Raw genomic sequence first — 142591 nt, 5'->3', positions numbered from 1 at the left:
ACCTGGGATTCCAGTTCATACATTTACACACCGACACATACGCAGGTATACTGTACATGCTTTTACATACAGGCCGTAGTTTGGGGCAGATGATGTTGAGGAGCAGCGTAAGAATATCAAGAGTCAGGCTGAGCTGGCTGATCCTGGTTCTGATGCATGCTGGGATATCAGCCAACATGGAGGACAAGGCGTTCCTGCTGCTGAGGAGACGGGAGGTGGCCTGGAGAAGACACAACAACGACTCAGTGATGATATCTCAGTTGCTAGTATCTAGACTTTCCTGCTTATTGCTCCGTTTGGTTCCTTATCTTATTCAGAGCTCCGCAATGCAGTTGATTAGTACCTCGTGCTGGCTGTGGGGATAGCTGATGCGCGGCACATGCGTGTGGGCAAACAGGAAGTGGAATGTGACGGACAGGAAGGGCAGGTATCTCATCAGGGAGAAGTTCTGGTTGTGCAGAATCATGTGGTTCAGCCTGTCTGAGAACGACAGCCAATCCAGAGCTTCGCTCACACTATGCAGGTTGGGGTCTCTCACGCGCATGGACAGATAATTATCATACAGACCCTGAAGAAAGGGGGGCACAAGTAATAATGAAGTGTGTTTCTTCTGAAGTGCGAGGCCTTCAGAAGAAAGGACAGTGTGTTTATTACCTGAGAAACCTTTTCATACTCTCCACTGGATGAGGCCAAGTGGAGAATGTGCTGAAACCTCTGAGCTCCAACTCCTGAGCCCGGTGCCTCCTGGAACCCCTCGCCAATACGTTTTCTTAAAAGACAAGTTAGGACGATTAGTCGACATGTAGTTAGAGAGGGCCAAAGAAGCAGAGGGAGGGAACAGATAAGATAACGTCATCTGTGATTTGGAGGTGTAACAACTTCAGTATTGCCACTTCCTGCCCATCTGAACACCCAGGACACCCGCTCTGCCTTTTTTTTATTATTGTACCAAAGGTTTCCCTTTCCTTTAAAACACAATATAAAAAAATCTTTCACAGACAACAGAAAGAACAGAGAGACTTATGACTATTGTACAACCATTAACTGCTTTCTTGTTTTCACCAGATAATGCTCTGGTTTCTGCAGGTTCACAAAAATACAATCTAACACCTGTTTCATGGGCACACTGGACAACATATGAACAATATCAATGAAACCAGTAGCTTACAATTACTATATTTACCAAGAACGCTAATTTATCTATAATTTTAATCACACTTTTCTCAATACTTCCCATCTGTATATAACAATAACAGCTGATAATATCTCTAAGCATGACCTGAATAAGCAGAATAATATGAAACTCATGGATGAATGGATGAAATAATTAAGAAAAACTAATTAATTTAAAAGGTCCACATATTTTACATAAGGTATGAGGTCTGCAAAAAGAGCACTTGGGGCAGTTTTTACTGAAATCACAAACAAAAAGATTTTATAACTGATGAATGAGAGACTGAATGTGAGAGACTAGACTTTTCAGGCCTTTATAAAATAAATGTGACACCTTTTATTATCTTTAAAAGTCTTTTTGAGAAGAAACGGAAACCAATACATTAATACACAGTTACAGAATTTAAAAATCATCGCTCCCACTGAACAATACAGAGACTCTTGTTTTTGAAAGAGGTCTCAGCATCTAGAGAAAAATGTCCGATTTCATGACAAACTCCAAGAGAAACTCTGGTGCAACACACACTGAGACAAGAGGGAAAAAATGCACCGTTTTGTTCTTGGTAACTGGAAGATCTCCTGCCACAGATGGAACAAGCCTTTGTTCTGGTCCTTCTGTCCCACGGAGACACACTGGATTGTCTTGGTGTCCAGCTGCTTGAGGCCGCGACCGTGGAGGAACTGCACGGAAAAGCAAACACATTTTGATATAATTACACCGTCTACTCCCAGTAGACAGAAGCTCCCCATCATCGAGACCCTCGTCCATAGTGCTGCCACGCACCTGTAGTGTGTTGATACAAGACCTGATGTCGTTGTCCGTCTTCTCACACAGTGACATCAGAGTGCCTGTGTCTGCCTTCATCCCCTGCTGGAGGGAAATCTGCAAACAAAAACTCAACGTAAACATGCAGTGTCGGTGTGTTTACAAGCGTTTGTCTATCCTCGCCGGCGTGTGTTCACGTGCGTCTGTGTGTGAGCTGACCTCTGCCAGTCTCTGTGCGAGGCGGGAAGGTTGAGTCTGAGGGAAGGCCAGGAGGAAGGCCTGTTGCCTGAGAGGTCTGAGAGCTGGAACATAACTACAAACAAACAAGAGGTCATCAGAGAAAGGCTGGACAGCTGCTGAACTAAATATACACACAGAGGACATAATTTACACGCATGTTAAATTTATACGCCCATAACGCTCTTAGTCTCTCTTACAGGTCATTACAGATGCAGATGATTGGTCGAAGCAGGATGGACTCCTTCTTCTTCTTTTTCTTCGCAGACTCCGCCCCGGCCTCCCCGCCATGTCCGTCTTTCCTGTTCAGAGCTGCTAACAGAATGTTGATGGCCGCCTGTCGAGCACCACAGATGAACATATTATTATAGATGGACGTTATGCAGGTTTGGAGTGCACTTACACTGAAATCACAGTTATTTTACTTGTCTTCACCGATTCAAACAGTGCCCTGAACGTACCGCGGGAGCTCCATCGATCTCATCAATAATCAGGCAGTTTGGTCTCTCATTGGCTCCTAACACTGACTTCATCTGCGTTGCCGTGTCGATGCGTTTCTGGAAGATCTCTGCACTGCGGTCGTCACTGCGAAAAACATCAACATCACAGAGGTCACTTCACTGCAAACCTACATTTTTTAATCATTTACTAGTATCATGGGGTCAGTCTTGATTTGGTTTGTGTAACCTGGCATTGATTTCCACCACGTTGTACCCAGCATGCTTAGCAATGACATGAGCCAGGGTGGTCTTCCCCAAACCTGGAGGACCAGACAACAATGCCACCTAGAGAAGGACAAAAAAAGATATTAGCTCTTTTATAACAACTAAAGGTCACTAAACTGATATTGTGACAAACGTGAGTATGTAGACCTTGAATTTAGGTCTTTTGTACTGGTCCAGTTCAGCCTCCAGCAGCTCCTCAGTCATCTCAATCTTGCTCTTGAAGCGATTTTGATTCTGGTTGCCTTGATTGGGTTTGAATGAGTGTTGGTTGGGAGCCTGTCTGTCAGACCGGGCAGGGCGGGGCTTCCTCTCTCTTCCAAACACAACAGTGTCCCAAAGTTTCAACCACTTGAGCAGACAGCGGTTGGTAAACTGCAAAGACGCAGTCACACACAACAGACGTCAGATATTCAAGCTAAAGACAGTAGAGGGGGTTTTATTAATTGACATTCACGGACTATACAGACGCATTACTTACATCATCGCTGAGAAGCTCTGTGTACTGTCGGGGAGAAAATCTGTCCACCCAGAGACGTGAGGTTCGACCCTCTGTGTCTGCAGGATCATCAGTCTCTTCATCCTCTCTGCTTTCAGGCTCAACAAACGCATCGTTCACGCTGCTACGATGGAAAACAAAAAGACAATTAAAAAGCAAATACCGCATCAATTCACTTTCTTGAGGAGTTTGTTTGTGTGTATGCGTGAGAGAGACAGGTGGTGTTACCTGGCTAGCAGCTCTGTAAGGCGCTGAGATTCCTCCACAACCTGCTGATGACGCTGTGAGATTTAAAGGAGAAACGAAAATGAGTATAATACATCCCACAGGTACATCCACAACCAAATTATATCATGTTTTTAGTTTGTTGTTTTGGCCTCAAAAAGGGCCACAGCACGTGTTTTGTTTCTGTGTTTAAAGCATTAGATTAAATACTAATTTTCAAGTTGATAATTTTATTAATTTGAATTTAAAAACTGATGAATAACAGAATTAGAGTTTAGACTTCAATCATGTAAAAATCAAACATTTGCTTATTACAGGATGAGATTTCTCAGCTACATTGTTTGTATCAGACTTTCAACAATTTGCTTTTGTTGGCTGCAGATACACTCAGGTCTTTGAAGTGGTTGTACTATTCTCTGTATATGGTTAATCATAATTAACTGCTTGGATTAAGGGAAAAACTTATAAACCTGCAGGAGTGTTGCAGTTCAGGCTACTTGGCAGATTTACACACATACAACAGGGGCCGGGTCACTCACCCTCTCTGCTTCTTGCTCTCTCAGCACACTTACTGGCACCGACAGCAGCCCCAATGCACCCTGGGAGTTTGGAACCATTCTGGAGTCCACTACCTGGAGGAACACACAGATCAGTGCAGAGAAATACAGAATATGACATGAATGAATAAGCGCTGGACACCACAGTTAACAGTACATCAGGGTTTCACAGTGAGGTGCTACGAGGTGTTTGTGTAACAGTCAACCCTGCAGATGTGCGATTGCTGAGGAGTTTAACCTTTGTCCCTGTGTCTTCTTTCTGCCGAAGGTAGACCCGACTCCCCGCTGAGTCTGTCACACTGATGTACTCTCCCTCTAAAGGAGGTCGCTTCAGCACACGTAGTGATGCTGGCGCTGCTGTGGGAGGCCGCCTGGGCGTCTCTGGGATGGTAGCAAAGCCGCTGATATCCAACACAGCAGGAGTAGATCTAGAAAACAAACATGTACCAGTCTATTGTGTTGTATATCTAGTGCTGATGATAAAGTGGACAAAGTGGACAAAAAATCCCAGGTTATAATATTTAGAATTTATATTTTATAAATGACTTAAATAATTTATTTGATTATTAAAATTCTCATCAGGTAATTCAATCAGTTAATTGGCTTTGGCCATTTGGATATAAAATATCATTATTTTATACTATTAGACAGGTGTTAAATTGTGAGGTCACAGTGACAGTTAACGGTCCATCTCTCCTACCTGAGAGTGTGAGAGGGTTCATACTGCTCCGGAGAGGATGGAGGTGTGATGTCAGCACTCTGTGACGGGGCCTTGCTCTCTTGAATTTGTGATGTTCTGAAAAGTCGCTTGGCCACACCTGCATCCTGCTTCTGCCGCTTTGCCTTTGGAGCTGAAAGGACAAGATCAGATTTTAAGGTACAAAGTTATGACAAGAAAGAAACGGAAGGACAAAACACACATTAACTCTCAGGGTGAACTCACTTATGGGCTTATCATCCAGCAGGTGCTCAACGTCTGAAATGTCATCTCCTGGACCCCGTCTCCTCGGCTTAGAAGATTCCTCTGAGAATTCATGTAAAAAAAAAAAACACAGAGACAAAGATATATAATAGTAACTGCCAAAAATGATTAAACACTAATATCAAAACTAGGCCTACTACCTAAAATTTAAGTCATTTTTCAAGCAAAAATGCCAAAATGTTTTTATCTATCTGATCTAAAAATCTTTTAAACCATAAATGTAATATGTCTAAGTGATCTGAGGACGTTACCTTCGGTTGTGGGTTATTTCAGTAGGACGTTTTCACCAAAATAACTGACATTTTGTTGAATAAACAATAATTGGGTTTATTATAAAACAAATTCAAAAGATTAATCGGTAATGGAAATAGTATTTATTGTAGTTTTAATTAGAAAACATCCACCCTATTGCACAGAGTAAGGAACAGAAAAAAAACATGTAGGCTATACTTATGAATAAATATGAATAAATGACACTAACATATATGCAAAAAGGACAATAGACCTTTAAGTGCAGTATCAATATATATAACCTCTATATACGATGACTAGTGTGTGGCATATTTCCCAAATAAAGCAGATAAAACCTCATGTTTGGCTTGTATATTGTTCTCTAGTTTTAAACCTCAATCATCATCTGTTAGAAACAGAGACAGGTTGTTTGTTGTAGTTTAAACTTTCACCTACATTTGGTAGTTAGGAAAAATACATGTAAGTTCCTACTTGAGCTTGTTAGCTGGTTCAGCTACAAGTTTGTCTCACCCTCGATCTGAGCCAAAACTTCCAGTTCGTCGGCGAACTGCTCGTCGAAGTCGTCCTGTCTCTCGAACAGCTCGTCATATTCGTCCATATCGGCTCCACGATACACGGGATCCTGTAATTTGTTAAGTCTAAAGACAAACACACTCTTAGTGTTTTTTTTTTTTTAATAAAATAAACAAAATAATTCGAGACTCCAGCAGCCGGTTTCACAGAGCAGATTTCCCGGCAATTTTTTTGTTGTGAAGTTTTACTTCCGGGTTAGAAACGCTCCTCCTCCTCCTCCTCCTCCGTCTTCTTCTTCTTCTTCTTCTTCTTCTCCTCCTTGCAAACAGTGAAATGGCGCATTACCGCCGATTACTGGCGTGGAGTGTGAGTAGAGATTGAAATTTTAATACATAAACAAATAAATAAATAAATAAATAAACTCCTATCATATCCTCTCAGACAAAGTTGTTCTTAACAACAGAAAGGATTTTCTCCCGAACCTCTTTGCCGATTATCCCAAACACCTGAATTAGATCTCTGCTGTCATGTTCCTGATGAACACTGACTATTTTATACAGTTAAAAATTAGTGCTTATCAGTTTTTTGTTTTGTTTTTTAATCACTGAACACTTCCCAGAATTGAGCATGTAGTTCACAAATACTGCTGTGGTGTCTCAGCTCCAGCAGCACATACTGAACTAAACGTTTTATGTGTATGCCGTTTCCAATAAACTTATATGCTTATAAAACTTATAAACCGTATATGAAGTCATGGCGCTGTCTTCCCATGCAGTCACCGTATGTTGGCAGTCTTTGGGTAACAACCCAGCTAGGGGAAAAGGGAAGCAACATAAAACCAGGTGTTATTGGTAAATCAAATTGACTGAATTAATTTATTGTGTAACCAGGAGGGTAAATAAGCAGACAAAAATACAAACAAGGCGAGAGGACAACTATAAAGTAGGGGAACAGCCTAACTGTGCGATTCTAACCAACCCAAAAACACAAGAAGCAGCACCCCTGTTCCTAATGTGTCCAACAGTCTTTTTCTAAGGGTGTGATGCACAACCAGAACTTTAAACCTAGCTCAGTCTCCAACAATCACTACTAGCATCTCAAACCAAATCACAAATTACACACAAATGTTCACAAAGGAGGTACAGAGGCGAGCTGCCTATCATGTCAGCCGCCACTAATGATGTGCGGCCGGTCTCTTAAACTCTCTTTCTCCGGGTCAAATGTCCGACACATCGCTCTGGCCTCTATCCGGATTAATGGGCAGGTCCCCATGTGTGTCAATCACGCGGTACCCACGCCCTAAAATCGTTCTGCTTTAACGTCTATTTTCCATTAAATAGGAAAATAGGACCATAATTTGAAAATGAACATCATGTTGTATTGAGGAAAACTTCAAACTAGCGATTCGGACCATAAACATATATATACACACAAGTTTGAATGTAAAAGTCACATAAATGTAAAACTAATGAGATTTACCCTGAAATTACAGAGGAAATCTTTAAATTGTTAGTATGGACATTAACCGTTAAAATAACAAGCTACATTTTTTAATTACAGATAATTACTGTCATTTTACACAGATTTGTATGTAATTTGAGAAAGCAGAAAAAATACTGTATAAATAATACAGTAATTTTTCTTTACAAAAATGGGAAATAAATGTAATTCATTATTATTGGCATGATGCGTCAAATAGCAGTTTGGCTGTTAATTCACAGACATTAATCTATACGGAGAGCAGCAAAGCACACGACATCATGCTACTGAAGCTGGAGAAGAAACCTAAAAAGATCCATAAAATAGATCTTCCAGACTGTTCAACTGATATTCAACTGTGAGTTGTGATCTCTCTCTCTCTCTCTGTCAACAATAAGTGCAGTTCTTTGTCAGAGTTTTATTAGATGCTATAGGATATCCACCACTGCTCAGGAGCTGCAGTTACAGATGAGACAACATGTTTGCACATCCACATCAATCCATGATGACACAATGACCAAATGTCAGATACTGTAGGTCTCATTCATAGACTTTTAGATTTTTCTGATAGACAGACATGCGACCTGAGACTGTAAAAAGAACAAATATTCAATTAACGTCTGTAACATCAACTTTTAAAGTACTGTTGGACATGCATGTTATTTGAGTAAAGTGCTGATTATATTATTTTCTCTGCCATCCTCAGAACTTCAAGTGTGTAATGTAATGTGGTGGATGTGTCTAGCAGGAAATCAGAGCTTTCTGTTGAGTCTAACACTCACCAGAAAGTAGTATGCAATATGCGTTATTATCCTAGTTTGATATGCAATCAGAGGTTGTAAAACCCCAAAATCTGAAGTAACATTATAAACTACAAACAAAATTGAAAATCCATTCATTATCTATACCACTTATCCTTATAGGGTCGTGGGGGGGCTGGAGCCAATCCCAGCTGACATTGTGTGAGGGTGGGGTACACCCTGGAGAATTGAATTAAGGCTTGGTTAAGGTTGGAGAAAATAATGGTTACCCACATTAATTGTTGGTCTGCAATTACTACACCACTCTGACAGAGTGACAAACAGTAAGTGAGTTCCTCTATGGGGCACAATAGATGAGACGTTTGCAGCTGTAATGTGATGCAATACTATGGGAACTGTTGATAGTGATGAAAACTTTGCATGAATATCCACCAGCAGGACTGTGTTGAAGCCTTTATAAGTTGACTGGTAGCTGCCACTGCTGTGACGGAAAGGCAAAGTCATTACAGGGTGAAAGACAGCAATGACTCGTCTGATGCTCTTTTTGCTGTGGCTCAGTGAGGATTCAAATATTTTATCTACATTGTAATTTACACTAATAATGCTTCTTTTAACAGTTTTGTATACAACTCGTTTTCAAATAATGTAATTTTACGTCTTGCTAATTCATTTCATATAATGTTATTGCACCTCTCACTTGCCCTGCTGCTGTCAATGTGTGCATTTATCTGTATAGTAGGTCATTATGAAAATTAGTGCATGTGTTTAAATGGCGTCAAACCTCACAGGTACTCTGTGGAGTTTAAGTCCAATAGTAGTGCTGATTGGCTGACAGTCTTTTCTTAGTGATCCTGAGAATGCATGTAGAAAAGCAAAGTATTGAATCATTTTTCAATTTTTTTTCTTTTTTTCTTCCCAAAACAAACAAACAAAAGATTAATTGCTTCTCGGGGTTTGTTTATAGCCTACAGATGAAAATCCAAAACTATAATTAAAGACATTTCACTTGCATTTCAGGGCCTGTTTTCACAGATTAGAACAAAAAAACAACAACAAAACTGAGGAGAATGATCCTGGCAAGATATTCAGAAGCTCTGAATATATGTATATGTATTCAGAGCTTTTGAATGTCTTCCAATCCCGAAATAGATTTAAAGTGAAGAAAGTTATTTCCCCGAGCTTGGTAAAACCCTCCCAAAACTACAGAGGACATGACCTCAGTGGTTCCATGACAGTGAAGAGTTGCAATACAGAGATACAATTGAAATAATTATAATAATAATAATAATTTTAACAGAGGTAATGTGAAATGGCAGTTAAAAAATGTAATTATGACCAATGTGTTCAATTTGTTAAGTCATAACATTTTCAGGTAATTTAAAAGACTTTTTTCTCACTTCGCTAGCTAAGTTTCACAGATGTCCTTCATCCTTCCCTCTCTTCACCATCCATTTCTTCCATTCCTTATGACAACGTCTCTGTGCGTCTCTGGTGCCCTCTGTTGGATACTTTATAAAACNACCTCAGTGGTTCCATAACTGTGAAGAGTTGCAATACAGAGATACAATTGAAATAATTATAATAATAATAATTTTAACAGAGGTAATGTAAAATGGCAGTTAAAAATGTAATTATGACCAATGTGTTCAATTTGTTAAGTTATAACATGTAATCAGGTAATTTAAAAGACTTTTTTCTCACTTTGCTAGCTAAGTTTCACAGATGTCCTTCATCCTTCCCTCTCTTCACCATCCATTTCTTCCATTTCTTCCTTTCCTTGTAACGTCTCTGTCCGTCTCTGGTGCCCTCTGTTGGATACTTTAAAAAACTACACCAAGTTGCCATTTCATTTTACCTGTGTTTTGTTAGATTTAAGGAGGTATCACATTCAACAGTTTCTTTCTTTGTCTATTCATCTGCTGTAAGTCTAGTACTTATTGGCTGCAGTATATAATTGATGAAATATTATATTTTGAAGTAAACATTACAAGAGGGGGCACAGTACACCTGAGGGAAAGTATAGTGGAACTAAAGTTGAATAGACCTTTAACACATTTTGTCCCATCAAACACAGCTGTCAGTGATATTATTAATTTCTGCTTTACATTGCAACCACAGCTGCAACAGATCCATCATTAATGTTACTTCCACCTGTGCTTTTCCTGCTTTGAAGAAAAGGCATATGAATCTGATTCTTTTCATGTGCACATGTAAATGTAATGAGCTTATAAGAGAAGAACTGTAAGGCCAAAATGCATTTATGAGAACCTATTTGAAATGTGTAGTTTCTGAAAATGTGCTTGTTTTGCATGTGACTACAACCAAACCTAAACTACATCAGCTCATACAAAAATAGAGTTTTGAATTAGTGAAAAGTACTGGTTAAGGTATAATCGTCTAAATATAACTCTGGTGAGTTACATGAAGACATTTTGAGGCAGAAAATCCCTTTCAGTCCAATATTAGGAGCTGGAATCAATTTTTGGCAAGTAAAAAACTGCATTTCATGCATTACATTAGCCCTTTACAGAGTTTTGAACTACTGAAAAGTACTGGTTATGGTAAAATCTTCTAAATATAACTCTGATGAGTGATATGAAGTCATTTTGTGGCAGAAAAATCCTTTAAGTATTAAATTGGGAGCAGGAATGAATTTTTGAGAAGTAAAAAAATGCATTTTATGCGTTGCATTGGCCCTTTACACAGTTTTGAACTAGTGAAAAGTACTGGTTATGGTATAATCTTATCATAAAATCATAATTGTGGTGAGTGATTTGAAGTCATTTTGGGGCAGAAAACCCTTTCAGTCCCAAATGTCTTTATTGCATACATAAGTCAGACATACTGTCTATTTAACAAGGATATCAGAGATAACAAACACACAAACATAACAATAACATTATTGACTGTAATCACGTTAATATCATGCCTGATTACACTACAAACAGCAAACACGTTAATGGCCGCAAATTCTGTTGAAATAAACGTTATCGTCTCACACATACATAGCATCACTATTAGCTCGGACATAGAGTTAGTGTATTTGTTCGTAACGGCTGTTTGATCCAGATGAAAGCAGCTGTAGATCCATAGAAACTGCGCTTCTCAGTTTTAACAGGCTGCGCGCGCTCCCGCGGACTGAGATCACTTTTTGGCAGGCAGTCACTTTTTGGCACAACACCGGATATGAGGTCAGAGCGATGTGTCGGATATTTGACTTGTCATTGTGTTTTCGGTTTATCAAAGTTAGCGCCAACATGTTGTTTGGCTGAAAATATCTTGTTCGGCGTTCAGTTGTTCTGAAAGACACACAGAGGAGTCAGCGGTTCAGTTTTTCCGGTAAGTACATTTTGTTTTAAGCCTATTTTTTGCTCGCCAAAATTAGCATCCCTGTTTATATCCCAGTTCAGGTGAAGATGCACCTTGCTAACCAAGCTAGCCAGCTAGTGCTAGCGTTAGCTGATAAATTAGCGATTGCTATGCTAACGGTACCTGGTCCCGCTGGGCTGATAACCTGTGTCAACCTGGGTTAGCACGTGGAGGTGTTCAGTCAAAGCCCAATAAAAAGGTGAATTTAATTGACGTTAATTTAACGACGTTTGGTTTGTGTTTCTCCACATGTGACCCAGTTTAAGTGATCTGCGTTAGTGTAATGCGCAGCGTTAATGTTGGTTAATACATTGTCCATCATCGTTATAGTTCAAGTTAAGATAACGTGACGTATACAAAATGTGTAGACACATATTTGTCATATAGAAGATTGTTCATTTAAAACTCAAACCAGTCCTCAACTGAAGCAGACATTCATGCACCTATCCTGACAGCTGATAGATATTTGTGATTGACTGTGATCCACCGCATCTTAACTCAAGTGTTTGTCTTTTATTGTCATTTGAAAGGTTTCCACACTGTGAAAACTGAGTGATCTGTGCCAACAGAAGGAGGACCTCATGTACAGAGCAGCCCATTTGTTTCCATTCATCTGGTTGTGGAGAAGGGAGACTTCATGGACATCCTTAGTTCTCTAATGTGCTGTGATGATGATGATGGTAGAAAACCTCTCCCAGTTCAGCTTCCTCTGATGAAATGACAGACTAACTGCTGATGAGTTAGTTTATTATTCTCTGTCTTCAGTATTCACAGGTTCAGTTTCTTACCTGCAACTTCATTTCTGCTGTTGTTGACAGGGGATGGTAGCAACACTTTTAAGAACAGAATTTATAAATATTAAACTGTGATTAAGTGGTGGATCATCTCTAGCACTGTCACCACCTCCACAGGTGAAAGTACTTACCAATTAACATCAGCAAGTTTTTTGATCCTTCATTGTCAGTGTTGTCGGACAACATTTAAGTATTTCTGGTATTTATGTTGTTGATTAAAACTAACAAAGAAATAGTCACACAATGATGTACATGTTACTATTGTGAAAATTCATACCAGATGTGCTCTATAAAAACCATCAACAAAGTTTTAAAGCAAGAGCTTCATAAATAACTTTATTGGACATTATAAGCTACATTAATTTAAACAATTTACAACACTGGAAATGTATAAAAGAATGTAATAAATGGATTAATTAAATACTGTAGTGTACAATTTCTAATCAACTGTAATTATTTAAAATCAAAATACAGTTGTGGATGAAGTTAAAGCTGAATTTCACTGTCATATGTAAGTTTGCTTAATAAAAAGAAGTAGTTGAATCAACAGCGCAACAGAATTTTTAGTATAATCATTATTCATCATGAGTCCTAATGTGTGAGACAGTTAATATTTGTTTGCTCCAGTAACAATCTCCCTCTAAATAAGTGATGCTGTTGGAACAGCACACTGATATTAACTATAATGGCTGAGGACTATGAAATATGGACTCTTAATGTTTTAAACTATTGACAATTTGTTACAGCTACAGTGGAGTCCAAAAGTCATGCGATTGTATGTCTGACACAGGGCAGAGAGTGTAATACGACAGTGAGGGTGTAGGGAACAAAGAAGAGCATAGCTGATAAGACTGAACAATGTTATGGTCACAAGTGTTACATTAAAAAATACTATATCATCATATAAAACACTGCGTCTATGTTTGGGAAGAGAAGATCTTCATGTGTGGACACTGCAGGTGGAGGTGGTGCAGGGTCATTTCAACACTAACTGATGGATTACTTGTCCCTGTCGGGGCAGAGAGGAGGAGCCTCCGACTTCACGGCTTCTCCTATTGGTGCAGAAATAATCCTACCAGTCCTCGCCACAGCTGCTTCCGTTTAAGCATCAGAGGAAGAGAGTTTAAGAGCCCGGCTCGCACCTCGTTAGTGGCGGCTGACATGATAGGCAGCTCGCCTCTGTACTGCATTTGTGAACATTTGTGTGTAATTTGTGATTTGGTTTGAGATGCTGGTAGTGATTGTTGGGGACTGAGCTAGGTTTAAAATTCTGATTGTGCATCACACCCTTAGAAAAAGGCTGTTGGACACATTAGGAACAGGGGTGCTGCTTTTTGTGTTTTTGTGTTGGTTAGAATCGCATAGTTAGGCTCTTTGTTGGCTCCAGTTCCCCCACTTCAGTTATCCTCTAGCCTTGTTTGTATTTTTGTTAATTATTTACCCTCCTGGTTACGCAATAAATTAAATCAGTAAATTTGATTTACCACTAACACCTGGTTTTATGTTGCTTCCCTTTTCCCCTAGCTGGGTCGTAACATAAAGACTGCCAACATATGGTGACTGGGGAGACAGCCCATGACTTCATATACAGATGCTAGAAACCAACATGGCAGCTGTGACCTGAAACCTGGCTCTGTGAGCAGTCCACAGTCAGTAAGTGAAATACTCGGTGAGTAAAATTTCCCAGGCTGTTGTATCTTCTTTGCTTGCAGAAATCAACTGCCTGGTACTGGATGTGAGTCCCACAGCGTTGGAGGTTTTACTTTCTCAGCAAAGTGGTTCCACAAAGGGTTTATATCTTGATGCTTCATGTGAGCAGTGCAACATCTACTGGCCTGAATGCAAAATGGGCAAATACAAACATTTGTATGTCACAAATTGAATGCAAGTATGGGGAAAGCATGATTGTATTTTATATTCAAAGCATATATTTATATACTGTAAAAGCTAATAAAAATGTTTTGTATGCATCAAATGTGTCAATATCAGTGAAGTTAAGCTCAATGTCTTTGTTTTAAGTGTCAAAACTGTAAGTTGGTTTGCAATGTGGGCAAAAAACATGTAGCTTTACTTAAATGTCAGCTTTGGTGGTTTTGCTATATAGGTGCAATATAAGATGTGGCCAGAACTTTAGTTCAAAATAAAATGTTCAAAAAATGAATTAACACTATCAACAGTGTGTGAGTGATGTCACGATCAAGATCTCCATCTGTTGTATTCCAGAGTCATCTACTGAAATGAGCATGCGCACCAGCCAGCCCCGACTCGTCCTGTGTTGTAATGCCACTTTGTGACACTAGACGCTGTGTGAGTCAGCGGTGCATCAAGTCTGCTCTCAGTCCCACGAAGAAGAACGACTTCCGGCAGCGCTTGAAGTTAGCATCACAGAAACACAGGAATGGCTGAACCTCCTAAAAGGCGATTTTCATCTGCATCCCGAAGGACCGCTCCCGACAAACCATGTTCAACGGCAAAGAAAAGAAGCGACACGAGTAAATCTCGATGTGCCTTTCCACCGCTGGAGACAGCTCCTGAGAGTGACGAGATAAGGTTTGATGCCGAGCTCGCAACTTTCCTGTTAGCCCGGTGAGTAGCATTAGTGTTGGCTCCTTAGCTAAAAGTATAATCAGTGCAACGACTGACAAACCCTACCGACAAACATTTCAGGTGGTGATATTGACGGTTAGTAGGATTGTGTGTGTTGCTCTCGGCTGTTGTACAGCTAGTTACGTCAGTAACTTTAGGCTCATTTTGTAACTGATTGGACCGAGTGAATACAGGTCGATCGGTTCACCATGTTGTAACCTCTTTACATTACTGATAGAAGATCAGCCACGATTGAAAGTGCATTAGGTCTTTACATTTCTCAGGAGATTTCAGCATATCTCTGTCTTTATCAGGACCTGAGCCAGTACAGATGCAATACTGCCTCCACCTGTCTCACCAACGGCAGAGAGTCCAGACACAGTGAGGGGAGAGTCTAGGTGAGTAACATGCTGTCTTCACTTTTAAAAGTAGGACTTGTATATACCACTGCCTATATTGGATATATATTTTACAGTATATCCATATTTGTACTACTGAATTTGTTGGTTATATAGTGTGTGTCCATTGAATTCTTACCACACCTCTAGTTGTTTTCACTTCATTTCCTTGCATTTACATTTCATAATATTCATACTGTATTTATTTTTACATATTCATATCTATCCTCACGATTTATTATACTCGCACAACAGACCTAACTTGTTTGAATATAATTGTCCTATCACATGTTCCTTCTACATGTCCTCTTCCAGTGTCTTTGTGTTGTCTCACCACTAATGTGTTTATTTATTTATTTATTTATTTATATATATAGATATAGATATAGATATAGAGATATAGATATAGATATGAATCTCTTCTAGGAATTCTTAATGTACATATGTTTAGATTTATTCATTAAGTCTTGTTATTACAGTATATGCTAAATGAGGTTTAAGTGGATGATTAATAAATCTTGTGTTCTGAAGTCCTTAGACTGCTTCAAACATTTCATAGTCAAGAGGAGCTGCTTGACATGTCCTTATTTTTCCTTTTGTGTTTTCATAGGGATGGCAGAATCCACCTCGGGCCAGAACCATACCTGCAAGAAACGGTAAGTCATGCACATTACACCACCCCATACATGTATATAGGCTGAAATTAGGGTCAAAATGACTGAGCTTGTAAAGTGACCTTAACAAATAATTCCAATGTTTGTAGTTGTAAATCAACATTTGTTAACCTGTACAATAAATCTGCATGACAAATTCAAGTTTGTGCATGTGTAGAAGAGATTTGTATTTGTTAAAGGTCACACAGATCATAGTCTAATGTTTAAGATGAGTTAAAATGATATTCTTTTTATCACATTACAAGTTGTCATATCAAATGCATCAGAAAACAACGTAGATGTGGTGATTAATATATTTGGCTTGAATACAAATAAAATACTTGTTTGGAAACTTGCTGTGTCTGATCGGTTGATTTATTGTGATGGAGTAATGAGGAATTACTAACAGATGTGTTTTAAAAAAAAAAAAAAAAAAAAAAAAAAAACTGTTGTTGACTAGCTATATGTACCTAGGCTCAAATTAGGGTCAAAATGATTTTGCACTTGTAAAGTGATGTTCACAAATAATTGCAATGTTTGTAGTTGTAAATCAACCTTTGTAAACCTGTAAGATAAATCTGCTTGAGAAATTCAAGTTTGCGAATGTGAAACAATTGCGCTTGTGTCAAAGAGATTTGTATTTGTTGAAAGTCTGAATCAAAACTGAACAAACCTTCAGTGTTGAGGTTTAACAAAGACACTGTAAAAGAAGAAATGGATTTGTCAATATCTGTGTCATCATACAGAGAGGACAACTGTAAAACTCTGGTCAAAAGTTCCCACAGTGTGTCACACACTGCGAATGTTGCACACTGAGTTTTGCAGTTTTCTGCTTTTTATCTCTGTACACAGATGTCAACAAAAGCATTTCTTCAACTGTAAAACTCTGGTCAAAAGTTCCCACAGTGTGTCACACACTGCGAATGTTGCACACTGAGTTTTGCAGTTTTCTGCTTTTTATCTCTGTACACAGATGTCAACAAAAGCATTTCTTCTTTCCCTGTGTCTTTGTTGAACCTCACCACTGATTTGTTCAGTTTTGAATCACACTGTCTCAACAAACACAAATCTCTTTACCACAAGCACAATTTGTTTTCACATGCACAAACTTGAATTTCTCATGCAGATTTATTTTCCAGGTTTACGAAGGTTGATTCCAACTACAAATATTGCAATTATTTGTGAACATCACTTTATAAGCTCAAAATCATTTTGAACGGGGGGCCAAGTCGGAGGGCCAAGTCGGGTTTGGCCAAGTCGGGGGCCAAGTGGGGGCCAAGTCGGGGGCCAAGTCGGCGGGCCAAGTCGGGGGCCAAAGTCGGGGGCCAAAGTCGGGGGGCCAAGTCGGGGGCCAAGTCGGGGGCCAAGTCGGGGGCCAAGTCGGGGGCCAAGTCGGGGGCAACGTCGGGGGGCCAGTCGGGGGCAAGTCGGGGGCAAGTCGGGGGCCAAGTCGGGGGCCAAGTCGGGGGCCAAGTCGGGGCCAAGTGGGGCCAAGTCGGGGGGCCAAGTCGGGGGCCAAGTCGGGGGCCAAGGTCGGGGGCCAAGTCGGGGCCAAGTCGGGGGGCAAGTCGGGGGCCAAGTCGGGGCCAAGTCGGGGGCCAAGTCGGGGGCCAAGTCGGGGGCCAAGTCGGCGGGCCAAGTCGGGGCCAAATCGGGGTCCAGCGGGGCCAAGTCGGGGGGCCCAAGTCGGGCGTTCCAAGTCGGGGGCCAAAGTCCGGAGGGCCATGTCGGGGGCGCAAGTCGGGGGCAAGTCGTCATTTCAGCAATGCTGTGCTGGGGGGCGCGGGCGCGCGGAGCTGGCGGCGCAATGTGGGCCGGTAGCCGCCGGGCGGCTAGCCCTGCTGCCTGGGCGGCATGTGCCTGTGTGGGGGGGCGCGGGCCTAGCCGCGGGCGGCTAGCCCTGCTTGCTGGGCCGAATGCCTGTGCCTGGGGGGGCGCGGGCTAGGCCGCCGGGCGGCAGCCCGTGCTTGCCTGGGCGCAATGCCTTGGTGCTGGGGGGGTGCGCGGCTAAGCCAGCGGGCGCTAGCCCTGCTTGCTGGGCGCTATGCCTGTGCTGTGATGGGGGGGCGGACTTTGGTAAGACTGAATGGCCGCCGGACGGCTAGCCTGCTTGTGGGCGCACTGCTGTGCTGGGGGGCGCGGGCTAGCCGCCGGGCGCTAGCCCTGCTTGCTTGGGCGCAATTGCCTGTGCTGGGGGCGGGGGGTATGCCCGGGAGCGGCTAGCCCTGTTGCTGGGCGCAATGCCTGTGCTGGGGGGCGGCGGGCTAGCGCGCCGGGCGGCTAGCCCGTGCTTGCTGGGCGCAATGCTGTGTGGGGGGCGCGCGGGCTAGCGCCGGGCGGCTAGCCCTGCTATGCTGGGGCGCAATGCTGTGCTGGGGGGGCGCGGGCTAGCCGCCGGGACGGCTAGCCCTGCTTGCTGGGCGCAATGCTGTGCTGGGGGGGCGCGGGTATCCGGCCGGGCGGCTAGCCTGCATTGCTGGGGCAGGTCTGGGCGCGGTAGCGGGCGCAGCGTGCTGCTGGGCGCAATGCTTGCTGGGGGCGGGGCTAAGCCGCCGTCTTTTGTTAGACGATTAGCAGCTAGCTAGGCGTTAGACATTAGCAATTAGGCATTGTGTTTTTTTTTTTTCTTCTATTGGGTGTAGTAAAACTGTTTTGTTTTTTATTTTGTTTTTATGTGGGGGTGTAAGCAATTAGCAGCTATCATTAGCAGAGCAGCATTAGCAGGCTATCATTAAGCAATAGCAATTAGCATTTTTTTTCCTCTACTTGGTCAAACATGGACGGGGGGGCTAGCTTGTTAGCATTAGCAGCTAGCCGTTAGCATTTTTTTTTTTTTTTTTAAATTCTTTATTGGTGTAAAAAATATAGATAGACAGAATATGATGGGGTGGGGTGGTAGCATTAGTAGCCTACATTAGCAGATGAGCATTAAGCATTGTATTTTTTTTCCTCTATTGGTCAGCATGGATGGGGGGGCTAGCTTGTTAGCATTAGAGCTAGCTAGCGTTAGCAATTTTTTTTTTTTTTTTAAATTCTTTAATTGGTGTAAAAAACACAGACAAGCAGAATATGGGGGTGGGGTGTCAGCATTAGCAGCTATCATTAGCAGATAGCATTAGCATTAGCATTTTTTTTCCCTCTATTGGTCAACACAGACGGGGGGGCTAGCTTGTTAGCATTAGCAGCTAGCTAGCATTAGCATTAGCATTTATTTTCTTTTTAATTATTTATTGGTGTAAAAAATCACAGATAAGCTAAGTCGGGGGCTAAGTCGTTCAGACAAGGCCTGCACTGGGGGGGGGGGTCGCGAGCTAGCCGCCGTTCCCGTTTTTTTTTATTTTTTTTATTTTTTTTTTAAATCTTGTGAAAAGTAGTGACAAACAGAACAGAGGGAGTGGGGGGTAGCTTGCTAGCATTAGCAGCTAGCATTAGCATTAGCATTTTTTTTCTTCTTTTTTTGGTTATTGGTGAAAAAAACATGGACAAACAGAACAGAGGGGGTGGGGGGTAGCTTGCTAGCATTAGCAGCTAGCATTAGCATTAGCATTTCTTTTTTTCTTTTTTTGGTTATTGGTGAAAAAAACATGTACAAACAGAACAGAGGGGGTGGGGGGTAGCTTGCTAGCATTAGCAGCTAGCATTAGCATTTATTTTTTTATTTTTTTGGTTATTGGTGAAAAAACATGGACGAACAGAACACAGGGGCTAGCTTGCTAGCATTAGCAGCTAGCATTAGCATTAGCAATTTATTTATTCTACTTTTATTGGTGAAAAAAACAGGGACAACAGAGGGGTGGGGCAAGCTTGCTAACATTTGCATTTAGCACTGATCATCAGGAGTAGCGTCTTTTCTACAATAATGATTACAGTTATAATGCTAACAATGATATACAATAAATAAATGATGATAATGGTGGCAATGTGCGTGTACAGTATATAGACAGCCCCCCACCCCCCATTTTCATTAGCTCTAGCATTAGCAGGTGGCTTGCTCTTGCTGGCATTTTTCATTGATAAATGAATTTAAAAATTTCATAAGACTGCAAAATGATAAGTGGGGGTGCTAGTTGCTATCATTAACATTAGCTTTTTTTGTATTGGTGAAAACAAACACAAGGTGACGCCACATCTTCGAGGTGGACCCCCAGAGGTGCCTGTTGTCTCATTGAGGCATAGTGGTCGTCGCTGGAGGGGAAGCACAGGATGCTTGGCCTCACTGTTGCCAAGGTGATCCAGAGGATCTCCTGAGAGTGGAGGCTCCACTGTTGGAGGAGAACACATGGGGCAGAGGAGACGGCCCTCCTCATCCAGGATCTCCACATCACCCTGGACGTCTCTTTCCTGGAGTCTCTCTGCATCCAGGACATATGGAGTACACAGAGGCACCATCTCAGCTGCATTCAGGACCCAGCGGGTGTGCAGGGGCGGGGTCAGCCTTCCGGTTTCCACCTAATCCAGTTCATCCCAGGTACATGCGTGTGTCCCGTAGCTTGTGGTTAAGTATATTGTGTATTATCATTTCCTGCAAACATAAAATTCATTTTTGATCCAAAACCTTTTTCCTCAAGCCAGTGCCAAGTACTTCCAAGCTCCTGGCAACACCTGCCAGACAGAGCAGGAGGAATAGCGAGTTGTCTTCCCTCCCAGATACCAGGAGAGGCAGCCCAGGTGACAGTTCAAGGCAGCGACGGGGAAGAACACCTCCTGTCCTGGGAAGGAGAGTCTCCAGAGGTGAGATTCACTTCAGATATCACTTTTTCTGCTAATTAATATCAGATCTATATTAACACACTGCTCTGATTATTTTTCAGCTGTCTTCTTGGACTGAACTTGGGCCCTGCAAACTGGGCCAGTCTTAGCCGCCTGGTGGAGGCACGTGGTCCAGAGCGACCGTGAGGACTCGGTGGTCATTTATTCTCAAGGATTATGTGGCCATCAGAGAGGCAGTGCTGGCCGGCCCGAGGTTGGTGGCTCAGACCAACGTCCAGCTCTTTGAATTAAATTGAGGACTCAGTGGTAAGAGTTTGTCATAAAGCTGTGTTGGTGTGTTGTAATCTGTTCTGTGATTTATCTTTTAATGAAAGCTGAAAATCCTAAAACAGTCTGTGTTTGTCTGTGTGTTCCAGGTGCTGGCCAGACTCTCCCTTCAGCAAAGGGTCTATCATTAGTACAGGTGGGACAAGGACAGCCCTTAAACTTCATTGTCCCATGTGAGTGTTTGTCCGCTATAAGGAGCAGATGGTGGCGATGGAGACGCCCTGACGTCACACACATCATCATTAATCTCACACACACACATGCACAGAAAACAAAATGTAAAAGCTAAACATGATGTTGGGTGCAACAAAAACTTCTATAGAACAAAATCTAGGAAAAAAAAATAAATTAGAATTACTTCACATTTAGAAGAATTTAATTATGGAATTGCTTGGCAATATCTTATATTACCTATATTTAATATGTAATTCCATAATCAAAGTCCTCATTATGTGCAAAGTTTATCTGAAGCTGATATGAGGCCTCAGCAGTTGGATTTAGACAAATCAGGTGTGGATCTTCCAAAATTTCTGTGCTTTTAGCTCGACATTCCCTCCTTGTGTTTCCCTGTTGAGCTGCAGTAGAAGGATAGTGACAAAAAAGGTTGTAACTTTGGACAACATCCACTTAACTTGTCAGCTAAAGTCACTCATTAGCTCTGAATACTTTTTTTGTCCCCCATCACCTACAAAGTGCAGTGGAAATGGATCTTTTAATAGCCAGTGAGATCAAGTGTTGTTATTGAAATAAGTTAATTTTATGTAGTTAGTGATTGCTTCCTAAAAGTTACTGAATTAAGCCACACACAGCTCATAAACTGTTTATCCCTTTTCTCTCACACACACACACTTTCACTGACCCTTCTTAGCACTTAGCAGCAGATGTGTTTAGACGCTAATGATTATAAACTTGTCATCGCCAATGATTGACCATCTGTACGTGTGTGTGTGTGTGTGTGTGTGTGTGTGTGTGTGTGTGTGCATGGACTCTGGTCCACATGAGCATCTGCTGTACACCACTGCTCAGCCATCCCACACACTCCATTATCCCCTAGCACAGTGTGTGTGTCAGCTCTGCAGGTGCCACATTAAGGTGATGTGTTTAATCATCAATTCAAGCAAGGGACTGCCCTCTTCACACTTACATGTGACACTCTGTCTCCGGCTTTCAGTGAGGTCAGCGCGTGGTTCAGCTGAGAAGGGACTTTTAGCGAGGGCTGGAGTGTGTGTTAAACTGTGTGTGTTAGTGAGACCAGTTTTTCTTCCTTAGTTCTTAGGGAGTTTTTAGGGAGTGTAATGTGTTCTTCTTGGTGCTTGTGGTGTTTGCAGAGTAGGTCTACAGAGTCAGGTTGTGAGAGTGTAAATCAGTAGTCTGATGAGACTCTTATCGCACAGGTGTAAGGGTTAGATTCAGCAGGTGTGTGTATGTGTGTGGCTGTAAGAAAGGAGGATATACCAGAGGCAAACGTGTGTGTTTTTGCTGCTATTTTTAAGTGTGTTTGTATTTTTGTGAACACTGAGGATGTCTAATTCTACCATCAACTTCTACGCCCTATCACAGTCCTTCAGCGTCTCTGACATCATTGTAATAGCAACCTACTTTCTTCTCAACCTCGCTGTCGGCATCTGGGTAAGAGTCAGAGCTGAATATATATATATGTGTGTGTGTATGTGTGCATGTGTGTTTCTCTACAGTTTATGTGGCATGTGTGTGCCTTTTTTCTCTATCAGTCATCATGCAGGGTGAGCAGGAATACTCTGAGCGGATATTTTTTGGCTGGACGGGACATGGCCTGGTGGCCGGTGAGTGTGTGTTTTAATCTCATCCTCTGTCCTGTAACATCTGTAACATCTGTAACACTCCTGGTCTTGTTTTAGTAGATGAAGCAAAATGTCTGGATTATAAAATTTTATCTACTGTCTGAGTCTTTTTTAGATTTGAATTTTCACATCTTAGATGGCAAAACTGATTCATAAAGGGTTTATTAGATTTAATTAGTGGATTTATTAACGGTTAATAAATCATTTACCAGCTACAAGAAATGAATAAGTGCAACGATTTAGTTGCCACGTTTTGGAAAACTGCTTGTCTTTCAAGCTTCCTTTTTAATTCATTAGGGAGATGCCTTCAAATGACAGTTTGAGCACTTATCTGCAGGTATTCTCGACCAAAATCCATTTATAAACTGCTTATTACGTTTACAACTGCCAACATATCATGGTATGACCTTTTATTATCTTATACAGAGAGTTTGACTATGGCTGCTAATATGTGTGCAAAAATTTAACTGGTACAAAGGTAGAGAGAACAACAAAGTAATGAAATGTTGATGATGTGTAAAATAAAAATGTACCCACACAAAATATGAATAAAAAGTCAAAGTTTTGACAAGCAAATGTCATAAAGGTGACAAAAGGTTGAGAAGTTTCAATTCTTGGGGTGTTTTGCCTTGTGCAGAACGGAAGATTTTTCTGATAAACTGACAAAAGTACCTTGTTGTGAATATCAGGAAGGAGATGAATGTAGATTAGTGATACTGATATTGGGCATGATAACAGACAGACTGCTGCTGGGCTACAATTGTCAGACAAATATGAATCCTGTACTTGGAATGCAATCTGTAGTCCACCACAATTCAGATGGAAATGTTGTTACTTTTTACTCCATCCATCTGATGACTGGTTACTTTTAAATTGAGATTTTACAATAAACAACATGATAAACCTCTTTTGACTTGAGACCCCTGTTTCTCATTGGGCTCCTCATTTGATTCAGATGACTGTGAGTTGTCAGCACTTCCACTAAACTATGTTTGAGTCCCAAAGAGATAAAAGTATCCAATAATTCACAAAAAACAAAGAGAGAAACGAATTTGTCTAGCAGTAACTTGCTTTCTCTTCTTTCATCTCCTTAATCATCTCATGACACCTCAGATTTATGCTGTGACTCTCTCTCTGGAGTTAGTTCAAACTGACTTCACCTCAACCAGCTCGAGCAGTCAAACACTTCCTGTGCACCGATGCATCATCAATAATGTAGTATATACTAGACCTACATTTATCTGCAGATTTTGATACTTGAAGTACATTTTACTTCTACTACTGTAACAGTATTTTTACGTTGTGGTATTGCCACTTGAGTAACAGATGTGGACACTTCTTCCATCACTGCTGTTTACAGATCGGAGCGTCTCTTTTTGCCAGTTCAGAGGGCTCAGGTCTGTTTATTGGTCTGGCTGGGACTGGAGCTGCAGGAGGCATCGCTGTCACTGGTTTTGAATGGAACGTGAGTTAAAAACACACATGCACACATGACATGCTGTTCTAGTTTATCTGTTAATCATACGTAAACACATTAGAGTCTGGAATGAAGCAGATCTAGCCTGCTAATCCATTTACAAGTTGTTTCTTTTGTGGTGTGCTGATGAAACAAATACAAACTATTTGGGCAAGAAAACATTAACACACCTTCAATGACTATTTCCTTTTATAACTGAAAAGATAAATAAATGACATAAGCAGAGCAATAGTTATATTATCTCTTAAAACATGGCTGTCCAGACCAAAGAGATGAAACTACTTTTGCAGTGTGTTTGTGTTTGAACATCTGTCAACAGATGTAACAGACAACCAGCAGCAGGGGGCAGCAGCAGAACCTTTTAAATGCCATCCAGCTGTATTAGGTGCTGAACATGAGGCTTGAGTCCATCCACAGTACCAGTACAAAGACTTGCAGAGCACTTAAAGAGTTAAATGTTTTTCCTCAGTTTGACCAGAGAGATTTTTCCTCCTGCGGTGACTGACTGTGGCAATCAAGTCGTACTTCTCTGTCCTCTCTGTCTCTTCTCCTCTCTCAGGCCACCTATGTTTTGCTTGCTCTGGCCTGGTTATTTGTACCTGTCTACATCTCCTCAGGGGTTCGTTTGCATACACACACAAACATGAATAGGTGCATATCTGCTTGTTAAGGCTGGTTCAGCAGGTACATTTAGGTGCCAAGAGACATTCTCTTTACAATCATTCCCCGCCTTGAAAATTCCCCAACAGGGTGTTACACCACAGTGGCATCCAAAAAAAAAAAAAAGACACACGCGTGCGCACACACACACACACACACAACTGTCCTCTAACAACAAAGAGCATAAATTACTTTTTCTCTTAGTTGGTTTATATTTACATTCAAAACAGGTGACATGAACACATCAGACTTATCCACCCACTGTTACCATCTGCTAATTGGTCAGTCATACTGAGCACCTAAGCTTCCTGAGCTGTGGTGTGCTTAAGATGTTGAAATGTGTGTGTTCAGATTGTGACAATGCCGGAGTATCTGGGTCGTCGTTTCGGGGGGGAGAGGATCAGAACCTACCTGGCTGTCCTCTCACTGCTGCTGTCCGTCTTCACAAAGATATCAGTACGATAGTGTCACACACACACACACACACACACAAAGAAAACAGGATAATATTTAATTCGGCTGCATTTGCTTTCCACCATTCAGCAACACCACCTGCACTGAGATTGAATCTTTGCTGATAAATGTGTTGTGTTTCCATCACCAGACCGACCTGTACTCTGGAGCCTTGTTTGTTCAGGTGTGTCTGGGATGGAACCTCTACCTGTCCACTGTCCTCATGCTGGTGGTCACTGCACTCTACACTATTGCAGGTACACGAGCACCATTGACATTATATTTGGATGTCAGGTTTGAGCACATCAGCATTTAAAGTACAGATTTCTTTTTTTGCATAACTTATATTTTGTAGGTAAATTACTATCCAGCAAAGAATACTTTAAATAAAGCAAACAAATCTATTGTTTGTGTGCAATAAACTATTATTTGCATTAGTATTATACACACACATGCTCTATGACCTCATTCACTCAGTTTTACTCATTCATTCTTTATCAAATTCACAGTTCTGTGTACTCTCAAACCCTTGGACTCTTGCTCACAGTGTCTCTTGCTCTTTTTACATCTTCGGGCACTCTCGCATTTACCTGCTTCTTCAACCTCAGTTTTGTCTTCAATCCAATAGCTAGTAGGTTGCTAGGGAAATAGTTGCATTAATAATATCACACATACTGTACACAGCTACATCTGTTGTGCTTGCTTTTGTGTAATTTGAGATTCATAATAAATAGCAGTGTTGTTGTGGATTGATGCTAAAAACCCATATTCACTTCTCTTCAGGTGGTCTTGCTGCTGTCATCTACACCGACACTCTTCAGACATTTATCATGATTGTAGGAGCAATCATCTTAACAATTACTGGTAGGTGCAATTTCCATCATTTAAATGGAAAAACGTAAACTAACTGCATAAACCATTGCAGATGTACTCATAAAGCAGCAGTTATTATAAGGAATGTATGGTTGGAGTTGTGTGTTCCTGATCCACAGCCTTTAACAAGATTGGTGGCTATAGTAACCTGGAGCGAGTGTACAGCATGGCAGTGCCCAGTAAGATCATTCCAAACAGCACCTGCCACCTGCCACGTCAGGATGCCATGCACCTGTTCAGAGATGCCGTCACTGGAGACCTGCCCTGGCCTGGCATGACACTGGGGCTCACCATACTGGCTACCTGGTACTGGTGCACCGACCAGGTACATCTTCGGCTTACACATACAGTACATATGCATCCATATACAACCAATGACCACTATGGGCTTGCCCCAGAAGTTCTCACTGGATTGAAGTGAATTGGGGAAACGCCTCAGTTCTTTCTCAAAACACATACAAAAATGTAATAATATAAGATATGTTTTCACAAGTTATTGTCTCTAAGGTTGTTTTTTGTTATATGTTCTGGAGGCAACTGTTGATTAAAACGATATAAAGGGTATTTTAATTTGTGTGTTTTCTGTAGTCTTGGTAGTTTTTTCCCAAGTTTTTAAAATAGGAATAATTTTGGAAGAAATTCTAATGTTTTGCCCGAATAGATTTACTTAAGTAGTGTAAGGATAACATGAGTGGTCTGTTTATCAGGCATATTTGGAAATTAAATGGAGAGTGAGTACATCCAAATTTTTTGTTAACTGCTCAAAACTGTGTTCATGCTCAACTACTGTAAATATGGTCAAGGTGAGCCAGAAATTTAGGGAATAATATTAGTCTGTGTCTTGTTCTATTCTCCAACTCAGTATTGTTTAAAAAAATGGATACACAGTTACAAGGTCTAAGTATCAATCAATCTAATCATGAAATTTGTCGGGTTTTGTTCATACCACTTGCCCTACCAGACTCCATTCTACTAATTTGGGTGCATCCACAAGTAACCGTAAAAAGAAAAAGGTCAGACTCCACCCTGTTTCCCAGATTATGACTTTGTGCCTAACCCAAACCCCAGGCTTCAAAAATCCCTTTAGAAAACTAAAAGCTACAATTAGATTTTTCTATGTCTATGAAGCAAAGGCAGACATACTTAAAAATGCCTCACACACGTACGTACACAATCATTTAACTGTTCTGCGTTATTTCCAGATCAGTTGTCTGGGTCCAGATCTGTAGGTTTGAGTTATGGGCTTTCACTGTCACACCCCTGAAATATAGAGATGCTGATTTACCTGAACAGGATGAGGCAACAACAGAGCCACAATCTGTATTTTTATTTACAACATTCACTTTTGGTCCCATATCAAGATTTAACATGGCATACACCTGGTCAGTACAGCCACATGGATAATTGACAACATCTGTCACATATGTAAAAGCAATCAACACAGTAGCTTTACCCTCACACCATCAGTAACCAATCACAGTGGTATCAACTCTAGAGTCTGACTAGTATATCAGTCGGCAAACATAATCAGCTGATCTTACATGTCGGATACATCACACTTGTGTATCTTGAATATGGAAAACATTACAGTACAAAATTCTGAAAAAGAAAAGAAGCTGAGGTAATTTACAAATATTTGTTCAAAGGTTTCTTTACAAAACTGAGGTGCCTTATTTGGCAGAGAAAAATATCACAGCTGACCTAATCTATTATGATTTCTATCATCTACAAAATACCCTGTCTGTAGTAGAAATCTTAGCGCTTTTATAACTAAATTTGACAGATCCAGGCTTAAAAAAAAGTGTACGTTTATGCATTTGTTTGTAAACATAACTATCAGATGAGATATTTTCAGAGTTAATTTCCTCTGAGATATCAGTATCTTCTTCTAAAATTCATTATCAGCCCCACAAAACTAAAACCATCCAGTCAGATGCCTTTAACCAGGAAGCATTTGATTTGAAGGAGATGAGATTCATTTACAGACAATACCTCTTAAAACACATCATCACATCAAATTGCCAACCCTTGTTGACATGGTCAAAAAATCTTTTACGTTGAGCCTTTGAGATTTCAAAGCAGGAAATAACAAGCATCACCAGTTTCTTAGCAGGAAGTCTATATAAACAAACGTCCTTGTGTACATGTGCCAGTTCCAAGTTCTACCTAGTAGCCTTGTTATTTTGAAACGCTTTCTTCTGCGTCATGCCTCCTCGTGCCCTCAAGTGTCTAAAATTGTTCACTTTTGAGAAAGAAACTCCTAGTAACCCTGATGAGTTGTCTGGTGGGTGTGGCAAGGCATGGTCCATCTTCCTGTATCCTGGGCTGTGGCGTCGTGGTGACCGGCTGGACCGTGTATCTGTGCGCAGCTGGGCTGAATCAGGCTGCAGCATTTGGCCCTGCCAGTAACGGTGTCCTCCTATCACAGGGCCAGCTGCTCGGGTGGGGCGGTGGTAACTTCCCGGTTTGGCAATGATTACTTTAGGTCCTCGCAGTCTCGCCTCACGACCTGGAGATCTTGAGGTCTGGAACAACTACAAAAAAAGAGAAAGCAGAGAGACATGAGTCCAAAAAGTCCAGAAGAGTTACACATGGTCTCTATTTGTGAAGCTATGGAGAACTGAAATCCTCCACTACTAAATTCACACATGGAGTACCTCAGGGATCAATTCTGGGTCCTTTTCTATTCTCTATCTATTTGCCATGCTTGGTTCAAATATTAGTTTTTTTCCTTTTTTTAAAGCAAAGGTATTTTTGGCATTTTATGTGTTCATTAAACAGTTGACATATAAAACAAAATGGGAGCAGAGTGAGATGGGGAATGACATGCAATGAAGGTCCTGGCCAGATTCAAACTGGGGAAATTCCAGTTCATCAGCACTTCAAGCCTCTAGGCCTTTTATTCAAATGATGCCATGCATGTGAGCACTCTCCTGGTCAGACTCACAGTTAAAATTTGGTTATCACAGAACTTCTTTCAGTCAAATTTAAAGAGAGAGAGATTATCATAGATTCAGACTCTGCAGTCATTTTCCCTCTTAAAATATTAATCCTCAATGCAGAAATCTGTGTCACATCTGACAATAGTTTGATATAACATGAATGAAAAGTAATGTCTATGGGAATTGGTGCTAACATTACAGGCTTCTACTTTTCGAATACAAGCTAGTTACTATAGCTTGCTAGATTTCACTTCATGGCATGATGGTTCTTCCCAAATGTTGAATGTTGTAAACGAGTACACAGCTTAGCGTTGGTTTTATACCCTGAAATACAAGACCATTACTATGTGGACTTTTGTCCTGCATTTGCTCTTTTACATTTATCTGTTAAACTGCACTTATTTCTTCTTTAATCTTTATATTTTATTACACTGCATTTCTCGGTCTTATGTCTTTTGAAAAGTGCTTTATAAATAAAGTTAATATTACTACTATGTGTTTCTGTATGTAAAGGTTATTGTACAACGGTCCCTGTCTGCTAAGAACATGAGTCATGTGAAAGGAGCATCGATCCTGGCTGCCTATCTGAAGATTCTGCCCTTCATCTTCATCATCCTCCCTGGCATGATCAGCCGAGCTCTCTATCCAGGTGCATACACACACAAGGGCAAACGATCACACACCTTTTAATTAGGAAAAGGGCATGACATGTTTAACTGTAAACAAGTACCAGCTTGCTTTGACACCACAGGTGATACACACCCTTTTCAGGTGAATTTGTAAAAAGTTGTGAGGCATTGTCTGCGTCCTACCTGTAAATGGAGAATCACTGAGCTGCGTCCTCTACATGTTCATGACAGGCATTATTCCTGGGAGCCTCTGCACTTGTTTTCGTCAGTGATTGCTCATTAAACATTAAAACAGGATTTAAAAGATTTAGACAAGCATTGTGTCTTCATCTACTTCAACATCACTGTGTTACATAAAACTGCAACTTACAATTATTTTCATAAATGATTAATCTGATTATTATTATTATTTCAGTTGATCTATTAATTATTTAGTTAATAAAATGTGGGAAAATAGTGAAAAATACCTATCCCAATTTCATTTCCATAGTGCTTATTTTGTCTGACCATCACTCTAAAACTCAAAGATTCAATGAACAATGTTATAAAACAGAAATAAGCACCAAGTTCTTAAAAAAAACAAAAGGTGGAACTGGGTATGATTTGGCCTTTTTGCTTGAAAAATAGCTTAAGCTATGAAGCAGTGTAGTAGTGTACTTTTTCTGTTGGTGAATTAACCAACTAATTGTTTTGGGTTAACAATCATTTTTCACATTTAATCTGTTATTTAAATTTAAGTTTACTGTTGAACTGTTTAATTGTTTAGTCTGTAAAATATTAGAAAACATGACTTGGATTGTTGTAAAACAGAAAATGCAGCAAATCCTCACATTTGAGAAGCTGGAACCAGCAAATATAAAAAGATTCATTGTTTGCCATTATTTTTCTATGACTTATTGTTTCAACTATAGAGGAAAAGTTATATTGAAATTAATTACCTCACCTGTCCTATGTGCCTGTGTGGTGAGGGGTGACCTTGTCTGCGGAGCTGCTGTGATTGGCGGATGAGGTCCTTGCTGTCCTCTGGCTGGCTTGGCTCTCGCAGGTCCAGCATGCTCTGGGAGAGGCGGGCCATCATGTTGACTCCGTCTCCCTGGCGATGCCCGTGACCTGAACCAGTCGTCACTCCGTTTGTCAAAAGGTCACTTGGCTCCTGCTGGGAATCATAAAACTCCTCCTCTGACGCCGTGGAAGCGCTTGAAGGATCGTCATTGGCTGCTCGGTCACACATGACCTTGGTGCTGTCTTGGCTGCCGTCTTCGTTGCTGCATGAGTCCCTGCAATCATTCTTTGATGTTATGCGGCCACGACCCTCTCCAGTTCTCTTTTTGCTAGAAGAGCCATCTAGACTTTCCAGTTGGTCCATTTTTACCAGAGTCACCAGTGGTTGGTCAAGCTGCTCTGAGGGAACAGAGTCAATGACTAAATGCAGTGTGCGGCGTTTGGGAACAGGAGGTGCTGCAGTTTGTGCCTCTGGAGTTTCTTTAGCACTGTCTTTTGGCTGTGATTCAGCAGTTACTTCGGTTGGTGATTTGGGTGTGTGTGCATTTGTTTTGTGTGTGTCTTGTGCTGGAGGTGTCTTGGGCTGCTGAGGGGCCTCTTTGGAATCTGTTGCATCAGTTTGGCCTTTATTCAGAGTAGTGTGCGTTTTCTCTTTATCCTGTTTTTTGGTTGGACTCACAGGAGTACAGACTTCTGTACTTGTATTCCCAGAGGGATTTTTGGCTTTTCCTGCAGCGTTTGCAGCTTGACCTGATGCAGGTCCCTCAGTCTGTGCTGCTAGTGCCAGTGGTGAGCTGAAGCGTATAGCCTGACTGACCTCAAACCTCTCCGACCTCTGTAGGTGAACCCGATTGGCCCGCTTTTCATCCCTGATGTTGATAAAGCCAATCACGTCGCTGGGTGGGTCTGGCTCTGGCCAGGTGGGCAGGTATGGAATCAGGTACGCTTTCTCCAGATGGGCTAATCCTGGGTGTATGGGTGGCTCTTCAATAACGCCCTTAAGACGCCCTTTCATAATTTTTAGCCCAGTGGGATTCTGAGAGTTTGAGTTCTTGTTGCTGGAGTTCTGGTCAGAGGAGGCTGGACTTGTGTGGGTTCCTGTGGCAACCAGGGCGTATTTGGGATTGATGAGCTTCCTAGCAACAGCGGCTGACACAGGAGCAGGAGCCGTGTGAGGGATCAGGTCAGGGATTGGTTCGTCTACCAATGGAACCTTGCTGAGAGACACACCTCTGGACGAGAGGTAAAGGTCACGAAACTGTAGGTCAAACGTCTCCACTGCCTGTCCTGTGATCACAGTGATGAGGTTACGGTCCAAACGAGAGGAAGACCAGGTGAAGCTGGAAGAGTAGAGACATGGAAACATAAATTCACAGCAGTGATTCCCCCATTAATGTGCTTGTCTAAAGGGTGCTCACATTTGGAACATTCTGTCTATTAAATCAGTTCCTGTTTGTCTATTCTAAACACTTTCTTGTCATGACTCATAATGAGAAAACCCAAAAACCAAGTGTAATCATGACACCAGACATTTGTAGAACAAAGGATCCATTGTTTAATAGATGACAATAACAGTAAACTGTAAAGTCTGTGTGTGTTGAGGTGAGGGTTTATGATCGGTCTAATTTTCAGAAAGTAGCGGTGGAAGGAAAATTTCTGCAAGCAATAGATCTGCTACACCGGAGCAATTGGGGTACAATGTTGTCATCTTGAATTAATTTTTTAACCACTTGGGAGCTGAGAAAAAAGCTCTAAACTCAACAATGACATATCATCTTATAAGTTATTATGGTGAACAAATTAGCTAATAGTTGCATATTTACAACCAATTTCCTTTAAGCTCTGTTTTGGTCTCCACCAAGACCTGAGGGACATATCTGGCTCTTTTACAGCTAAATGCTCCACTATGTTCACCAGCCAGTCGCTAACTTTGCAAGTTGTTTGGTGCTGGGTTCATAGTGCACAGTTGGTTTATCTGAAACAGTAAAACTGTGTCCAGAAAACCAAAACAGTGAGCTGAAAGACACCAAAACACTCTGAACAGTGAAAGGGAACTGGGTAATGAGTGATTATTTTCTGCGTCTTCTTCTCTTTAAGTGACCCCCATCACAATAGTCATATGATCAGTTGCCAATTAGTGCAGCTTTAAACACTCAAACAATATGCAAACATACCCAACATGTTGTATAGGACACTGCTCACCTGTATGAACCAGAGATGGCTCTGTCTCCATCGACCAGGAGAAACTTCTGGCTCAGCGAACCACGCACCTTCTGTGCCGACCGTGTGAAGAACTCCACACCTCCACAGCAGCGCACGCGCACATTCTACCCACATACACATACATACAGAGTTAATGCTATGTAAACAAAGGCACTTGGGGATTTAGTAGTTACAGGAGGAGGGATTTTAGTGAACAAAAGGTAAATAAAGGCAACATGAGCACGGAGAGACAGAAAAGAATGTGTTTTCTCATTGCTCAAGAACAGCTCTCTAATACCACCATAGCCTCATGTTGGCTGACTCTACAGGTTAGAGCTTGGACAATCTATGTATGTGCATGCTTGTATGACACACCCTGCGGTGTTTGTCTTCAGCCCTGTGATAAGGGTGGGGTTCCAAGCCAAGCGTTACCTCGTAAGTAAATGTTCTGTGCGAAATCTCACAGCAGACACTAACCATTGGATGTCGTAAAATGCTCATAATGAGACCGGAGACGACAGATAAGAAATAAGTTGAAAGAAGGGGAATATCTGTTGGTTAAAGCAATGAGGAAGGAAGAAAGAGAAATGAAAGAGAAACATGTTACCAAAAGTAAACTGAGCGTGTACATGGTTTATTTAATTGCCTGCAGCACAGGCAGGAATGTGCTTAGTGTCTTTCTGGTTTCCAGACAATTTTTTTTTTAGAAAATCCCCTGAGAAACACTAAGTGTTTTCTGTTACTGCCTCGACCAGTTCAGCTCAGATATTGAGCCTATGGCATACAACTTGCTTTTGCACGAACCTTACCAAGGCCTGCGGCAAAAACCTATTACACCTTGGTCAATCATGTGCCCTCCTTTCAAATACTTCCCTTATAAATAACCTTTTCCCTACTATTGTATCTATTGTATCTGTAATCTAGCTCATCCCCCAGCTTATCAAAACATCATCTGGGTGTGTGCATCTGTATACATACCTTTAGGTGTCCACGGTGCATATCAGCTCTGCCACACATGGAAAGAAAGCAGGGGACTGCAGCCATGTCAATAATTATATATACAGGAACTCTGCGTTTGAATGCCGCATCCAGCAGGTCTCGAAAGATATCCACGTCCGTAAACACATCCATCACCACAGCTATTACCTACACACATACACACACACAAAAAAACACAGACAGGAAACCACAAAGGGTGTTAGTGTTTCCTGGTCTGTGAGGGTGGGTTTGATTTAAGCTGCTCTTATCAACAATATTAAACTCATTAAACCCTCAAAGGAAGCCAGGCACTTGTAAGATCTGCATTTGAACAATAAATGAAACCCTCAAAGACAGAGATTGTTCTTGCTGCCCTCAAACTAGATGCGCCATAAAAAGACTGCTAGAAACAAAGAGTCTTTTGCAGGGTGGTGATAAAGTGAGAAGTGACTGGATGGTGTGTGTTCAACAACCCAGCAGTACTGGTGACAGCAGGGTACTCTTCACACAGTGCTGCCTATTCACTCTTCAACTGACCCAGTTTTGAGTTAAAACTGCAGAAATAGAGGTTAGTCCCAAACACGGACAACTTAGCTCACAAACTGAACAAGAAATCAGCTCTGAAAAAACTAGTTACTGAACTTTTACATTAGAATAGTTTAATGAGGTCTTACTGTTTGTTGCTCTGACCCAGAGCTGAACTACTATATGTTCATGTGCCAGCATTCATGTATGTGAGAGGTAAAGGTTAGAGTTTTGGCATGTAGCATATTCAGTGACGTCAGAGAATTTTTTTCCACTAGCGTGTCAAGATCAGACTTGCTTCAATAAAAAAAACTTTGTTGGGTGCATGTGTGAGTTGGCACATGTGAGAGAAAAGAAAGGGAAGTAGGTTTGTGAGGAAATACAAAGGGAAATAATCAGATGTAAGTGGACAAAAACAAAATCAAACTCTGACCGAGATAATGGATAAAATTCAATCCAAAAAAGCCAATGTCAGATTATTGATATATGATTTAGCCAAGTGTACAACTGCATCGCTGTCAGTGTTGTGACAGCAGAAAACTGAAGAGGAAGTCAAATCTCACAAAAAATTAATTCTTAATTTGTCAGTAATTTAACATAAAACAATGTAAACAATGATGGTAAACTAGAAGGTTAACAAAAATCACCAAATAACATAATGCAATTTGACACACTTGGGGCAGCAACTAACCATTATTTTCATGCAAATTATTTTCTCAGTTCATAGATCACTATTTTTTTCCTTTTACAATGTCTCAGACCTGACAGTCACATCTTCAGATGCATTGTTTTATACAAAACACTTAAAAATTCCAAATATAAGCAGTTTTTTATCATGTATGACAGAGAAAACAACAAAACCTAATACTGGAGAACCTGGAATCAGAGAAAGTTTGGTATTTTTGACTGAAAAGATTACAAAAACCAGTTGACTATTAGTTTTCTATTAATTGACTAATTGATTAATCAACCGATTAATTCAAGTAGCATAAAATGGATATACTCAAGAAAAGCACAAGTACTTCTAATTTGTACTTGAGTAAGTGCACCATTTCCAACACTGGTTTCTGTTTTTCTTTATCTCTGGGTTGTTTGTGTTATTTTCTGTTTGATTTGCTGGAGATTGCCTGAACTTTCTCATACACCACCAATTGGGTTACCACTATCATCATCATCATCATCATCATCACCCTCATCCTCATCCTCATCCTCATCCTCATCCTCTTCTCCCACCTTCTGCGCTGAAGCAATGCTCTTCCGCACCACCTCCTTGATGTGCGTGTGCCCCTCGGTTGGAGGCTGGGTGTACACGGTCACCCGCGTCACCCCTCGGTAAGAAATGCACTCGGGCCACCCCAGGTCCAGCTCAGCCACTGAGGCCTCAGATCGGTCTGGCCAGTACTGGAGCGACACCTCGCCGTCTCCACCTTCTTCCCCAGATCCTGGGGTGATGTTCCCCGGGCCTGGCGTCTCTGATTTCTGGTGATGCTCGTGCCCGGGCCGGTAGGCCTCGGCTGTGTGTGCAATCCGCTCCAGCTCCGGTTCTGAGAGGAACTCCCGGACGCCATTCTTGCGGGTGTAGTCCGTGAAGGCGTCGCGGCCCTTGGTGACGAGAGCCTCGAGCGCAAGCCGTTGGTCCTCACTGTAGAAAAACTCCGGTTTGCTCTCGCTCACGCGCAAGTTGACGTGGTGATCGTCCAGACACTGGATCTGAGACAGCGCCATGGCCTCAGTTCATCCACCGGTCACTAAACAGTTAAGTACTGAAACCACTCTGACCCAGTTTCGACTCGTCGGTCCGAAGGGTCAAACGTCAAAAGAGTGCGATCTGTCATTACGGTCCATAACGTGTCCGCGTGACCTGGGCCCGTGAAGTGAGATCCTCCGGTGGAAAACGATTTTCATCTGATGGAAATGAACCGCTAGAAGAGTGGCTCAGAAGAGGCTCCACCTCAGCCCAGATATCAGGTTACTCAAACACTCAGGTGTTGTTAGAACAAAGCTCGCCCCCGCCCAGCACCACGCCTTTCACCTGACAGGGGCCGGGTAACTGCAGAGGCGACCCGGTTCAGCTGCTCTAGCCGCGGGGCCCGGCAGACATGGAGGCAGGCAGCTGTCTGGGTGGATGAGTGTCTCTGTGTGTCTGCCAGTGAGTCAATCCAAAGCGGAACATGTACTTAAGATAGAGAATTACGATCATTAATCCTGCTTTGAAAGTGTTGAAACAGAGTGTGACTCAGTCTAACTGTTGCGCTGACGAGTCACTTTTCCTCTTTGTTTGTTGGAGCGCTGAAGTCTGACAGAAGCGGCTCACAGCTGTTCGAAAATGGCAACTGTTGAGTTCAGCGAGAGACAAAAAGTCGTAAATTTCACTAACGTGGCACATGCGAGTCCAAACTTTCACGGGGTCCGAGTTCACCGCGGTTTAACTTTTCTCGTTTTCCTTGAAAACGTCCCTCCAGGCTTAAGGTCCAGTAGAGCAGTGTGCTGGAGTTGCCGGTCAGTGTCTGACCCTGGAATTCGGCAACGGAAGCTCAGCTACCGGGGGCAGAAAGGCGGAGTGTCCGGTAGTTGGTTAGGAAAGTGGGTTTAAACTCCACCCTCCTGGCTGGATAGAAGGAGAGAAACCTTGTTTTTCTTCCAGACCCTTACGAAAGACAGTGAAATAACTAACCCAGTATGTTTTACCGGCACTATGGGACTCAATTATGGTATTAGATACAATTTATAAGGAAGATAATGTAATCCAGAGCACACGGGCAAAGGGTTACTCAGCTTTTTGCCATTTGGTGTAATTGCTGGACAATGATGTGTCACTGAATGGTCTGCTGGAATTTCCGGTGATAAAACACTGTGGGAAATAACGAATGTCTGAGTCAGTTCTAATATAGTTCAAGAGTAAAATTAGGTCAGTTTTAGGTTTTCCTATATGGAGAACCAACACGCAGAAAAGTGACCCTTACTGTTAGTCCAGTTTTTGCCACCTAACAGATCGGATGTTAATGTGTAATTTCATGTCAAAGTGTAATTCTAAGGCAAGGCAAGTTTATCCAACAACAAGGCTATTCAAAGAGTAAAATAAAGTAGGCTGCAGAGTGGAGTTTACAAATTAAATGTAGTAACCCAGGGGAAAAAAGTGATGCCATGATAGCGATTTGTACAGGCACATAGTGAACAAAGGATGAATGTGGTCATACAGACTGTGCCATTTTTTTATTTTTTTTATTTGTAGGCTATCGTCTGCATATTTCATACATCAACATATCTAAAATACATAAAACATTGGCTATATTAGAATTATGCCTGCCAAAGGAAGCCATTCTTTGTGAAATCTCAGTTGGAAGAATATAATAATTTAATCAAATAAAAAGTATCTAGTTAAGATACTTTCACTGCAAAATAAGGTTTTGTTTTTCGATGACCTACATTCATACTGAAGTAAATTTTACCCCAGTTCGTTTGCCTGTTCTTTAGCAGAAATTAGAGACAACATGAATTCTGCATGAGCTAAATATTTAGTTTCGTGTAAATGATATTGGACTGTCCTCATGTTTCAGACACTGTTGGATGTGTGGACCCTGAGGAGTGTGTGCGAGTGTGTGGAGCTGAGGTAGGATGCTCCAACATCGCCTTTCCCAAACTGGTCATTGAACTCATGCCAAGCGGTGAGAATACTGCAGATTTTTTGTTTTAATATGTGTCAATGTGTGATAAGTTTTTTGTAATTTTTCACCTGCATGCATCTGTGCATCTGTGTGTGTGTGTGTATTACAGGCTTGCGGGGGCTCATGATAGCAGTAATGATGGCAGCTCTGATGTCTTCACTGACCTCCATCTTCAACAGCAGCTCCACACTCTTCACCATGGACATCTGGAAGAAACATCGCCCACAAGCCTCAGAGAAAGAGCTGCTACTGGTCGGCAGGTATATTACACAGGGTGGCCCGGTGGTCAGACAACATTTGTTGTGCTTTAGTGTCCTTGAGCAAGACTTTAGAGCCCTCTCAGTGCTGTGGAGGGTGAACTGTTGACACTAGGACCGATAAAGAGAAGCTTGTTTGTAGAGAAAGTGAGACAGATGTGCTGCACGTGTTTTCTTGCAGGATTGTGACAGTGATCTTGGTGGTGGTGAGTGTGGTGTGGATCCCCATCCTACAGTCGGCCAACAGTGGCCAGCTGTATGTTTACATCCAGTCTGTGACGAGCTACCTTGCTCCACCGGTCACTGCTGTTTTCACTCTGGCTGTCTTCTGGAAGAGAACCAATGAGCAGGTACATAACTCACACAAAACCACATGCATGAGTATTTCCATTGGGGCTACAACTTCTGATAATTTTGTTATCTATTAATCTGACTTTTCTATTCATCAATTCATGGTTTTACCAATAAAATGTCAGAAAACAGCAAAAAAAAATTGTCCACCACAACTTTCCAGAGCCTATACAATGTCTTCAAATGACTTGTTTTGTATGATCAACAGTCCAAAAGCCAAATATATTTAATTATATGAGAGAAAAAAATGTTTGGCAGTTTTACTTAATAAATGACAATCAGTTATCAGATTCTGTTACAGTCTGTTCTGTTTACAGTCAATCAGTCAGCGAGTCTCGTCTCAAACACATCCAAACTTAATTCAAAGTTTACTCGATTATTACAGCAAATTACTCAGCAGAACATTCTGGAGTTTTGATGTTTTCCTCTTTGCACTGTTTGTCCTTTCTCCTACACCATACTGGTGTGCAGTTTTATTAGTCTCACATGGGATCCAGCTAAGTGCAAACATCCCTCACTGCTTGGTGCGGAGTCTTGTGTGTGTGTGTGTGTGTGTGTGTGAGAGTGTGTGTGTGTGTGTTGTGAAGTGTATTGTTTATTATTTCCTCTGATGGGGCTGGAATGAACATGCTGCTCTTTCACTGCAATAAATGAAAGTGATTGTTATCAGACAGAAACAGAGTGCAAGTGAGGGAAAGTGTGATAATTAGAAGATAAAGATTACAAAGTTGGATAAAAGACATAACAGTGGTTTAGTAGGAGTGTGGATCAGCCAAGAGCTAAAAACATATGTTGAAATACTGAAATACTTAAACTGCAAGTAAAGACTAGTCTGCTGGATAGTCAAGATTACTCGTTATTACAACATGTCCTGGGTGTGTCTCCACTCTGCTGGAACGCTGTTCAACCACTGAAATGAAAAGGATTTTATCAGGTCTTTTTAGATTGAAAGGTCTTTTTTTCCCCTTTACTGTAATGTAAATTACTTCTATCCAACTCTGAATGACACTACAGTGTCTGCTTTATATTACTTTCCACTTTTATTACAACAGGTTTACAATCCACTTGCCTGGGGATACTATATGAGTTGGCAACAGCCCAGAAAATACTGATCTGGGAATTTGCAGGTCAAAGGACATCTTTGTTATATAAAATCAGTGCTAGTGGTGTGGATAGCAATGTCAGTCTGACAGTTGGTCTTTTCAACACTTCAAATATAAATAAATATAAATATATCAACCACTGGATGGATTTTTATAAAATGTAGTATTGACTTTCATGTTCCCCATAGGACATTTTTTTTAGACTGAGAAAAGACCAAACCCATGCTGACAGGAGGAGTTATAAAATGTCACAGCCATCCATTTCTGTTTGATGCTACCATTTCAAATTAAGACCTATTAAAATAAAAGGTTATGGAGGAGGGTCAACAGCCCTGTTACATAAGAGGTGTGAGCTTTTTATTTGTTCAGTGAAACACGGTGAGATAATCGCTTTAAGAATCTAAATGGTGTTGACTCATGGGGTCAAAGGGAACATGTCACTGCACAGGATGTGTCACACGCTGACACTGTGGAGAGTAAACTCATTTTGTGAGAATATGATGTACTCTTTGAACCAGAGCTGCAATTGTAACTCATAAAAACATTAATAAACCCTGTAATTAGTGTGATTATGTCTATAGCACGTGTCATCTTATGTATTCATCTCTATCTTCCTTTGTATAAAAACATTTTAGGATTTAATTTTTTTTTTTTAAAACAAAAACATGTGCGTTTAGATTTATATGAACTAAAACCAGAAAAACAGATCATTTCACAATAGTTGGCAATGTAACAACAAAAAAACCTGTTACCTCAAATGATTTTGTTCACCTGTAGAAAAATAGATCAAAGAGAAAAATGGTTTACAGTAACGAGCATAAGGAAGGAGAAGAGAGAGAGAGGAGGAAAAGTGAGAAAATATGATGAGAAGTGACAAGGTGACCTCATGTGCATTAAGTCGAACTGCACAGATCACATTCTTTGGTGAAGGTTGAAAAGAGAAAGAGACAGATGTTGATTGGTGCCCGTGCACGTGTGTCTAAATATGTGGCAGGACAAAGAAGACAAATTATAATGGTGGGAAAGTGAGAGCGTTATGAGCCCGGACACTCCCAGGTGTGACATTAGACTGACATATATATATATCACTTCAGGAAGGCATGTAATGTCATCTGTATGTGTTTACGTGTGTGTCTTTTCAGGGTGCATTCTGGGGCCTGATGGTGGGTTTGGTGGTGGGTGTGTGTAGGATGGTGCTGGAGTTTGCTTTCCCTCCTCCCAGATGTGGCATTGTGGATTCTGCACCTGCAGTGCTGCGCGGCGTCCACTACCTCCACTTCGCCATACTGCTCTGTGGGCTCACTGCTATCGTGGTTACTATAGTATCACTGCTTACACCCCCACCCAGCCCTGAACAGGTGTGTACACATAGATACAGTAAATAACAGCTCTCTTAGGGAGGTAAAGCTTATCGTAGTGGTTTTTCTGTGGATACACCTGTCATGTTATCTACTGAAAATAAAACAGATGAATCTGAGGTTAAGGAACAGGCAGCTGAGCATTTGAAAGCAGATTGTGTGAAGGTTGGCTTCTTAAAGGACAGTCAAAGAGGCCATGCCTATCTAAATCCAAAGGATCAATGACCGACCACAGAGAACAGTAGAAGTATTAAAGTACAGTAGAGGTTTTGTTGCACACAATAGAATGCCGCACCAAATGCTTCATATGTCAAGGCTCACTATTTTAGGTCACCCATGAGTCACAGCCGACATTACTTTAACCTATGTATGAACTCAAAAAGTCACTCTGGTAAAAAAAAAATAATAAAAAAAAAAAAAAATCCTGTCATAACATATTTCAAGAGAATTACCAGATGCTAATTAGTCTGCTTAACCTCGCCCGTAAAACAGTGCACATCCATCCATAACATCACATGTAGAAACTATGCTCGCCGCACTTATCTGTAATGTCTCTTATCCAAACAGACAACTGATGTCAATGCACTTTATGTCCACCAAAAATGCAGATAAGCTAAAGTTTTATATAAGTGATTTTCTTTGGTGAATTTTGTTACGTAAAAATCTAATCCTTGCTGACTGTGTTGTCTGAGGTCAAGAATCATTGCCTAGAATAAACGTCAAGAATCTTTTTCCAGTCTTTGTGTTACGCTAAGCTAAGAGATTGATGGCTCCAGCTTCGTATTTACCGTACACACATCAAAGCGGTATCGATCTTCTCATCTAACTCTGTAAGAAAGCAAATAAGCATACGTCCCACAATGGATATTGTCGATAAGGACACTCAGCCTCTCTACATTTATCACTGGTTGTGTTTATGCCAAAATGTACTGCCTAGTTAGTGAATTACATTTGGTTGCATTGCCTCCCTCTCTTCTCCCAGGTGTGTAACCTGACCTGGTGGACAATAACTGAAGAGCCACAAAGAGAAATTCCTCTACAGAAAGTGTCCTCTGTCAGCCACCGTATCTCCCAGGGTGAGAGTCTGGATATTCACAGCACTGAGAATAAAACCAGCCATCATATGATAAATAGTCATCTACACACACACATGCTGCTATAGTTATTGTTTCAGTAACTTCCTGTATCTGCTCTGTGCGTGTGATGTTGCAGGCTCTGAGCCAGCTCGGCGGATGACATGTGGTCAGGGGGTAGGTTCCTGTATTGCAGCAGTGCGGCGATCAGGAGAGACTCCAGCTCCCAGAGTTCCCAGTGTGAGAGAGAGTGTGTTCTGGTCCAGGTTCTGCTGTGCTAATGCGCTCCTGCTGATCAGCATTAACATTTTTCTCTATGCATACTTTGCCTGAGTGGAGAATCACATTTAACATCCTGCCTCACCCTCAAGCTGAACTCCTGCCAGTCCCTCCAACGTGAACTAAAAACCTCCTGCCTGCCAAACAGTAGCTCATTTCTCCAGATCCAGGAATGTGGCGAAAAAAACAGATTGTCGAGCAGATTTTACCTGAATTCTTTAGAAATCAATGCAATGTATTTCACAAAAGAAAAGCCTCCAGTTGTAGTTTCAGGTGCTGTAAAACATCCACATCTCAAAATAGAAAATACCCAGAGAACAGATCCCTCCATCAGGGCTGCACAAACCTCTAAATTTATTTTCTTCAACAGCAAATGCTGAGACATTCTTTTATCTGCATCTGGATCCACATCTGCAACAAATTACACATAATGACTGACAATAATAGAATACACATGTCATACTTTTTTATTCAAGTAAGTCCAAGATTTCATGAGAAAATGGTGAAAATGTGCAAAAAGGCCCCTTGTCACAATGTTTTTAAATCATTAGCAGCTCAGGCTGTGTTCAGTGTTGTCCTTTAGAATCACTTCATTAGACATAGTGTTTCTACTGATGTGTTTGATGTTATGTTTATTATTTTAACACTGCCCCACTATAGGATTTCAGGTTGTTCTACTTGTTGTAATCTAAATTTAAAGTCTCAGGAGGGTATTGTACCAATTACAATGAAGCTTGTGGCTTGTAACAAGCTAACATGAATGTGCAGTTAGTGCTTAATGCACATCATATCTTGTACCTAAAGCTTACAAAATATATAGTAAGATAATATAGTACATCTGTGTGGGTTAGGTTGTATGTGACTCATAATTCCATTTCATTTAGAATTTAGATGTTTAATGGTAATTATATAGTTTTGTTGATGGCCTTATATCTGTCAGGTAAGGTTTTTGTGAACCTTCAGTTATTGTTCTAGTGTTCTTTCATGCTGTTAAGCTTTTTTTAATTAATATAAATCAGAATTTCTCAACCTTTTCTTGTCCATTACAAATTCTCATGACTCCAGCTATTAGAGTTTTTAAGTTGTCGTCTAAACACATTCATAACTCCAAATGCATCAAAATTATATTGAAATAATGAGAAGATTTATATTTATTTTTCTATTATTACAAATTTATCAGTGTTGAAAATCGCCTCCAGCTCTGGTCTACTTGACAACAAGGGGCATCAACCTCAAGGCTGAGAAACTCTAATAATAATATCTATGTTGCTGTGCATTCATTTTTTTATTGGTGAAATTCATTAAGAAGTATTGAGAAGCACAAATTGTTGGATGTGAAGAACCTCATGTCAGTCAAGAGACAAAATATCTCGACAACTTGCCCCTCAAAGGTTTTTTTCTTGTGATATTGCTAATAAATGTAAAGATATATGCATCAAAGCTACACGTGTTTGTCCACAAATGCAGGTTACAGTATTTATAACCAGATAATGTCACTCTTTATTTGGTTTCTGTACAGTTTTCTTACTACATGGGGAGGTTAGGGGCATGGACAAGATGTTAATTCAAAGTGAACATAAAGTTCAATTTTTCAGTCATATTCAGTACAGACTGTTTGAGAAAGGAGAAAGTTAGGGCCCAAAAAACAACAAAGGCTCACTCTAGGGCAACGATTCTTATCAATCAATGAATCTGTCAGTTCATTTTTGGTTCACTGATTAGTCTGAAAAACATGAAACCCACAGAACCCAAAGTGGCATCTTTGAATTGCATGTTTTGTATGATCAGTAGTCCACAAGCCAAGGCTTTCAGTTATAATGACATAAAACAAAGGAAAGCAGCAAATGCCCCCATATGAGCAGCCGAAACTATTAACTATACAAATATTTGTCTTTTTTGCTTGATAAGTGACTTAAATGATTAAAATCCCTGAAATCCTGCTTTCAAATCTTAATAATTCTATACCATTAAGTATTTAGCAATAAATCAACAAAAATTAAAGTTAAAAAAAAACATCTTTAGGCATTATTTATTAACAGTTTAACACAGTTAAGGTCCAGTCACAGCAGTATTTAGATCAGTGAAATAAATTTATTCCAGTAGAATCAGAGGATTCACATGCAACGGCAAAGTAAATCCATGCAAATTTTTGTCATGAAATACAATTTTCGTGAAGTGAAGATTTGTGCTGTTGGAAGAAGCTATTGTAGCTTATTGTTACACATGCATCATATGAGACAGGAGTCGATGGTACAAATTTATCTTTTGAATAAACTCTGAATTTTTTTGTCCTGCTAGCGAGCTAGCTAACAAGCTTGTTAACTGATTGTTGAACCCTTGCCCTCTTCAGTAACTCTTTACTACATGAAACGGTGTTCAGTCCTGATAACAAACTACCAGGAGGAGTAAATGGTCCAGTACAAAAAAAAAAAGAGAGAAGATCATAGAGCTGTTGTGCCTGAGTTGAGCTAGCATTGTAGGAGTTAGCTCGCTAGCTATAGTACCAACTAGCCCTGCGAACAGTTACTACAAAACAAAGCTCCTGGAATGATGTAAATATCCATATAGGTAACACTCCCCCATATTTAGCATTTATTAGCAATTTATAAATATTTAATAAATGGTTTATACCACACTATAATGTAGTTATACAGACCTATAAGGACATTTATGGGTGTTTATTCATTTGTCAGCAATTATAACGTCAATTAAGACATATATTGTTACAGGTTTACTTGTTTTACTAGTTATAGTTGTTGGCAACTACATTCATAAATATGCCTACATTATAGTGTGTTGTAAACCATTTATAAAACGTTTGTGTACTGCTTATAAATGCTAAATAGAGAGATTTAAAATGAAGTGTTACCATATAGACATACAAGCACATAATATCGTTCCACTTTAAACCAGTGAGAAGAGCGCAGAGGAAAACAGACATGAAGAAATGTCTCATGTTAAATAACCAAACTGTGCTAACTTTGGCTGAAAATACAGTCTCCTGGCAAGGTCCCATAGCTCATTGTAAGAAGCTGATTGAGAAAATAAGTTTTCAGGGCCTTTAATCTGTAGTGAAAATTTCTGTTGATTAATCAATTATTGAACCAGTTGTTTCAGCTCTAGTTCAGTCATTGGATTAGTACGGTAAATCACTACAGCCCTATAGGTCAGTGTCAGTGGTACACCTGTTGGACGTATTCTCGTGGAAAGATTCCTACTCGGCCTCGACAGCGCCCTCTCCAGGTCAGTGAACTAGAGCAGTCCAACAGGTCAATGATATCGCCGCGCAGGAAGTGGAGGTGGGCGGTTTGAGGCGGGGTGTAATCGCAGAGGGCATGAGCCAGACGAGGTTTCTAAACAAAGAGAGCAGAGCCATGACATCAGACAAACAGCTGTGTATTTAACAGAAGCTGAAGAGGTTTATTTGATGATTTGTCATACCCCCAAAACTGGCTCCAGCAGACGTGTGGAGGTTTCTCTCTCTGGGTGAGAGGGGTGAGAGTAGAGGCGGGGCGAGAGGAGGGACTCCTGAGAGCTGCTTTTATAAGGGTTAGGGTAAGGGTTACATCCAGGGTGGGACAGCAGGCGAGGGGATGAGGGAAGGTCTCTGAGGCAGACCACTTTCTCCATGGCGATGCTGTGAGTTCTGTAGAAATCCACCAGGCGGTTCAGGGAGCAAAACGACTCGTCCCAGATGCAGTACTGACCGCCTCCCTCCAGGACTCGGAAATGTTCCACCCTGTCACCATAGCTGCAGAATGAGCGTGGTGGATAGAAGAAAAGTGAGAGGGGTAGGCAGGTATGCATGCATGCTCCTTTTTTGCTCCAACACCTGCTACTGCTTCATTCCTTGGCCTGTGTCTTTGTTTAGGAATTCACACAGGTGTATTCTGCATTCTCCTGTCAGTGTAACAAATTAACTAACCTCTGTATGTGCAGGAGCATCTTCAAAATCTCCACAGGATTTCTCACTAGCAACGAACTCACATCAGTCTGCTCTGAGCAGGGGAACTATGTGAGCAATTGTGTCATTGAAGATAAAGGCAACAATGAAAGGGGGTTTAATATAGAGAGCTGAAACAATGAATGGATCAGTCGATAGACAGAAAAATAAAGTATTTTGATAATTGATTAATAAAAAAAAAGAGTAAACAATAAATCAATTAATCAAATAATAATAACCAGATCAATCAGTGATGACAAAAATACAGTATAAGAAAAACATTGTAGGACAGTTGATCATCTCGTCAACACGATCGTCGTTCATACTAAGCTGTTTAGAATTAGTGTGTATAATGGAAATGACCAAGATTGTGATAGACTGTGATGGGTGTGCACGCCGCAGGTGTAAACATGATGGATGCATATTTAGAGGTTTGGCTTCTATCTCACTAAATACACTGCAGTGTTAAGCATAATGCCAAACTGCCGTTTACCAACTGAAAAACTCTTATGAACTTTACTTGAACATTATCTCTCTCTGCTGTTCACTTTGAGGATTACACTGTGTGGTTGTGTTGTGTTAATGTCTGCCTCTGTGTGTGTGTGTGTGTGTATGTTACTAAATTAAATACACCTCATAACTCTCAGCCCCTGCAGGCAGACAGATGTGCCTTAAAACATTACTGTGTGCGCACTATGTACATGTATGTCTGTGGCATGTGTCAGTTGCGTAATGTACCTGTGTTTAATTAAAGACTGTGTAGTATTACATAATGCCCTGATTATTATTGAACACATTTCATTTTCCCTCAATGATTAAATGTGTCCCACGTCAATTTGCTGACCCAAATTACACTTCCTCCTCTATCCACACACACACACACACTTACTGTCTGCGTGGCTGTGATATTTTTAGCAGTTTTCGTAGAACATATTTAAATAGTCCGGCTCTCCCCTCTGCACACACACTCAAAGACACGTGGTTGCTATAACTTGCTAATGTGCTCAGTGTGATGGAAAACAAACATCCCACTACACACATAATGCAACAAGGAGACGCTGCTGCCTGTGTGTTTCATGCAGCACTTCTGGCTGTATAGTTAAGTCCATCAGCAAGGTGTAAAACTGTCTCTTGGTTTTAAAGGTCTGACCCAGGAGCACATGCCTATCTCTATGGCTATAAAGCAGAGCGAGGGAGGGGTGGCTCAAAGGGAATTACAGCAGCACAGCAGATTCAACACATGCAAATATAACTGCTGCATCACATCATACAAACATTTTGCATCTCATTAAAATCAAATTATGCCAATAGAGATGTTAGGTCAGTCTGCAGCATGAGATTTGACTCGACTCTGTTAGACTATTAACTCATCCTGAACAAGGATGACATATGTCTTTGCATATGTGGTGCTTTCACTGACCTAACGGAGACAGAAAAGTCTCCTGGAGCGGATTCACTCTCCCTCACCAGGAACACTCCAGTGTCCTGCCAGCGGAGACGCTGCTCAGCCTCAAGTCTCGACACCCGTCCCGCAAACCACCTATGAGAACACACACAAGCGCGTAAAGTACACCCTCCACTGCAGCTAGTACATTTTGAGAATTACAGTGTATTCATGCTGCTCTTTAAACTGACATAAGCGCGAGGAGCTTGTTATTTAAAAATCAAATCAGTTAGGCACATCAGTGCTTCCAAAGCTGCCAATCAGGACCCCAAAACGAGTTCTTAGAATGAGGCGTGACAAAATAATAGCAGAGATACTTTTCTACAATTTTTTTACATTTTTTTTTCTTATGAAATGTGGATTATTTTAACCTCTTTTGGCCTCTAAAAATGTTTTCGGGTAAAAAATTCTAAACAATCTAATGGAAGAATAATGTTTTGGTTGAACACTGAGACCACAACCTGTGATGAGGGGTCACAAGCCAAAAAGGGTCAGGGACCACTGATGTAAAAAGGTTATAATAATTAGAGCAAACCTTTTAAATAAATTCACAGAATGAATGCAAGTATTTTTATTCTAAATGGATGTTATTTTTAAATTGTACAACATATGAAGACAAATTCATTCTTTACGTATGAGGAAGGAGGGAAATGTAGTTTTCGGGCACATAGCCACGCTTCCCCTGGATCTCAGCTGTGAACCAGCAAGAATCATCCTCCATTTCTGTCACCTGCAACACACATGCACAATTATTCTTACTGTGTAAACATGCAGCCTTTGTGTTACATTTGGCAAATTTCAAACTTAACAACCTCAACACACACACACACTCTCACACACACACACACACACTCTCACACACACGTACCTTGATCATGTCCCCTTTGTGAAAACTGATCTCGTCTGTTTCTGATGCTGTAAAAGAGAAAAGAGCCACCGCCTCCATGTTAAACAGAGCGAGTAGAGTCCGCCACGAAAGTAGTTTCACCTCATGAATGAAGAGAGAGAGAGAGTACAGCTGTGTGAGTAGAGCACAGCAGGATGATAACACTGTTACAGGATGAGATAATCAGTGTGTGTGTGTGTGTGTGTGCAGTTGTTGACATCCTGCTCATTAGTTAATGAGGAGAGTTTTCTCTGCGCGTGTGTCCCTCTGTTCTTCCATGTGACCGAGTTAGACAGAGAGAGTGTGTGAACACGTGGAGGAAGTGCCCTCCATCTCCATCTCCACCTCGACCTATGACGTCTACACACTTTAAACTCCGGGGCTGTAATGAAGCATTTCCACCTGGGAAATCAGTGACAGCCGCCGGTAGAAAGCGGAAGAGACAGAGGAGAGAGAGATGAAAATAACCCTGAATAAAGTGTGAAGACCTGGAGTGTGTATGACCTGTGATTATCACAAGTCTTTGCAAAGCAGGTGCTTCCGGCAGATTCACTTGCTCAGTCGTTTTTATATTATAACGAACACGGTAAAACCAACAGCTGATTCTTTAAACTAGGGAAAAATACCAGTGAATGTACTTTTCTGTGATGCTGGTCTCATATTCCCACTACAGCCTCACGTCTCTGCAGTATAACTTGCGGTGGTATTGTACATTGTTTAATTATAATTTAATCGTCCAATTCTAATTCTTATTTGAACTACTGTATTTATACATTTACTGTGTGAGGCGGCTTCACCTGCATTTCATTCAGCTGTCAACAACAGCACAGATACAGAGGAAGTAGTGGGAGGGGTGGTGTCGGTCCAAACAGCTTTGTGCTGATGGATAAGCAGAGAAATTACACCAATTTCACAAAGATTAAACTGTACATTTATTCACAACAATTAATTTGTGCATAGAAAGTTGGATTGACAAATCTCAGCAGAATTGAGTGATGTTTTCATTAAACTGTTCATCAATGTGTAACAGACATAATTGATTTGTAAGAAACAGTAATATAAAAGTCTGCTACCTGACAAAGGTCCCTACAAAATATGTACGTTTGTTTATTTTCAAAGCTAAGGTATTATTTTTCTTCTTGACCGACTTCCCACACAAGACACATTTCAGCTGGGTTTTCTTTTTTTTTTTTGGTCATCTATCTCACGCACATCTGTATTTAATCAACACAACTTTCTACATCAGCTGTGCAGGAATGAAGCTACTGCTGATGTGTTGCTTTTGCTACAGGGTCTCTGTAGACGAGGTGTGACCGTGCCGATCGTCTCCACCCACGTGTGGATGCCCCGGCGGGGCTCAGCCTTGAGCCAATGGTGAGTAATGGATGAAATAAAGCATCAAGTTGGGTTGTAAATCCATTAGTTCAGGTCTGGTCAGGTCTCAGGTTTAGGCCTCTGCAGAACTCTACTGGTGAATTGTGACTCCCCTCTGCTGGAAGTAAAGATAAATGCTACTGCACTGTATCAATATATTAAAGACCAATCAAGATTTAATATCATATCGTGAAAAATGCAACAACGATCGACAACTCCCAGCTTGGTATTTAATGGAGCTGTAATATTGACTCAAGTAACCAACATTTCACAACAACATGGAGGCAAATGTAGCATGAGTTACATGTGTTGTTCATCACTGATAACAAACTAACATAAGGCAGTGTGTGTGTGTGTGTGTGTGTGTGTGTGTGTGTGTGTGTGTGTGTGTGTGTGTGTGTGTGTCTCAGTAACAGTCCACTATGACTTCTTGTCCTGGTTGTGTGTCTGGACGAGTGTGTGCGGCACTCGCAGTCAGTATGTCCTGCAGCAGAGAGAGGGGAGAGTTATGGACGTGGTCGCTGCTTTGAGTCAGTATGTCCAGCTGTGCGTCTAAACCCAGAGACCTCAATACCTCACACACACCAACGCACACACTGTCTCCTCCCTCTCTCACACCGTCCTTTCCCATCTCACCACAGCCTTCAGAATCAACCGCCTCTGCTCCGTCGGCAGCGATGTCTGCCTCTTTAGTGTGATCACACTTCTTCACCCCCAGTATTTTTCTGATCTCTCGCCCCCAGCCACATCCAGGCAGCTCACAGGACACCCTGGCCACTGTTACCATGGCAGCAGGTGCATCCAGTGCCTCTAACGACATAGGGCAGACCGTCTCTCTGAGCGTAATCAGGAGTTGACAGGCTTTCAGACCCACAGGCCTATCGCAGTCGACCAGACCGCTCAGTAACGCTGAGATGACTCCTTGTTCTACCAGATTATTGAGCACAGCGGCCAAATCTGACTCCACACCCCCTGTGTGTGACCCAGTGTGTGAGTGAAGCGTGTAAGTCTGATCAGAAACCACAGCGTATGGGTGTGGCAGGGCATGCTGAGAGTCTGAGCCCTTCCTGTAACCACGGTGACCTGAAAGGGCTTCGTCCAGCAGCAGCTCAGCCAGCTCCAGAGTGTGAACTTTGACCTCCCAGTCCAGATCAGCGCTGCCCAGAGAGAGGACGGAGCTCACAGAGTTCATCAGGAGAGAGGAAGGGGAGCGTGAAGAAAACCAGGCGATGAAATACCGCACAACCGCCCTCCTGGCGAATCCCTCTGTGTCCTGAGACAGAATTTCAAGCAGCCGGCTCACTACGTCAGTCTGGAGGCACACAGACAGTGAGGATTATCAATACAGTCAAGTATTTGTTATTACAAAGTGGTCGACCTGAGAGGAGCATGTTACAGTAGTCGATTCTAGATGACATGCACACATGAATGAGAATTTCTGCATCTGGCTGTTAGAAAATTGGCAAGCTTGATTTTTTTTGGTCAAGGAAGTTTTCAAACAGCTGAGATGTGCAGTAGTTAATAATTACATTTTTTTGTTGGGCAGCAGAGAGGGGGATTAAAGTGAGATCTTTTTGTCTTCCCTTTTTCTTTCCTTCATTTGTCTGATCATGTCTGTTTTCAATTATTCTGGCTGGCAGCGCTTCAGAGTTACATGAGGACACCTAAATGTAATGAATGTTGAAGTTTGTCCCACCCTAACAGGCACAAAGGAAGGTGGGGAAGGAGATGTCAGTCATGCATAGTCTGTACACTCCCATACGGTCTTGAGAAAAAGGTCTCATCAGGTAAAGTGAAAACACAGACTGTGGGCTTTACCCTGGGCGTGTAAGGCCTTAAAGGTTTATTATATACTGAGCAGGTTAGATACATTAAAGACCTGCAGCTCAAAACCGACTATTCAACTATACAAAGACATTACATGACATTAGATTTAGCTTGCAACCTCTTTGATGGTCTGCCCTAAAATATGACATCTAGCAATCTAGTCATATTTAACTTTAAGTAACTGTTTACACTCTGATAAGACTGCATACTTGGCTGTACATGTTCATGAACCAGAAAGTGTTTGTAACGATGAAACTATGACAACACCATATGTTTAGAAAGTAGGAAAGTTTAAATTCAAATCTTTCTGCCTACCTGCTCCTGTGTGAGTGCTGCCCCCTGCTGCCAGCTGTGTGCCAGTGTCTGTGCCAGTGCAGAGATGGCGCTGGCTCTCACGTAACTCTCTGGATCCTGCAGCGCCTCCCTGAGGAGAGGAGCGCTACGGCAGGCGCCCAGCAAGGCCTCGGACCCGTCGCGCACCTCCCCGGCCGATTTCACGACACCTGCCAGTTTTCCCAGAAACTCCACAGTCGAGTCTCTCACCTCCCAGCGCATGTCACACACACGTTTCTTCACCACCTCAGCGAGCTCTAACAGGGACGCACGCAACAATATGATGTCACTGACACAACATACAGCCACGAAAAGAGCAGAGTCTTGTTGTTTGTGTTGATTCAAGTGTATTTATGAGCTTCAGTGAGGAGGCCGCTGGTCAGCTTTACCTCGTCTGAGCTCGTCTGTTATAGAGGAGAGGTCTTTACACACACTCATCCACTTCACTAAGGCCTGGTAGGACTTGTGCAGCACCTGAGAAGCATAGATAGAGCGACTGTAATAATACAAAACCATATGAAGGGGGTCCAAACTCTTATGGTGTAACGGTTCAGTCGCAGTACGATGGATTGACAAAGTTATGCACGGACACACACAAACTTACAGTGGGGTCAGAGTCAGGATTGTTCAGATACTGTATCAGAACTGTGAACACCTCAATCAGCTTGTCTTTCACTCCTGAAACACACAAGGAAAATATTGATTATAATTAAATGTTCACATGACATTCGTTTTGTGTTTATACACAATTTTGTATTCTACAAATTGTTTAGACAAATCTAAACATCGATTTATTAAGTTAAATTCACTTTAATACCCAGATACAGACATTTGGACTTTGTACAGAGAAATCACTTTATGAAGTTTTGTGACACCCTGATGTACAGTATGTATTCAGTATTTACTTTAAGACTGGTGTTCATGTACAATGGATTTGTATAATGTCATGTCTCATAAGATACTTCAGTTGAAATCAAGTGAATGCTTTTTGGCACTGTGGCCGTCTTTAACATTACAATACCTATGGAGGTGGTTTGCAACAGGCCAAGTTTTACCTGGGCTGCTGCTGAGACCCGTCAGAGCCTCTAGAGCACTTTTCTGAACTTTGCCACTGCCGATTACATTCCTGAAAACCTCAGGACAGCCGGCGGGTGAGGAGGAAGAGTCACCACTGCAGATCCTTAACAATGACACAACTGCAGTGACAATTACAGCTGGAGGACAGGGGAGTAAGTCAGGAGGCTGAGGGAAGAAAAGAGAGACGGTGACGGTTAAGAAATAAAGTCCATTTCCTCCTCTGTATTCTCAGATGTCTCTGCAGTCTCACCACGAGCGTGATCTGTGGTGTGTTTGTCAGACAGACACAGATGATAGAGATGCAGGGGGTTTTACTCTTCAGCTGCTCCACCACTGAAAACTGATGCTCTTCTACTGCAGGAAGAGAAACAGATAATGTATAAGCCACATAGATGCTAAACAACACACTTTCAGGAGTATGTGTATATCTCCGTGTGTTACCTTCAGTGTTTGTGCCAAGAAGAGCCTGACCAGTTATTATGTCGAGGGGTAGCAGTAGTATTCTCACAGCCCGGGCTGTGTGGACAGTGTCCCTGAACAGGAACACAGGAAAAAGAAACTAATCTCGAGAATCAAGCCTCTACAAACTGAGGTTGTGGTGGTGAGGCCGAACCAGCATGCTGTGAGAGTGTGAAGTTATTCTGCTTACTGATGGCCTCTGCGGAGGAAAGCAGCTGCAGCCTGAATGAGGTCAGAGGGTTTGTTCATAGCCAACATGGACGACAGAAGACGGGTGACGTGTCGGTCTGGGACGCATTCATCAGAGCTGGAGGTGCTGAAGACAGATGTCAGAATCAGATCAGTAGTATTTTGACTTACTTTGAACTTAGTCATTCTGAGTTGTCCACGATGGAGAGGAGCTTTTGACGACATCCTCCTCTCCATGACTACAAGAAGAGGGCCGAGCTTCAAACCCGAGGACTGAGGAAAACATGGAGAAACATTTAAAGCTGAACCCACTCATTAGAGGTTGCCTTGATTTTATTATCGTCACAGCACTTTTTTTTTTTTCTTTTTACATAATGTTTATGCAGCAGCAGTTTTATCAGTTTACAGATGTGTCCCAAATCCATACTGCATAATCAATTCTCGATTTGGGAATGTGCTGTTGATGGACATCGTTTTGTCCCCCATCCTCCTCACCATCTGTGTCAATATGACTGATCTCTGTCATCTGTGTAAAGTCAGAGCGACACATAAAGCCCAGATTATTTTACCCGGACTCCCAGCATGCTTTGCACAAGGAGTTCAAGTTACTTTCATCAGGTTTTACCTCCGCTGACAATTACATGAACCATTTTATCAGCTATTAGATTTTTAGACAAAGTGTAAACTGGCCAATCAGTTTTTTGTGGATGGAACCTGGTTGCACCCTAATTTTCATTCTCCTGTATTTTTTCTCAGTTTTGGGGATCGAATTGTGTATCATGTGTATTTTTTTAATTTATTGTCATTGTTGCATATATTGCCACATTTATTGTTCACGTGACAACTGTCTTCAAACCAAATTGCCCCTAGGAAACATTAAAGCTCTTTAAAGCTCTGCTCGACTGTGTCTGCATCCACATGAGAGAGCTGGTCTACCTGTATGCAGCCAGAACAATGTCCATCAGAGGCAGCGTGAGTTGACTGTAGCCGGCTGTCACCAGCTCCTCCAGGGGGTCTGCGACTGTCTGGAGCAGCTGGTCCCGGAGACGAGGTCTGGCCTGGGTCAGGAGCAGGCCCAGCAGTTTGAGGGTCTGCAGGCTCCGACGGAGCCGTGTGTTTTCTGTGGGAACCAGTGACTCCTTGAGGTACTTTGAGGTCGCCACGACAACAGCAGTGTAATCTTGGCTGGTTTTCATGGTGACAACTGAGCGCTCTATGTCTGTGATGGAGGCTTGTGTCTTCTCGTCGTCCCCGTGCTTCTTACCCACGCCGTTACATCCTGCAGACAACACTGGCTGAAAGAACAGCAGGATGTGGGCGAGCATTTGATTGGCAGCTGAGGCAACAAATAGACTTGTGTCTGTCTGGAGTCGTAGGAGCGGCGCAATGAAATCTGGAAAATCAAACACAAAAAGCACCTGTATCAGGATGCGTCAGAATTTAAATCATGATGTGGTAAATTTGTGGCCTACAGTGAATCTTCAGTCCTTAATATTTGCTGTCTCTCTCTCATTAAATTGTCTTCTTGAACAATATAAAGTGTGAGGAGAAGAGGTCTCGTTTCCTACATGATGAGTCACCTGCTTGTACGAAGAAACTGAGAGCCTTTGAGTGCTGCAGCATGCTCCTTAAGCCCTGAATCCAGCCAATCCGTATACAGGGATCCTCCCAGAGACCCGCTTCATGCCAGTGCTGATGGTTAAAGGCAAGGTCCAGAACAGAGCACTCCTGCAGCAGGAGGGGGTGGGGGGTGGGGGGCATCACCAGAGTCAGATTACAGTCAGTGCCGGTTGGCTTTAGAGCAAGTTGTGATAACAGATTAGTAAAAGGTACAAAGTGTCATAACTTCTACCTGAAGCATTTTGAAGCCGTCCTCAGTGGCAGCCATTAAACCGGAGAGTTTGAGAGTGAAGGAGATGACCGCGGGGTCTGATGATGTTTTGTGAACCACAGAGGACATGAACTCAAGTAGACATGGGTAGGCCTTCAGCAGAGATCCCCCTTCATCAGGGGAAAAAAAATGGACATGAAGCAGAGATACAGATTTATTATACATCAATCTATCCAGGGCTGGAACAACCCTCAAGAGAAACTGTTTAGGAATATGCACCATGTAAGCATAATATCAAGAGAAATAATAAAGGTACCCCTCCCATCCACAATGCAGGAGCCATCTCAAGGACTTTTAGAATTTCGTTTAGAGTTGAAACAATCAGCCGATTAGTCAATTAGTCGATTGACAGAAAATGAATCTGCTATTTTTTGATAACTGATTATTCTTGTCGGTCACTTTTCAAGCAAAAATGCCAAACAACCACTGATCCCAGCTTCTCAAATTCAGACCTGAAACTGTTGGTACATTAATCGAGTAATCAAATGATAAAAAATTTTTTAAGTACCCGCAGCTATTTTGATAATCGATCAATAATCTCTGGTTCAAATTTGTCAGTTGATTATAGTGAATATATTTTGGAAAGTTGGATGAACAAAGAAAGCAATTTTAATATTTTACCTTCAGATCTGGGAGGTTAAGACGAGGACTGTCTCTATTGTCTAACATTTTATAGATTAAACAATTAGTTGAAAAAATAATAGTCAATGATAATAATTGGTGATGAAAGCAACTGTAGTCTGTGATGGAGGCAGCTCAGTTTCAGCTGATGCTGTGATTTAGTGGTGCACATTTTTTAACCATAGCCACATGAAAACTCCCTCGGGTTTGTTTTTTCAGTTGTGCAGCAGTCCTGAAGGTATTTTGCAGATATTTAGCAGGATAATGAACTGTCATAAACCTTTAACCTTTGGGGATTTGGTAACCCAGCCTTGTATCTAAACAGCTAATTTTAAAACCACTTCAATTCACTTCTCACAACAATAACTCCAGTCTTTGGATCCACAAAGTGTCTAAAAAACAGCACACACCTTGAGAGGTCAGAGAGAGAGAAATGGAGTTGGTGGAAGTGTAGGAAAGCAGCAGCAGGGGAGGACAGGAGTTCAGTACTAACCAGCTTCAGTGAGCCCTGTGAACCAGTCCAGCAGTTTCTCCAGGCTGGTGTCATCGGGCAGAGACCTCCCCGAGTTCCCCAGCACCTCGCAGACCCGGGGCAGCAGCGACACACACTCTCTGTCCATGGTTCTAACTAACCTCTGTGTTGTGTGTGTGTGTGTGTCGGTGTGTGTGTTAATAAACCCTCTGGATGGTTTGCAGCAGACAGGTCACTGATAACGTCACAGCATACACATATCTGGAAATATAGCAGGAATATAGCTAAGTTTTGTAGTGTAGCTAAAACAAATATAAACCTGTGGTGGGTGTTTTCTGGTAGTTTTAGTACACGTCCATCTCGCGGGAAATAGTTTCGGATGTGCCGGTGTGTGGCTTCCCTCTTCTTTCTTGGTTCAGTGTAAAATGTGAAGGTTGTAATTAAAGGCAGCGGCGCAGTTTCCTGATCTGTACACATGTGGATAGGTCAAATTGTATATCCGAGCACCACATACCGCCGGTCCCCATGGTTTACGACTTTACGCTTCCCGTGCAGCGCGTCTTGCCTCCGATCAGGTTCCGGTGTTACGTTTCCGTCGCATCGTCCATTTTCACGTAGTCGCACATGGTGCCACACCGGCCGAACACCGCCAGCCTCTTCGTTTTTAGGATTTTTGCTCCGTTGTAGCGAGAAATCCGTCTCGTACTGCTGTTAAATGCAAGATACGGTGGATATGGTGGACGACCCCGAGTATGAAGAGGAGGAGCCTTCCTTCAGCGACCCCGAGGACTTCGTGGATGATGTCGAGGATGAGGGTGAGCGGCAGCAGGAAAAACGCCGGCTTTCTGGCCTATTGCTAACAGTTAGCTAAGAGCTGTACTAACGGGCTCAATGGTGGGGGTACTACAGATGCTAGGAAGCTCGCTTGTCACTTTGCCCAACAGACTACTTAGTAATCGTAGGAGACTGACTACGCAACAATAGTAACCAGTTATAAAGAAACTCCCCCATTTGAATTGAAAGTAATCTCAAATCCAGCTAACATTAGCCGATGTTATCTCAGTTCATTTAACGCCCACTGACGCCTCACCCAGACCCCAGACAACCTCTCAACCGTGGCCTTGTCGCTGTTATTTGGGGAATTTAAAACGCATATTAGCAAGTTGAAGCTAACGGGAAACATTTTCTAGCAGATGAATGAAAATTAAGGCCGAGACCTCCACTGCGACCCTGCAGTCCGTGGTTTGCATGAAGCAGCTGGTAATAAAAGATAGGTTTCACATCCGTAAAACGTTAATCCTCACCCTGAGTGGAGGGGAGTTGGCTCTCAACCCTTCACATAAAACGTGAACTAACTGCACATCAGTTTGACCCCAGTCTTGTCCTTAACTAAGGTGTTTTGTGGTATTGCTTGTCCAAAACAGACTCCAGGGATTTCTGGAAATTCCTCAGCTTAATGAGAAATTGAGTAATACACTGAGCTGCCAGGGAATTAGCTCCACGTAGTTAAATACAGTCTAAGATAACAGACCTGCAGTAAATCTACCGTTAGACTGGTTATAATATTCAGGCTTTGTAGAAACTGATTTTAGAGAGGTTTTGTTTTAACTTAATGGTGAACTAAGGCTGTTGTATGTGGTGCTATTGAATCTAGAGCAGCCACTAATGATTATTTTTATTTTCAAGTAACTGATTACTTTCTCAATTACTCATTTGGTCAATAAAATCCAAGAAAAAAAAATCACACAAAGCCCAAAGACATCTCAGTAACTGTGATATATGACAAAGAAAAGTATCAAATACTCACATTTGTGAAGCAGGAGACAAAAGTATTTTTAGCTTTTGCCTGAAATATAATTGACATCAATTAACTGCCTAAATATTGTAGTTCAAATTGTATCCTACTTATTTGTACTGAAATAACATTTCGTTAACGCATTTGTGTCAATGATGGAGGCCACATAATAAAGTCACTTCTCTGTATATAGTTCACCAGTGCCATAAACTACTGCCACTCTTGCATTGAACTGTATTTGTTTTAGCAAGGTGTCCCTAATTAATTGTGTGGTTTATCATTCACTTTAAAAAAGTTAGTAATTTAGTCCATGGGTGACTATGTTCATCACAGTGCACCATCACTGGGACAGTTACTTTTACAGTTTTGACAGACCATCATAACAATGACCACGTGGTATCTTCCAAAGGATGTCAGCTGTCTTGTGTAGTTTTGAATTTAAGAGGCCATGAAAATGTATTGGGAGGCCCCCAGACCTATCAGATAAGAGATTAACATCAATGCTGCACACCCTGATCCCCCTCCTTCTCCTCTTCTCTTCAGAGCTCCTGGATGACATCCTGAGGGAGAAGCCCCAGGAGGCTGACGGCATAGACTCGGTGGTGGTGGTGGACAACGTTCCTCAGGTGGGACCAGAACGTTTGGAGAAACTCAAGAACGTCATACACAAGATTTTCTCCAAGTTTGGCAAGATCACTACTGAGTTCTACCCAGAGGCTGATGGTCTGACCAAAGGGTATGATCCTGTCGTCTCATACGTGTGATTGGTTTCTGTTCTGTTATGCCTCTGTACTGCCTTAATGTTGAGTTTTAGGATGTAAAACATACTCTCTTTTTTTTCATGTAGGTACATCTTCCTGGAATATGCTGCTCCTACTCAGGCCCTCGAGGCAGTGAAGAATGCAGATGGATACAAACTCGATAAACAGCATACATTCAGGGTCAACCTCTTCACCGACTTTGACAAGTGAGTGTGCGTTGTCAAGCAAGACATGCCGTAAATGTAAATACAGATGTGTAGGATACAAGAAGATTAACTTTCTGTCCTCGTTTTCTCAGGTACATGAACATCAGTGATGAGTGGGAAACTCCAGAGAAGCAGCCTTTCAAAGATTTTGTGAGTGTTTGCTGTAACAGATTCTCTTTACTATTCATTGTCTTAATTTTGGTAAACATGTAACCCACATGGCCATTTTGACACAACCCTATTAAAATGGCCGCCCAATTTTAACAAGCCAAATAAAATGTCAGAATGCTTTAAGCTCCATTAACTCTGAACGTTTGTCTGTTCAGGGTAATATGCGTCACTGGATTGAGGACCCAGACTGTCGTGACCAGTACAGTGTGATCTACGAAGCTGGAGAGAGGACCGCCATTTTTTCCAATGATGCTAAGGAACCAATCACAGTCGAAGAGAGAGCAGTAAGTAGTTGATCACACCTGGAAATGCAGGACTTAAAGAGTCTTATCAAACATGATTCATCTGCACTGGTTGGTTTGCCGACTAACTTTGTCTTTGTGTCTCGATGCAGCGCTGGACAGAGACGTACGTGCGCTGGTCTCCCAAAGGCACCTATCTGGCCACATTCCACCAACGTGGCATTGCATTGTGGGGTGGCGAGAAGTTCAAACAGATTCAGAGGTTCAGCCATCAGGGCGTGTCCCTCATCGACTTCTCACCATGTGAGAGGTAATGAGCATTTCTTTTTAGCAGCACTGACACTTTGGTACCTGACAAGGTGCATTTTACATGCATGTGTGTACATAGATGCACATAGATGCACTATGAACTAGATTCACATAAAAGTCTGATTAAATTTTTTCTGCTTTTTAAAAACGTGCACAGACATTGAGCTAGTGCCTTCATCGGCACACAGCAGCATTTTCTTATTTAGAAAGAAAACCAATAGAATATAATTTAAAAAGATAAAGCATTTATAATTAATCTCGTGCGGTCTTGTATCTCATGGTTTATGACAATGATCTGGCGATGGCGTGAGATGCGGTATCGTATGATGGATCATTTCTGAAACCTACATGTGTGGTTGTGATGCCATGCAGGTATGTGGTGACCTTCAGTCCACTGATGGACACCAAGGAGGACCCGCAGGCCATCATCATCTGGGACATTCTGACCGGACAGAAGAAGAGAGGCTTCCACTGCGAGAGCTCTGCACACTGGCCCATATTTAAGTCAGTTCACTACATCCTTCTCTTTTCTTTTAGAAAATTGTACTCAATTTCAACATCACTGATTTTGCATTTTTAGTGTTGTGGCGGTTTGAATGGACTCTAATGTTATTTCTTTGTTCTCAGATGGAGCCATGATGGAAAGTTCTTTGCCAGGATGACCCCTGACACGCTGAGCATCTATGAAACTCCAGTAAGTAGACTTACGAAAAGCATGATGCTGCTGTTTTTGTAAAGTGTGCAAGTGACATTACAGCCATGTTTCTGCTCCTTCCAGTCTATGGGCTTGCTCGACAAGAAGAGTCTCAAGATTACCGGGATCAAGTAAGAGTCCTTGTTAATGATTTCATGAATTGCTTCTTATAATTACACGTCAATTGTGAGAATGTTCTGTGTGGATATTTTGACAAGACTTTGCATGTTTGTGTCTACAGGGACTTCTCATGGTCTCCTGGTGACAACATCATAGCATTCTGGGTACCTGAGGACAAAGACATCCCAGCCAGAGTGACTCTGATGCAGTTGCCTTCCCGTCAGGAGATCAGGGTCCGCAACCTCTTCAACGTTGTCGACTGCAAACTGCACTGGCAGAGGAACGGGGATTACCTGTGTGTGAAAGTGGACAGGACTCCTAAAGGAACACAGGTACACAGAGGGAGAGAGAAGGAGGGGGAACAGACGGAAGCTGACTGATTAAAAATGAAATGCTAAACCTAGTGGTTGTTTTTTTTTCTTTTTCAGGGCGTGGTTACCAACTTTGAAATCTTCCGCATGAGAGAGAAGCAGGTTCCTGTTGATGTGGTGGAGATGAAGGGTAAGAACAAAACAAACACAAAAAGTAACTGTGGTTGTTTCCTAATGAAAAAAAGAACCCTGATCTATTGTTTGATATTTGTGTTTCCAGAAAGCATCATAGCTTTTGCATGGGAGCCCAACGGCAGCAAGTTTGCTGTTCTCCACGGAGAGTCTCCCAGAATCAACGCCTCCTTCTATCATGTCAAAAACAACGGCAAGATTGAACTCATAAGTGAGTAGATCGGACACACATGCGGACTGTCCTGTTGACACTATGTTACACATTCAACGACACCCCATAAACGTCCACTGAATGTGCCGTCGTGTCCTTTATCTACAGAGATGTTTGACAAGCAGCAGGCCAACAGCATCTTCTGGAGCCCCCAGGGACAGTTCATGGTGCTGGCTGGACTCAGGAGGTCAGTTAAATCTGTATGTGTGTGGGGAACGACACAAGAAGCCGATGATGACAAACTAAATAACTTTTCTGACACCTCGTATGAGAGCTACGCTCCTGATTCTAACTCTGGTCTGAGGCTCACAGTATTTGCTCTTGTGTGTGTGTGTGTGTGTGTGTGTGTGTGTCTGCACTGATGAACAACTTTGTGTGTGTGTGACCTTCACTTCATCTCTCTGTGTGCAGTATGAACGGAGCCCTTGCCTTTGTGGACACGTCAGACTGCACTATGATGTACATAGCAGAGCACTACATGGCCTCTGACGTGGAGTGGGACCCAACCGGTCGCTACGTCGTCACCTCCGTCTCCTGGTGGAGCCACAAGGTACACACTGCTCCTCTCTCACCTGACCAGTTCCCTCTCGATGGGTTGAAATGAATTCTGACCGTGGCCTGCTCTTGCGTCTAGGTGGACAATGCGTACTGGCTGTGGACGTTCCAGGGCCGTCTTCTTCAGAAGAACAACAAGGACCGCTTCTGTCAGCTGCTGTGGAGACCCAGACCACCCACCCTGCTCAGTGCAGACCAGATCAAGGTACCATTGTTTCTAACCATCCATCATTACAATATATATACTCACATCTATGTATGTGTGTGGAGCCAGTGATGACAAAATTAACTTTTCTGACACCTCGTATGAGAGCTGCACTGCAGCTCCTGATTCTAACTCTGATCTGAGGCTCACGGCCACAACACCCTCTGTATTATTACAGCACATATTTGAAATTGTGTTGGTTATTTCATGATAAATCACACTCATGATTTGTGGACATGTAATCTCCCTTTACAGTAAGTATTCCTCTGTCTCTTGCAGTTGATCAAGAAGGATCTCAAGAAATACTCAAAGATCTTTGAGCAGAAGGATCGTCTGAGCCAGTCCAAGGCTTCGAAGGTTTGACCCGTTCCGTTTTGTTTATCTCTATCTAACCTGGATTTTGTGTTGGGAATGATGCTCTTACAAGTATTTTGGTCACTTCTAATATTTTGATCTCCATCTTTAGCCATTTAAGAGCAGATGATTAATGTGTGTGTAAAAAATTTCGTTTTAAGACGAAGAGCATCTTTATCTCTCAGGAAGACTTCAAAGCTCTTAAACCCGAACTGTGTCACCACAGTTTTCAAAATAAAATTGAACTTAATCATTCTAGTGATTAAATGAAAAAAGCTGAATGTTTAGACGCCCTAACACTAGTCTGTTATAAAGCCAACTTTGGGGTCATGAAACAAGGATTATGCTGTTGTTACTTGCACAAACAGAGACAGCGCTTTAACACAATAATCTGAATGTGTGTGTCTGTGTGTGAGTAGGAGCTGGTGGACAAGCGCCGGTCCATGATGGAGGACTACCGCCGCTACAGGGAGACAGCGCTGCAGATCTACCAGGAACAGAAGAGCATCCGCCTCGAGCTCAGAGGAGGTGTGACCTCTCACTTTAACACTCTGAAACCTTCACTCGCTTCCCTCGACAGTCTTTACTTTTATCTAAGGAAATGTCTGACATGTTTTGTTTTTTTGTGTGTGTGTGTGTGTGTGTGTTTTCTAGGAGTGGACACCGATGAGCTGGACAGCAATGTGGACGACTGGGAGGAGGAGACCATTGAGTTTTTTATCAACGAAGAAATCATTCCCCTTGGAGATCTGTAGTCCCCTACGCAGGTAACACTTGCATAATGCTGCACATGCACATTGTTTGAAACGTCCAACACACAATTATGATTATTGGAACAACTTTATTCATAAATTGTGTCTATGTGTTGTCTGTGGTCAGTTGTTTGTCCTTTTTAAAAGGGTCACCCATATTACAAACAACCCCAATATTTTCTCATTTACCCTCAGTTGTATCTGACCGTGAATATTTGCCACCTCCCCAATACGAATGGAGGTGAATGGAGTTTAGATGTGACGCTCAAAGCAAAACTGCTCTCAGTAAAACTGTCTCCTGAAGTAGCGTCAACAGTTCTCAGACTGTTTACTCTGCTGAAGTGGACCAACTCAGTCAGTCCTTGTGCAGCTACTGAATTTGATGAATGAACGAAACGTTTATTCAACAACATGGAACAACAAAATGAGTCACATTTCGTTGTCTGCCTTATATAATGAATTGGGCCTTTTGAAGATTGACAACTGCATTATGTGTATTACTCCCTCTTACCCTGTTTTTGTAAATGGCCCAGAATGGGAACACACACTCTACATTCTCAATCTGAATTGAACTTGTTCTCTCTCTTGTCTCAGTCCATCCGTTTTTGTGTGGAAGGAGGAGAGAGGAACTGTGTCATTGATTGGAGAAGGACGACGACCACGCTGTGAATCTTGAGGTTCATCTCAAGCCTCAACCTTCAACATTAGCGACACCATCGAAGCACGCCTTTGCGGATCTGCTGTCACATCGAGGGACGAGAGAGGATACTTTGTATTGAATATTTTCTCTTTGTCTCTCACCATCATCCGCCCCATTTTTTTTTTCTCTGTGGAACTTGATATTTAGTAATACTGCCTCCATTTTTCTATTCACCAATTGGAGTCGATCAGTCTAACCGCAGCCCCGTCTCTGATTGGACCTTGTTCTTCCTCTTGAGGTTGATTTCTGAACTAGCTTCACCATGCTAGTGTGTTATCACAGGGCAGCACAGAGTGCCATACCAATGGGGGGTGGAGGTGTTGTGACTAAACAAGTAGCCTTGTTAAGAAATGCGTTGATGTGGCGCTATAGTGGCTTGTATCCTCCTCCTTTCAGACTAGGCTTTCACACAGGGAGGGGTTGTGCAGTGGGAATAACTTTAAATAAACATTCAAACTCAGTAATACCGAGCTCTGTCTTAGTGTTTGGTTCTTTATTATAGAGGTAATTATCTGCTCTCCTGTTCTGCTCAGAATCCAGCTGATCGCAACCATTGAGCTAAATACACAGGTAGTTCTGAAAGAAATAGTAGATAAATTGATAGTGAATTAAAAAAAACAACCATTTTGATCATTTCAGGCAAAAGTTCCAAAAATTCTGGGGTTCGAGCTTCTCAAATGTTAGTTTGGTGCTTTTTCGGTTTTAATATAATTGTAAATTGCATAAGACATGCACTTTTATTTTTGACTCCTGGTTGCACAAAGTAAGCAAATTGAATAGGTTAGATACAGCTCTGTTGTATGGCATTACATAGACCAAACTATTAATTGGAAACAAAAAGTATTGAAAGTCATTTTTAATTCCAACCATATATACAGGTGTAAACACATCCCTGATCTCTATTGTTCGTTTGATAACCACATATTCTCAGGACATTATGTTCATTAAAAAATATAAAATCAAAAGCAGCACTCCTGATAAGTACATAAGAATTAATGGCTCCTGTTCTTAAAATGCGTAACAAACCCATTTAGTATCTTAACAAAATTAGGTTTTAACATCTTGAGTGAACAGATGAGCTGTGTAGAAGCCCAGATGGATGCCAGTCTGTTTCATCAACCATACACAAACATTAGAGAAACACTTCTAACATTTCTACAAACATTTTTGAGTGAGAAAGGAAAAAAAAACTCTTCCACATGTATTTTGTGGAAATCGATTTCAAGACGTTAAAACGTGAAAGCGATTCAGGCTTAGCTGAGCTTTTGTTTTTGTCAGGTTTGGGTTTACACACGTTTCTGCGTAATCCAATTTTAACTGCCTCGCTTAATCCATTTAGAGCTGGTAACCAGGTACGGCATGATCTGATCCTGCCACCATAACGAAGATGCAGTGGAGGTTTCTGCAATATGCTTATCTACAATACATCATATCTCCAACTGAAGAGGACAGTAATATTCCAAACTAGGAAAAATAATCTTAAACACTGACTTTACTAACTGTCGTGTGGATCCTGCGTATGACGGGCACTGGCACTTTTTCTTTAGTGCTGATTCAGTGACGTTGTCATGAAACCATTTTTGTTATCCATCAAAATCTGAAATGGTTTTCTCTGGCCCTGTCCAAATGCATGTTCTTGTAATTTTCGTGTGCAACAATGAAATTAGAGATGCTTACTAAGAGATATAATGTGCACCTTTAGGTACTACATCCTTTTTTTTTTCTTTTTTTTTTAAATAAGATTCTGTAAAAAAGAAAAAAAGGAACCAGTTTGGTGTGATTTTTATCCTTACTCGAGTTTTCCAGAGTTTATGTGATCAAAAAAAAAAAAAGGAGACCAGCATTACTGAAGTTCGTTCTCCTCCCCCAGAGTGCAAGTTTGTTATCCAGCCTCATCCTGGAGTTAGAAATTTGAGTTTAAGCCTGTTTTGTTTGGAACAAATCACATCTCATAAACAGATTACTGCTTCCTCAGAACTGCAGTTAGAATGCAGCTGTGTTTCAGCTGCTGACACATCACCTAAGCTGCCACTGAAAGTTCATGTGTCTGAGGTTAAATTGTCTGAAAAATGTGGCTAAAGGGAAATGTCTTTTCTTCTCACATGAATACAGATTTTTATTATTTCTATCTTTAACCATAGCCAAAAATATTTACAGTGAAAGTCATAAAGTCGAGCTGACTCACTGTTCAAATATTTTAGGCACACCGAGATTGCGGGTTCGCTCTATTCTTCCGGATTGCTGGTCTGTCATGAAGGTGTAAATTATGCTTGAGTTTTCTTAGAGATTTTTAACCCATTTAATCTTCTTACAGAAAATAAAACACAGTACGGTTTTCTTTGTTTGTGAGGAATAAATAAACTGGACCGAGAGAGATGTCCATGTCCATGTCATTGGTATCAAGACAAACCACATCTGCAGAAGCTCACCATGCAGGGAACAATTCATTCTCATGTGCGAGCACTGGTTAGGTTCATTAGTCTGTATGGTTAATCCCTAATGGAAATGTGAAGTCAGACACTGTTTTTCCGCTCTCAGTGACACCACAGGCTGCGGATATATCTTCTGCCTCATTAACCATAACGGACCTGATGTATGTTCACGCTGTCCTGTGCAGATTTTCACTGCGTTGTTTGACAAGGTGAAGAAAATGGTCGACTAATGCCTTATTTATAGAAGTCATTTATCTACCTGTAAGGAAGTTGGTGGAAAAGGTTTGTCTGTGAATGTACCTTCTGAGCCACAACTCAAATTTATGACGCTGCAACATTAGACTTCATCTAAATTTAATGACAGGCCTTTGTTCTGGATTTAGAAACAGTAGGTTATAAAGCCCAGAGTCCTTACTAGTCCTCAATGGGTGTGTGGGGATGTGAAACTATAAATCTGGTGCGTTTTGCTGCACCTCTGGGTTAAAATGCCTTGACTGAATTTTTGTTTTTTAGTGAAAGAGCCAGTGTGATCCCAGCTTTCAGTGGACTGCTGGTGAGCTGCCTGCGCCTTTTGATGTGGAGACGGAAGCCACCCCATCATTTTCCCATCAGCTCACAGATGTTATAAATACTCATTAAAAGGCAGCTCTTCAGACTTCATGCCAAGATGGATGATTCAATGTTTAGGTTTTTATGACAAAATTAGTTCAGAGCATATTCAGTTTGTTGCTAAGAAAATAGAAACACCTGTAAATATTCACTTGTGTGCCTTTGGTTTTTAATGTTTGGACTCATTCATATTTAAGCTGTACCAAAAAGAAGGCCTCTGAATTATTTAATTTAGGTCCACTTGGACTTTTCATATTATATTTATTCAGTTATGCTCAAACAGGAATTTAATTCTCACCATTATGTATTATTGCGTATTATTGTGCTTAAACCACATGGCCTTGGTCTGCTATGGTAGCCCATTCTGACGATAGAAATAGAATTAATTATGGTGAGGCAAAATTATGAGCTAATAAATCCAAATTATAACATGCAGAGTAAAAATCACACTACTAAGTAACAATTATGAGATACAAAATTCTTTTTTATACCGAGTTAAAATGAGGCACTAAGCCAAAAACAATGACATATTAAAAATTACAACCTATGAGTAAAAATGATACTAAGTTGAAACCATTACACAAACAGTTAAAAACACAGAATTATTGAGAAAAACACTCAGACAAGAACAATGACTTACTGAGTCAAAATATTATGATAATAAATACAGAGAAATTACAACAGCCTGGGGCACAGGCATGATGCTTTCCATCTGTGCCATTCTCATGAACACGATATCTCAGTAACACCTCGAGGGAATTTCGTCAAATTTGGCACAAACGTTCACTTTGACTCAGAGATTAACTGATTAGAGTTTAGTGTACAGATGTCAAAGGTCAAGGTCACTGTGACCTCACAAAACATGTTTTTGGCCATAACTCACAAGTTCACAAGCTAATTATGACATAATTTCACACAAATGTCTAATAGGATAAAATTATGAAGTGATGACATTTTATATTCAATGGTCAAAGGTCAACTTCACTGTGACATCATCCTGCAAATGCACAATTATTCAATGCTGTAACTCAGGAAGGGGAGAATGAGACCATGTTTCCATCAACCTTTCTATGTTTTAATAGAAATGGACTTCCATAAAAGGGTAAATATAGCCTTGCTGTTTATTACCAGTGAAGTTTGACGATTCCTAACTCTGCTTCAGCCTCCTCTAGGGCCGCCTGGATGTACCAGGACCTTAACTTTGGGAGCCTGAGTCAGAGGCGGGTTTATGGTTTCACAGCGGTCTGTGTGGAAACTGGAGTGTGCACGCTGTTCAAGAGTGGGTGGCTTGGTTCCCTGAATCTCGCGAGACTTTCATTCTGTGGAGAGCGTAGACCGCTACGGTCCTATCGTGCCAACCCGGTCTCATCACCGGGCTGACGGACAGACAGAGAGGGGGGACACGGAGCAGGCGACAAAGGACTGACTGGCCGGCAACATGGAGCTCATCTGCCGGGTAAGATAAAACATAAATCAGCTTATGTGTAGTATTTTTCTCAGAGAGATAGATTCAGGTTCAGACTGGCTTAATTGTACTGAGACAGAAAGAGAATAGACCCGGGCTTTATTCCACCTCAAAGGCAGCAAGATGAGGAGAAAAGGTGGAGGAGACTGTGGAGAAACATAAGTTTAGTTTGTGTGTCGTCGGCTGGAGTAAAAGGAAAGTGACCATTTACATGAGAGAGGGACAGTGTCCGGTGCAGCCGGTGAATGGGCACATTGTAACTGTACTGTATGAATTAAGGTTGTTTTCCGACCGAGCACTGGGAGGAGGTGATGGTGAGTCGTTTTGGGGAAAAAAAAGAAAAATATTAACTTAAATAAACACTTCAACAGCCCGCGCCTCCCTGAGCAGCCGACATAAAAAAAACAAAGTTAAAAAAAGGATTGTGTTGTTTACCTACACTGACTTACTATTGAGCTCCACAGACATTTAATGTAAAAGGAATATTTTAACATTTTTCCCCGTCTTGTGTGCGCACGTGTGTGTGTGTGTGTGTGTGTGTGTGTGGGTACAGCGCGTGCCAAGCGTGACACGAGAGTTTGCGGATGTTAATTTCTCAAAATAGGCCCCTCCAGTCAACGTGGAGTTTGGATTTAAAACCTAGTGGAAAGAAACACCGCAGAGAAACCAATAATTTTCTCTGTCAAAATATGAGCCGGAGGAGTTTCTGCTGTGCTCTGCTCCAGTCTGGATTTTGTTTTTCTGGTTTTATTAGGACCCTCATTTTTTCCACTATTTCCCCGGACAGCAGATGTTTTTATGGAACAATACAGGGTGTAAACCCTCTAGCAGGCTCAGGGCTGAATCTACTTCCACCCCCACATCCCCGTTTGTTCACATCTCTGTGACAGCTGAGCGCCCCGGGCGGAGCTTGAGGTTCCCACGGCCCCTGGGTAACTTCACACCGGTCAAAAACACAGCCAGCTATATCATATATATAACAGTAGGCATATATTATGTAATATCATATACCTTTGAAATGACTGTAGTAGACGTTAAAATTGCATGTGTCAAGCACAAAGTTGTATTTAAGTCTTACATTGATTCGGCACATAGCACTGTGGAAAACGTAAAAAACTTGTATTCATGAGTTATTAATAATCTTAACTGCTGCTTGATGGCTTTCGAGGAAATGAGACCCCATGAGGATTTATAAATATTTTAACAACATTAATTTAACAACATAACCGAATTATTACCAAACACCAGCTAAAAGATTTTTCAAAACCTGGCAACCCAAAGTTTGTTCTCATTAGTGGCTACAAACAGATTCATAAAGCATAAGCAAATTATGTTTTTACTATTTATCTATTTATCTACTATTTTAGCACTTGCTTACAAATTTTTTAGAAACCTCTTTATAAAAGGTGCCTTGTTAGAAAGTGCTTCTCTACTCATAGAAAATAGTTGAAAAGTTGATAAAATGAGGATGTTTAATACAATATTAAACCTAAATATGCTCTAAATAAATTACATTCTTTACCATGTAAATAAACTGACCTGTTTATATTAGGATATTTTGACTTTAAACAAATATTGTAAAACACACTGAGGAAGGAAATTTCAAAATCTTTTCAACATCACACACACACACACACACACCACACACACACACACACACACACACACACACACACACACACACACACACACAAAAACACACAAACACATACACACACACACACTTGCATTCAGTTCTAGTTCTAGTAAATTTACCTGTGAAATAAATATTTAGGAATAAAAAGTTGAATATTTCCACAGTACAGTACTTGAGTAAATGTACTAAGCTTGATGAGCCCCCATTGTGTGTCTCATGAAGTTGAGATACTAAAGATGCCACTTCATGTTTTATTCTCATGTTTTATTCCCTACATCTGGTATCACACTGCTTCTATGTTTTTTTTTTTACCCCCTGTATTATCCAGTTCCTGTTTTTATAACTTTAGTCTTCACTCAATCCTTTTACTTCACTTAGGCAGTAAAAGCAGAACTGGGGTCTTGGTAATATTTCCTGTTTCTTTCAGTTACAGCCAGCAAGCAGGAAGTGTCTCCTTCCGTAATATATGGCCACCATGGAGTTGAGATAAACTTTTCCTCTTTTCTTCGCCAATCCCGACTGCGGATCTGATATTACCATGGGTATTTGGCGTGGTCTACGAGTGGCGTTCATCCTGGGGTCTTTGTTTATGATCCTGCTGATCATCGTCTACTGGGACGACATCGGAGGCTTCAACCTCTATCCACTGCAGGACCCCAAACACCGGACACTTCAATCTGATTCTTGCCCACGGACGACTACAGGCTCTTTGCTTTCTCCCTCCACCAGCAGGGTCCAGAGCAGTTCTTCCCTCACTGTCCCCGCCACCGCTTCCAGTACAAAACCCATGCCTGAAAAGACGAGGGGAGCAGCTGAAGAACAAAAACAGGAGGAGGGCAAGGACAAACAAGAGCAGGGGAAGGAGGAAACACAGGAAGATGGGAGGGAGAGGAGTCAGACTTCTGCTGATGACAGGGAACAGGAGGCAAGGAAGCAGAGGATCATGGATGTTTGTTCAGGACGGGACGATGTGGAATTCCCTGGAAGGACTCGGGCATTTGAGCAGATCCCCAACAGGGAACTGGATCACCTGATAGTCGACGATACCCACCAGATTATCTACTGCTACGTTCCCAAGGTACGGCTGTTTTGTGTGTGTGTGTGCATATTTGTGTGAAAATGTAGGTGGTGGTACGTGTGTGGGTGGTGAGTTGGCTCCCTGTCTCACTTCGTACACCTGGATCTAAGTGTATGAAAAATAGCAAGAAAGTGAGAAGACAAACAAACGTTTTTCTTCTAGGATTTTGGAACTGATAAAAAAAAACACATATTCACATGCACATGTTCACAGTATCTCTTGTCTTTCTGAGCATCTAGTCTTTACTTATTCTTTCCCTCCATCACTGTTTTCCGTTCAGGTAGCTTGCACCAACTGGAAGAGAGTGATGGTGGTTTTGTCTCAGTCTCTGATCTCGCCCTCCTCAGGAAAGCCTTACACTGACCCAGAGGCTGTACCTCCGGACCTCGTACACAACTCCACTCTTCACCTCACTTTTGCCAAGTATGACACACACACACACAAATATATATATACATACTGTATATATATATATATATACAGTAAATACTCCCAGTTGTTTTGTTGAGTTGCTGGGGAGGGAGACGTATTAAGATCTTTTTACCGTAAAGATAAGTATAAACACACCCCAGTGCAAGCCGAATTTAATTCTGTTAAGGTGAGGCTAAATTTAACAACTTAATATTCTATTGGGGAGTTTAATCTATAACAATTCATGATGTTTTTGAAGATCATGATATGTTTTACATGGAAAGTCTTTATCTGAAAAGTCACTGAAGCTCCTAAATGAATGTAGCGGAGTAAAAAGCACAATATTATAATATTGAAGAATAAAGTAGAGTCAAATCTAAACAGTGAAGTATTTCAAAACTGTTCTTGAATAAAATACTTGAGTAAGTGTACGTAATTACTTTCCGCCACTGTTGAGTTGATTTAAAATGAATGATAACTGATGTCGACCGTTAAATTGATTAGTATCTATAGGAGCAGGAGGAAAGGCCATAACCAGGATTTTAAAACTACTGACACCAAAAATCCAAATACATACAAATTTGTCACCTAGGCCCTGAAGACATTTTTGACTATCCAAAAAAAAAAAGTTATTTTCTGTAAATGCTCCCACCCTAAATGCTGTTTCATGTATATCCAATAAAGGAAATTGTTATATATATGAACTAATCCCATTATTATATATATTATATATATTATAAGAACAGAGTGGTTCAGGAGATCCTTTGTCCTCACTGCCATCAGGCTGTAAAACAACTCAGCCAAAGGAAGTGTTGAACTGGAATAATTTAACTATACTTGTTTGGTATTTATTATTAACTATTTTTGTTATTATTACTAATGAGCTATTGGACACCTGAATTTCCCCTGGGTGATAAATAAAGTAACTATCTCTATATTACATTTTCATTTGATAATTTTAGATATGAAGAAATAAAATTTAAAGATACTGAAAGCTAAAAAATAACAGAAACAACCTTGAAACCCCCCCCCCTGTATAATTTGCACATAATTGTAGAATGGAAACTCCTCTTCAGGTTGTTAGAACCACCCAAATTCCCAGAAATAGTACTGAGGACATGAATGTGGTTTCTTAACAAGCCTTTCTCACAGAGGACAGTTTGACTTGTCACAGTAGGAAAAGCACAGGTGTTACTCATAACACTGACGATGGCTCTGACAGCGAGCCAGCATGCACAGTACCAGGACACTGAAACTTAAGCAGCTAAATAGAATTCAGCCGTCATTAACTTCATCATTTACACCTGTGCTTTTCCTACTGTGACATGTAAAAATGTCCTCTGTGAAAAAGGCCTTTGCAACTGAGTTTCGTATTTGCAAAAGCTGCACTTATAATCAACTTTTCACTAAAATGACAAGTCAGTGAATAAAGAAAATCAAGAAATGTTCAGTTATTTTTTTTTTAGATTTGATGATATTATCTTGTTTGATTAATGAGCAACAGACAAAGGAAAAAGGATGTATTTAAACAAAGAAAAGGTCGGGTGATGCCTATTCGTAATCATGGCGACATACATTTCTTTTTGACTAAATAAGAGCACTTCATCCATTAGGTGTGGGCAAAAAAAAACAGTGTTTGCTGGACAGAATGATGAATAAAAAAGTAGTCGGTAGTTTAAATAAAATGTGTTGCAAAGAAAATTTGTAGTCTACACAAACCAAATTCCTACACAGAGAGACCAAGCCGCCATTATAATTTTTTAAACAGCTCGAACTCCCCAACAAATCAACATGGAAAACTGAGAGACTAAAGCCAAACAAATCACACACCTCAGTCCCGCAATGACAACAAAGGAGAGCTAGCCAATAAATCATGGTGTCAATACAGAAGCTAATGCCTTTAGCCTCTGAGCTGACACCCTGATTTATAAGCTGATTACAATAACTCAAGATGTCAATTCTGAAATGAAAGTGTCAGTCTGGAAATATTACGGGGCCTCTTGCTTTCCAATTATCCTAATAAATCCAATTTAAAAAATTGTCAGTGTAAGAATTGTAAGAATTTTCAAGGGGATATTAATGAATGAAAGGTTACGTGGTTCTCTTTTACATCAGTTCTACAATAACACTTAAGATACTGAGTTATACTGAAACACTGTTTGACAAACTATCCGTGAGCTCAAGGAGTTATTTACTGAGTTGACACTTGGAAGAGGAGAGTGGAAACGACAGGCGGGGCTTGGTGTTGCAGCACAGACAGACCTTTCTCTACCCCTCGGGAGCTGTCTGTGTTTGGATATGAGTATCTGAACATTTGTTTTTCTTTCTGAGCTGTTATACAAGACACATCTTTTTCCCCTTCAGGACTGTTCTTTTCTTGTTTGGCTTTGTTTTAAGTCATTTAGAGACCCCACCAAATGTTCTCAGTATTGCATGAAACTTGGATGTTTGACAGACAAACTGTAAAGCATCACAATTGCAGCTTAAGAAACAAGCAGTGACACTAATAGAATATCCTTCATGGTGTTTTGTGTCTTTGTCCGTGTGTCCTTCACCAGGTTTTGGCGCCATTATGGTTCTCTGTCCCGCCACCTGATGGCACTCAAGCTCCAGCACTACACCAAGTTTCTGTTTGTACGAGACCCTTTTGTACGTCTCATCTCTGCCTTCAGGAACAAGTTTGGAAGGTGTGTTTCATGGTAGAGAGAGTGAGTGTGTGTGTTTGTGCATGGAAGCTAGTTTAAGGCAAAGGAATGTGCTTCACTTTCGATTAAACAGAAGTTCTTTGCTTACTGAATTATTAAAGTGTGTGTATTTGTGTGTGTGTTTTTTTAGACCCAATGAGGACTTCTACAGGCAGTTTGGTTCAGTCATGCTGCGTCGTTATGGTAATGTCTCTGGGAGTTTGCCAGAGACCGCAGCCGAGGCGTTTGCAGCTGGAATCAAACCAACATTTCAGCAATTTATCACATACCTGCTGGATCCAGAGACTGAGAAGGAGAGTATGTTCAACGAACACTGGCGACAGGTATTTGTCTCACACGGGTACATGCACACAAGCAGAGTAAACCTACACTTAATACAATTGGATTTTGTGAAACTACAATATGCATACATAATCTCTTGCATCTCTTGTTTGTGCTGAAAGACCATACCAATATAATATGCACTTTTTGCTATTACCCTAAGATTGTCCCCTGTCATCTGCACTGCGTGTGTACCAATTTCATACTATGTTTTACAGTAATTCTATAAAGATTTACACAATATATTGACATTTTACTATTTTGGCAGTTAATATTCAATAAATTAATTTATAATTTTGTCCAGTAAGAAAGATACAAGGACAACTGCACCATCGGAATATCACTGCTGATTCCAATTAGAATTTTACAAAAAATCAATAATGACTGTGTTTCTCCTGATCTATTTCCCGATTTGTTTTGTCAACTGTTGTTGGAGCCATGGCAACAACTTTCCATTTTTTTCTTAATGCAATCAGATTGTCCACTTTTGTTGTGTGTTGTATTATGGAAGAATAGCGCCCATCAACAGCACACAAAAAGGAGTCATTTTAATCAGCATGTTGGGATTTTTTAGTATATATTTAAATGGATCACTCGCATAATTAAATCAGCTTATCATTTAAACAGTTTTTCATGTTTTATTCACTAATGTGGTCTGTATTTGTTACATATGATTTTTATATTCTATTTTTTGCATTTCCTCTGAATCATAGATACATAGTAACAATAAGTATATTCAGAGGGCAGCAACAACATTTCTGAATGCACATACAGCACAGTGTAATTGTCTTAGACTAGCATATCACAGTATACAATAAAATGTTATATAAACAATATGGTTAATAGTACACACACGCACACATACACACAGTGAGGTTCAGAAACATAAGTCTGTTTAAATAACTGAAAATCAGACGCTGAGCAGGACAAGGAAGCCAAAACCATTTGGGGTAATTAACACAGAACAGGAGCAGAGTTGTGTTTTCAGTTTTTGTGTGTATGTGTACACAAATTAAAAGTTATTAAAAGTTTTTTAAGTATCTGCTGTACTTTTATGTGTTTCAGGTGTACCGTCTCTGCCATCCATGCCAGATCAAGTATGACTTCATTGGACGACTAGAAACCCTAGAACCCGACGCAGATCGCCTGCTGAAGCTTCTGGAGGTGGATCATCTGCTCCGCTTCCCTTCAGGGGCTCGAAACCGAACTGCAACCAGCTGGGAAAGAGACTGGTTTGCACAGATTCCCATAACAATGAGGAGAGAACTGTACAAGCTATATGAACCAGACTTTGAGCTGTTTGGTTATCCCAAACCTGACAGCGTACTACATCAGTAATCCATACAGAGCCAAAGGCCTGGGCACTGCACTGTGTGTAGAGCCCACACCTCACCTACCTGCCTTTAAAGACCAGTCTACATTGCTGTTTGTTTCATTTGTTTTGTGCATACCTCAAATGACCGAAGGGCCTGCCAGTATTATTTTATTTTTGTCATCATTTCATATCTGAAGCACACCCGCTTACAAGCTAAGTTATCCCATCCTTTCCCCATGCAAAGGCACTTTCAATTGTATTTTGTGAATAGTATTTTGGTATATCATGGGGAAAGGGCTGCGGCTAACTGTTTGCTGACATTTCTGAGGGTAAACATGTTGCAGAAAAATAAAGAGTTTTTGTAAATGTTTGACTTTCTTTTTATAATTTTACTGAGTGTGCATGGCAGTGCAGAACTGACCCTTTTTTGAAATTTGCTCCTGTTTCCACATTTTTACCTCTAGAAACACCAAAGCCACATATTCTGTGTACAAAGGTCTTGTGCCGCTCATGGTCTGCTCATGTTTCTGATAGGAGTTACCGTTTTTTCAGAAATAGCAGTTGTTTGAGAGGCTCGCCGAGCCAAAATCTCACTCAGCTCTGTGTCAGCTCTGTGTCTTCAAGCTATAAACAGCTGTTCAAAACAGCTCGTTTTAGAGACTCTTTGATCTCTGTGATGTTTCCAAACACAGTCTCACACACACACACACACACACACACACACACACACACACACACACACACACTACTAACGCAGTATCCTGGCAGAAATGGACAAAGCTGATTCTTATTGGCTAATAAGACTCATTAACTCTTACCCTTATTACTCAAAGTATGAGAGCATGTATAAGGCAAATCAGCACTGTGTATGTGTGTGTGTTCATGGCTTTCTATGATTGTGAGGACAATTTTGTGCTCATATTTTTATTGTGAGGTCATATTGGCCAGTCAGCAGTTCCTAACACCACGAACACACATACACGCACCACAATCTGCTGAAGTTCAAACCGGGCATCAGAATGGGGAAGAAAGGTCATTTAAGTGAATTTGAATGTGGCATGGTTGTTGGTGCCAGACGGGCTGGTCTGAGTATGACAGAAACTGCTGATCTACTGGGATTTTCACACACAACCATCTCTAGGGTTTACAGAGAATGGTCCGAAAAAGAGAAAATATCCAGTGAGCGTCTTGTTGATGCCAGAGGTCAGAGGAGAATGGCCAAACTGGTTCAAGCTGATAGAAAGACAACACTAACTCAAATAACCACTCATTACAACAGATGTATGGTGAAGAGCATCTCTGAACGCACAACACGTCGAACCTTGAAGCAGATGGGCTGCAGCAGCAGAAGACCACACCGGGTGCAACTCCTGTCAGCTAAGAACAGGAAACTGAGGCTACAACTGGCCCAACAAAATTAGACAATAGAAGATTGGAAAAATGTTGCCTGGTCTGATGAGTCTCGATTTCTACTGCGACATTCGGATGGTAGGGTCAGAATTTGGCGTAAACAACATGAAAACATGGATCCATCTTGCCTTGTATCAACAGTTCAGGCTGGTGGTGGTGGTGTAATGGTGTGGGGGATATTTTCTTTGCACACTTTAGGCCCCTTAGTACCAGTTGAGCATTGTTTAAATGCCACAGTCTACCTGAGTATTGTTGTTGACCATGTCCATCCCTTTATGAACACAGTGTACCCATCTTCTGATGGCTACTTCCAGCAGGATAACGCGTCATGTCACAAAGCTCAAATCATCTCAAGCTGGTTTCTTGAACATGACAACGAGTTCACTGTACTCAAATGTCCTCCACAGTCACCAGATCTCAATCTGATAGAGAACCTTTGGGATGTGGTGGAATGGGAGATTCGCATCATGGATGTGCAGCTGACAAATCTGCAGCAACTTGTGTGATGCTATAATGTCAATATGGACCAAAACCTCAGTTCTGAAGGCAAAAAGGGGTCCAACTCGATACTAGCAAGGTGCAACTAATAAAGTGGCCAGTGAGTGTATATTGACAGACACACAAACCATCTCCACCTTTGGATATTAACTATATTAGTGTCTCAACGTGGTAACACAGCGTTTTGGTGGCTCTATGGTAGACAGCTCTCCTGCCATACACAACAATACACACACGCACATTCACAGACACACTCAAGTGCACAAGTGCAGTTGCTGCCCAAACTTTCACACAACTGACTGTGATTGGCTAATTACACTGATTAACTCCGGGCATTTTTTTTTACTGTTGTCCATGTTGTTCTGTTGTAGCAGGAGAAATCACAGTAGCTTTATTGCAGATCGTCTTCTGTTAGGGCATGTACGTGTGTGTATACATGTCTTGCTATGGTTGTGGGGACCAATTTAGGTTCAAAACCATCATTGTGAGGTCACTTTGGCCAGTCTTCACAGTTTCAAGAGCTTTTTGAGTGACTGAGGTCAGAGTTAGGAAAAGGATATAATGGATATGCAGCAGGCACATTCAAAATTTCTTAAGGAATTTTGTAGTTATTATTATTATTATTATTATTATTATTATATCACAAGTCATTATAAAATTATGTAAAACCTTAACTGGCAAACTCACTACCTGCCAAATACAAAGTAGCGGAATAAAAAGTGAAAAGTACATTTCCCTCTAAAATGTTGATAAGTGGAAGCATAAAGTCGAATATGATCCGTGCATGGAGTATAATTCTTCTGCAGTTGTTCACGTTGTATAATAAAAAATACCAGTTTAAGGGGTATTGCCTAATTTCGTTGTACATATATTCTAGTAATTCATGTAAAGTAAAAAAATAAAACCTAAGAACAGCACTTGATGTGAAAGTACTTTCTACCACTGACGTGTGTATGATACTGTGGGGGGGTGCATAGAGAGAGTGCAGAACAAATACTGACGCCCTCCACCACTTTCTATTGCACAAAAAGATGCTCTTGTTGCGTTCACTACTGTCCTGCTGTCTGTCTCCACGTGTTCCAGCCGTTTCTACAGCCCCTCCCCTTCTGTTCCCAGGCTCTGAGCTTATTGGTTTAGCCTCCTGTCACTCAGCGTGGGATGGGGAATTTTTGGAAAAAAAAAAAAAGGGAAAAAAAGCCACGCCCACCTCGCTGCTTGACAGTTCGCTGCTTGACGTCACTGGTTCCGTCCCAACACGGAAACATGGAATAATGGCAACGGTTGCGTTGGTGTTATTATGGATTTAAAGCGGTACTACTAGCTTAAATCTCAACGTGTTTGTTAACTGTCAGAACAGCTTTGGCCATGTTAAACGGCCAGTATTAACTTTTTGACCGATGGACGCCCGCGCTAGAAATGGAGAGAGAGTTCGACCTCTGTTGTTAGTTCAATAGCTTTAGTCTTCCGTTTGTTCAGAGCCATGAAAGTCGGTGTTTTGGGGGTCATGGGGGCTCTGGGGCGCCTGCTGCTGTCTCTTCTCCTGTTGTCCTGGGAAGGCAAACTATTTCAGGTAAACTTTACAGTGTGGCTGTTTCTGTTGTTGTTGTGGTTGTTAATACTGTTTGTGTCTTGCGATTTATGCGGAGCTTAGAACGCAACTGGCATCACGCTGCGCTTCTGTGTCTATTTCAGGATCAAGTGAAGTTGCCATGTTATGACAGGACGTTTAAAGTGTTTAGCAGCTCACTGGGGAGTCTGAATTGCCTGAAGAAAGTTAATACCGCCTCTCCCTCTTTCTCTTTCTCTCACTCTATGTTTCTCTTTCTCTCTATCTGTGTGTGTATGTGAGTGTGAGCGCGTGCCTGTGCGCACTTCCATGGGCCCGTGAGGTCAGGGCGGGGGGGTGGGGTGGGGGGTTGGGGGTATCTGTTAATATTTATTGTTTGAAAGAACTCAGTTAAAAGACATAAGATGAAACAACTACGAAGAAACTCAAAACAACTACAAAGAGACACAAAATGGCAACAGAGATCCAAAAACATTTTAAGAGATACAATAAATAAATAAATAAAATAACCATAAAAAGATTCAAAATGACTATAAAGAGATGCTCAATTACCACAAAAAGGCACAATACAACCACAAAGAGAATAAACGATGATAAAGACACACAAAATGACCATAAAGACGCATAGAATGACCATAAAGAGATGCCAAACAAGCTCCAAACGACTACAAAGAGACACAAAATGACCAAAGAGATACAAAACAACCACTAAGAGAATAGAAATTACCATAAAAAAGACACAAAACAACGACAAGACCCTAATTGACCAAAAAGACACACAAAACTACCTCAAAGACATGAAAAATGAACATGAATAGGTCACCTAGTAGGGCGCATACCATTATTAAGGCTTGTTTGTTTGTCCTTATTGTAGCGGACTAGGTTCAAATCTAACCTAGGCCCATCTAATAAAGAAAAGCATAAAGAGACGAAAACTGGCTTTCAGTCTGGGGGTCTTTTGTAGGAGCGGTGGAGGGGCTTTTATCAGTCTGATTATAATTCACCTGTGCGTGTTTGTATGTGTATGTGCATGAGGACATCTGTGCAAGTCTTTACTCTGTGTTCGCCATGGTGTGTTTTTACCACAGCGTGCTGTTCTGTTCTGTGTTGCCAGTTGCCACCCCTTGGTGGGTAAATATGGGAGTGGTGAACACACACATTGACAAACACGCACACACACACACACACAAGCTCTCAGTGTAAAGTGTAGAGGGTGTAGTGTTGGTAAGGAGAATAAGGATATCCTGCTAAATGAGTAACAGTCTGATTATGGGAGAAGAAACTTACTGCAGAGCCAGACTATCAACCCCTGGCAGACCTGACACACCCACTCCCACACACGCACATACACACACACATGCACAGACACACACACACTGTAGTTGAGCTATGCTGAAATCTTGGATACATGACACGGTGACTGAACTCCCTGTCAGACAGCTGGCCTAAAGTTTCTCTCTCTCTCTCTCTCTCTCTCTCTCTCTCTTTCTCTCGACTCATCAGGTTGGAGGGGTCAGATCAGTCACCCTCCCAGAGTCCCTCCTGTTTGTCTCAACACTGGACGGTAGTCTGCATGCTGTCTCCAAACAGTCAGGAGACATCAAGTGGACCCTACGAGAAGGTTCATACTTACAGACATCGGTTATATTTCCTAATGTTTATTTTCATTTTTAAAAATTTCTCATGAAATCGTTCTTTGAATTCTTTCAGACCCCATCATCCAAGTACCTGTCTACCTCACAGAGTGAGTAGCATACACACCGTCATACAAAAATTTGACAAGATTTGTTGTCTTCTTTACTTAATCTTTGATCTGATAGCACCTGAATTAAATCCAAATGGAGATCATTTTATTCCTTTTCATGTAGGCAAATTTGCTTGTGTTTAGACAACATTTAAAGAGTTTTGTAGAAATAAGTGTTTAAAAATTTCCTAAAAATAAGGACCTGAAGGGGCACCTTAGAGGACTAGAGGTTAAGACATAAAAATGCACAAATATATATACTTTTTTGACATTAGTATTGTGAATTGAAAGCAGTATTTAAAATTTAAAATAAAACCAATTCCAACAAACACATATAAATGAATCATTGTACCATCATTGTATGAATGTTGTTTTTGTAGGCCAGGTTTTCTCCCGGACCCCAATGATGGCAGCTTATATGTACTGGGTGGCAAATACAAGGAAGGCTTGATGGTGAGGAAATGCAATGTTTGTTTATGTGTGTCAGTTTGTGTGTCTGTTTTCACTTTTTGAACCCATTGTTTTGATTTATCTGCAGAAACTGCCATTCACCATCCCAGAGCTGGTTCAGTCAGCTCCCTGCAGGAGCTCCGATGGTATACTCTATACAGGTGAGACATTGTGTGTGTTTGTGTGTGTGTGTGTGTGTGTGTGTGTGTGTGTGTGTGTGTGTGTTAGACAGTGACATATGCCTAGAAAAGTATGATTTTTTGTATCAATGTGTGCTAGACAGTTGTCAGAGATGGAGAATGACAGATGAAATGACAGAATATTTGACATGCCTCATTGATGACATTGCTGCAGGTAAAAAGCAGGATGTGTGGTTTGTGGTGGATCCTGAGACGGGTGTGAAGCAAACCAGTTTAACCACCTCATCCTCTGAATCCATCTGCCCCAACACTCCTCTGCTCTACATAGGACGCACAGGTATGTCATACAGGTAGACACGCACATGCACGCACATGCATGTTGCTGAGGTACAGTCTGCTACTCATGAACTTTCCACCTGTTTGTTTTCCAGAATATGTGGTTACCATGTTTGACACCAAGACACAAGAGCTGCGATGGAACGCTACCTACAATGATTACTCTGCTCCCCCTTACGATGAGAAACAAGACTACAGTACGTCCCTGGACATACATTCACTTAGACAGACAGACAGACATGACAGGATTATGGGTGGATTAGCTAAATGTAAATATGAACTTCCTGCTAATATGTTAATACTAATACTTTGAATATCCATATGTCTAGAACAGGTGCATTTGTATCTATGGAATGAAAGCATAGACTACTGTAGAGTCTCTTCACTTGTAGTCTCATGAATTAAATTCAACAACATTGAAGTCGATTAAAATTTTTAGTGCATTTTCTTGTCCCATTACTATTTCTAAACCCAAGAATATGCTTTGACTCTTAAACTTATAGCTTTTTTATAGTTTACGCTATATTTAAAAACGTATTAACAGGCTTCAGTGAAACATGGTATATAGTTAGTGAAAGAATAGGGCTATTATTATTATCATTTTTTTTTGGTGCAGATCTTGTTGTATTCCACCCTGTGCGATACTAACCTGTACTACCTGCTTTGCCTCCAGAAATGGCCCATCTGGTGTCGAGCGGTGATGGTCTTGTTGTGACAGTTGACAGAGAGACAGGTAGGGAGAGGTGTGTGGTTTTTGCTATGTGAATATATCACAACTTTTATATGTGAGGGGTTGAGTGTTTGCCTTTTATTTGATCTCTGCCCTCCAGTAAAACTAAGTGCTCCATTTTTGTCTTCTAGGTGACGTCCTGTGGAGTCAGAACTATGGCTCACCCGTTGTGGGTGTCTACCTGTATTCTGGTGACTCGCTAAGACACGCTCCCCATCTGTCCCTCGCCATGGAAACGCTACGCTTCCTCACATTCTCCTCTGCCAACGACCAGGCAGACACACACTCCACTTTGAAGTGGAGCTATCAGTTTGTAAAGGAGCAAGCCAGTGCACAAACACAACTTGTGTAAGAGAAAAATTGTTGGTGTACACACACACATGCATATGAATGAGTAGAATGGTAAATGGACTTGCACTTATGTAGCACTTTTCTAGTCTTACTGACCACTCAAAGCGCTTTACAATACTTGCCACATTCACCCATTCATACACTGATGTATTCATACAGCCATCAGGGGCAAAGTGGGGTTCAGTATCTTGCCCAAGGATATTTCGACACGTGGACTCGAGGAGCCAGGGATCGAACCACGATTTTCTAATTAGTGGACAACCTGCTCTACCTCCTGAGCCACAGTTGCCCTTGTTATGTTCAGTCCTGAAGTGATATCCTCTGGCTGGTTTCCTGATAGTTATTCATAATAACTGTAACTAGAAGGGTTTCAGAAAGCACAGACCTTGGGCACTTCTGAACATCTTCCAAGCCTGCCCTTATACTGCACCCAATTGTTGTTGTGAATACAGAGGAACACAAGGTATATGCAAAGACCTTGTAAGTCTCTTATTTTCTCAATCATGATATCTCCAGTGATATTATCATACTCCTACATCCACTTACTACAGGCAAAAAGTTTGCTTATAGTCTTTTTATCCCACGGTAAGGTCTGTTTCACTGAGAGTTAACTTGTAACACAGTATTGACTACTAGTACTGCAGTTTAAAGGAGCTCTTTTTAAGTTTTGCTATCGCTACTTAGCCAGCATTAGCATTGACAGCTGTTTACTTACCAGACTAGAAGAAACGTTGCGAGTTCAGCAACAAACTTCATTCCTTTACTAACCAAGAGCTGTCTCCAGCAGTGGAAAGCAATGCCAATTTTAACTCTCACCTCCCACATCTTTTAGTTAGCACACTGACCAGCTAGCCCCGGCCCGTCTCGTCACTTTCCGATAGCGACTCACTGTAGCCTCCAATCTGCCCTGAAGACATAGCGCTACTCAGAGGGCGTATTATAACCTCTTGTCTTGTAAACACAACGATGACGAGAGTTCTTGTCAAGCAACAATCACCACCACCCGCCTCCGGCAAGAAAACACATTCAACGGCAGAGAAAACTTTAAACTTATTATAGAATAATATAACGTCAGTGTAAATGTACAGTTTTTATTAAAAACTAGTTTGTCTTCATATTTCAGTTATTGGTGTTAACTGATAATTGTTTTAATCTGGAAAACCCCAAATCTAATCATTATTCCTTGTCCAAAGATCAATATGATGATTTATATTTGATAAAAAATCCCTGTGTGAGTGTTTGAGGTATCCTGCTGATAGAAGCTTGACAAGTTCACTTTCACGCCGAGGAAATAACCCAGCTTTTCTTTCTTAAAGACCCACTCTCTATGTTGGAAAATTGGACTCTCACCTCTACGCCTCAACTTCCCTCGTCCACCATGGAGTCTCTTTAGTGGTGAGTTCAAATATATAATCCATTTTTGTTATATATCAGCATTCACGCATCCAGTTTCCTCCAACATCCACATCTGTAGTAGCACTCCCTCCTACTTTAACAGAACATTTATAATACAGTACAACAGATCAGGTTTATCAGAAAGCGAACAACTGTGTGTGGTTTGTGGTTCTGGTTGTCATGGCAGCCTCGCGGTCTGACCCTGGCTCGGATTGAAGGTCCTGATACGGCAGGAGTGACGGTCAGAGAGCGAGGGGAGTGTGAGATTACACCGTCCACTGATGTGCGCTATCCACCAGGGAGCACAAACAGCCAGAAGAACCACTGGCTGCTAATAGGTAAACACACACACAGCCTACACAGCCTTTTGAACAGAGAAACTATTGATCATGTAGACATGGAAGTACTGAGCTAAAGCAGGCAAATCTCTCTTTTAACTTGAAAGTCTCACTTTATGGTCAGAATGTCTTGAAACCGGATACACACACAAAATGATGAAAGTGAAATTCTGAAATCTGAAAACCCTTAACCCTTTTTTTTTTACCATATTGAAATTTTAGAAGCAAGAACTCTGGCTTAAGAAAAAGAAGGTTGCAAAGTTCCCTCAAAACTGAAATTTCTGAACTGAAACTGAAAAAACTCTGATTTATTGACCAGACAAGAAAGTGACCCCAGCCCTGACACCAACACAGACATTCATACAGCTCTAATTTCATTACATCTGTGTCTTTATGGGTTTTAGGCCACCATGAGCTCCCTCCAGTGGCCCACACCACCATGCTGAGGGATTTCCCAGTCACTCTGCAGCGTTCTGGTGAGGCAGTCATCCCCCCTCGACCTCCCGGCTCCTCTGCCTCCCCTGTTTCCCCTGCCTCCCACTACCACCAGCGATATGTGAGTCACACCACAACTTAAGACCTGAGAGTCAATAAATTACACCAATGATATTAGGCAATTATCCTCTCTTACTAAGCTAATACTGTCCATTACAGCCTGCTTCAAGCTGAGCCAGAGACCAAAGAATCGATGTAATGAACTATTAAACGGCCCTTTAACAACCACTTTGATCGCAGACTGCTTTATATGAAATAAAGCAGACAAACACAGATAGAAAAAAAAAACTGAAGCCTCATCATATTTTCATTGTTTCTTCTCTCTGTTGTCTTATTGTGTCCTTCAGTTCCAGACAGTTGCTGGTGGCCATAGCGACACTAATGCTAACAGCGGAGGGGTGGATGGGGGCAGTTCAGGACAGGCCCAGAGGCCGGCCGCAGTGCTGCCCGTCTACGTGACTCAGGACCGTCTGACCCTGGCTGTTCTGACGCTGCTGCTTGGGGGATGGCTGGCCTTCGTGCTCACATACCCTGTTGTGAGTTTGTGTGTTTTATGTCTATGTGCGTTTAAAATGCAGGGCTCGTATTTATCAGACCTTAGAATCACACTTGCTCTGAAGTACCAGAAGTGTACAGCAAAGTGTAAAAATAAGATTTATGAGCAACTCTCAAGTGATCACATGACTGATCACATTTGTTCAGAGGAGGAATAGCCAGTCAGAGATATAGACTGATAGATTACATCTGCCTTATTGTACATTATTCAAAAAAAATCCTTATGGTTTACTCAGTGGTATGTTATTCTGTAAATTTTTTTGAAATCTTAAAATCTCTGGGAGTGACTTACATGGGAATGAACAACAATTGAACAATTGAACATAAACAAAATTGAATCAGTGTATATTTATTCTTTTTGGCTGTTTGCACTCTGATGAATGCCAAACAATTAAAAAGTGGTTTAACATGCTATCAAATGTTCACATGCAAATAATTAATTATAATTAATTATACTGCTTCAGTTAATGTATTATTATTATTGCAAATTCCCCCCATGGATAAATTTAATTAATCTAATTTTATTTTATTATTATTTTCATTATACAGAAAACAGATCAGTGTGTGCACTGCAGTCACTTTGAGCAGCAGCAGTTTGATAAATACAGTCCAAGGTTTCAGGGTTTCTTCTTGAAGCAATAGTTTTTGAAAATGTTTAGAAATACACTTTCTGGCCAAGAGTTCAATGACAGGATTGAACCATGCAACTAACTATTCTCTATAAAGACTATATGACTATTCTATATAAAGACTGGAAACAGGGGGAAACAGCTGGTTTGGCTTTGCCTGAAAGTTATATAAAGAAGAATATAAAGAATATTTCTTGGCCAGATGCAGTGACCATGTGGTAATGATATTCTCATCAAACTCTTGGCAAGACATTTCCCAAATACTGCATTTCTTTAAAGATATGAACATGTGATGAAATATCCATTCTTAGATTCAATTATGTGCCTTTAATTGGTGATTGCATGCTGTCAGTGCATCTGAAGGGTTATTTTGTAATAGAAAAGTTCATCTCCTGCAGTTAGGTTTTCATCTACTTCTGTTTAAATTAGTAAGTTCTAGTGCCGGCTATTCATTAACCCCTGAAGAACAGTTATGAGTATTTTGTTCACACATGTAGGTCTAACAAAGAAATTATGATAATAATGTTCACCGTTGAGGAAAAATTGAAAAAATACCTTCTTTTTTTTTTTGGCTGTATTTTACATAATGTCAGTGAAGAAGATGTAGACGAAACCTTCTGGAAACAGCTCTATGTGATGTTGTGTGGTAAACATTTGACTAATTATCATCAGGAATAAGAAAAATAACCCTCCCAAAATAAACACAGAGATGCAAAATGTACTGTATTCACCACCGCTGTAGCTGTTTTTATGCTGCCACGGTAGAGATCATAAAGAGGACATTAAATCATCATGGTGGCTTTATAACTTAATAACAATACACTATAGACACATCATATTTGCAAAAAAGGTTTTCCCTACAGACTCAGTGATCTGATTAGATTTTGTGGTAATTTCCAGCATAAATTTGTATCTTAATTAATGAACAGGTTCATTTTTGTCAAGCACTGTGTTAAAAATACATCTATATTTCTAAGCTTGGATGTGCCATGGTTACAGTATTAAACTCATTAACAGTGGCTGTCTGTCATATGAAGACAACATGTCGGGACAGATGTGTATGCTTTCATCAGCTTATCTAATGGGGCATAATTTGTTATAATAATAACAGTAATTAGCAGTAATTATGCAGAGGCATGCACTTCAAATGGCTCTTTTTTAGCTAGTTTTGGGGGCTTAATAGTATTTACTGTGTTTTTCTTGGCAGTCTTACAGCGTTGTGTTGTATTTATTCCTTCTCTACAATATTCTCGATGCTGAACTCTCAACCTCCATCCTCAAAAAGCCTTTAATCTGATCTGTATCTGTTATTGTGTTTTTTCTAGCGTGCAGCCCAGCAGCTGAAAGCTCAAAGGCAACTGGAAGAGGCTTTTGAGTCTCGTCTGCAGCGCATGCAGACCAACATGCAGACAAGCACTCAGACAGTGACCTTGGTTTCTTTAGACACAACCCTTTCAACTGATACAAACCTCTCCAGTGGTAAGCAACTGATAAAACAAGTTCTCTGATATGCTTTATTCCCTTTATTTAAGGATTTATGGGTCGAGTTCAATGATTAAACGCTTTTTATTGCACCAAAGACATAAAGGATTATTAAAATGCATAAAGTAGTTTTGAATCTCCAAGAGCAGAAACATTGATTATTCATTTCTTGATTAAATTAGGTACAGAAAAAGTTAGTTCTATGTAAAACTTGCAAAAGATGTACACACATACTTTACATCTACACTTTTCTATATCCAGACTCTTTGCCTGTGTCTGCTGACCCTCCGCCTAGTCCTCATGCTCACAGCAGTAGCACCTCAGATGTTGATAAAAATGCCACAGCTGGGCTCAAACCCACAGCAGGTAAAACATCAAACATTGTTTGTGTCTTTAGACATACAGTATTGTATATCATATCCTTCTGTCCTTCGCTGTTCAGATGAGATTCATTTCTCTCTGCTCTTTTCTTCTTTCCCACCTGTCTCAGAAGGAAACAGTGAGGAGGTGCAGGTGGGTAAAATCTCCTTCACTCCATCTGACGTCCTTGGACACGGCACAGCGGGAACTTTTGTCTTCAGGTATGACAGTGTGTGCATGTGTGTTTTTCACTGTGCCTTGTTTTACCACAGTGCTGTTACCACAGTTGATAGCATCAGCCTTATTCATTTAACTATATCAGTGGATTTACATTTGTTAGATCATTAACTGCAAAACAGATATGCTCTACATTTCTGCCAATTATTTTACGAAGTGTAAAATAGGTTTTAACACTGTTTTACACTGACATTTGTTGAGACTGATTTATTAACAGGATGAAAAATAACTTGCAGAAATTTTCCTTGAGACAGTTTGAGGAAGTAATCCATCATAGTGAACAATTAGCTGCCTTTATTTGGTTATTTGTTGTATTAAGAAGGCCTCTGAATGTCAGTGTCAAACAAGTTGTCTCAGCAATTTGGTTTTCATACCATAGTGAAAAGAATGTAATTCAGTGGGTAGATTGACTTCTGCTCTGCTTTGGAAAATGGTCAGCAGTGACATAAAGCTTACGTAATTTTGAGTTAATGGGCTAAATCATACAAAACCTCAGTTAACAGTAAATGTTCTCCACTGTGTGTGTGTTTCCTCAAAAATTGCAGACATTTTGAGACAACATATATTGTTCTGACTCGCACACACTATTCATGATATATTATGAATGCTCTGTGATATTAGGGGTAAATTTGACGGGCGGCACGTGGCGGTGAAGCGAATCCTGCCAGAGTGTTTTGAGGTAGCAGAGAGAGAGGTGCAGCTCCTCCGAGAGTCCGACACTCACCCGAACGTCATCCGATACTTCTGCACGGAAAGAGACCGCCTCTTCACATACATCGCCATCGAGCTGTGCACTGCAACCCTGCAACAGGTCAGTGTTTGTGAAAGAGCAAAGTCCTGTAAGACCTTGTGAGTGCACTCTTTTCTACTGTTAAAGCAGTTTAGAGTTAACAGGCCTTAATGACAAAACTAACACATGTTTTTGCATGTTATCTGATGTGTCTGTGTTCTCTGCAGTATGTGGAGGATCCATCTTGCTTCCCTCAGTTGAACCCTATAACTCTGCTGGAACAGACCATGTGCGGCCTTTCACACCTCCACTCACTCAACATAGGTCGGAGAAACACACATATACACAAATATACATGTATACACACAAAAGATATTCCTAAACTCCTGCATATGGCATGTAGTACTACTTTACCGTGACAACTTCTTATTCCTCCCTCTCCACCTGACTCCTTCATCTCTTCCTTTAGTCCATCGTGACCTGAAGCCTAGAAACATCCTCCTCTCTGGCCCCAGTGCGTTGGGTCGGGTCCGAGCTCTCATCTCTGACTTTGGGCTCTGTAAGAAGATCCCAGACGGTCGGAGCAGCTTTTCTTTGCGGTCAGGAATACCAGGAACTGAGGGGTGGATAGCCCCTGAAGTACTGCGGGATACACCTGGAAATAAACCGGTAAGATGCAAATTACAGGGCAGAGCGGTCAGTCTTCAAACCTCCGAACTGATTCAGTCATCTCTGATAATTGGCCACGGAAAGAAACAACTCTTCAGATGCAGAATTGACGGTTTAAAACTGTTTCTTTGTTTTTGTTTTGCTTGTCATTTTTCAGTCTTAGAAATCTCCCGTAACCAAACCCAAACACCAAGACTGAGAGACTCTACATACTGTTGTATTTTTACTCAAGTTTAGACTTTTTGTATTTGTCAGCTCACTGATACAGTTTTTCTCTTTTCCTTCAGACAGCAGCAGTGGACGTGTTCTCAGCCGGCTGTGTGTTTTATTACGTGGTCAGCAGGGGGCAGCACCCTTTTGGCGATGCACTGAGACGACAGGTCAACATTCTGTCAGGGGAATATTCTCTCTCACATTTTATGGAGGATATACACGGTGAGGACACACATCTGTGCACATGTGTCTTTCTGATTTTGTTCATCCTGATGGTTATAATATTTATTGTAAAACACGTAGTTAAAACAAATCTGTCCCTCAAGAAATCTGCATTCTTCCAGTCCCAATAGTTTAAAGAATTAAAATTCTGTAAATTCCTTTGAATTTCCTTATAAAATTCCAAAACAGGAATAATTTGCATGCGAATGTAGAGGAATGGGTGACTTTAGACACATGTCAACAAACCGTCTTCCTAGCAAAGTCTACTTCCTGACGAAGGTCCACGATCAAAACATAGTATTTCTATTAAACAGAAGGATTTCAACCTTTTCTTGTGCATTTCTGGACCTGGGCTTTTCAAACATTTCTATCAGACTGCGTTTTGGATCATAATGATCACAAAAATCTGTAGGATTGTAATGAAACAGACATAAAACTATACATGACTTACCTGAAAACAACATTTTATATATCTGTGAAATCAGATGACGTCATATCACAGGATCTGATTGATCAAATGATCAGTGCTGAGGCCGAGTCTCGCCCCTCCACCGCCTGTGTGCTCAAACATCCGTTCTTCTGGAGCCCAGAGAAGCAGCTGCTCTTTTTCCAGGTGTGTTGAGTCAGTTTAAAGAGGTCATTTGGTTTTGGATAGCAACGTTTGTGATGCTACAGGTCTCCTTTCATGGGAGCTCAAGTTATTTTTTCTTGGTTGCTGTTTTAAAAAGTAAAAAAAATAGGTTTTATTTTTGTTTCCTGGTAATCAACACTGATCAAGAAACGTGCAAAAGGGCTATGAGTCTGGGTAGTGCAGTTAATTGTTAATGTTTCTGCATTTTTGCGCCGCCTCAAGTCTCTGTCTTAGGACTCACATTTTTCTTCTGTGTATGTTTCTGTACGAAGGATGTGAGTGATCGCATTGAGAAAGAACCGGCAGACAGTCGGATTGTGGTCAGACTGGAAACTGCGGGACGAGCTGTGGTCCGAACCAACTGGAGGATGCATATCTCTGTGCCTCTACAGACAGGTACACACACACCAACATGCCCACATAGTATCACATAACTGTGCAGGATTACGAAGCCATCAGTGGTGAGCAATAGGTTTTATTCTCATGTGCATTTCAGACCTGCGGCGATTCAGGACGTATAAAGGAAACTCAGTCCGAGACCTGCTGAGAGCCATGAGGAACAAGGTCAGTTGACACACTTATATGACATACACTTCGACATGACACGTTCACATGGACACCTTCAGTCTGTTTTTTGACTTTCTGCATTCCGCATGTTACAGAAACATCACTACCACGAGTTGCCGCCAGAGGTGCAGGAGACTCTGGGCGAGCTGCCTGAAGGCTTCGTCAGCTACTTCACCTCACGGTTTCCGCGGTTACTGATGCACACACATGCTGCTCTGCACATCTGCGCCCATGAGAGACTGTTTCACCCGTACTATCTGCCCCCCAGCGCCAGATAACTTCCACATGACTCTACACTCCATACACTCTTAACACATTCACACACACACACTTACACACACACTTAGACACACTTACACACACACACACACACACACATACATCGGTTTACTTTTTTGGTGAGCGAAGGAGATCCCTGACAGTGCCCTGTTATCGCTTTTGTAAAGCCCATACTGTTTTTTTGTTTTTTTTGGGGGGGGGGCAGTGCTGTGAAAAAGTTTTTATATGCCTTGATTTGATGTTTCATTGATTAATTCTATTTTTCTCCAGCCATTGCTCAAGAAATCGTTTTAAAATTAAATTAGAAAGCACTCTGAATGTGTGTCTCCACAAAGACTGTATACTGTACATTTGTAATGTTAATAACTTCTTCACCAGAGGAAATCATTTTAAAGAATTTATAGGGTGAGAGAGACATTCAGCAAACATCTCCACCCTGAGGTTCATCTGAAACATGTATGATGTTTCATATTAAATTAATAGTAAAATATCACTTCTTTTATGAGGATATTCACAGTGTGAAAAAGTTCTGTCATAATGTGTATGACTGTAAGCAATGCTGCTCAGTTCCCACATGTAGACTGTAGCTACAGGCTTTAGCTTTTAAAAATGTAATGACTCTGCCTGTGGAGCCAATAAAACCTGATAATAGGTTCATATGGAACCTGGTCGGACTTTAGAGTGTGGGATGAATTCACTTTACTAAAATATGAGTCTCCTGTGGAGGGTGATGATCACTTCTGAAGGGCTTTGGAGCTCAGATTAACTTTGTCACAGCACTGTAGGTAACACAGACACTGGACAACACATTCATGAAAACAGAGCTTGTGTTGTTGTTGTTACAAAGCTGCGTGTCACAGAAGAAATCTCCATTATCCATTTAACCCGGCTACTTCAACAGTTTACTTTCGCCGTGTCGGTGTTGCTGCTGTGCCTCTGTCCACTCCTTTGCAGACAGACTCCACAGTATTTGCTTCGCTGTTTGTTTTTATGTACTTGATGTATGTGTGTCCTTTACTGCACCGCTGAAGGTAGCTACATTGACTGAACAATGTACTCGGCTGTGTTTTTTACTGAAGGCAGCACATTGAGCGTAACAGCCGAATATCATTGGGGCTGTTAAATGTGGGCAGTGTGCATATGCTGTGAAAATCTTGATTTATCACCAGTGTGTCTGGGCAATAACGCAAAAATGGCAACTACATTGCCCATTTCATTTGAAGTTACAGACATGTGTGGGCAATTTTGTGCTGTTTACCCATTTTTAACTGAAATGCAGTATCTTTCTTTGGATCAACACGCCTGAATATCGGCATTGCTTCACAGGCTCACAAAACGCTACCAAACGCTCTTAGAGCCCTGTGAAGTTTCCTCCGTGTAACTGCTGGATGAAGTTTTTGTTTATAGTGCTGCAGTAGGATGAATGATGAAGAATCAAACTTTTGTACTTTTTTTTTTTTTTTGAATGAGTGAATTAAATCGATGCTTTGGGTGTGCCAAAGAATGACGTAAATCAAGTCTTGTGTTTGAGTTTGTGAGCAGCCAGAGAAAGGAAACTGCAGAATCAATTCGTATCTTTTGGTCTTAAACATTAACACTTCCATTATACACAAGTTGGTGGGAAAATAAATTGTCACAAATAATTATTCGGTTGTCACTCATTATTTTACAGCGCAGTAGTCGTAAAAAATTACCTTAAAGACTGAAAACATTTTCTCAATCTGCTGCTTACTGTGAGCGATGTGGTCTTACATGAATGTGGGATTTTCTGCCAAAGTCAGCACAGTTTTCACATGACAGATTTCTGTATTTGTTTTTTTCTCTGTGGATTTAGCAACATTTGAATCAGGATCTGAGAGAACAGTTGTGGGCTTGTTTGCTTGTGTTTCCAGGCACACATCAATCAAAGCTGATCAAAACACAACCACACAGGCTTACTAAAGCACTTTAAGTGTTTGATAATATTGATATTAATTTTCCATCAAACCTTTTTGGGTTTTTTTTATTTGTGAAAATTTGACATATTAATATTATAGAGAAATAATAAAAGTCATCCTTGGACTTTTTTAAAAATTAAAATATACACTTAAAACTCCTGGGATTTTGATTGGACGGTGAGATTAGCTGCATGTAAGTGTTATCTATGAGAGGTCCAGCTCTACGTTTCTCAGTTTTCAACAGATAAAATGCTGCGTTTACCTCTTTCCCAAAACCTCCATCAACAGGTTCAGCGTAAAATAGGTGGTTTAAAAGGGCACGACTTCTCCTGAATCATTCCTTAAATTGATTCACTACTACTGGATAATAACAGCATGATGTTCCTCAAATACAGAACGTAATTATCTAAGGCCTTGTTGCAGTAGGAGTTGCTACAGTGATCAGCAGTAACCATAAGGGATAAAATCATGAGAAATAAACCTTCATTGCGAAGGGGTGCAGTGTAGCTGTCTCCCTTTCAAGCAATAAGCATAATTGCAGTTGGTTATTTTCATTTTTCTAAACCTAGTGGAGAGGAAAACATCATGCTGTTACTGTTGATAGACAAGATAAGCAATGGTGTTTTTTTTATGTAATTTACAGAGTAAATGATGCATTAGTAATAGTGCATTCTGAGACATTAATTACGCTACGTGAGACTTCACATTTCAAATATGATCCTGTTTTTCTTTTTTTTCTTCACACCATCACCACCACCACCATCATCACAGCATCACAACAATAACAGTAACAACCTAATGACCAGGATCATTTGGTTCAGTTTAATCATGAAAGAGTTGGTATTACTCATGATGACAAGGCACAAGATTTGAATGTGTCATACACGTGTGAATTCAGCCATGCTGAACCACGCCGAGCCGTGCTGTGTGATTAACTCCCACAAAATCTGGCAGAACTATATAACCTGTATGACTATATTTTTCTGGGAAACCTGTCAACAAATAGATTTTCAGTGTTAGAAGAAATATAATAATAAAATATATTGTGCTCTCCTCATGCCTCTAATACTTAATTGGAGCTTATCCCAAGTAGAGAATGTCCCTCGTCTGTAAATTTGCAGGTCAATGATGTGTGAGATTTGTTGTTTTTTTTCATGAATATCTTATTTATTTGTGTGCATTTGTGAATGAAATGTGCCCAAACAAAACTACTTACCATGCTTATGTGGCTGGGTTAATATATTGTTCATTTATTTTTAATTATTTTTTTGGGTGAACATTCTCAAAACTTTTGTTTAATATTCTTTGCCATAAAGTTGGAGAGACATTTTTATTTCTGGCTCCATTTTGAATTGATTTCTTTTATAGTTCCTGTTTACCTGTTGTAGCAAGGGGGGCTTTAATTAACGACGTACAAAATGACGCATGAGTGACGTAGCTGCACTCTCCCGTCAAAAGCCGAAAAACGTTTGTGCCGGTAAGGCGTGTTGTGATGTTTGTTAAGCTACGCACACTTAAAACTAACTTCTGTTGGTTTAAACTGCGTGTAACTGTAACTATACATCATCGTTTATGTGTTGCTGAGTTTCACAGTTAGTTTTGCTGGTTAAAAAAAACAAACAAAAAAACTCCCATTACTTATTAAATCTGTGGAGTTTTGTGAGTTTTGTCCTCATTATTTGCATTCCTTCTGACTCGCTGCAGGGGTCAGAGAGTGAGAGCCGGCCGCTGTGTGAGTCGTGACTGTGCCGCTGCTGCTCCTCAAGGTGCGTTATAGTGTTTGTTGTTTGTAATGTTCGTGTGTACTATTATTATTGTGTGTTACTGTAGGATTGCACTGAATGAGTAGCCTACTATTATGGTACTTTTTTAAATTTTTTATGGGATGCCCATATTTATATATAAATTGGAGATTGAGGCATCTGCTACAGACATTGAATTTTGTTTTTAACTGTACATTCTTTTGGTGTGCACATTTTATTTATTTTTATTACACATGTATGAATTTTAATCTACTTGTGTACCAAAAAAAAGCTGGAAAACCTTTGTGCTGGGGGTCAGGGAGTGAGAGATCCTGCCACTGTGTGTGTGTGTGTGTGTGTTGACTGTGCCCCTTGCTGCTCCTCTAGAGTAAATGTGCAGATCCTGATCCCTGGTGGGACTGGTGTTCTTCAACCATTCTACAGCTGCTACTCTGAAGAACACTTTAAAGGTCAGTGCCTGCCAAACACTGAGTTACTTTAGGCCTTTTTTTCCAAGTTACAAGAGAAAACATGAGAGTCCAAACCACAGGCAGTGGTGCGTCAATTAAAAATGTTGCATTACTGCTTTTATACCAGCAGAGGGAGACATCTGCCTTGTACATTGCTCCTCTAAACTACTGAGGATTGACAAGTGATTAATAAACTCTTTCCACATGTTCAGTTTAATTGTTGTAAGAGGCATGAAGTGATTTTCCTGAGGTTGTGTATGCATATGTAGTTGTGTTTATCATTATCTTTCCGTGTGCGTCTGTTGTGCCCATCTTCACTGATTAACAAGCAAACTGCCCTCGAGGCTCTGCGACAAAACAGAAAACACGTCCTGCGGAGCTGATAAGATGCCAGACATCACTGAGTTAATTCCACTGTCAGTGTGAACTAAAACAGAAGAGGTTTAATGACGTGATGGCCTGGGGTCCAGTGATGTGTCATGGCCAGATCATCCGCTAATGAACCATTAGTTGTTTATATTTCACTGTATGATTCATTCGTTGGTCCGTTCTCCAGTTCCCATGTCCGTGTGTGTGTGTGTGTGTGTGTGTGCGTGCGTGTGTGTGTGTGTGAACAGTAGAGGCAGAAACACAGGGAGTACTTGGCTCATTATTAAATATCAGAGTTCAGCTGTAGGCCCAATCAAAACAACCTTAGGGAAACATCAGCTTAACCAGAGTCATGAGACCAAATTCACTCACTCACATGCAGACACACACACTCATACACATACACACACACACACACACACACACACACACACACACACACACACACACACACACACACACACAGCTTTGCAGATAAATGTGGGTGATAGTACTCAGGTCTGAGGTTAGTCAACAGACCCTGAATCTCTAATTTCTCTAATACATAATTTTAGCTAAGTTAGATTTAAACTAGAAAAAGATCATGAATCAGTTGATGCCGGCATGCTGTCTGAGCAAGAACTCATTTGGGCCTGGTTTACAGTGGGGTGTTGGTAGGTCATTGGTTTCATATAGGATATTTCATGTGGGTGGGTTGCTTACGTGTCACTAAGTTTTTGCTTGGTAGTTGCCATACCGGCACGCTGACATGTTGTTGGTGGTTTTTTATGGTGTGTTTTATGGTCTTTGGGGGGATTGCTAGTGTGTTAATAAATGATAAGGCTAAGAACACGTTTCTCTCTGGAGGACAAAAAATGACTTTGGATATATTATCATGCTGCTCGCTCTACCTTACAACTGGATGCAGTTTATCACTTCTGTCACTAATGATTTTACATGAGTGTGTCTTATATCTTCTTTTACTGCATTTGTTCCTTTACTTTTCACCCACCTTCTTTTAATACTTTCCTGCTGTTCGGTTTTTGTGTGTAACTTCTTTTTGAATGTAAAGCATTTTTGAGCACCTTTTTTTTTTTTAAAAGCCCCGTATAGATAAAATAAATGATTATAATAATTATTATTGCTGTCAATATGCTTTGTGCTTCATTACAGGAGGTAGATAACATGCTAATGCTGTGTACTATATGAAAAGCAGAGTGGTTCTCACTGGCAACAAGAGGAGCTACATTTATTTTATTTTTTACATTTTTGTGTACGTGAGGTCTCCTTCAAAAGCTGCGTCAGTATATCACCACTGCTCATCAGGCCAGATCTCAGGCCTGTTTACTCTAGTCTAGAGGATTTTAAAACTTGAATGTCTCATCCCGCTGGCCAGTTTGATACTTCAAACTTAAAATCTCCTTTATGATGTCTGTGTCTGGCTATGCGCTTTGCACACAGGCGTCTCTTACAAAAGAGAACTTAATCTCAGTGAAATGACCTAATAAATTAAAGGTTACACACATTCAAGGTGGTTGCTAATGTGTTCTGATTGTTTGCCGGTGTATTACTAGCTGGTTACTATGATCTTCTAGGCAGTACTAGGTGGTTGCTATGGTGTTGCTATAGAGTCACTCTCCTTGTTTTATGTGCCGGATTGACAGCTGTTTGGTCTGGGGTGTTAACAAGTAAATTCAATTTATCTATCAACTTGGAAGTATGCAACTGCAGTGACCAGCACGTGGTGGTTGGTCATGTGACAGCATGTCAAAATGCAGATCTGTGCAAATCACGGTGTTGCACTGTTGCTTGCCAAATGAAAACAAAAGAGTAGCTGTTCCAATTAGATAAAATACTTTTTTGCCCTGGAGGTTTTCAAAATGGCAAAGTGCAAGGAAAAAGTACAAAAGATATGATGCCAAAAGCAGCTGAGTTTACATTTGAGGAGATATTAATGTTAGATGCACAATTTTTTTATGAAAAGACAGTTGACCATTCCACACAGAAACCATATTTGCAGCTACTGTGTGCAGTTATCGTATAAAAATATTGGTCTTTTTCACAGAGGACATCTTGATTTGTTATAGTAGGAAACAGTACAGGGGTTAAATAATAACATGAATAATGCCTGCACACTGCCTCACTATTGTCATGGCTACCTGGGAGTCATTGTTAATGATATTAACAACACCTGTGCCTTTCCCACTGTGATGAGTCAAAATGTCTGCTGTTAAAAAAGGCCTTTTATCTTCCTAAGTAATTCATAAGTTTGTATTCTTTGCTTTGTGTGGTCACATTAACATGTTACAATATAATAATAATGTGAGTTGTAGTGATGCTGCATTTAATTTATTAATTTACCTTGTGCACATAGTGTTGTCTGTGGTGTGTGTTAAATGTGTATGTGTAAAACTGATGTCTCTTTTTACTGCAAACCAAATTTACCTAAAGTAACCTAACCTAATAATAATCTCCATAATAATAAATTCTAAAATATGAAATTCGCTTCAAGGAAAGAGTAGTAATCAAATATTAAACTATCCCTGCAGGAGTGTTTCGCTAATGGCCATAGCATGTAGTTTAACACAGATATAAACACGCACACATGCTGTATATAGGTCGCATGCAACACACACATGTGGAAGTGAAACTTGAGGACAAAATGTCCTGCGCCTCTCTGCCTCTATAAACGAAGGCTTCCTAATGTTTCAGAGACCACTGGGGATATATTTTTCTGCTCCCTGCTTTTTCCTCTCATCTCCTTTGTAGGATACTGCGGGAGGCTGGTTTGGGTTTCTCTGATGTGTGTGTGTGTGGGAGTGGGAGAAGGAGGGAGGGGGGCAGATCGAAACAGGCAAAGGGATGTCGTCCTTACAGTCTCTCCATTTTGGGATCAGGACAGGAAGTGGGCTCAACAGAGGAAACATGACCTCCCCCACTGCCCCCCTCTCCCTCCCCCTTCTCCTCTCTCCCTCCCTCCATCCTCTTACTTTTTCTTGTATTCCCTCTTCCTCCCTTTGTCCCTCTTCCAGTCTGTGCCTACACATTCACAGGGTCATTTTTCTGTCTTTTTTGTTTTGTTTGTGGAGATCATGTAGGCTGCCACGTGTGTGTGTGTGTGTGTGTGTGTGTGTGTGGGGGGGATCTTTAAATTACATTCTACTCACATCCTGTGTAAATAAATCTATGTTAACCAGTGATTTCTAAAACGACGCTAATACTCTGGTCTAGTTGTTTCTGGGCTCCCTCCCTCTCTCTTGAGACTCGCAGTCTGTTATGTATCAGAGCTCCTCTGATTAAAAGCCAAAGCAAAGGTCAGACTCTGCTGGGTAACAGAGATATTGCCCGACTTTCACTTCACTCTTATGCCCAGTGGTCTGATAGCTTTAGCTGATGAGTTTCATATTACATTATGTGGAATAAGAGCCTACGGTTAGCCTCTAGGCTATACATCAGTATGACATTACTTATCAGGAGCTTCAACTCTGGCTATGCATGTGTTCATAAATAGTGATCAAACTGCCCCAGGACATAAGAAAAACACATTTGAATTTATTTTCTTCGCCACATCCACAACCATCGCCTTCAAGAACTCCAAACTCCTCTGCCACCTCTCTCTTGTCCCCCCCCCCTCTCTGCTAGTCGTTCCACCACTTTTCAATTTCCAGCTCAGAGGTCCTTGACCTTTTGCTTTACCATATACACAATCAAATACACACAGACGCCAACACTGAGAAAATAAAGAAACAGCATGTCAGCAAAAGGCAGTGTATTTCACCACAGAGCACAGAGCCAAGGCACTGGGAAACAAAAAAACAACAGCAGAAGACCTCCCTCTCTTCATCCTCTGCCTCCATCCTGCTCGCCTTTCAAATCTGCTGCCTGTTTATTTGTTTCTTTGCCCCCCCCCCCCCCCCCAGACATTTTTCCCTTCTGGTCGTTTTTCTCTTGGTCACATCCAGTGCAATGACGACACTTACAATAAAAAAAAACTTGTGTGAGTGGAAAAGGTAGGTTAGTTAACGACAAATGTTACAGCAACATTACAGTTACAGTGATACTGTTAGACCGAGTGGCGTTTGTATTGTAAGGTTAACACACAGTGTCAGGCAAATACTTACAGTTTTCTATGTACAGGGAGTATAAACATGCACAAAAGGGCCATAAGTCACTATGAACACACACAAGAACAGACAAATTACACAGTTTAATATAATAAGGCGTGTGGAAGTGCTCATGAGCAGCCTCATTCCTCTCAAGGCCATTTGGACTCAATACTCAGGGTGGGAGGAGCAGCCCAGCTGTGTCCTACTGCTGCGTACCAAAATGCACATCATGCAAACACTGGGAATCAAATCAGCATCGTCATCTCACAAATCCTCCACTTGAAAACATAATACACAGGAATGGGAGAAGAAGATTCGGGTTCAAATTTGAACATATTTTGAACGTACATGCTCCTGATTGGCCGACAGGTATTCAGTAAAATCACGTAAAAGGACACCACCCACCGACATGGGAACTACCACCAGTTTAACCACCGTTTGAAATCAGTGCACAAAGTTATGTAAAACTGCAAGTAACCATAGCAACAGTACTTTTTTTTCTTTATGCTACATTACCAGGTAACTCTCACTGGTGAACAAGACATAAATAAGGCTGCAACTAGTGATTATTTTCATTAGTGATGAATTATTTTGATTGCTTGATTAATCAATTGGTCTTTAAAACTGCACTAACGCATTTTAAATTTTTTTTGGCCACCTAGGGGCATTACAATAAGCTGTGAACCCACCATTCAGTGTTAGTATGGTGAACTTGTTGGCGAAGATTTGCGTATTCACACATCCAACAGACAAACAGCAACATAAGCATTTATTTGGATCGTCGTGTTCATGACCATGTGATGAATCTAAATCCAATAATCACTCTCTTTAAGCTCCGATTTTGTTCTCCACCTCCTCCTGAAGGAAATATCAAACTGTTCAGCTGCTTAATGCTCCACTACATTCACCAGCTAGTTGCTAGTGTCTGTCTGCTGTTTGGTGCAGAGCAACTTTTGTCCAGTAAGTTTATCAGTTTTATTGTTTTAAAAATAAAATCAGCTGGAAACGGTGCTCTTAAAGGCAGTGGCACTGAACCCAGATCAAAACAAAGAGCTGAAAGATGCTTCAACGCTCTCCACATCACTGAGGGGAACTGCAGAGTCGATCAATAACTTTTCTGTGGGTTCATCACTATGAGCGACCTTTACACACAGAAACGTTTTCCTTTGGTGATATAAAAATATTGACTAGTGCAGCTTTAAAATGTCAGAATATAGTGAAAGAGCCAAAGTTGGCAGCAGCAGCAGCAGCAGCCTGAAATTCAAACCCATTTAATTAGAGGAAACCAAATTAAAATGACCACATCTAGATGTTTACTTGATTAATAACAAATGATTAATTCACCAGCAAAATTATTGTTGAATAATTTTCTATTTCTGTCCAATTACTCGAGGGTAAAAACTAACTTTAAAACACCCTCTTGAGATGTCTCAATATAGAAAATACCAGACATAGTAGAGGAAACGCCGCTCGGTCTGGCTCGTTTCTTTCACTCATTACTGTTTTGATGTTTTGATGTTTTGTCAACCTCTCATCCCAACTGCTACAGTCGGTACAGTAAAGTCCAAAATGGCTGCCGGAAACATGGGAATAAAGTCAGTTCAACCCTGTCATGCTCTGCTGTTCTCGTCACGCTCACCGGACAAAAGACCAGGAACGAGCAGTGTAACCGGATCCCAGAGTCTCCTTTTTAAAAGGGGATATTTATACAATATGCCTCAGGTTAAGTTTACTGGGATGTTGTAGAGATGAACCATAATTCATGTAAAATCAGGAGCTGTGTGTTTCTTTAAACCAAAAAGAGTCTCTAATTTGACCGTCTGCTGTTCCTGCTGCAGAGGGAGGAGGCGAACAATCTGTCTTTTGTGCCAGAGAGAAGAGGAGAGGGATAGGTTAAGAGGAATACGACTTGCTATCTGCAGCTGTTCATCCCCAGTATGATGGTGGGATGAGGAGAGTAAAGTAAGGGAGGAGAGAGAACGACAGTGCAAGGGAGAACACAGGGAGCATTAGACAGATTAATCTCTTTCCTCTGTTCAAGATCAATGGCAGGAACACTTGTGCAACCTAATCACATAGCACAGCATATGACCAGTACGGGCCCAAACCCTCACCCCTCTCCCTCTGTCACATGTACATTAACACAAGGCATTCTTCAGCTCGCTCTAAACTTTCTCTCTTCCTTTTTGTCCTTCTTTCCCCTGCTGTCTGCTGCTCGCAGTTTGATCCAGCTACTTTTCAACAGGCAGCAGTCTGACTCGGTTTAGTGACGGGGTTGTCATCAGTCATATATACATCTGAGAAAAACACTTTCAGTGCTCATGTCATGTAGTTGGTGCTTTTCTCTCTTTTTCTTTACACATTTCTGAACATGTATATTAAGGAAAGAAACACTTGAGTGCTACAAGTAGGAGAAGGCGACTGTCTTTCCAGCATACACACATTTTTACAGGTTACATGCAGGGTCTTGTCCTCTATGACCCTCACAGTTTCCACAGGGGCCGACGTAGGTCCAACAGGTCCAGAGTCACTTTATGGGTTCCACAGGTTCAGGTTTCAGTTAGATCCACTCCGTGGGTCAACCGACTGCTCCACAGGCCAGTGTTAATATGTGTCACAACGAAGCAGGCCTTCTCCTCCGGGCTCGAGTTCATGGCTGGTTTCACAGTTTACAATCAGAGACAGAAGTCGTTGTCTGCAGCACGAAGGTCACTGCAGCATGATATCTTTGAGGTTTTCCTGCAGGATGGTGTCCTTGACGGCATGGAAGACAAAGCGGATATTTTCTGTGTCCACCGCTGTGGTGAAGTGGTGGAACAGCGGCTTCCCCCGGTTTCTCCTTTTACGACTAAACGACTGCACCAGGAATGCCTGGAAGGAACAAGTAACTGAGTTACAGTCAGCTTTCTACAGTGACTTGTTTTCTTAAATGTCATGTCTACGAGAAACCCTGTTTCTCTAATTGAGTTAGGGACCAGATTTCCCCTGGTGAAAGCCATGTATCAGGATAACCAAGTGTCTAATCTGCTCTTTACATGTAAGAATTTGCATGACAAAGACTTCAGACAGTGCCGGCCGGGAGGATGAAAGGAAAAGGATTATTAATAATAGCAATTTATTATATGATTATATGTATAGCCATATAAATAATAAATCAAAATAAGTTTCCAGAGCTGAACATTTCAATATATTTGCGCTCTACAGTATTTTTTTTCCACTGCACTGAAAATAAATATATAGGGGTTTTTTTTTAAGTGGTGTACCCTGTATTTTATCACTACTGCATTTCAAATCAGTAAGCAATGGATCCCAAGCAATGGAATGACCTGCTGCATGTTTATGCAAATTTGCAGGTTACAGGTGACTACAGTGCATTTAAATGTGTTTCTGTGAGTAGAGAAAGGTGACACATCATCAAACCAATCAATGCCATAGAGCTTCACATTTTACTTAAAAAAAAATCATTGCTTTAACAAGTTTTTCAGCTCTGCAGCCACGAACAATGGTAACAGGAAGTCACTTATACGCAAGGCAGTGAAGGCAATGACCAAATTCAACACAGGTGTAAAGCTGGCATCATTCAAAAGGGGTGTGAACTCTCAGATAGCTACAAGGGGCAGGGAAAGGGACAGCAAACAGAGCACAGGGCCTAGTCTAATAAAGTGCAACCTAGAAGAGGAATACAAGAATGTAACTGCTATAAAATGTTTAAAAGTAAAACTATTATTATTCACTGGACATGGAAAAAGTTTGTCTCATCAGAGGAAGTTAAATTCTAAGTATCTTTCCAACAGAGAGATTCCTCTTGTCCAAACGTATCAGCAATGATATGTTAATAAAATCTGAAGCTCTACAGGCTTTGATTGCTTTGATTGGGTGCCACCTCTTTCTGATTTGTATTTTTCAGGTTGGAACGCACACTTGCTGTCTTTTTTATTTATTTATTTTTGATTAACCTGCCTTCTTCTGTGCACTGACTGAAAGCCTGTATACATGCTCATTCGCTTACTGTGAGTGTGTGTGTGTGTGTGTGTGTGTGTATACCTGCACATCCTCTAGCCTGCGAGGGTCTCCTCTGAACTCGGGAAAGTTCTTGTGAATGTCCACCGTGCGGATTTTCTCCACCAGCAGGTCTGTTTTGTTGAGGAAGAGGATGATGGACACATTGAGGAAGAGCTTGTTGTTGACAATGGTCTCGAAGATGTTCATACTCTCCACCAAACGGTTTGTCCTTCGATCCTCCATCAAGACCTGGAATCACACACACACACACACGCACACACACACACACACACACACACACACACACACACACACACACACAGGCACACACACACACACAGACGCACGTTATCCGTCGTTTTATTTCAGGTTTTATCTGTGCACCAATTAAGAATTCAGCCGTCATCATATGACTTGATTTGAACTGGAGCCACGACTGAGGCAACAATCAAGTTTCCTCAGCCAACCACAAAGAGAGCTTTGTGTGAATCTCAAATGTTGCGTCTCTCTGATGTTTCTCGTCCATTTCGTAATTCCACTAGTCCAGAGAATAATGATCAGACTGTCTGGATAACCTCTTAAAAATTTCCACACCAGCGTTACATGATCTGAAGTGGGGGTATGTGTTCGGATGGTACCTGGTCGTATTCAGATGATGACACCATGAAGAGTATCGATGTGATCCCGTCAAAACACTGGAACCACTTCTGCCTCTGAGACCTCTGCCCTCCCACGTCCACCATCTTGAACGGGATCTTCTTGATGACAAAGTCGTGCTCGACGATTCCTTTAGTCGCCTTCCTCGCAAATAAAATGTCCTGTTTGCTCGGGATATAGTTCTGGGAAAACAAAAAAAGGGGGAGATTTTTTCTTTTAAAAAGTTGAAAGAGGTGAAACAATGCAGAGTGAATTTTTAGATTCAGTCACTGTGACTCACCAGTTGTCCAATACGATCCAAGTTATCCAGGAAGTATTTCACTGACTCACTCTGCAGACAGGAAGAGAAAAAAAAAAATCCATTAAAGCTGAAAATGGAAGAGAGTTATCTTATTACACATTAACCAAACTCAAAAGACACAAGTAATCCACTTAACCCACTTAATCTGATCATTACGACGGTTTCATTTCTTGTATTTTCTCCGTGTTTACTTCTCATTTCATAGAAGCTTATTGATTTAATAATACATCAATCGATGCAACAAAGGACGGAGAACATGAGACCAATAATAATCATAGAAATCTCCGTCCTTCCATCAGTCCCGTCATATTTTTTGTAACATACTCTGAAGCTGCATTTATGGACAGGCTTGAGCGATTTCACAGTGTCCTGAATGTATAACCAGACCACGAACTGAAGTGACTCAACTGATATAACTGAATTGTAACTGGGTCTCTGTGTTTACATGTGCCACGTTTTTATTGGTGCTCCCTCTAATCACATTAAGTGTACTCGTTCACATTGCCACACAGAAACTAACATGACTTTATGACTCCATAAAGCTGTGTAAGCAGATTTTAAAGCTGCACTTACCAATATTATTATATTAACAATGGATCAAATGACAGTGTGTAATTTGAAAGGGAACGCTTGTAGTTTTTGTGTTTTTTAGTACATTATTTTGTTTTTCTGGACAACAAACTCCATGAAAAGGCTAAAACAAAGCTAACAGGGCAGTTAATATTGAATTTATATTCATTTAGTGGCCAGAACCTTAATTCCACATTAATGCAAATGTTGTTCCATGTCTGCTAGAGACTGTTTGTCAGCACGTCTGCCTTCACTGCTAAGTAGCCAAAAATCAATTAAGATTAGTGAAACCTACAAAGACATCCCACGCATAAAAACTATTTGTGCTAACATAAGCATTTCTTTTCGTTCTCGAAAATCAGGAACTAGTATACAGTGGATGAGAGGTAAACTATGATTTAAGCTGTGTCACGAGGCAACTGTTGAAATCTCCCAAGAGCATGAAGTCTTGAATGTAACTTTATTGGAACGTTGACAGAAACAGGCGTCCATCAAAAAGGGCTGCTGTTAACTTATGGTGCCGGTTTGTGCAGTTTTACTTGGTGGAGAATACCAACGTGTTTACAAGTTTTAATCATATATACTTTATTATTTATATGGTTTTTAGATTTTTTTTTAATGTATTTTTCTTGCCATTAAAGCCTGCAGGAACCGAATCTTTGCCTCTCGGGGGCGGTGGAAACAAGTTGGAGAACTTTAGTGATGAACCCACAGAAATGGGGAACTTTTTTGGCAAACAGTTCCATGTTTACACAAAAAGCAGTTATGGAGCAACATTAGCTTTCACTTGGAGTTGTGTGTCTGGCTATGTGACGATCACTGTCTTATAAACTCTGTTTTTGGTCTCTGTGAACTCCTGAGGGAAATATCTGGCTCTTTAGCTGCTCTATGCTTAACTATGTTAGTTAGGCAGTCGATGCCTGTGTCTGTCTGCAGTTTGGTGATAGTGACAGGTAGTGTACAGTGGGATTTTAGAGCTTTCTCACTGAAAACAGCTGCCTGCTGTGGCTGAAAATGACACTACTAGGTGAACCAGAACAGAGGATTTACAGACAAATGGCTAAACAATGAGCCAAAAGTTGCTATAAAGCGCTGTACAACTGAGAGGTGATAATTCTCTCTAGCTTCTTCATTATAAGCGACCTCGTTCACATTGTCACACTGACCTTTTGAAAGTCTGTTATTAGAAAAATATCAATTACAACCACTTGAAAGCGTCAGCTGAGTTCATTTCATTTCCGTACGAGAGGAAAATCAATTATCAGACTCTTGAAACTTGAGTTGCGTCATCCATCACATTTGCATTCATTCTTGTCAATGCTACACTATTGTTGAGTCGTAATGTGGCTTAAGTGCAGGCTGGTTGTCACTGCAATGGATTATACAGCTCAAGAAAATTTTAAGAGGCTGCTAATTGATTCTCATGCTGAATGGAAACTACAACTCACAAAAGCAAAACTTCAGTGTGTAATACAACATGAACTGTATGTAGAACATTTTTAAAAAAAAACCAAGGTTTTAAGATGAAACATTCGGTGAATAATGTTCAAACTACCTTAAATATTCTTCCTCACATTTATGATTCCTGACAATAGTTAAAAATTGAATCTCTCTCTTCCTCCCTCTCTCGCTTAAACACACACACATTCAACAGGAAACAGCTGTGTGTGTGAAAACAGTGGGGAGAGACATGGGGGAGGGAGGGATTAGCGAGTCAGACAGAACTGAGTTACACAGTCATTTTATCACTACCATTACACACACACACACACACACACACTTGGGCCTCACTACAATATAGCGTTATTCCACTTTAAATCCATGTTGACAGAGACTTTTTCCAGATTTTCAGTTTCTGACGGAAAAGAATCAGTAAAAACTCTTCATGCCGCTGTTAAATTCATCTCTGTCGTCCCTGACATGTCGCATAACAACCAGGAAACGTGACCCCTGTGCGGGTGAGATGTGACACCGTGACCCCGCCGCTGACCTACAGTGTCACTGCAATAGGAAACACAAAGCCGGACACTCTGATTGGTTCAGGAGGACGTGAGCAGGAGGAGGGGCTGGTCGGAGGGAAAAGCAGGGAGAGGGGAATTCCCAGAGATGAAGGGATACGCAAACACAGACAGAGACACAGACATTTGTGAGCGAGCATACACATGCACACGCACACACACACACACATGCACACACACACACACGCACACACAGATCATTTCCACAGACGCTTTAACTGCCATCAGCAGAAACGAGACAGCCTGATCATTCATTGTAGTGGAAGCATAAAACTACATATCAAAATAAATTCATTTTATTAGACCAAGATGAGTTTTAGTGCCTTGTAATGCAGATCCATAAGTAGTAAAACTGTAAAATACAGCTACTGTGTGTGTGTGTGTGTGTGTGTGTTTTGTGTGTGTGTGTAGTTGAATAAGGCAGGAGGAATGTCTCCATTCATGGCTTGTATGGGCAGATTAGGGGCTTTATTACAGTAAAGACCTGAATAAGCTCACATTCTGCAGTGTGTGTGTGTGTGTGTGTGTGTGTGTGTGTGTGTGTGTGTGTGTGTGTGGCCACAGGTATATGTGTCACTAGCAATGTGTGTGTGACTGGGTGTGCCACTAGTCTCTCACTAGAAACTGCAGTGGTATATTAACCGACAGTGTGAATATACTGAGTAATAATCCAGGGCAGTCACTAACAATTGTTTTAGTTATCGATGAATCCATTGATTACGTTTTGATCATGCCCATCACAGTTTCCAAGGTGACAATCTTCAAACTGCTTGTTTTGTCTGAAAAACAGTTCAAACTGTGTCAGCAGCCGTTTAAGAAGCAACAGTTTTGCTTGATAAATTATCAATAATGTTGTCAATACTCTGTTAGTCGGTCTGAGTTCTTATAGCAGTTGCATGTTGGAAATTTATTAAATTAAGTCGCACAAATCCCTTTCATTTACTGCGTTTTTTAACATGCTAAACTTAAAAAAAAAAAAAATTTTAATACAACTTTTGTTATTCGGATTTTTTCAAGTTAGAAAACCGGTGAACAAACAGCTCGCGTGTGAGCTTTAGGTTTGTCTGACTGTTTGTGTTTATTGCACAGGTGCACTTAGTTGAACTGGTGTTGGTGTGTTTCAGAGTCTCCGCAGCTGCTGTGGTTGAGAACACTGCTGTCAAAAGAAGTAAAAGTCCTCATTTTATATTCATGTATATTATATTATTGGATTATAATTCTGATGCATTAATGATGCAAACAAGAAACAGGGGTATACAGAAAAAGAATTTCCCTCTGTAAACACCTACATATAAAGTGCTTTACATACAGAATAGCCAATGTTAAATCATGAAGCAGCAGCAGCAGCAGCAGCAGCATGTTGAAATCTACTCAACCATATGGAATATGTGTTTGTGTCTGTGCATGTGTTTCAGCCTCTTCACATCTTTGTTGGGCTTCAAACTTCCCTATACAGTGTACCCTAAACTCATACCTTCTTTATGCAGGGTGTGTCTGCGCTGCTGAAGACAACAGCGACAGTTTACCATCACAGCATGATATACAGCCTTGTTTTTGTCAAGCAAAGGAGGTTTTGGTGTTTATATCCTATATCAAACTCTGCGTTATCTGGGTGTGGTGGGAACACAGAGAAGCCTGCAAATAAACAAAATCCTCACATGTGCTCGCTTTTGGTTTGTTTTTCTGTCACTATCTCCACTCCTTCACTCCGTTCTCTCGTTCTCTCTCTCTCTCAGCCTCCCCATCCCCCTGCCCTTCTCTAGTTTTCCACTCCCTTCCTCTTTTCCTCTCATTGGACTCTCTCTTTCCTCGCTCTCACTCTGTCTGCCCGTGGCCCTGCTCCAGCTGTGCCTGGGAAAAGCTGACTGTGGTATCCCCGGAAAACCTCTCAGAGAAGTGGAGAGAGACGGGGGAGGTTTAGAGTCTCTAACTCAGCACATTTGCTCCGCGGTAGACATTTTTGTTTTGCTTACTTTGAAAGGATAAGGCTGGTGATACTCTATAATTTACTTATTGTCAATAAATCCCACGAAAAGACCAAAACCAACAATGCATTAGCCCATCTCCGTACTTCTCACTTTCACTACCCTGAATGTGACACTCAGCCCCTACTTTATAAATGTAGCAGTTCAGTTTTGAATACAAGTAATTTCCTGAAACAGCTGGGCACTGTAGTTTTTAGCAAACAGGAACAAAACAGGAGCAAATTCTGCATTTTTTGAGTACTATTTTTAGTCACAGAGCCATGAAGGAATTCTTGTATTTTTTTCAGGTCTTATTCTCATAAATGAGGCGATTCTGACTATGGGTCGCGCTAACTTTGCACTAGGCACCTCCTTTCTACAGATTCGGAAAAACTCTAGCAAAACAGTTGCAATCCTCCTGATGTTTTCCAAAAAACCCCTGGGTTAGCTGTTATGCTTGTTAACTGCATGAAGATCTACTTCCTGGGCAACTTGCCAGTTAACTAAACAGCTGCCTGTTAATCTCAGCTCATCTACACATGGTTTGTTTACATATTTGTTTCGGTGGATCGCTGTCGATTCAGCGTGTGCACATGCAAGTGAAGTAGTAGCAAACAACTGGAGATTTGTTTATGTTTCTGTCTTTTATGGAAAGTGCAGTGGCTGGACGAGAGAGAGGCTGGCTGGACCAAATGATCTGCTGTCCATACAGTAATAGAGTAAGGCTATATATGAAATGATAAGTAATAAATGTTTGTCATGGATGCAGATGAGCAGTTTGTAAGATGGCTAGCCAAACAGCTAGCTCAGTCCCATAGGTCCCATATTGTATGACATGAGATTTCCATGTCTTCTTTGATTATAAAACAGGTCTAGGTTCTACATTAATACTGTGCAAGTATCAAACTCTCAGTCCACAGAGAAATGCACACAGCCTGTATTAGGAAACTGAGCCTTAAAAACAAGCTGTCAGGACTTCTGTAACTTTGTGATGTCACAACTGTACCGTCACTGCCCTCACCTGGACCTACAATCCAACTTTGCATGATTTGGTTTCTCTAAAGGTTTTTACCTGAAATCTGCTACATTTTAATTCGATCACTCAGAAAGCAGTCAGCCAATCAGAAGAGAGGCTCGGAGCTTTCTCTCTTCTGATTGGCTCACTGACCTGTTGTTACTAGAGCTCCAGAGAGAAGCCTGAGAGAGGAGATGTGAAGATACACTAAGATGGTTTTTGGTTCTTAAAACCACACTTACATCTTATCATGGATATCAAAACGTCAAATAAAACACCGGAAAAGTGTAAAATATGGGACCTTTAACACAGGGGGCTGCTTTATGTCTTTACTATCATTTGGACTTGCAGACAAGTGTTTAAAATTATAAATGAAAAATGGAAGTTTATAAAGGATTTAGGAAGTTTGTCCCAGTATTGTTTAGCTGGAAAAATCAGCGTGACTCATTAGTCAGTCATGCCACAGTTATGAAAATAAAACCCAGGTTGAAAAAGACAAACCTTTTCCTACAATGCACGTGTACGCACATGTTCTTGCGCTAATGAGTATTTACAGCTGCAGGACGGTGGGTGTATGTGGGGTTGACTCAGAGTAAACTACTGTGCAACACTGTGGCTCATTGATGTGTTTCTAATAGTTTTTGGACATCAATGGAGCTCTACAGCATGCACGGAGCTATTAACTGTTTCTGGCTTTCACTTGTTCGATTTGTTGTTGGTTTTTGTTCTTTTCATGGGATTTCTTATGACAGTAAGAAAAATATAAGAATATCAAGGGCCTTATCCTTTAAGCTAGAATGAGCCTGAATGATGCAGGGCTGTGCAGCTGGAGCATACTACTTTTATCATAGTGACTCCAGATAAGACAAGGCAGTCTGACCTGAAGCTGTGCACTGACATCTCTCTCTCTCACACTCACTCACTCACACACACACACACACACACACACACACACGACAGCCCAGCACACACACACACACACACGCACACACACCCACACACACACGCACACACATACAGTATGTTAAGTGAGAGGGAGACGGAAGTGGCTTCTGTCTGACTCCAGATTGTTTTGTCACTGATAAATGTGAAACAAGGTAAAAGGTCAAACTTGCAGCTCTGAGCGGACAGTATCGCTGCAGTGTCACTTTACATAAAGAACCAATAAACTAGCTGCCGCAGCCGATACAAAGCACACCGAAAACGAGACCATCTGGTGATGCCAGTGGTGTGAGACATTCGCTATGTTGACAATATGGTTAGCGATCATTCATGACATTCTGCTGAACCATTACGCGTCATTAACAGTCTGTCTGGCCCTTCACAGCATATTTGTGGACGCTTTTAGCAGCAAGTGGTTTTCCAACCGTTCCGTTGCTCACAAATTGTTCTTTAAACTACAGTAAGTGGCTGCTTTAAAACTGTCACTATTCGTTTGGTTCTCTTAAGACAGCAGAGGAAAAAAATCAACTTAGACATCTGGACAAAAAATAAAAGATGATTTGACTAGAGATTGCGACTGAGCTCTCCTATTTCACTCTATCTGGACATCTTTATGTGACATCTTTTATTGTTTATAATATGCTTGCTTATAATATGCAATCACAAAAAGACAAGCTTTCATATGCTCAACTAACATAATGTAAATTTGTCCTATTTAATGTGAAATTGGCCCAGATTTTGTCTTGTAAAATTCAATCACAATATCAAGAGTCCACCGCTTTTCTAGTGGATCAGTGAAACAGACAACGCAGCTAATGCCAGTACGTTAACATGCTCACATGCTACTGTATATAAGGTTAGTATTTTCCATGTTCATCATCGTAGCATGCTAACATTTGCTATTTAGGACTTAACATGAAGTACAGCTAAAGCTGATACAAATGGCTTCAGTTTTGTTGGTATTTAATGAACCAAATGAACCGAAGTACTTGACAAATTGAAATTTTGACCTAATGTTAGGCAATCAACCCCATATTTATTGAGACATTTCACTAAGAAACAAAATACCTCTTGGTGGAGCAGGATGAATAATTGGCGGATCATCAAAGTCATTAACATGCATCAACCCCATTGACCCTGCCGATGATGGGATGTTTTACTGCATGAGTAAAATATAAACTTTGACCCACTGGTGCCGCTCACATTTCTCCTTTCTGACATATTTCAGTCCTGACCAAAGTGGTCGACTGACTCTGTCATCCCTAGAAAATAAAGTGTACCACTGCTCTGGCATTTGTGTGCCATTTTATCAAACCTTTTTGAAGATTCCTGGCATTTTCAAAAATATGAAAATAAAATACTGCCTTATTTTCCATCTATTCAATGTGACTAGTTAAGAGAAACTCAAACCTTCAGTGTTGTCTGCAACCCGCTGGTTTTGACGAGTGTCTGTTTAAAATATTATGGTTAAAAGGAAAAAGAATGACACTGCAATCTACAAGCCATTTCAAACTGTGTTTGGTGCAGTGTAGCGTGGCAGATGAAACTCCGCAGGGCTCTATTTCACCAGCTCCATTTCCAGTCAAGAGAAAAATAATTACACATTTGGAAAGTTGCCAAACAATAAAAAGGAGAGAGGTAAGTTACTCAGGAAAAACATGAAATACTTCCGCAGGCTTCACTCAGTGCAGCGCTCCTACACTGGGTTGATGGGTAAAAACATTTCTGATATCATCCAGTTGCTTCAAGTTTAGAGCATGTCAGTGATTATCGGCGCTGTGAGGACGGGCTGTGGTAAATCAGTTACCATGAGGAGAGCTGCCACTCTCCACTGCTCACGTCACCGAAGTTATGTGGAAATATTCACAGCGAAAAAACATTTATGGTTCACAGCCACAGGCACTACAGAGCTGGAAAACATACACAGCGCAAGGTATTTTATTAAAGGCTGTTGGTTTGTTTTTTTTCCACAGCAGAGTGACACAAAACCGATGATGGAGAGGAATGATGAGTGTCGAAGGTCCTGCGCTGTCTTCAGCTCCAGGATGTTTTTTGATTTGATAGAAAAAAAGGTTGACTTACAACTTTTAACCAAAAATTGCTGTTTAACCGACAGTGATACAGAAAAGGCGATGTTACATTTTCATACTGATAAATAAGTGAAGTCGGTCGCAGGTCACACACTGGACGCTCTTTAGCTACTGTGACGCACTAGAAGAGAAGCATCATGTCAGCCAGCGAGTAATCTCTGAGTAAACATGACTCTTGGCCAGTGGATGAACTGGAGGCTGGTTTTTTGATGCAGACGTTCATGGGAGGATTAGTGGAAGTGGCTTATCTTCGCAAACCTGGAGGTCGGGACCCACCCAAAGGGTCACAAGGTCGTTATAGAGCAGAAAAACGACATAACGATTTATTTTTGTAAGACTTTCCTCTAATGTTTGCTGTTTTTTTTTCCTTGTGAATAACTTGATAATTCTTCATCTTCAAACTTTGAAAGTATTTAAATAAACAAAACAAGATGTCTTAACATAGGGCAGATGCTAACTGTGATGATGAGTCATCAGTTGCTATTGCTTTGTTTTAAGGGGTCAAAGACAGGAAACGTCCGTCATAGACAGCTACATGAATAGCTTGAGACATTATTATGTTTTATTATCACGTTTTCTTCTTGACTGTCTGAAATGTCCGTGACTGAAGCCCTGTACAATAGTTGGTTTTTTTTTTTGGGGGGGGGGATCTGTCACAGGGTACAGGAAAAGATTATGCTGTAGCTCAGTTTTTTATATTAGGAGAATATACTCAAATATAGTAAATATATAGTAAGTAATGTTAAATTAAAGCTGTAGTCTATAGTTTAACATGATGGGCATCCACTGGTTTTAACAGAACTAAACAGTGATTAAATGCCTTTGAGTGTAAAATTAATTCAAACTAATGTAAAAAAAATAATGATTTGTTTAAAACAAATCTATCCACATATTTTTGTTGAAAATAAACACAAGTAGAATCTGTGTGAGGCTGATCTTAAAGTTATTCATTGTCACAATAATCAGTAGATCACCAGTGACAACAGCTCATCCCCACCACCACCACCAGCAGCAACGTAAAAACTCAACACCACATGTTGCCACTGAGATTGCAGGGAAACTCACACACAAGCTGAGAAGTCTGAATAAATCACTAAAAGTAGTTGAATAAACACAAATTTTTACCAAGCTTCTTTCCTGTCTTGCAGGGAAAAAAATGTATAATACTATATCCAATTAAGTATAATGACTAGTGTTAAATAACGTCCAGTTTAAAGTCAGTACAGACGAACACACGTCAGGAGCCAATAAAGAGAACTTGATCATCTAACACAGCTGTGTTGGCACGTTAGACAGAAAAATCTGGAGCCTCCTCTCTGATCTACTCACCAGTTGGAACTCAGAGCGCCGTGCGTAGGCCTCTTGTATGCCGACGTCGGCCCACAGCGCGCTCAGTGCCATCACGTACAGCTGAAACTCGCTGGGCTCGACCCCCGTGGCGCCCACGCGTCCCTCCCACGACATCACCAGCATGCCTTGCTTCTCGTTCTCGCAGACCTGCCAGCTGATGCCCAGCTTGTCCCGGGCGTCCACCAGCACACGCATGCCCTGCAGAAACACACAAGCAGCACACATTTACGAGCCCGAATGCAGCGAAGTGGTGAAACAACTGTCATTTTCTAATGTCAGCAATATTGTAGAAATATTTCCTGAAAAAAATTTTAAAAAAAGCTCTGCATGTGCAGCTTCCTCAGAAAAAACGTCGCCACTGAGTGTAGCATTACTGGTAAACATGGAGTAAGTTTAACAGTGCAGCACATGTCTCTGACATACACACACATGTGCTCAAACACATGCACGTGTGGCTGCTGGTGGTTTTCTGGAGAAAAAGCCGTGCAGACTGATCTGTGTGGGAGGTCTCCTACCGAGTAACCAACACACACACAGACAGATTCAGTGTTTTGTATCTGTTTCTCCTTTTGTCCTCGTTTTTATTCCACCTTTTTCAACGTTTTGTTCAGCGGCAGTTCTTATTTGTACCTCACTATTTCTACTTTTTAAAATCTAATTTTAATTTTGACAATTTTGTTGCTTGTTTTCTACGCGTCTAATTTTATGGTTAATTAACTGACACTAATGTGAAGCATATTTCACAGCATGTTAAATTTCAAAACGTACTGTATTAATAAAGCTTGTTTGCTTGTTTGCTTGATTTATTGATTGACACAACAGAGGACCCAGCAGCAGACATTATCATTGTGGCACAAAGTGTTTCAGGGGTCACTGTAGGTTAATAGACGTGTGTGTGTGTGTGTGTGTGTGTGTGTGTTGTGTTGTGTGGTGTATGTCTGTCAATGACTCATGACAACCTTGTGCAATAATCAAGGTTGCAGAGCTTAATGTCACATTCAATAGGTGTTATATGCGCACAAATTCCCTGACACAGCTCGAACTTTATCTCCATGAAGACAAAGAAAATCCTCGAAAAAAACCAGAAGCAAGGAAAAAAAAAAAAAAAAAAGAAATCTGTGAGAAACCTTAGACAAGATAATTCAAAGACCCACCTAGCTCTCAGACATGTGGGTGTACAACAGGAGTAAAAAAAAGGCAAGTACAAAAAACAGAAACACAACAAAGAAAGGAAGATGTGACAGCTACTCTATGTGTACGTTTGTGGCATGTGAGATTGTATGTGTGTCTGACTGTGATGCCCCATTGTGACTAAGTGCTGTGGTTGTTCTGAGCCATCACTTACCACTTTTTTTTACGTTTATATGTTTATAATGGGAATGAAACCCCAGACTGTGACTCGTGTTAAACACAAAGACACACATGTAACCATCATCTGACACACATGCAGATGCAACACCAGCATGACGGTGGTGAAATTACTAACAGAAAGTCACTCTGACGGAGCGTTGAGTCACATCCAGTCATGACTATTGTCTCTGTAATCATTTACTTTTTTTTTTTTTTTCTGTTTGTGACCCAGCATGAACTTTGTCAGTTTACTAATCTGTGTATTTGCTGAATAATCCACTGTATTCTTGTCTGTCTCTCTTCCTGTATGCCTGTGTGTTTGTACGGCTGTCTGTTTCCCTGCCAACGTCTGTCCTTCTTTCCCGTCTGTAATCAGTTAGTAGTCGGTAAGCGTGCCCTTATAGTTTACATTTCTACACCAAATACGACAACACCATATCAAGTTGACCAGGCCTGTCTGCTGTTTTCAAAGCCGCCTCCAAATTCGGCCAAGAAATGCTGCCTTTTTTTGCCCAAATTTGGAGCACAATACCAGAGTATCCTTCCCATTCCCCCATGTGAGCTGGACAATTTTTATTATGGGCATTCAGGTGATCCTTGTCAACTTATGTAGTTAAGTTATATAGAAATAGCACATGCCCAATTTGTATTTAGTGATAGTTGCATTTGAACTACTATTCTGGTAATGCTGCTTTACAGATAACTGGGAATCATAAAGATGCCTTAATCCTGATTCCAGTGGACTATTATCTATTTGTCCTTCATGCATTTAAGGGATATTTCACAACTCCTACCGTAAACTCGCGTATAATTTACCTTAATCCCAGTTTACCACCAGTATTTCTTTGTTGTTGTTGTGTGTTTGAGGAGGACTTACTGGTGATGAACATGGAAAAGTCTGACTGATAAAGACCTCGTGAATGCAGTATTGATTCTGTACTCTCTGAGGCTGTAGGTGCAGCCCGATCTCCAGTATGCGGACTGCGTCCTTTCACAGGATGCAGCCTCTGAACTGGAACACAGCCTCTGCCTGTGAAACTTGTTCTGGACCCGTCTGTGTGCTTGACGTACACAGTAGGTGTAGCTAATAGATAACTACCAGAAACACCAGTATACCGGGACTATTTCACAACCTTACCCTAAGCCCAAATATGGAGGGCAACAGCATTCAAGAGGAGAAACAGACTTCGACAAAAGACCAGCTCTTGGTATTCGTCACTGTCACTGGTGTCACTGGTGTCACTGGTGTCACTGGTGTCACTGGTCCTCAGTATCTGACTACATGGGGCTAGAATCCCACATCTGAGCTGACAACAGTCGTGACGTGGTCGGTGGTGGTTAGTAGCTGCCTACAAGCTGTCTAGGAGTGTCAGAGGCCTGTGTCTTTTATCACTATTTTGTAATTACACAGTAGCTGCCTTCCTGCATTGATGCTGTCCACCCCATGAACCGCGCCGCCCTCCTCCTCTGTCTCATAGTCCTCTCAAAACACAAGGAGACCGAAAACATCACCACTGTAGATCAGACCTCAAAAACTGTAAGAATACAATATCCAATCAGGTAATCAGTCCCTCCTTCCCCTGCCCCGAAACAAACAAACGCTAAGTAGTGATTAACCTCTTCAATCCGCACAGTTTAATCAGCACAAACTGTCTTGAAACCCACAGAACTTTATTTTTAATTCCTGTGAGTTTCCAAAGATGCCAAACACGCTGAGTTTTGGGGCTTCAATAGTGTGACAATTACAGGGTAATGGTAAATGCTAAAACATACGGTACCAGTAGAACAGATAGAGAAGAGACATAAAGTTTATGAACTGACACAACAATATGTATGTAAAGTTACTTAACATAACATTAGCCACTGAGCTACTGGTCCAACCAGACCAGGTGAACGTATAGCAGCAAACCTGTGAGTGCACTGAACTGAGTGACGGTGTGTTTTAATGCTAATGAATTCAACCTTTTACTTGAAAGAGAAGGACTGTGACTTATTCTTCCAGAGTTTGCCGCTCTCGCTTTAAAGCTGCTTAAAAGGGAAAATTAATGGAAATTTCTCAAACAGGGTTGAACTGGGTCAAACAGCAAATTGCACTTTTTGTGTTAAGACATACAAAATTTTCACACACTGAACTTGTAACATCACCCCTGATTGCTGGGGTTTGGGCAAGAACAAGAGCTTTGGCCATGGTTGTGTTTACAAGACAAGAGGTTATAACACACCCTCTGAGCAACGCCACATCTTCAGGCTGCAGTGAAAGTCTGATAGTCGATAGTGACGAGACGGGCCAGGGCTAGCTGGTCAGCACGCTAACTTCAGTAGAAGAAAAGACAGGATAGAGACAAGAGTTTACACCGGTGTTGCTTTCCACCTCCGGCGTCAGCTCTTGGTGAGTAAAGGAATAAAGTTTGATGCTGAACTCGCGACATTTCTTCTAGACTGGTAGGTAAACAGCTGTTAATGCTAACGCTGGCTATGTAGCACTAGCAAAGCTACTAGTAAAAAAGATGTTAAAGATAGATAATTGTATTTACAAAAGGTATAGCTTGTAAATAGATGGATACTCATTGGTCCACTCTTGAGTGTAAAGCTGTTTCCTAAAAGCTTGCTACCTGCACTTGGTGTGTACAGCTTGTCAGACTTAGTTTGCACCAGGCTGCAGATCTTCAGCTGCTGGTTTGTTTCAGCTTAACTCATGGGAAATAAGTTATTCCATTTTGACAGGGATTATACCGGAGCTTTATCCGTTACTGGAGGTATAATTACAGAGACTCAAGGAGTGGGACCACACCTCTGTTATTTATCTTTATATGCCAAATTGTGCCACACACCTGTGTGTTCCCTTTCAGCTTTATCCCGCCCCCCTCCCCCCCGCTTTGTTCTCCTTCTCTTTATTTAGCTTCCAATGAAAGGGGGGTTCTCTACACCCGACAGGTGAAGCTGATCCTCAACCAACGCCCCAAACTGTAGACAGCAGCCCAGTCAAACCACCAGCGGCTCTCTGCTTTATTAATGGACTCATGTTGAGTTTATGGTGTGGTGAAGTCATTTTCACATACATCAAGTTTAGTCTTAAGATAATTTACTGTTGATTTACAATGAGACTGTGTTATTTATGTTTACTAATGAGCACATATTCACCTCCATATGTTATTTCACATTATAGTAATTAGTGCTGGTGGGTCATTCATGTCAAACTCGTTCGAATACACATAACTTTATTTTAAATTGTAGTGGAGATACCAAAGCTTCCAGAGATACCAGATATGTCCAGCTGAATTTTGGGGTCAGTGTGTCTAAAATGATGCACATGAATGTGGAATATGTCTCTTTCCATTTGATGAAATGGTGCCGCCACAAAAAAAAAAAGAAAAGAAAAACATGGGTTTGACTACTTCATTCACTGTAATTATCATACAGATTTGAGCTGGAAAGAGCTGATACAAAGGGATGAACTGACTGATTAAATCTAATGAGTAACTATTTTGACAGTTGATAATCGTCTATAACTGTTAGGCTTCTTGCAGCAGAAACTCATACCAATATTGTGTCTTGTGTTGTTTCATGAGACTGAAGGTTCTCAGGATGCTGAATAATGGCAGGGTGAGTGAAGCGATTACAGGCATGTGCTATCGTGTTAATGCTTCTATGTGATGATGCAAATGCATGTACTTTTTTGTATCTCTGAATGTGGGTAGGGGACACACAAATGCTGCAGTGGAGAAAACGCCCACTTGCTTGTTTTTGCCTCTTCTATCTGCTCCTACACGTCAGATATTGTGTTTCTCTGCAGTTTAGATGGTGGTGGACAGTAAGTGTATGGGGAGAGCGGGGGGGGGGAGGGGTCTTTCTGTTCTGATCTGGCCCGTGACAGGACCGCCACTGTATGCCGCTGTGCAGAAGTGCGGGCTCTTATCATCCTTGTCTGGGCTGTGTGGCACTCAGGGCGGATGTGCTCATCCCTCAGGAATAGTCTGGTATTGTTAGCTGGTGAGGGAGGCCCAGCCATGACAGCAAACAAAGGGGGCGCACACACACACACACACACGCACACGCGCACACACACACACACACACACACACACACACACACACACACACACTTCAGGATAAAAATATGTACTATGTCAACAAACCTCTTTGTGTGGTTCAAGAAAGTTCTCAACAAACAAAATATCAGTTTAAAATAAAAGTAAGACTAAAACATGTGTTGACAGCAGATAGCCTGTTAAAGCCTACATGAAGCCTAGAGGATTAAACTTTGGAATCAGGGCTATAAAGTTTACCTAAGGGCCTCAGGCTGTTTATTTCCCATTAAAAACCTTGTCCTTACCTTCAGTATATTCTCATAGATAGTGTCCCGGAAATCCAGCAGTGCCTTCTGATCAAACTCCTGCCCGTTGATGATGCGCATCTGTTTGAGGAATGTGGATTTTCCGCTCTCTCCGGCCCCGAGCAGGAGGATCTTCACAAGCCGGCGGACGGCTCTCCTCTCCCGCGCGAGCATCGCGTCTATCTCCCGGCTCCTGCGCCTCGCTTCCCGCTCCTGCGCCGCGTCCCTCTCCCTGCTCCTCTCCTTGCTGCCGCCCGGGTCCCGGCTGGCGTCGGCCGGGAGCAGGCAGCGGCTCAGGGTGCGGACCACTCCCGACATGGCGAGTCGTGGGAAAAGTTCACCGAAACTTCAGTGGGAAAATGTTCATTATAGGACGTGACCTCTGGGGTGGAAACGGCCCAGTCCAGTTACATCCACCTGATGGATAATACGTTTCCTGCGGATAAATAAATAAAGTCTACATTTAGATTTAGTGAATGAAGCACTTATCTAGTCTCCAACCGGCAGACAACCCGTGTCCATCTTGGTTAGACCGCGCCATCAACAAAAATCTCTCTTTGGGTAGATGAAAATCAAAGCCACGAAATGTTAAAAAAGTTTCAAAGTTGAAATGTTTGAGCTCCTCCTGCCCATAAAATAAAATCTGAAGTCGACCTGGAGTCAGTCTGTCCATCCGACGCACAACAATAGTAAAAGGCAACGCAAAGACTCACACAGTGGGACAGCCTATCCAAACTAAACACAGCCAGCGGTTTGTGAACTTGAGCAGCTCCTCCGGGCGGCGGTGGGACGGTCAGACTGTTAGGGGGGGGGGACTACCGGAGATCACCGTCAGGGGACGCCACCGAGCACAACAAGGAAGAAGTGACAGACAAAGACCTTTGATGGTTGAGCTGGGTCACTTAATGAAAAGCTATATTGGGTTAAAGGTCATTAAGAAGGAGGCCTAGATATTAGCTACTGATTATAAATCCAATAATAAACATATTCAGAATGAATTGTAGAGGGGAGTTTTATAACTTGACAACCTAAAGATATTTATTGGAAAAAACTTGATTATTACCTCAGAAATTCTATATACCCAATGAGGCTAGACAAATATTTATTTTTTTATAATTACATAAATTACACGCCATGTTTTTGCATCACGATTTGCTGATGTTGACAGTAACTGAATATTGTAGAGAGAAAATTGAATCTCTCACTTAACGTAATTTCATCAGCAAACTTTGATCGTTAACTTTATGTTAAAGATGTCATAACAGGTCATATTTTGGATATAAAGACCACAAGATTGAATTTATTGTAAACATGATGACTATAATGGGAAGGTTTTTTATTCATTCATTCTTGCAGTAGTCATGTTTTACCTCAACTGAAAACATAATTGGCAAATGATTACAAAGTACTAAGACTAGGGTTCCCAAACATTTGCATTCAAATTCATGAAATAAAAAGTAACAGTGCCTTAACATTTAAAGAAAGACTCATTTTTTAAGTCTGTTTGCTTCAGGGGTTTAAACACCCACAAACATATGTAATTTGCAGATTTGCTGAGAAGTCTGGCCATAAACTAACAAAATAAAAATAAAAAAACAACAAATACATACAAATACATAAAAATTTACAATCACACTTCAAATGTCAAGTGCTTACATTATCTCACATTGTTTTACACAGCATACAGAAAAATAGGAACTGAACATTCAGATTTAAGCACACTGCATTACTATCTTTACTACTGCACAATCTAGCAACATTTCAACGTTCAATCATTCAATTCAATCATTTTGGCATAGGTTAAAGTACAACACTAGCCCAAAAAACTAAGTGTGTGCTCTCTGTACTGTAAATTTGTCTACATTTGTCTGATCAAGGCATTGCTGGAAAAGAGAACCCCACTCTCAGTGCAACGTGCTCAGTTTAATAAAGGTTAAATAGCATAGAGTAGTCATAAGGCAGCTTTAACTGACGGGCCGCATTTCTCTCCAAGCTGGTTCCTCGCTCACTTTCTTTTCATCGCACATTTCTCCACACTTTCTCTTCCCTGTCAAACCGCCAAACAAGACAAACTGTAGCATCAATGCCCGTACAAACCAGTCAATGTCCCTGGGAAACTTAAGCCTCTCGTTTCGGCCAAGCTAACCGGAGACCCTCTGCTCGACAGCATCCCTGCCAGAGAAACAGTTTGTCTGATCCAGGCTGCTTCAGGGCCAGTTTCACCACTAGAATAATCTGCATCGCACATGCCAGTTGGGTCCACAGAACCTCGAGTACTCCAGCAGACTCCTTTCTACCCACCAACTGTCTGTTGCTGTTACCAAGATGGTGCCTGTGAGCCAAAGGAAGTGGACCCAGCAGAAAGCAGCCAGCTGGATGAGGCAGCAGACATGGAGGTGGAAGGCTGTGAGGAGGTGTGAGGGCCATCAGAGAGAATCCATTTGGACGCAATCGATGCTGAGCGACGCTAACTAATCAGCATCCGAACTCTTCTGTGATCAAAGGAAAACAGTGCACCAGTGTTCTCAGTCAGTGTTGTAATTTTACTTCATTTTTGTCATTTTAATTTGAATTGGCATGGCCTCATCTTGTTGTTACAAAAACACCAGCACATAAGAAACACTTTCTTCCCTTTCATTTTTTTTTTTTGTGCAGAGATGTGAAGGAATAAATTACATCAAAAAAGATGCTCAGTTCTTATTAAAGCCAGGAAAACAGATGTCAAGACAGAACACAATGCCTGGATATCCATTATTCTTCTAAGATGAATATATTGAATATTCCACGTTTTCCCCCTCCTCTCACTATTTTATTGTCACAGCTGTATTTTCTTTTCTCGTGATTACTAATTATACTATCATTATCCCATTAATATTATTAAAAAAAGCTATGATTACTGTAGTTAACTGATGACAAAACAGTAATGATTTTAAATCCCCCAAATTAAGGGTAATAGATTTTGTGTACTCTTATCAAACCTGCTCTAATTAATTTGACGGAATGACAGAACTACATTTGAGGATACATTTATCTAAACAGCTGTTTTTGATATCAGATTTGACTTTGACTTCAAATACAAATTTCATTGTATAAAACATTTTTTAGACAATCAATGCTTTTATTACATGAATCGACATAGTGAACAGATTGTGGACCCTAATGAAAAAAAGCCAATAATGAGTGCAGTGAGTGTGAAGTCCCTAAAATAAAGAGAAAATAAGGATGAAGAATTGCATATAAACTGACGTAGGTCTATACAAGAATACAGATTTCTTTTATTTATAGGCCTACACAGCAGAGGTTTTGACTTGTCATAGTAGGAAAGGCACAGTTGGAGCCATGACCTTGAACCGGCATGAACAATCCCAGGGCCCTGATACCGAAGCAGCTAAGTGGAATTAATTCAGCTCTTACTATTTGGGCCCGTGCTTTTCCTATTGAAAGATGTAAAATGTCCTTTGTGATATAGGCCAAAGTAGTGTCCTTGTGTGCAAAGAATATTTCTGTATCAACAACCTCTGTTAAAAAAAAAAAAATTAATTCAGAACCTCTTTCATTCTTACCATCATCTCAATCGCATGATTTTAGTTGGATTTCATACAAACAAACCTCTGCAGGTTACACTTGCCCAAAGCAGTGTCAATGCTGAGCTGAATATAATAGTATATAATTTAAATATTTGAATAGCATAAAAGGCCAATGACTTGAATGCATGTATCCTTGGAATATTATTCACCAATTTTCCTCTTTTCTAGTGTGACCACATAGACCCAGGATAAAATATCCTGCCTAAAACTGTGTTATCACATTCTCATTTATCTATTGATTGTTCTGACTCTGCTTCATATCTGCTTCAATCTTGTTTTAACACTTTGTTTTATATCCTGCTTCTACTTTGCTATATTTTGTTTGTTTCATTTAATTATCAGTTATATTTATATATTATATATTGTTATATTTTTGAATATGTGGAAAATGTATTGTCTCAACATTGTTTTATGACAAAATAAAACCAAACCAATCCATAGTCTTTACTCTAAATACTTCTACATGTTGTGTGAGACTTGTTAACTTATTACATTTAATATTTACTTCATATCAAATGTTATGTGCTGTATCTGTCTATTTTGGAGGAGAAATCTCTGCTCTGTTGCTTTTCTTGTGGTTTTATCCTCCTTTTTCCTGTTACAGAGTTTTATTGTGCAGTTTGTTTTTATCCAAATCAAGGGTCTATGTTGTAGAGACTGTAAAGCCCTCTTAGACAAATTCATAATTTTGGGCTGTGGGCTCTAAATAAAAATTAATCATTGACCATTGAATCCTAAAGATCAAAACTCCTGGAAAACATAATGCTGAGTTTTCCATGTCAAATTAAAAAGGCTGTGATCTTGCAGTTCTGCTGTCTCTGGACAGAGGGCGCTGCTAGATTAGATTTGAAAACAAATATATATATATATATATATATATATATATATATGGTGATTCCTCTCTTCAAAATTCTCCCTTTTATCCCTCAATTAAAACAGAAAAGGAATCGAGATGGTGACTGAAATGCACTGTCAGCAAGCGAGGTATCAGCAATGAACCAAGAAGAAGCTGTGTAAGTCACGCTCAGAACATCATGTTCATTATTGACTCAATCATGGAGTTAAGAGTTGTGGAAGACGTGACAACACACACACACACACCCATTCACACATAAGAACAAGTTATTCTGTTAAAATGACTCTCTACTTTAAACAGCAGCAGCAGCAGCAGCAGCAGCAGCAGCAGTCTATTGAACCAGTGCAGCGTGAGTCTGCACATATTTGTGTGTGTGTGAGGAAGAGAGTGATGTAAGCTCAAGCTTAAAATTAATCAAGATAGCAACACACTCCTTTCATGTAATTAGCCTAAAAGCCTTTTCATCAGGCTTGGAACAACACTCGCACACAAACATTAATGGACCTTACTGGAGTCTGCTTATATCCACTAATATTCCACATTCACCTCTTAACACTACAGGAAAATACATTTGTGAGATGGCCCCATTGTCTCAGTCTGCATTTTTGTGTTTGTGTATGATTTATTTATATGCTAATGAATGTGGATGGCCATGTTCAGAGGTGTGTGTGTGTGTGTGTGTGTGTGAGAGAGAGAAAGAGAGAGAGAGAAGAAGGAAAGAGTCAATACAGCCGGAGAACAGATGGTGGAGGAGAACCTTGAGGACGTATGTCCGTTACCTCTCTGTTAAAAGTCATAACAACACGACTGCGGATCCATCCTGATCTATGTTTACCCTGCTCATCCTCTTCCCTGTTATTCCCACTTTACTCTGATGAAATATTGTTATTCAGGAACACTGTCGGGATGCCTGTCTGACTTGAGGTACTTTGGCACCAAACACACCTTTCGTACCTGACTGAAATGCCAAATGCAGCTGTTAGCGTTGACTGACAGGCCCACACTCCAGCCAGCGCAACATGCTTCTCTTCCTCCTGTCTCTAATAGCAGAGCTGCAACTCATTGCTCGATGTCAGAGAGATGAGACGTACTGGGCGGAGTGGCAGTCAGTAAACAGGTGAACGCAACTTTTGTTCGTTTTTTTTTTTTATTTGACTGCTTTTGCAATGTTTAAGAACTATTCAGTTTATTACATCTAGGTCTTATTTTCATAGTTTTGGCCATAACAATAAAAATCAATCAAATCACTATGTGAAAGGGAGCGCTCATAGCGATGAAGCCACAGAGAATTATCTCCTGGCTCTGCAGTGCAGCTCATTGTTTCAGTCTTACAGCTACAACTCGCCGCTCTCATCACCGACAACAGCCCTCAGGATCCACTGTGCGCAACCCGCTCAGCACCAAAGGGCTGACAGACAAAGTTAGCAACTATCTAGTGACTATATGAAGCATTTATAAACTGAAATATACATTTCTGTGAGGAGTTTGTAGACAATATGAATATTGGACTTTCACCAGGTGGCCAGAAACATGAGTCCAAATGAAAGCTAATATTGCTCTGTAGATGCTGGATATTGAGACGGATAAGTGTTTGCTCACAAGTTCCCCATATCAACATAAAATGTGATGCGTCAGTGTTGCGCTCATCTGCCCCCAAGTGGCTAAAAAATTATCACAGCTTTAATTGCAAAGATCTGGGAGCTGCAAGTGTTATTTGGATTGTTCAAATCACAATTTGTCAAAGATAAATAGAGATGTTTTTCCTTTTCTATAAGGAATTTTACTGAAAGGCAGTTGTGCCATGTGCTTCTTCACTAATACAGAATACTATATATACAGTGCAAGTAAAGAAGCAAACAAGGCTACCAAGAAGTAGGCTGTCTCTGATAATGTGACCTTCACTTTGACATGTTTGTTTCCTGCTGAAAGTCAATGTTGTTTTCTTCTGTTTTCTTTTATACACAGCTAAAGATCATTCCCTCACCTTCACCCGTCACTTTTTGTGTCTACTTTCTCTTGATCAGAAAATGCTCATATGGGTCATTTTGTAATGACTCTTGTAAGATTAATTGGTCTGATTGTTTAACTACTGATATGAAATGCCCCACTGGACTTTGTTGTAGTAATGATGCCAACCTATCAGCTCTCAGCAATTTCTCGTCAGTTGTATTTTATCATATAAAAACAGTTGTTAAGTACAAAAATAAGACCCAAATTATAGTGAAGATGAGTTACCCTTTCAATGCATGTCTCTCACACCCAGCAGGAGCACACTTTCCAAAATGTATATTAGTCATCAGTAAAGGTTTGAATTAGTGCTGTAATGATCAGCCCATTAGTCAATAGACAATTAATAATTTAAGACAGTCTTTTCAAAGTAAACTGAATATCTTTGGGTTTTGGACTGCTGTAGGGACAAATCAAACAATTCAATTATGTTACCTTGGGCTCTGGGACATTGTGAAGGCATCTTTCATATTTTTCTGACATTCATACTTGATATTCAAAATGATTAATTTATCAATATGAAATATAATTGACAGATCAAGTGATAAAAAAAATTAAACATTAATAATAATTAGTTGTAGCTATAGTTTGATTCATATATGGCTTTAGGCTTGTGCCTGCTGTTGATCACTGTAATGATGACGCCTGAAAACATCCAAACCAAGCCTTGAATAGTTTTCCAGGTTGCCAGCAGGTGCAGGTCCATTGATTGCCCTTAGAGCAGAGATTCTAGCTAGCTCCTCACATAAATACAGGTGAACATGGTATTTCAACAGCTCACCACCCACCAGCTTTTTCCTGTCTGCAAGCCAGCATTTTCCATTTTACACTTGAGGCATTTAGCTGTCACTCTTATTCAGAGTGAATTAGCCTGGATGGAACAGCAGAGTGAGCTTCGGTCGCTGTATGACTGAAATAATAAGCAAGTAAAAATTAGAAATGCAAGGTTGAGCCTCGTACTGTTACCATGCAATTTTCTTCATGGCTCTGTGGCAGTCATGTAAAGGCTGAAGTGCTTGGAAACGAAAGATGAAGGATTTTTCTTTTAAAGAAAGTAAATGAAAAGGTTGAACAAGGAAGATGAAACTCAGTGGGGAGAAGGTGATGTGTCATGTGTTTCTTAGGAAATGGGCTTTTATGGAAATGGAGAGTTACTTTGCACATCTGATTGGTGAGAGAAGATAGTTCTTCAACAAAAAGACTGTGTGGTGTGGAATGATTAACATGCTGGAACTAAAAAAAATGAGCTTAGTAAAGCAGAGAAGCTTTATTTTGCTCACTGCTTAAGATGGCACACAACAATGAAAGATGGTGGACAAAAAAACATAAGCAAGGACTGCAGTCGTGCTAGATTTAATGCCCCTACACACCCATGACGCACTCACACAGGTGCCTCTGTTTAGTTTGACTGATAGACCTCTTTTCAGGACTTTGTAGACATGACTGTGCCCATTTGAAATCTCAACCACGCTCCTAGTTTTGGTGCACCTGGATGAACTCAAACTTTATCATTCTTAAGGCCTCAGTATGCTTCAAATAAACTAGGTCATACACCTTGTTCTTCAACAGGATCAATCTCTCACACTGTGGCTTTTGGAAGGATATTTCTTTTCGTGTATGGATGCCTACATACACCCTGCACATGTCCAAATTAAACATGATATACCATGATTGACAGAAGATAGGCACAGTTGCACACATGCATTTAAAATGAGATGGCAGGACATATATATATTTTTTGCTTCTGTAGCCCATAAGCGGTTAATAGACCCAGGCACAGTACACCACTCCCCCATCCTTCTTGTTCTCAGCCACGTGATATGAAGCCCAGTGAAAACAGCCACATCAAGAATCACAATTAGATAATGTGTACACTACAGCCAACAAAAAGCAATCCAGCCACAATCGTTAGCCCACCTAGCATTGCCATGATATGCTGCCCAGAAATGTTGGCACTAAGCTAGCTAGCAACATTTGCCGAACACATTCATAATATTGGTAACAGCAAGTTAGCTAAGTTATCATGCCTTCTGTAGCCGGTCACTAATGAAAACAGACATGTAACATTATGTAGCCATCAAGTTACTTACCCATGGTGGAGAGGAAAAGGAGGCTCCGAGTCAAGCTGGAGCTCTTCAGCAGCATGTAGGGCTCTTCATCCAAAACCGGATCAGCGTTGGCTCCATGGTCTGACTGGGAAAGAAAGCCTTGGGTTGGTCTGCTTGGACCATCAGCACAAATGACAGAGAGGACCGGTAAAAAACTTTGTTTTGATGGTCCACCGACCGATCGGGATCTGAGCCGGTAGTTCCCATGGTCAGTCCGCCTCTGCTCTGGTCTTATCTCTTTCTTTGTCAGAGACCTTTTTAGATGAAAAACGTGGTTTCTTTAGAAGAGGAAATTCTGGAAAGTGGCTTTCACCTGAAAGGTAATCACTGCACTGTGCCATCTCACCTGTGGGCGGTCCCTGTGTGTTTCTAAAAGTGGGGAGGTATGCGCAAGCACCGACATCGTAACTTCGTTCTCTGCTCTGGACGCCATTACTCCACAATATCTTCACTTAGAGAACAGTTGGGAGCTAACACTGAGTGAAATCCAGATGAATATGAATAATGTTGCTAACTATTGTCACAAATATGTTGTCCACAGGTAAGAGTACAACATTGAAAGTTATGCTGACAAAATACAGTATAAACTCTTGTAAACATGACAAATGTTAGTTTTGGCCACGAATTTGTGAATTTGAGTTAACATGCTAGCATTATAAATGCTGTACGCATTAGCGATTAGCATTAGCTTTAGCATTAGTTTAAATGATTAGAATAAGTGATTAGAATAAGTAGTTATTTAGAGTCTTTAAAGCCAGCTCAAGTGTTTATTTAATATATGCCAACCTCAACAGTTCATGCGGTGTTATTTAATAATGTTTATTGTGACCTATAAACAGTATTTTGTGTGTTGACACTGTGTAAAATATTGCTAGTAGAGAGGCAGTAAGCTAGCAGAGTTAAACCTGTCAGCTAGGTCTAGCTAAACTACTTAAGTCAAGCCAGGGAATGCAGTTTAAGTAACAATACGAAGTTTTCATCTTGTAAAACAGTTAATAAGATAGTTGTGTAAAACCGAAAGAGTTGTTCTCATACAGGTGTGAAAACATTGAATACATTTTATGTTTTTTGTATATTTGCAGATGGTGTTTAGTTTAGGTGCAGTGCACACAAAAGTTTCCTGTTATGTACTCAGTATTCTGTATTATTATGAGGTCTGGACAAAACAATAAGTTAAGGTGATTACAGCCCAGTTCAAAGTTGAAGTTGATAGCAGAGTTGATGAACACAGAGTGAATGCCAAACAAAGATATGAACAGTGTTGCTGACTACAGTTATAAAAATGTTTTGCACAGGTAACCTGTTTTCCATCCAGATGGTTAGAAGAGTCTTTGAGGAATCTGAAAATACCCTCAGTACAGTGGTAAGTGTATTTAAATGACCGTCTGAGTTTTTCAAACACTGCCAGTTAATTATCTTTTAGAGAAACCGGTGGTTACCTCTGTGACCTGAATGTACGCTAATACATGAGAGGCACAAACTGGGGCTAAGGTAGCCGCTGTAATTAAATGTGCCTCACAACCAGTCTGTAACGATTCCAAGGGAGGTCAGCCCCCCACCCCCCCCACCTCCACCATAATTCAAACACAGTTTCAGGTACTGTTAGATGATCCAACAAGCTTTTAGTTTGAAGCAGACAGAGGCCTACAGAGACTTTTTTCACTGCAGACATTTCAAGCTTGTCAAACAGAGGTGTAACCAATACTGTTAACAGTTTCTGCATTTCATTTGTATGTTTAAATTCCAGAGCTCTGGTATAGACACTTTTTCACAGCAGACAATTTGGTATGCCATAGCAGGAAAAGCACAGGTGTGCCTGATAACATTAAAAACGACTGCATTCCATTTAGATGAGCCAGTTCCAAGGTCCTGGTATTGTGCACACTGGTGAACAGTTATAGCTTACTTAAATCTGTTACAGCTTTGCTTTTCCTGCTATGACAAGAAACCCTCTGCTGTGAAAAAGGTCTATTGGGCATGTTTACTGAGAGACACGGGAAAGGACTCATCATTAATGATATTATTTCCAACTGTGCTCTTCCTGCTATGAGGAGTCAAAACATCTGATGTGAAAAAGTCTGTTAGTACATGTTAGTGTTTGGTGTCATCACATCATTCCCAGTATAGCTCGGTAAACCTTCAACCTGAGCAGACATCTAATCAGCCAGAACAAGTGAGAACACCTGTGTGGGTGTGCACATTTCAGACTTACATGATAGCCTTTTAAAGGAATAGGTCAGATTTGGGGGAAGTTAATGTTTTTTTTATAGTTAGAAATCTCATGGATAGCTTTATTATATTTCTATCTGTAGTGTGAGGGTATCACATTGAAGCCCAAACGGTACAGCACATACAGGTGTGACTTATTTTGACTGATAAGACCTCCTCACAGGACCATGTGGGTATGTACAAATTGACATCTCCCTGACTGTCTCATTAGTGTTTGTGCACCTGATTGGGTAGGACAGTTTTCAAGAAATTACAAAAAAGTGGAAGAGGAGCAGTGTTGGTGGAAAAAACGCATCAGCCTCTGACTTGTAATCCCAAGTTGGGCATAGAAAGAATTCAAGACGTAGACAATATCTCCCACATGGTGAACAGAAGACTGCACTAACTCTAATAGTTAGGTAAAAATAAAATCCAATATAAATTCTGTTACAATCCATTGTGTATCTATTGAAGCTATACACCAGTTTTGCTTCTGGTTTCACCTTGGTAACAAAAACCTACAAATACATAATTCAACAAAAGAGGCAAATTTAGGCTGTTTGTCTGGTGTGAGTACAAGGTTGCTACAAGGCGAATACAACCTTGTAAAAATGAATGAGTTTTTCCCTTTCTTCCCAATCTGGTGACATTGTGTGAATGCAGCATTATCCCGCCTATTTAAAGGTACATAACATTTCTTACCCATGAATATTCACTCCATTTGCCAAGTCAGAGTTTGCTTTGTTCAACTTAAGCACATCTGCTGGGTCTGCCAAAAAAAACACTGCTGCACTGTGACTCTCTGGGAAAGGAGAAGTTGTTTTTCTAACGTGTACTTTTTGTACATCATCAATTCATAGTGTGATCGCTCCGATCAATATTTATCTATTGCACACATGAGCGCCATGACATCGCATCCTTTTTTTAAGGGCAGAGTGCAGGGAGAAGTAATGTCACCGTACCGTAACTGCCTCATCAGTGTTGCTGCAGTACGTCATAAATTGGTCCCTTGATCACTTATTCACTACTCCCTATATAATGGACATTTAATAGTTTACTCTATATGGGGCAGTTGAGACTTTGGACATTGATGGATCATCTTAGTTGCATGACTCTAATTTTCACAACTATAAATGTGTCACTTTGCTTTATGGGATTATTAACAGAAAGTAGTGTACATACCCATGACTTGTTCCACCACAGGGATTTTTAGGGCACTATAGAGCATACATTACACACTTGAATATTAGACACTCAAATAAAATAACCGACAGTTACTATCGTACACCATGTAGTAATTAGAGAGTGATTTTGGACACAGTAGAGTTTCTTTGACCCCCAGGTAATCACCAGCATAGCACCACCAGACATTAACTTGAGCCAGAGGTCTAATCAGCCTGAAGGATTGGAAACACCTGTGTGCAGGGCATTTAATATTAAATGGGCCTTAATGATGGTCCCCTTACACAGTGGCCTTTTCAAGCAACAGCTTGGATTTGAGGAAATTTTGCTATTTTCTATTTTCTTTTTTGAGAGTTAGACATTTTTTTTTAAAGTGTGGTAAAGATTCATGGTGAGCTTTATTATGTCTCTGTGTGAAGTTTTTAAGGTATACTGAGGGGTTAGCACACCTGCCTGAATCATGCTTAAATCCACATAGATTATTCTGATTTTGAGTGATTAGAGCATTTCCCACAACAATGTGGGCATGTGCAAAACATGCGTGATTGACATCTCCGTGACTGGATTTGATATCTGTGGTCAGTTATTCTAAAAGCAGACGATTAAGAGTCCATCGCAGTACAGTTACTTTAGCCCTCAGGTGTCTGGTGAGCATGTTTTATTTACAGTACCATAACTTTATTTATATATTACGTAGAGACAACCTAACCATTTCAAATTGTTCATGTGGGGCTTTCATAGAGTACTTCATGTCTGTAGACCATAAAACATTGTTTTGAAATTGTTTCAAAACTGAATTCTTAATATTCCCATTTACGGACATACTTAGACTTTCAACATTTTTTTTCTGCTGTCTTTATGTGAAGTGAAAAATATCTTTACAACCTAGAACTACTCTATAACGGTATTTAAAGTAATTATGACTTAAGAATTATGCATTTTTTTTAAAGACATCAGTGTCATTTTTATTGTATTTTAGGTTTCTGGAAGCTTTACATTGTTCAGCTGAGTTAGTGCTGATCAAGGGATACCATGTGGGGTAAGGGCAGCTTAAAAGACGATAGCGATACAAAAGTAATGCATAGAACGACTAAACTGTGCATTTTGTCTACATTCTTTACATTTCAATGTGTATGATCTCTTTTGAAAGGAATTGCTCAAATTTTGGGTAATTTTACTGTTTTCCTGTTATTTTTAGATGAGACAGTCTAATTGATATGGATAGTGAACCCCATGTTCCACCCACACAGGTGTTTTCATTTATTTTGACTGATTAAATCTCCTCTCAGGACAATGTGGGCTTGTAAAAAAAAAAACAAAAAAAAAACAGCTTTGTGTTTTGTTAATGTTGTTGCACCTGTTAGGGAGAGACAACTTACACCTTTATCATTCTTAATCATGCATATATTGAGTAATTTCCAGCAGCGCTCCACCCAACTTCAAGCCAGGGTCCAATTAACCAGAATAATTGATTTTACATCAGTCACATTTCAGTCTTACATGACGGCCCTTAAAGCTAGCTACACTAGCTATAATAACTACGGTGTAGGAGAAGGAGTTAAGGAGAAAACAAATGTTTGAACATCTAAAATAAAATTTCCCTTATTTTACTTTTGATTTGTGAATTCACATTATTAGATAGGTAGAACACGTTGGCTAAATTTCAGTGTTAATAACCCAAGGTTATAGTTTTGACTCCAGCTCCTTGACTCTGGAAGCAGCTCCTTGCATTTGCAAGCATGAAATTAGACAGTAGTGGATGGAAATGTGCATTTATTTGCATTTTCTTTTGCCAAATTTCTCAAATTGAATTTTTTAAAATGTGCACCACATTTGGCAACCCTGTCTGCTAGAAATAACATTTCTATACAACTAAACTGCAACAGCAAATAAGTTTTGTAGGAAAAATAATTGCTGGCTTGATTTATATTTGTATGTTTTGAATGAATGAAGCGCTACATTTATTAGTCACCAGGAGGTGGTTTGGGTGGATGATTTATCTTTGGTTAAGGAAAGATCATGGTTTTGGTTAAATATAAATAAAGACATTGTGCCTGAAATGAACTTTTTCTTATTAAACTGCCAGTGCATAAACATAACTATAAAATGTTTGATAATGCTTTAGCTTTATATTGCTATAGCTTATATTGCAAGATATTGATAGATTTTACTCATATGTTCAGTGCAATGTTTTTTTGACTTGCCAAATAAGTAAATTAACAAAATATCATGTTAATAGATAACATAATCCAGTCATCATTACTTTCTGACTAAACGTATTTGCTGTTGCAGCTTAATCATACAAAAACATAATTTTTAGGCAATGGGTTGCATTTGGATAGTAACCGATCTATTGACTTCATCTGTCAAGATTTCCTCAGACCTTTTGTCTTATCAAACTGTGTTGTTGGACTTTTTAAATAGACCTGTAGGAAAAGGGCAAGTGTTACTAATAAAATGAACAATGGCTCCGTTCTATTGAAGTCCCAGTAAGAAATAACACTGTGACAATGACCCAGCATGCACAAAACCAGGACTCTGAAACTGAAGCAGCTAAACGATATTCATTATATTTTGATTATATACACTTTTGCTTTTCCTACTGTGATGTGTCAAAATGGCTCCTGTGGAAATGATCTGTTAGTAAACTGCAACTTTACATTAACTGACAAATTCTGGAGCCAAACCAAATGTAAACGTGTTATTTCAAACTCACCACGAGACATAAAAATGATTGACAGATATGATGAGAAGATTTAGGATTTGAATTCTTTCATGGTTAGAAGACTTTGTCCCACTGGAGTAGCTGTGGGTCTGCTGTGTTAACATATCCTCTTTGTCAGCCATGACATTTTTTTAAACAATAAAATAACTAAATTTAGTCAAATGTTGTAATAGAGATGAAGATTTTGCTGCCTATGATAACACCCTGAGAAAAGCTGGACCGAGACAAAAGAGACTTAATGGTATCATGTCTAAATGAAGGCATTTTCCATTGCAGTGTCCTAGTTTTACTTTGTATTTGACCAGAAAATGTTTTTTTTATCGGTAGTTTAACCTGACCAAAACAATTTGGTCTGGTCCATGCAGTATTTGGTGGTATGTGAATAGAGTGAATTTATCACCTCATCCTCTCAGACTATCTTGGCTAATCCAGAAAATTGAGAATCTTGTTTTTGTAACCTCCAGGTCGCTGCAGCAGGCGTTAACATGGAGAGAGGTGTGGAGGCACATGGGGAAGAGAACGTGGATCAGAGGGAGGTGAACGAGGGGAGATAAATAGGTGGAAAGACACATGAAGGAGAGACAGAAGGTGAGGTGGACAAATGACATTTTTATTTTCACCTCAGAGAGGGAGAGAATGAACAGCTGGCTCCTCAGACACACACACACACACACACACACACACACACACACACACAAAAACACACTTTCCTCCATCTTTCCATCCGTTAATATTCAGATGAGATCATGTTGAGCACAAAGCAAAGAGATCATGATTTTTGCATAATGGATGTATTTGTGAAACTGTGGGTGAGCCTGTGTGTTTGATTCTTTCTCTCTCTACGCTTTTCTACATCACTGTCACTAAAACACTGCTCGCTACATACACACACACACACACACACACACATTCACACACATACAACTTTGTCTGTGTTTTTGTGTGTGTGTGGTAAGTGTTATTTTTGCCTCCACTATCTGAAATAGCATTTTTGTTGTCTTAGCCTTCAATCCTGTGTGCATGTGTATAGTCGTGTGTGTGTGTATAGTTGTGTGTGTGTGTGTGTGTGTGTGTGTGTGTGTGTGTAATGAAGAAAACTGCCATTTGGGAAAACCAATTACTACAGGTAAATAATATAACCCCTCGCCCCTTTAGCCAAACAATGAATTTATAAAGAGGAAAAACCTCCTCTTACACACTCGTGCACAGCAACACACAGTGGTTTTGGTATACTTTAGAGCACATGGCATTGACTCACAATCATTCATTACCCTTAATACAATCCTAAATTTTACCTTGGAAAATTAACCTCAAGCCCTTATGTCATTATCTCTACGATCTGCTGGTTTGTCTATGAGGTTCAGCAAACATTGCGTGCTATTTGGTTTCCTTGTAAGTCCTCACAAGTTCAGATAAACCCCATCGCGTGCACACATACACACATTTCCCCCTGAGACTGAGTGTAATTATGAGTTTGGCCTGGAATGGTTTGATAACTAATAAAACTGAGATTTCTTGGGAAAATAAGGAAGAGAAAATTAAAGTGTTGGAGTGTACAAATTCTAATTAAAATAATGCAGAGTTTATGGTGTGCAGGACACAGAGAGAGAGAGGAGCAGGGGAGGGAGAGCAGGGAATGAAGAAGTATTGGCATTAGAGCAGGAAGGGAGAGGGGAGGGACACAGTGGGTGAGGAGGGAGGTTTATCATATTTTCACAGGAATTTCCTCATTTAAAATCTTCATTAGGTGCTCCCTCACTTTATATTTGTTCTCAGCTCCTCCATCACGGCACAGCAGCCTCTGGTCCTTAGCTGTGTGGCGCGATATACTCTGCCTCATTGTGTGCGTACATGTGTGTGCGGGCGTGTGCGCGCACGCACGCATGCGACAGTGTGAGACAGAGCGAGCAAAGCCTGCATGTCCAAGTACGTGTGCATGCTGGCTCCTGATTATCCTTTGAGTTTATTAATTACAACTCTTTGTCATTCATCCAGGTTCTATCAGTCGCCGCACAGAACACTTTTCCCTCTTCTCTGTCATCTTTTTCTTTAGTTTCATTACGTTTCTGTCCCCGCTCCTCCTCCTCCTCCCTCCTCCCTCCTCCCTTTCTCACCAGAAGAGCAAACACCGGTTTTGCATCAAAGAACAGGAGACTTTAGTGCGTGAACAAACAATTTACTCTTCTCCACAGTCTATCTCTTGCAGCTGTCACTCTAGGACAAGCCTGTTGATTTGATCATCTTTTCTTCTCTGTAAATAGGCCTGTCTGTCTTTAATCATTTAACACACATAGGCATAGGTATAGATCTTAATCTGAATAATCCTGGATTACAACTCAGCTAGGAGACACTGTATGTGAGTGTGTGTTGGTGTGAGTTTGTCTGATATTTGAATGAGTGAGTGTGTGGATCTTTTTGCAGCTTGTCAGTGTCACTTTTTATTCTTTGTTCTTTAATCTGATCCCTATTAGCTTCCACCAAGTGCTAGTGCTAGTCTCCCTGAGGTCCATATAAACTAAAAGGAAGCAATTTAAAGATCACACGGTTTCAATAGACCAAGAAGAGGCAGGAGAAACAGAAAATAACAGCACTGGTGGTTTATTCAAATACTCAAAACTTACTATGTTTACATTTTTCTGACAAGCGACCTCTGGTTTTTGTGCACATAATGACATAAAAGTAAAAAGACGTTAAAAGTGGAAGTAGTGTGACATTATAAATCGATAAAGCCTCTCAGAGATGGATGGTGAACAGACTTGTTGGTTTGTCTGAACCATGACCAAACTCTTTCTGAAATTTAACCAAGTATTTTTAATTGCCTGCACCTGGCCAAACATTGAAAAGTGTCAGATCAGAGAACCAATTTTTTCATGGATCATTAGGAAGATGAAAATAAACGCGTCAAAGGCTGAAAAAATAATAGTAATAACAGAATGAAAAAGTAACAAACCATCACAAATGAACAAAGTGATATGATCTATTACACACCTGGTGGGCAAATGTGTCAGAAAATGAAACGATCCAAAAAGATACTGTTCGGGCATCAGATTCACAATATGTCAATATATCTAAACATCTGAACATCTTTTTCTAATTTTAGGGCTTTTTTAAAATCAAATATTATGTGAAATTATCTCAGGTGTTTGTAATTTGACCCAGTTTGACTTATTCTGCAGCCAAAACAAAGTTTTATTTCTTGGGTCAATATGACAATGTGACATAAGAACATCATTTAGATGTTTAGATGTCGCGATGAGAAGTTTTAGTGTTTGAAAGTAGTGCAGTTTTTCTTATTATAAAATCACTGACAAAGGGCAAATGTTAAGTTGTTTCCAGTATAGTACATCTACTACTGTAATGTAGTAACATGGACCTGACCTGGGACTAATTTTACAGATGTTCTTTGTTAACTATTGGTGGCGTAATTATCTCAGGTGTTTGTGATCCAGCTCCTTTTTATACTGGCTCGATGTTCATATCACGAACAATAAAACAAAAATCTGTGACTGAAATGTTGCATTTTCCATAAAGTTAGTGCTGACAGAAGTTAGCTCAAACCCGAAAGCATTTATGTGAGGTGTTATTAGTTTTTGTTTCTGTGGCTTTTTGTCAGAAAATGTACTTTTAAATCTAAATTATGCTGCATATTACTGGCAGAAGATGGTCTACAGAGAACACTTCAATTTGTTTATGGACATGGCACAACAAGACGTGCCGTGCTAACCTGATATGTGACTAGTTTATAACCAGTGTATTCTAGTTTTTCACAATGCAACTGTGGCATATTATTTCTGAATGACATTTTGCATAAATAACATAATTTATGCAAATTTGAATTTACCCTCCACAGTTAGCTATGAATGTTGTTCTCACAGACATTAGCTCAGAAAGAACAATGGTGAATTTATGTGGCTGGTTGCTGTTAGTTTGTGTGTGCATATTCATGTGCAAATGTGTGTGTGTGTGTGTGTGTGTGTGTGTGTGTGTGTTTTACCCTCTAAATACTGCATGTAATGTGGCAGTATATTTGTATAGATGGAATGTGATGGTATTTGTTTTCATTTAGAGCTCTGACATTTTCATTTTTGAGAGAGCTGAACAAATCAGTTTTCTCTTTTTTCTTGCAAACTTCTTGTCTCTGACAGCCTAATATTCCACTTTAATAACGCCGAAAGAGGATTCTTTGTGCACAGAGTTGAAGTACTCAGTGTGTGTGTGTGTGTGTGTCTATTTGTGTGGAACTGTGTGCCACATATTAACTCACATATGACCTCTTTCTCCTGTCTGCTCTGCAAAGGCTTCAGCTTTCTTGCATGACTGAACACACACAATGCAGCTGTCCAAGTAACCAAAACACACCAGTCCATGACCCACATGTCTGTTATTGGTGTCTGTCGCCAACCAGGCTGCACACACACAGATAAACAAACACATGCATAAACATCGAAGACTCAGAGATGTCAGTGACAAAAACTGCCAAACCTGTGAGAGTTGAGAATGTGTCAATATTGTGTGACACACAAATATTTTTTTAATTAACATGCAAATTAACATGCATAACGGTTCAAGACAGATATGATATTACACCTACAGCTAATGATTATTTGCACCATTCATTAATCTGTTGAATGTTTTTCCGATAAATTGTTCATTCTATGGAAAACCAAAATACAATTTTGCTGAGCTGAAGGAGGCGTCCGAAGTCCAAACACCCCCCAAGATAACCCTGCATATTCAGTTTACATTGATATATGACAGAGAGAAAAGCATTTTTTCACAATTTTTCTTGAAAAACAATTAAAATGATTAATTATTGTAGATTATTTTTGATAGTTAATCAACTAATTGATTAACTGACAAATCACTTCAGTTCTGACATGAAATAACTATACCTCAGGCACCATTAACCCCTGACTTGAAGTCAGTGTACTCTGCAGCAAAGTGGCTAAAAGTATTTTGATATAAATGCAAATAAAGGCTCTCTTTATACCTATCTTTATTGCCTGTCACACACTTGAGGATCAGCAGGTCGATCTTGAACCCAATTTGTCTCCTGATAATCACAAAAGCGACCCAATTTCGGGCTGGTCTTAAGTGATTATCTTCACAGATGATCCTAACTTTCCAGACACAAATGCAGACCAGTTGTGACCACACTGAATTCAAGTCATGCTCATTAAAGTGTAAACTATTTAACAATTTGTGCAATCCTGTGCTGTGAGAGTAACACCAGCTGCTTCATATGCAATTCATCCTTGATGTTAAGTGTGCTGCTCTCAAGGTTTCAGTCATATAACATGTTCTTCATCAGCATATCTAGCTGTAACGGAACTGTAGATATTCATATCGGCATTTTGTTTAGATGACATCTTGGTAATTCAACTTGCTGTTGAAGATCATTTGCTATGAGTGAGAGCTCCAGAACAACTATGGACCATGTGGTGTGATTGTTCTCTCAATTTTGATTTTACATTTTAGCATATTTGGTGACGTTTGAACACATGGGACTGTCAAAGGGGGGTCAGGGTGTACAGTATTGCGATTTTGTTGAAATTGGATCAGGTTCATTTTTAAAGTGACAGTTTGAATTTGTTAAAATATAATTTTTTTGAAAATGTGATAGCCCTCATAAATATTACATCATTTTCTCTTCAACCTCCTCTGTGGCTTTGCATGTTATCACAGCCGACTGTCGGTTAGTGGGACAGTGTAAAACTGGCTGCTTTAATGTGTGTAGTGTAATTTGTCGCCCGCGTGCTCATATGCACACACACGTCTTGGTATATGTGTATGATACAAACAAAACGGGATCCCAAACATAAAAACTACTCCATAGCACTACAAGTGGTCATAAACTCCCAGGATACCTTTAAAATACATATTAGTAAGTTTGTTTGTTATGTATGAATGAATGAATGAATCAGTGAATCAATTAATCAATCTTTTGTCTTATTTAAAAAGGCCAACAAGAATAATTTCA

At 40.7% G+C, this 142591-nt stretch overlaps 9 protein-coding genes and 1 long non-coding RNA gene across 12 annotated transcripts in view; 5 read left to right on the top strand and 5 right to left on the bottom strand.

Annotated features, from left to right (window-relative positions):
* Positions 1-6033, bottom strand: part of chtf18 (chromosome transmission fidelity factor 18) — a 12632-nt gene extending 6599 nt beyond the window's left edge. The window contains exons 1-17 of the mRNA XM_022738332.1: positions 5924-6033; positions 5123-5203; positions 4880-5030; positions 4418-4607; positions 4162-4254; positions 3626-3678; positions 3380-3521; positions 3049-3273; positions 2864-2961; positions 2638-2761; positions 2377-2513; positions 2159-2252; positions 1958-2056; positions 1724-1854; positions 655-769; positions 344-568; positions 71-220 (exon numbers count right to left, since the gene is read on the bottom strand). Of these exons, the coding sequence (XP_022594053.1) occupies positions 71-220; positions 344-568; positions 655-769; positions 1724-1854; positions 1958-2056; positions 2159-2252; positions 2377-2513; positions 2638-2761; positions 2864-2961; positions 3049-3273; positions 3380-3521; positions 3626-3678; positions 4162-4254; positions 4418-4607; positions 4880-5030; positions 5123-5203; positions 5924-6011 (2196 nt within the window). The 5' untranslated portion in view covers positions 6012-6033. The remainder of the gene's footprint in view (positions 1-70; positions 221-343; positions 569-654; positions 770-1723; positions 1855-1957; positions 2057-2158; positions 2253-2376; positions 2514-2637; positions 2762-2863; positions 2962-3048; positions 3274-3379; positions 3522-3625; positions 3679-4161; positions 4255-4417; positions 4608-4879; positions 5031-5122; positions 5204-5923) is intronic.
* A 16155-nt stretch (positions 6034-22188) lies between these two features.
* On the top strand, positions 22189-44133 carry slc5a10 (solute carrier family 5 member 10). The gene is made up of 15 exons (XM_022738375.1): positions 22189-22632; positions 22734-22805; positions 24184-24288; positions 24860-24919; positions 25312-25416; positions 25565-25670; positions 26197-26277; positions 26406-26611; positions 29742-29877; positions 38122-38229; positions 38339-38489; positions 38668-38836; positions 41083-41298; positions 42281-42374; positions 42511-44133. Exons 1-15 carry the CDS (start codon positions 22525-22527, stop codon positions 42702-42704), a joined length of 1911 nt encoding a protein of 636 aa, XP_022594096.1. The 5' UTR covers positions 22189-22524; the 3' UTR covers positions 42705-44133.
* On the bottom strand, positions 27616-36644 carry LOC111216747 (protein FAM83G-like). 2 transcript variants are annotated; one of them, XM_022738373.1, is made up of 5 exons: positions 35798-36644; positions 34040-34207; positions 33062-33186; positions 30801-32199; positions 27616-28820 (listed from the first exon to the last, which is right to left on the bottom strand). In XM_022738373.1, exons 1-5 carry the CDS (start codon positions 36287-36289, stop codon positions 28449-28451), a joined length of 2556 nt encoding a protein of 851 aa, XP_022594094.1. In that variant the 5' UTR covers positions 36290-36644; the 3' UTR covers positions 27616-28448. The 2 variants fall into 2 exon arrangements, with proteins under 2 accessions (XP_022594094.1, XP_022594095.1); XM_022738374.1 differs by having other exon boundaries at positions 28674-28820; positions 30796-32199.
* A 1360-nt stretch (positions 44134-45493) lies between the features above and the next one.
* On the bottom strand, positions 45494-49130 carry LOC111216690 (GRB2-related adapter protein-like). The gene is made up of 5 exons (XM_022738306.1): positions 48906-49130; positions 48670-48767; positions 48014-48133; positions 46092-46401; positions 45494-46003 (listed from the first exon to the last, which is right to left on the bottom strand). Exons 1-5 carry the CDS (start codon positions 48981-48983, stop codon positions 45824-45826), a joined length of 786 nt encoding a protein of 261 aa, XP_022594027.1. The 5' UTR covers positions 48984-49130; the 3' UTR covers positions 45494-45823.
* Positions 49131-50703: 1573 nt separating this feature from the next.
* brat1 (BRCA1 associated ATM activator 1) lies at positions 50704-57533 on the bottom strand. Its single transcript, XM_022738074.1, has 12 exons — positions 57188-57533; positions 56035-56183; positions 55763-55910; positions 55119-55575; positions 54184-54309; positions 53976-54067; positions 53785-53888; positions 53513-53699; positions 53062-53135; positions 52847-52931; positions 52440-52714; positions 50704-51609 (listed from the first exon to the last, which is right to left on the bottom strand). The coding sequence occupies exons 1-12, from the start codon at positions 57312-57314 to the stop codon at positions 50704-50706; spliced, it is 2730 nt and encodes a 909-aa protein (XP_022593795.1). The 5' UTR covers positions 57315-57533.
* Positions 57534-57758: 225 nt separating this feature from the next.
* On the top strand, positions 57759-65215 carry eif3b (eukaryotic translation initiation factor 3 subunit B). Its single transcript, XM_022738130.1, has 19 exons — positions 57759-57981; positions 59505-59697; positions 59809-59928; positions 60021-60078; positions 60255-60383; positions 60494-60651; positions 61023-61154; positions 61278-61344; positions 61429-61475; positions 61586-61796; positions 61893-61965; positions 62056-62178; positions 62287-62365; positions 62590-62728; positions 62813-62938; positions 63218-63295; positions 63712-63820; positions 63947-64059; positions 64639-65215. The coding sequence occupies exons 1-18, from the start codon at positions 57882-57884 to the stop codon at positions 64045-64047; spliced, it is 2043 nt and encodes a 680-aa protein (XP_022593851.1). The 5' UTR covers positions 57759-57881; the 3' UTR covers positions 64048-64059; positions 64639-65215.
* Positions 65216-69098: 3883 nt separating this feature from the next.
* chst12 (carbohydrate sulfotransferase 12) lies at positions 69099-77056 on the top strand. Its single transcript, XM_022738254.1, has 6 exons — positions 69099-69241; positions 71314-71964; positions 72245-72387; positions 74934-75062; positions 75211-75403; positions 76467-77056. The coding sequence occupies exons 2-6, from the start codon at positions 71425-71427 to the stop codon at positions 76737-76739; spliced, it is 1278 nt and encodes a 425-aa protein (XP_022593975.1). The 5' UTR covers positions 69099-69241; positions 71314-71424; the 3' UTR covers positions 76740-77056.
* A 2813-nt stretch (positions 77057-79869) lies between these two features.
* Positions 79870-94368, top strand: LOC111216736 (serine/threonine-protein kinase/endoribonuclease IRE1-like). Of its 2 annotated transcripts, none has more exons than XM_022738359.1 (24): positions 79870-80194; positions 81695-81812; positions 81902-81935; positions 82316-82388; positions 82474-82546; positions 82740-82862; positions 82957-83058; positions 83535-83594; positions 83723-83939; positions 85259-85337; positions 85525-85675; positions 86080-86231; positions 86518-86706; positions 88680-88833; positions 89098-89202; positions 89330-89417; positions 90055-90244; positions 90391-90487; positions 90633-90832; positions 91120-91267; positions 91753-91880; positions 92171-92294; positions 92395-92462; positions 92561-94368. In XM_022738359.1, exons 1-24 carry the CDS (start codon positions 80105-80107, stop codon positions 92741-92743), a joined length of 2946 nt encoding a protein of 981 aa, XP_022594080.1. In that variant the 5' UTR covers positions 79870-80104; the 3' UTR covers positions 92744-94368. The 2 variants fall into 2 exon arrangements, with proteins under 2 accessions (XP_022594080.1, XP_022594079.1); XM_022738358.1 differs by having other exon boundaries at positions 89327-89417.
* A 1773-nt stretch (positions 94369-96141) lies between these two features.
* Positions 96142-97025, top strand: LOC111216743. The gene is made up of 3 exons (XR_002664930.1): positions 96142-96158; positions 96386-96447; positions 96811-97025. It is a non-coding gene; the product is annotated as an uncharacterized LOC111216743 (long non-coding RNA).
* A 6441-nt stretch (positions 97026-103466) lies between these two features.
* On the bottom strand, positions 103467-122668 carry gna12 (G protein subunit alpha 12). The gene is made up of 6 exons (XM_022738122.1): positions 121939-122668; positions 116236-116454; positions 106287-106337; positions 105988-106188; positions 105392-105598; positions 103467-104218 (listed from the first exon to the last, which is right to left on the bottom strand). The coding sequence occupies exons 1-6, from the start codon at positions 122254-122256 to the stop codon at positions 104057-104059; spliced, it is 1158 nt and encodes a 385-aa protein (XP_022593843.1). The 5' UTR covers positions 122257-122668; the 3' UTR covers positions 103467-104056.
* Positions 122669-142591: the final 19923 nt, after the last annotated feature.

This window comes from Seriola dumerili, unplaced genomic scaffold, assembly GCF_002260705.1.
Source record: "Seriola dumerili isolate Sdu_G_001 unplaced genomic scaffold, Sdu_1.0 BDQW01000035.1, whole genome shotgun sequence".
In the NCBI taxonomy this organism is placed as follows: Eukaryota; Metazoa; Chordata; class Actinopteri; order Carangiformes; family Carangidae; genus Seriola; species Seriola dumerili.
Note: the sequence above shows the minus strand (reverse complement) of the source record. Positions and strands in the feature narration are given on the sequence as shown.

Bases quoted from the DNA above. Each gene is read 5' to 3' on its own strand.
- brat1 (XM_022738074.1), bottom strand. From the start codon at position 57,314: ATGGACAGAGAGTGTGTGTCGCTGCTGCCCCGGGTCTGCGAGGTGCTG. The intron at 53,889-53,975 runs GTAACACACGGA...CTCTTCCTGCAG, and splicing joins TCTTGGCACAAACACTGAAG to TAGAAGAGCATCAGTTTTCA. The intron at 52,932-53,061 runs GTAAGTTTGTGT...TATGCTTCTCAG, and splicing joins ATCCTGACTCTGACCCCACT to GTGCTGCACAAGTCCTACCA.
- LOC111216736 (XM_022738358.1), top strand. From the start codon at position 80,105: ATGAAAGTCGGTGTTTTGGGGGTCATGGGGGCTCTGGGGCGCCTGCTG. The intron at 80,195-81,694 runs GTAAACTTTACA...TCGACTCATCAG, and splicing joins GGGAAGGCAAACTATTTCAG to GTTGGAGGGGTCAGATCAGT. The intron at 82,863-82,956 runs GTATGTCATACA...TTTGTTTTCCAG, and splicing joins GCTCTACATAGGACGCACAG to AATATGTGGTTACCATGTTT.
- LOC111216690 (XM_022738306.1), bottom strand. From the start codon at position 48,983: ATGGAGGCGGTGGCTCTTTTCTCTTTTACAGCATCAGAAACAGACGAG. The intron at 48,768-48,905 runs GTACGTGTGTGT...TGTGTGTTGCAG, and splicing joins ACAAAGGGGACATGATCAAG to GTGACAGAAATGGAGGATGA. The intron at 46,004-46,091 runs GTATGACAAATC...CTCTTTGTTTAG, and splicing joins TGCTGGAGCCAGTTTTGGGG to AAACCTCGTCTGGCTCATGC.
- slc5a10 (XM_022738375.1), top strand. From the start codon at position 22,525: ATGTCTAATTCTACCATCAACTTCTACGCCCTATCACAGTCCTTCAGC. The intron at 22,633-22,733 runs GTAAGAGTCAGA...TTTCTCTATCAG, and splicing joins ACCTCGCTGTCGGCATCTGG to TCATCATGCAGGGTGAGCAG. The intron at 25,671-26,196 runs GTACACGAGCAC...ACTTCTCTTCAG, and splicing joins TGCACTCTACACTATTGCAG to GTGGTCTTGCTGCTGTCATC.
- chst12 (XM_022738254.1), top strand. From the start codon at position 71,425: ATGGGTATTTGGCGTGGTCTACGAGTGGCGTTCATCCTGGGGTCTTTG. The intron at 75,063-75,210 runs GTGTGTTTCATG...GTGTTTTTTTAG, and splicing joins TTCAGGAACAAGTTTGGAAG to ACCCAATGAGGACTTCTACA. The intron at 75,404-76,466 runs GTATTTGTCTCA...TATGTGTTTCAG, and splicing joins TCAACGAACACTGGCGACAG to GTGTACCGTCTCTGCCATCC.
- gna12 (XM_022738122.1), bottom strand. From the start codon at position 122,256: ATGTCGGGAGTGGTCCGCACCCTGAGCCGCTGCCTGCTCCCGGCCGAC. The intron at 106,338-116,235 runs GTGAGTAGATCA...TCCTGTCTGCAG, and splicing joins GGCGCTCTGAGTTCCAACTG to AGTGAGTCAGTGAAATACTT. The intron at 105,599-105,987 runs GTACCATCCGAA...GTGTGATTCCAG, and splicing joins CATCATCTGAATACGACCAG to GTCTTGATGGAGGATCGAAG.
- eif3b (XM_022738130.1), top strand. From the start codon at position 57,882: ATGCAAGATACGGTGGATATGGTGGACGACCCCGAGTATGAAGAGGAG. The intron at 57,982-59,504 runs GTGAGCGGCAGC...TCTTCTCTTCAG, and splicing joins GGATGATGTCGAGGATGAGG to AGCTCCTGGATGACATCCTG. The intron at 60,384-60,493 runs GTAAGTAGTTGA...GTCTCGATGCAG, and splicing joins TCACAGTCGAAGAGAGAGCA to CGCTGGACAGAGACGTACGT.
- LOC111216747 (XM_022738373.1), bottom strand. From the start codon at position 36,289: ATGGCGCTGTCTCAGATCCAGTGTCTGGACGATCACCACGTCAACTTG. The intron at 32,200-33,061 runs GTGAGCAGTGTC...CTACTCTTCCAG, and splicing joins GCCATCTCTGGTTCATACAG to CTTCACCTGGTCTTCCTCTC. The intron at 28,821-30,800 runs GTGAGGTAATTA...CTTTTTTTGTAG, and splicing joins CACACAGGCACATAGGACAG to TTGTTCCAGACCTCAAGATC.